The 141,081-nt window shown below is 50.4% G+C and overlaps 1 protein-coding gene across 24 annotated transcripts; it reads left to right on the top strand.

Moving 5' to 3' along the window:
- The first annotated feature begins 29,301 nt into the window (after nt 1-29,301).
- ZMYND8 (zinc finger MYND-type containing 8) lies at nt 29,302-137,935 on the top strand. Of its 24 annotated transcripts, none has more exons than XM_053671090.1 (25): nt 29,302-29,358; nt 30,039-30,272; nt 39,133-39,203; nt 63,188-63,336; nt 73,585-73,803; nt 76,712-76,825; nt 78,895-78,987; nt 80,106-80,193; nt 82,664-82,719; nt 85,127-85,204; nt 86,469-86,584; nt 87,700-87,768; nt 89,385-89,462; nt 91,459-91,940; nt 100,154-100,294; nt 109,007-109,159; nt 111,982-112,491; nt 116,885-117,256; nt 119,200-119,390; nt 123,673-123,753; nt 125,590-125,668; nt 127,674-127,913; nt 129,624-129,787; nt 130,795-130,861; nt 136,398-137,935. In XM_053671090.1, exons 2-25 carry the CDS (start codon nt 30,259-30,261, stop codon nt 136,538-136,540), a joined length of 3,768 nt encoding a protein of 1,255 aa, XP_053527065.1. In that variant the 5' UTR covers nt 29,302-29,358; nt 30,039-30,258; the 3' UTR covers nt 136,541-137,935. The 24 variants fall into 24 exon arrangements, with proteins under 24 accessions (XP_053527065.1, XP_053527077.1, XP_053527074.1 ...); XM_053671088.1 differs by lacking the exons at nt 29,302-29,358; nt 30,039-30,272 and adding exons at nt 30,473-30,568; nt 31,427-31,495; XM_053671092.1 differs by lacking the exons at nt 29,302-29,358; nt 30,039-30,272 and adding an exon at nt 30,464-30,568.
- Nucleotides 137,936-141,081: the final 3,146 nt, after the last annotated feature.

Raw genomic sequence — 141,081 nt, 5'->3', positions numbered from 1 at the left:
ACACGTGGACTCGCTCATTCATTCAGCAAATGTTTGTCCCGTGACCTGCTGTGTGCTGGGCAGCAGGATGGGTGGGGCAGGAGCTGTGAGTTATTTAAATTCTTCTGGCCGTGAGAAACCTAAGCCCAACTCAGATTGGCTTCAGCAGAAAAGGAATGTATTGGCTTATGTAACTGAAAGCTTCAGGGTACCTGGCTTCAGGCACGGTGGGTTCCAAATGTACCCCAGAACTTAGTCCTCCTTTCCCAGCTATGCTTTCTTCTCTGAGGGCCTCGCCCTCCAGCAGTTTCTCCCCGAGACAGTGAATGGCAATGATGGCCTCCAGCAGTTCCAGACCTACTGGCTTAGCCACCCCCAGGGGAAGAGAAAGCAGTTCCAGTACAGATCCTGGAATGGTTCTTACTTGGCCCAGTTTGAGTCACAGTTGCCTTCACTTGATTGAGACATGCAAGACACCGATTGGCCAGTGTTCAGTCACATGGTCAAACCAGGAAGTGAGAGCAAAGTCAGTTTCATCTGCATCACAGGGCTTGAGAGTAAGGGCCGGGTAGTTCCTCCAGCAGAACAAACACTACAGTACAGTGATCGGAAGGAAGAATGGACATGGCCATGAAAAAACAACAGATGTCCAACTACCAGTGAAACAGAGGGATAAAATACCTCTCCCAGGTCTATGGAAACCTCCATGGCTGACAGGGAGCAGCTATGCTGAAGAGTAACCAGGCGGTCCTTGTCACCCACAGCATTATGACCGGGCATCTCCTCTCCTGGACTGAGACGCCACGGAGCTGCACATCCACCCCACAGGGGCATGCACAAAGATGCCCACAGCAAGGACGTGTGTGGGCAGGAAGGTGGAGGTGGAGGCAGGGCTGGCAGCCACCGCTAGGAGAGCGCAGTTGCAGGGTGCGGTGGCCTCACAGAGCACAGGGAAGCAGTTAAAGGATGTGGACTAGACGTCCACAGGCACGGGAGTGGACCTTAAAAATGGAAGAAAAAAGGAAACTGAATGAAGTCTATCACACGAGACTATTTGTGTAGATGCAAAATGTGTACCTACACTGTTAGTAATCAGGATAGAGTTATCCTTGCAGATGTGACTACAAAGAAGTACACACTAAAGCCCTGGCTGGTGTGGCTCAGCGGACTGAATGCGGGCCTGCTGAACCAAAGGATCATGAGTTTGATTCCCAGTCAGGGCACATGCCTGGGTTGCAGGCCAGGCCCCCAGCTGGTAACCGATCGATGTTTCTCTTTCACATAATGATGCTTCTCTCCCTGTTTCTCCTTCTCTCTAGGCGTGGCCACATGACAAATTTCTGGCGAATGGGATGGAGGCAACTCCTGGGATCAAGGCTTTGAAGGAAGGGCTTTCCCTCCTCTCTCTTCCCGCTTGGGAGCTGAAGCAGCCACCTTGGTCCCTAAGGTGGAAACTGCATGTCGAGGATTCTGCGCAACAAGCTAGAAGGAGCCTGGGGCCCATCTGGTGACATAAAACCACCAAACAGCCCTGGCTGGTGTAGCTCAGTGGATTGAGCGCGGGCCTGCGAACCAGACAATCGCGGTTCAATTCCCAGTCAGGGCACATACCTGGGTTGCAGGCTGGTTCCCTGCAGGCCAGTTCCCAGCAGGGGACACATGAAAGGCAACCATACATTGATGTTGCTCTCCCTCTCTCCTTCCCTTCCCCTCTAAAGATAAATAAAATCTTAAAAAAACAAAAACAAAAAGCCACCGAACAGCTCTCGTTCCCTTATGTCGCAATTACTAGAGGACTAATCTCTCTTGTTTAATCTATGGTCCTCTTTTGGTCTTTGTACAGCTTTAGAACCTGCATGGTAATACAGGGCTCCGTCAGTGTTGTTGATTTACTACTATTACGATCATTATGGTAATGACGGTTTCAGTGGCTGAAGAATTTTTCAGGTACAGTTCAGCGTATTTTCTTGGCACCCTAGCCATGGAGGCTGTCGTCATTAGAATTCTTTAGTTACAAGTGAGGGAAGCCACCTCAGGCTAAATCAAGCAAAACAAAAGAACATACTGGTAGGCCATGGGGGTAGTTTATTAACACAACGGAACAGCTAAAAGCCAGGCTTCTGAAAGGCCAGGGTCGAGGACTAGGTCTGGACCTGGCTGGCAGAGGCTGAGCACTCGAGTTGTCGGGATTGACTGCAGCTCGGGGGGCCTGGGAGGCCCCGCTGGCACAAAAGCATCCGGCTGGGAGGTCACTTCAGAATGGGCATTGGGTAGACCTCTCAAGGAGGTGACATTTAAGCTAAGAACAGAGGATGAGAAGGAATTGGCCCTTTAAAATATTGGAGGAAATTGTCTCAGGCAAAATTCCTTTGGAAGGGGATCTTTGTTTAAGAAACCCAAGGGGCCCCGGCTGGTGTGGCTCAGTGGATTGAGCGCCAGCCTGCGAACCAAAGGGTTGCCAGTTCGATTCCCAGTCAGGGTATGTGCCTGGGTTGCAGGCCAGGTCCCCAGTTGGGGGCATGTGAGAGGCAACCGCACACTGATATTTCTCTCCCTCTCTTTCTCCCTTCCCCCATCTAAAAATAAGTAAATAAAATCTTGAAAGCGAGAAAGAAAGAAACACAAGTTCCCCTTGACCTGTTTGGACATGCTTTGGGCAAGTGACATAATTGGGGAAGTCATCAGCATCAAGATGCCATTTCAGGTCTGGGCACAGAACGAGATCGTCCAGAGAGAGGGCGGTACCCAGAACCTAAATGGACCGCCTCCCAGAGGGCATTCCAGGGACTGCTCATTCTTCTCCTTTTTTTTTTTTTTTTTTTAGTAAAAGTTCTCAGAGGCTTGTGTATAATTGCTATCTCCCCTTTCTCACCTCCTGTTCCCTCCCCCTTGATCAGACTGAAATAAATAAGTTTTTGAAAGTGAGTCAATACAATGAAAATGAATCCATTATAATGACGGGGCAAGTGGATCCTGGATAATAAAAATATACATCCCACTCTATTACCTAGAATCTCGTTCAAGTTCTCAAATGTGCCCAACACGCATGCCCCAGGGCCTTTCCTCTTACCATTCTCTCTTCCTAGAACATTCTTCCCTCAAATACCTGCTTCTTACCTCTCCTCCCTAAAGCTTTTTTCTTTTAAAAAATTATTTATTTATTTATTTATTTATTTATAGACAGAGGGTAAGGGAAGGAGAAAGAGAGGGAGAGAAACATCAATGTGTGGTTGCCTCTTGCATGCCCCCAACTGGGGACCTGGGGACCTGGCCTGCAACCCAGGCATGTGCCTTGACTGGGAATTGAACCAGCAACTCTGGTTTGCAGGCCAGCGCTTAATTCACTGAGCCACACCCGCCAGGGCTCTTTTTTTTAAGATCGTATTTATTTATTTTTAGAGAGAGGGGAACGGAGCGAGAAAGAAAGGGAGAGGAACATCAATGTGTGGTTGCTTCTTGTGCTCCCCCTACTGGGGACCTGGCCCACAGCCCAGGCATTTGCCCTGACTGGGAATCGAACCAGTGACCCTTTGGTTCCCAAGCTGGCATTCAATCCACTGAGCCACATCAGCCAGGGTTAAACTTTTCTTAAATGTCTTCTTCCCATGAGGTCTGGAGACCTCCTTCCTTATTTTTCTAACTGTGTTTTATTCATTCACTTATTCGTCAATCATTCACTCACGCATCGATCATTCTTCGCCAAGGGGGCATTCTTCAAAGCAGGGATCCAGGCTGCTCTGTTTATTTCTGCATCCCCAGCACCTAGAATAGTACTGGCACATAGTAGGTTTTCAAAAAAATACCTGCCGAATAAATTAATGAACAAATGGACCAGATCATGAAGCCCGAACTGGCATTCAGAGAACACATGGCATTTTTATAACAATCTTAGGTTTAGTCTTGAAAATTCCTCAGCAGGAGTCCTTGGGAAGGTCAAAAGGTCAAAGTCCTGATTGTTCTCAGCTTGCATTCACCATCTTTATCCATTTACCCCAGCGCCCCGGGCTCCCCAGGGACGGGTCCACCGCCCTTCCTTTACATTCCTCAGCTCTGAAGTCCCCACCCCCTTTCAACACCCTGAGTTCTTTCTGACGACGGGGCTGACTGAGTAATATTTTCCATGTTAGTAATGGGGCTAAAGAATGCTGATGACTCAAAAGAACTGAGCGCCCAGCCAAGAAAGCGGAACGCTGCTCTCCAAACAGCCACCAGAGGGCGCCATTCCTCCACGGAGTTTAACGAAGCCTGTTAGGCAAAAAGCTGAAGTTGAAGAAAGAGAAGGCTTTTGCTTATGGTAAAGTAGCCTTAGTTTGTGCAATGTGGATTTGCAGGTGATGGGAGTGCTTGCTTTGAGGTCTAGAAATAAGGTGGGGAAAAAGAAGAAATAAGGTGGTTGCACGGGTTTTCTCCTGTTTTTAGTTAGATAGGCTGGCATTCAAAACCAGACTTTCGACCACTTTCTAGCTGTGTGACCCTGGACAAGTCACTTAATGTTTGGGAGGTTTGGTCATCTCATCTATAAAATAATGAAATAATCACTGGGACCCCAATGCTGTGAGGCTGCAATGAAGTGCACCTTGCAGACATCAAGAGTTGATCTGAAATGGCCCATGGTAAAAGCACATGTTGTCAGTGATAGTAATCAACTCAGAGCAGTGGGTCTCAAAACGCTTCCCTGGACCAGTGGCCACACCTGGGAACTCACTAGAAACGCACATTCTTAGCCCCACCCGACCTTTTGATTAAACTCTGGAGTGGATCCCTCCATTAGCGCTTAACAAACCCTCCAGGTGATTCTGATATATGCTCAAGTCAGCTTAGCGAGGTAGAGATTTCCCATAAAGCATAGCTATTTGCAGAGGGAACTTGGAACTGAAAAAGATTATCATTCTGACTACAGAGCTGCACCTGGAGCCTATGTGCGTGTGCACGCATGTGCGTGTGCACGTATCTCAGTGGCTGAAATCCAGAAACACCCCTCCGAGTTCTCTTTAGAGCTACTTTAAAGCTTTTAACTGCTCTGAAACTGTGGTTCAAAGTCCCAACTGCACTTAGAATCAGCTGGGGCTCTTTCAAAACAATACAAGCCCCGCCCTTTCCCCAGACCAATTAATCCAGAACTTCTGGAAGCATGTGTGCTTTTGAAAACGCCTCAGGTGATACTGATGCCCAGTGAGGACTGAAAACCCCTACACCGGAAGCACCATCTTGCTGTTTATAATGAAGCCTCTAGCATTTTGGGGAGTGGGGAGAATGTTGAGGGCAGAGAGCACTGGGGTTCGGAGCCTGGCTTTGCTGCACTCTGAGCCTGGTTTTCTCATCTGTAGAATCAGAATTGCTGCATTGCCCTGGTTGGTGTCGCTCAGTTGGTTGGAGTGTCATCCTGTGCACCAAAAGGTCACCAGTTCGATTCCAAGTCAGGGCACATCCCTAGGTTGCAGGTTTGATCCCCAATCAAGGCACATACAGGAGGCAACCGATGGATGTTTCTCTCTCTTTCTCTTTTCTCCTCTCTCTTGAATGAGAATAAAAAAACAAATTTAAAAGAAAAAGGCTTATAGTGTGACACTAAGGGTGAAACTAAAAAAACCACCAAAAGCACTTGGCCCTGGGAAGAAATGATAAGACGGGGCAGCAAACAGTTAAGTCCTTGCAGAGTGTGGAAATCCTTTCAGGAGTGCCATCACATCTAAAGCTCGCCCAGTTGCCCACTTCCTGGTTTCTGGGATGTCGAATGTCATGGGGCCTGGCCATCTCCGGGTCAGTCACAGAGCCAGAACTGCAGCCCGGGGAATGGAAAGCTGGGCTGGGGCCAGGTGGGGCAAGGAGACACCCAGGAGACAGCAGTTAAGGAGGCACTCACACTCAAGAGTTGTGCTAGTGCAATGTGGGCACCTAAGGGTAAGTGCCTCCTTAAATGTGGGACTCTGGGCCTCCCTAGTCTCCCCCTAGTCCCAATCTCCCACCCCCACCCCAGAGAGGCTGCCTTCTAAACTGCTAGGGTAGATCCCACTCAGCACTAAGGGGGGGACAGGGTGCAGGCAGGTTTGCTGAAAAGCCTCATTTTGTTACAGCAACAGAATTTTCTTCCCCTTAAGGGAGAACAAATTAATATATAAAATCATCAATGCATGCCAGGAGGTAAGAGAATTGACAAGCAATTTACAGTGGGCCTGTAGTGCAAGCATCGGGAGAAGTTTAACTTTTCAAATGTTTCTGTCTGCACCCTCCTGCCCCCAGAATTAATGAACAAATAGAGGATTAGTTTAGTAAGTGTTACCGAGACGTGGGCTGCAGGGGGACCACGGAGCAAGCAGGTTTCTGCACTCCAGACATCTAGAGCCCCCGGGGGCAGAAAAGCAGATTAACCAGAGACCTCGCATGCAGGCCGAGAGACAACGCAGTGGATCCTCAGTCTAAGACACTTTAATTTACCCAAATACATGGATCAGCCCACTTTGCAAAGAAACCTACGTGTGTTCACATTTTATTTTATTTTATGTGAAAAGGAAACAAAATGTTTATTTAATGCTATTTAGGCTTAATGCCTCCACTAAAATATCAAAGTCCTTTAGGGTATACACCTACACCCACACAGTGCTCCCTTTTCCCACTGTCCCAACTCTGGGTACCGTAAATCAGGAAAAGAGCACACGTCTGTGTTGCAGGCCACTGGCACCGTCAGCTGTGTCACCATGTAGGCAGGATCTCTCGAATTAATCCAAAAATCATGTGGCACCTTCTCACGGTCCACTGGCAAGAGTTCTTTCTACCAAGTTCTAGTCAAACTCTCTCCTGCTTTCCAAGCCCCGTGGCCAAAGGGGGCACCCCAAAGCCGCATGGGCCTCTTCTACCAAAGCTGCAGGGGTGCTCACTCTACCAAAAGCATGTGGCTTTCTTCTTCACCTGGCTGCAGGGATCTCCATTCTGGCAAAGCTGCATGGTTTTTCCCTTTCACCTGGAAAGAGGGGGTCCGCACCCTGCCAAAACCACGTGGCTCCCTCTTTCACCTCACCAAGAGGGGGTCCTCACTCTGCTGAAACCGCTTGACTCTCTCTCTCTCTTACATGACTGCAGGGGTCCTCACTCTGCCCCCAACTGTGTGGCTCTCTCTTCGTCTGGCCAAGCGGGGACCCTTCATGTCCTGGAGCCAGTCTTTTCCAAGCTCCCACACAGGCCCTCTCACTCAGGGGCGCAGTCCCTAGTTCTCACATTTTATTTTTAACTGGGTTTGCATAGAGTTCAAAAGAGTGAGTAGTGACTCTTCCCTCGTGCCCGCGGACCCCGGTCCCAGGCTCTCATCCCCAGAAGCAACCCCAGCTGCCCGTTTCGTTCTTGTGCATCCTTCTGGAAATATTCTATTTTTCATTAATTAAAATTTTGCGTGTGAATCTGTCCACCATCCCGCTTGAGCTTGAGGAAGGGAGCAATGGACACTTGTCCCCACTGGTCCTGGCACCAGCCTTGGTCCCAGTGTGCTCCACCAACTGTCCCGGTTTGCCTGGGGTGGAGGGGTTTTGAGGAATGTGAGATTTGCAGTTGTTCTTTACATTTCTTATTCTCACCTGAGGACATATTTTCACTGCTTTCGGGGTGGGGGTGGGAAAGAAACAGCATCAGTTGCCTTCTCACACGCACCCCAACCCAGGATGGAACCTGTCCCCTCCCGTGTACAGGACGATGCTTCAACCAACTGAGCCACCCTGGGCAGGGCAAGATGTTCAGTTTTAAAATTTGGACAACCTGGGGCAGAGCAGAAAGAGTGGGTTACCCAGTCCACTCTGTAAAGCAAGTGTGATTCTTGCAATTAAAGAGGCATGTGTTGTATACAATTTACCTCTGAACAGCTACTTCCTCTGCAGCTCAAAGAAACAGTTATTTGGTCCCAGTGGAAGAGGGGGAGCTGGCCAGGTTGGACCAACGGTGACGTCAGGACAGGGGTTCCAGGGCAGTCCTACTGTATGTGACTCACGCTTAACAGGCTGACATCAGAATGGACTTGCCCGTGTAAGTTTCTATAACGGGCAGCGGCTTGGTTAGGATAAAGCTGGATTACTATGAAAAAAGAGAGAGAGACACTCCAACGTCAGCAATTGCCAGGAAAACCTGTTGTTCAAGCAAAAGTGTGTTGAGTCAGTAGTAACTCAGAAGGAAGAAGTCAGGGGAGGGAACTCAACAGGGTTTTAGGCTCTTAAACCAGGTGATTCCTTTTTCTTTTTTTTTTTTAAGATTTTCTTTCTTTCTTTATTTATTTAAGCAATTGCTTTCTTTCTTTTAAAATTTTATTTATTTATCTTTAGAAGGGAAGGAAAGGAGAGAGAAGGAGCGAAATATCACAGTATGGTTGCTTCTCGTGCATCCCCTGCTGGGGACTGGCCTGCAACCCAGGTGTGTGCCCTGACAGGGAATGGAACTGGGATCTTTTGGTTCGCAGGCCTGTGCTCAATCCACTGAGCTACACCAGCCAGGGTCAAGATTTTATTTATTTTTAGAGAGAAGGGAAAGGAGGGAGAAAGAAAGGGAGAGAAATATCAATGTGTGGTTGCCTCCCACCGGGGACCCGGCCTGCAACCCAGGCATGTGCCTTGACTAGGAATTGAACCAGTGACCCTTTGGTTCACAGCTGGCACTCAATCCATTGAGCTACGCCACTCAGGGCTAAAACTGGGTGATTTCGAGACAGGTCTTGCAAGACAGGGAACTGGTTGGAATCGACAGCTTTTTTAAAAAATTATTTATTTATTTTTAGGGAGAGGGGAAGGGAGGGAGAAAGAGAGGGAGAGAAATATCAGTAAGTGGTTGCTTCTTGTATGCCCCCTACTGGGGACCTGGCCCACAACCCAGGCACGTGCCCTGACTGGGAATCAAACCAGTGACCCTTTGGTTTGTAAGCCCATACTCAATCCACTGATTCACACCAGCCAGGGCAGAATTGACAGCTTTTGACATAGAGCTTTGAGCTGGTGGGCACAGCAAAGCAAGAGCCTTGAAGTAATTGCAGACAGGCAACTTATTAACCTTGATTGGTAAGCTATTTTAGTTGGTTCACAGTTAGTGACGTATTCCAGGAGCCAGTACTTTCTGGAGCAGGTAGCTGGCTCCCAGACTTGTTCGGCACAGAAGCAGGAAGGGATGTTGGCTTCGGTTTGCCTGACAGGCCCCTCAGTCTCTTGTGCCTTCCTGCATGATTGGTGCCAGGCCACACCCTCCTCCCCACTCCCACCTGGATACACCCAAGCAGGAGAGCACCTCGATGCCCCGCAGGTTGTCAAGCGGGTTTTCTCCTGCTTTGCTCAGGAAAGAATCAGACAGCCCCGGATTCCCGGCCAGCTCTGCCACCCCTGGCTGTGTGGCCTGCGGCAAGTCACTTCCTGTCTGAGCCCGTTGTCAGAGCTGGCTGCACTTTAGTCACATGGTCACACCTAGCTGCACAGGAGCCACTGTTGGGACCAGGAGGCCCTGCTAAAAGATATGCAAAAAGGTCAGTGCACTTTAGCAGTGATGGTCTGGTGCAGGGAGGCAGACATTCCACAAATGGTCTCCCCAATAAATCCATACATAAATCCGTTCTTAGCAATGTGCTAAGTGCTAAGAAGAGGAATAAAAGGAATAAAGGGAGATTAAAGGCCTGGACAGGTAGATCAGTTGGTTAGAGCATTGTCCCAATACACCAAGGTTGTGGGTTCGATCCCCAGGCAGGGCACTTATGAGAATCAACCAATGAATGCACAAATAAGAACAACAAATTGATATTTCTCTCTCTCTCACCCCCTCTCCCTCAAATCAATAAATAAAAATAAAAATAGAAATAAAAAACTGGGGGTGGGGAGGTGCTGCCTTGGGTGGTCAGAGAAGGCTTTTCCAGGACAAATATACCGAAGCTGGGAAGTGCATGGGTCAGTGAGGACAGACTCGAGGGGGACCCAGTGGGGCGGAGTTCAGAGCAGAGAGGACGGAGCCAGGCCGGCAGGAGAGGGCGTGGCTCGGGTAGCAGTGGGGGCGGGGAGGGGCTGAGGATGGGCCGGGCTGGACGCAGTTACCTGAGATGCAGGCTCTGGATCTGGAGCTGGGTTCTGCGTGAGTCCGACACGCACACAGGAGCGCAAGAGAGGTGGCGAGGATGACTGTCCAGCACTTTTCTCGAAATCGTGGTAAAATATGCATAACATAAAAGTACCATTTTAACCACTTTAAGTGGATACTTCATCGGCACCCTGTATCTTTGCGTTGTTGTGTGACCCTCAGTGCCATCCATATCCGGAGCTTCCAGTCTTCCCAAAGGGAAACTCACCATTAAACACTAACTCCCCCTCTCCCCCACTGCTGCTGGCCTTAGCAGCCACCCCTCCTAGTTCTGTCTGTATGAATTTGCTGGCCAAGGCACCTCCTGTAAGGGGGATGGTGCGGCATCCATCCGTCCTTCCGCTTCGGGCTTGCCTCTCTTATTCTTAAGGCCCGCGAGGTTCATCCACAGGGCAGCCCACGACCCACCGCTCGGGCACTGGTCAGGAGTATTGCTAAGCCCTCCTCCTGGAGCCGGTCTGGCCCCTTGACTGGCTTCTCTCAGCAGGGGCTCCTGCTACTTTCTGAACTTCTGGGCCTGACCTGTCCTACCAGGTCCGGCTTGACCTATTCCAGAAAACCCTCCTTGGGCACAGAGCGGTGCATGGCGAGTGGGCTTGGGAATGAGAGGGAACAGCATCCATATCCCGACTCTGCTGTTTCCTTGCTGGGCGACACTGGATGAGCCTCTCCCAGCCTCAGTTTCCCCGTCTCTAGGTGCTTGTTCTGGCATTTACACGAGATGACGCTACTTTGCCCAGCACCTGGAGAGGAGAAGAAATGTCACCTGTTCCCATGAGCTTGGACATCCCTGCTCTCTTAGTATCTTGTCAAAACCTAATGGTTGCCCTGGCTGGTGTAGCTCAGTGGATTGAGCACGGGCCTGTGAAGCAAAGGGTTGCCAGTTTGATTCCCAGTCAGGGCACATGCCTGGGTTGCAGGCCAGGTCCCCATTAAGGGACACATGAGAGGCAACAACACATTGATGTTTTTCTTCCACTTTTTCTCCTTCCCATCCCCTCTCTCTAAAAATAAATATTAAAAAAAAACCTTAATGGTTGGCAGGTACCCATACCAGCATTCTTATCATTTTCTAGTGTTGTAATTTAAATCTCATACGAGATCTGACTTCAGCTCTTCAGCTCTTCCTCCTAGACTCTGGGCTTTTGAGGAATATCTCTCTGCACGCCCTAAGGACTGAACACTGGGCTACCACAGTGCGGTCTGACAAATATCTCTTCCGCTAGTGAATGGTTAGGTCCCGTCCCTCCTTCTGTCTTCCCAGCAGGGCCATAGCAGCTCTGTGGGGGGGTGAGCCTCTGTCCCTTACAACGTCCGGACGCACCCTACAATCTCGGCTCTCGGGGACTGTCACCCAAAATCGGCCCCCACCTTAACACACCCAAAAGGAAGCTCCTGAAGAATTGCCTTCACATCCCTTCTCCCATCCACGCTGAGAAGCATGCACATCAGTCACATGGCAATTACATCAAATGTAAATACACACAGACTCTTACATACTTGTGTTTGCACCAAAGCTCAAATGTCCCGAGACCCACGGACCCGGCAATCCCACTTCTAGGAATTTTTCCTATGGATAACCCTTGCCCCAGACAGAGGAATACGGGTATTTATTGCTGCATTGTCTGTCATAGCCAAGGCTGGAAGCAACCCAGATGTCCATGAAAGGAGATGGTTGAATAAATTATGACGCAGCTGCGCAGCGGAGACTGACTCCACAGCCATTTAAAAGGAACGGAGCAGGTCTGTGTGGACGGGCAGGAAGCAATTCTCCAAGGCCAACTGATGAGCTCAAAAAGCAAGGGGCCGGGCAGCGTGGGTGGCATGTCCCCACTTGTATCAGCAGAAGGAGGGGGACGGTGTTGTGCCAGCGTGCACAGGCGCATAGGAACTGCCTCTGGGGAGACCCTCAAAGGGACAGAGGGGGACGGCATTTTCCCTGGATAAATCCCCACGGCTCAACTCTTGACCATGTGCATGCATTTCCTATTGAAAATCATTTTTGAATTAATGTAATGCGTGCATTGTATCTTTGTCCGGAAGCCGCACGGTGTGGGGTTTCAGGCTGCATACGAAAGAGAATGCACCATTCCTGAAAGGCGGAGAACTCTCGGTCTGTTTTCTGCTGAGTGATGTCAGCAGAAGCTGAGCATCAACCTTGAGAGCTGATTTCAGGGGAGGCGTCTTTACATAACAAACAATCTCTGGCCCTAGAAGGCACTTCACCCTTTACAAGGTGAGAGGCTCTTCACTTTTCACATCTGAGATGTCATCTGCCCTGACAATGCTGGGGAATAATTGGGGCGGGCAGGAACTTGTCCAAGGTCACCCAGTTAGAAAATGCCAGAGCTGGTTTGAACTTGGATCGCGACCCCTGCTCCTTTCACAGGCTCGAAGTGACAACCTTTGGGGGTCATCTGAGACAACCCAGCAGCTTCTGCGTCCGGGTGGTTACCTTTGACCACCCCATTGCTGACTTCTAGGGGACAGTTCTCAGGTCTCCTCCAACTTGATGGGTGAGGAGTGTTTGACAAGGTGCTCACTCCTTCCTCCTACAAACATTCTGCTCCCTAGGGTTCTAGAACACCCCTATCCAGGTGCTCTCCATCTCCTTAGAAATGTCTTGTTGTGTTTGTTGGTTCACCGCCATAACCAAACCTTCCAAGTGGGGTGAGCCCCAGGAATGGGCCCTTGTGCCAACAGTCTCATCCTGGGTTATGGCTTTAAACCCCAGCTGGGGTCCCTCCCACAGTTATACCTTCAGCTCAATCCCTCCCCCCCACTCCCTCACTCAACTGCCCCCCTCCACCTCCCCACCAGGATGACCAGTAGTTCCCCAGCCCCTCACCTGTCCTCCTTTCCAGCTCTTTTCATCACTGTCCCCGTCTCTGTGGGACCCATCCGATCCTCCCTGCTGCCCAGGCCAAAAGCCTTGATGTCGCCCCCTCAAAACCCCACACAAACCCTGTCAGCTGACCCAGATCTTGCCCCTTCTCTCCCCCTGCCTAAGTCTGAGCCCCCTTCACCTAAGGCCTGGAATATTCCACGGCTTCCCCACTTCTGCCCTTCTTCTGACGTCTGCCCTTGCCCCCTTCAGTCCATTTTCAACCTCACAGCCCGAGTTAACCTTTTAGAACATGGCAGTTTTGTCTCTTCTCACCCCGGAAAAGCCGTTTCCTGTCTTATTTAGAGTAAAAACCAAGCTCTTTAATATGGCCTACAAGGCCTTCGGTTCCTCCCTTCCTCGGCGACCTCTGACCTTCTCCACCACCGTTTCCTCCTGCAGAGCAAAACCGGCCTCAGCTCCTGCTCTTCCTCCAGCACCAGCCCAACAGGGCGCTCTCAGGGCGGGGGTGGGGGGGTGGTTTCCTTTTCCCTCTAGCTCTGGCTGCTCAGCTGCAGGACGCTGCAGGACGATCGGGGCTGGATGATTCTTGGTCCTAGGGGCCATCCTGTGCCTTGTAGGGTGGTAGCCGCATCCCTGGCCTGCACCCAGTACCATCTAGAAATGGCCACACGTCCCCTGGGAACTACTGCCAACATGTAAGCCTCCCGCAGACATCCCCGTGGCTCTTCCCTCATCTGTTCCAGTCTCTGTCAGTTGTCACCTCCTTACCTCGTCCTCTGTCCTCCCTGATTCTCACTGCTGCCCTCTCCAAACTCCCCACCCTCCTGCCCGCTACATTTTTCTCCAGAGCACTTGGAAAAAGTGAGCCGCCCCGCCTTAGTGGGTGTGGCTTAGCGGACCTAGCGCCTGTTGCATTCACCGCTATATCCTCGGCACCAATAGCAGCACCCGGCACATCACGGACTCTCAAGAAGTAGTTCTCAAAGGGACAAATGAACCACAGGCCTTGTAACAGACGCATGATGCAGGGCCTTCCTTCGCCTGGAGGGACGCGCGTCCAGTGTAAGTGTTGGGAGTAGACAAGACCAAAGACAGGCAATGGCAGGTGGCGATCAGAGCAAGGAAGAAGAAGAAAGTAGGCATATTGGTTCCCAGGGTTCCGGTAACAAAGTCCCACCAACTGGGTGGCTTCCAACAACAGGGATTTATTGTCTCACCAAAAACCGAGCCGTGAGCAGGGACATGCTTCTCGGCATCCCGCAGGGGTGACTCCCTCCTTGCATCCAGTTTGCTGGTTTGCTGGCCATCTCTGGGGTTCCTTGGTCTGTGGCTGCCTCGCTCCAGTCCTCTGACGTCACAAGGCCCTCCTGCGTTTCTTTTTTTTTTTTTTAAGACTTTATTTTTATTTATATTTAGAGAGAGAGGAAGGGAAGGAGGGAGACATCAGTGTGTGGTTGCCTCTTGTGTGCCCCCAAGGGGAGACTCGGCTTGCAACCCAGGCATGCCTGGATGCAGGCATCCAGGTGGCATACTCCAGGTGGGCGCCTCACCAGGCTGTGAGGACTCAGTGATGGAATATATGAATGAAAGCTGAGAGGCAGGCCTGGCACAGAGTTCACAGGAGGTTAATGTGAGTTGTTATTATTATTTACGCTGTAACAGGCCCTGACGGTGGGCCCAGCAGCCTCCTGGAGCTGGAGCTCCAGGATGAACTAGCCAGACTGACGCCATCCTGCCTTCTTGCTGCCGATGGCCCGGTTGTGGGAGGCCAAGGGGCCACCAGGTCAACACAGAACAGCACGTGGTGTGATTGTTCGCAGATGCAGTGCTCACTACAGCAGGGTGGGGGCCCAGAGGGTGACTGTGGGGGGCAGGGCTGGGGCACAGTGTCTCCTCTGAATAAGGCCATCAGGGAAGGCTTCTCTGGGGAAGTGCTTCAGGCTGAGGGATCTTTCCCCGTGAGCATGTTGTTAGGGGAAGTTCGTGGAGAAAGGTCCACGGGTCTGGTTGAGATCTATGACCAGGTTGGCACTGGTCACTGTTCTCCCCACAGGTGAGAATCCAGTGCATCCAATATCACCTGCGAGTCACTTCCGGTTAGTTATAAAGAGCGTGGATCCTGATCAAGTTGGTCTCGACCCCCCAGACTTCCTTTACCACCCCCGTAACCACCTCCTTACCACCAAATAAAGGAAGCGTGAATGAGAAATGCAAAATCACACCCTGAGTCTGACCCCTGTGTTCACGTTAGACTTCCAGTTCAGGTGGGAGCAATTAAGAACAGGTGCTGTGGGCTGCTGCTGTTTACCTGTTGGGGGACTTGCAGAGAGAGATAATTGGTGCCCATCAGGTGGCTCCATATTCTCAAAGGGCTCTCTGGGTTGGATTCAACCCCTCAAACACCCTGGGAAATCCTTTCCTCCCGCGAATGCATCTATCCTCTAATTATGGCGATTTTCCAGCAGGTAGGAGGGTATGGTAGGTGTTTAACGAATGTGGAATGCGACCACGTTGAATCCAGCTCTTTGAAACCCCTTCTTTGCAGCGAGACCCCCCCATGTGGCTCTTCCGGCATTTCTGTGGTCATGTTTCTTTCCTTCGGACGCTACATTTTATTATTTTGCTTCATTGTGGGAGAAAAGCCAGAAATTGGACTTAAACCTAATCCTACTTTCCTGTAGCTGGTGCTATAGAGAAAGCACAGGAAGACAGACATGGATTCAACACACAGAGAGAGAGAGAGAGAGAGAGAGAGTTGTTTTACTGTGTAATTGAGGCTCTAATGGGTTTGCATTCACTCATTCCACAAATATTTATGGACTACTTACTAAAACACTCTACTGGGCTGTAGGAGTCCATCAACAAAACCTGCTCTCCATGCCCTGGCCAGGTAGCTCATTTGGTTAGAGCATCATCCAGATACAACAAGGTTGCAGGTTCAATCCCCAGTCAGGGCACATATATATGAGAGTACAAGAATCAACCCAAGAACAAAACAAAACAAAAAACGACAAAAAACCCTGCCCTCCTATGGATTACAGTTTATTGTACATTCACATCTGGTTAGGTTCAGGAAGAGCTTTAGCCCTGGCTGGTGTGGCTCAGCGGATTGAGAGCTGGCCTGCAAACCAAAGAGTTGCTAGTTTGATTCCCAGTCAGGGTACATGCCTGGGTTGTGGCCCAGCTGGGGCCATGCGAGAGGCAACCACACACTGATGTTTCTCTCCCTCTCTTTCTCCCTCCCTTCCCTTCTCTTTGAGAATAAATAAATAAAATTTTAAAGAAAAAAAGAAGAGCTTTAGCATGAGAGTCCCAAAGACTTGACACTTGGCTTCTTGGCCCTTCCACTAAACAGTTGTCCTCAGTTTTCCTCCAGTAACATGGGTCCAACCATCTAGGTCAAGTAGCTCGGAAGGGTTCTTGGAGCGGCCCCCAGGAGATGGCAGACAGAAAAACGAAGGAGGATGGGCCTGGTGGCTGTTCTTTCCGGAATCTGTATTGAATACTGAGAGCTGGGGGTGGGTAATTTTCTTAGCGCCCTCACCCCACCCTAAGCGCCGATGCTGTTACCTCCCTTACCTAGAGGCAAAAACGGAGTCAGAGAAGTCGAGTTCCTCTTCATGGGAGGCTCAGGATTCCAAAACAGAAAGGTAACAAAGAAAACACTGCTGGGAAGAGTTTCATGAGGCCAGAGAGTCAGGAGTGCCAGATTAAATACAGGATGTACTTGGACTGAAAAATTGTTTCTTGTTTATCTGAAATTCACATTTAACTGGGCATCCTGTTTTTTTTTTTTTTTTTTTAAATCTGCTAAACCTAGCCACCCTCCAGGGGTTCTGATGAGAGGCTGGGGTACAGCTGCCACAAGAGGTGCCAGGGTGAGCTCTGGTTCTGGGGCTGGAGAGCCAGGGGTGGGTAAGAACGGCTGAAAGGGGAGAGGATGGGCAGGCCTGGAATCCAGGCCTGGGAACCCACTGCTTCTGCCGGGGGCGGGGCCTCAGCATCAGGCATTTCGGCTTTCAGCTCCTTGGCTGATCCTTAGGGCTGCTGCAGAATACCAAGTAGGCTGGCCCAGCACTGCTCGGCCTCGTCTGGGCCACTCCCAGCTGGCTTTACAAACAGTGACTGCAGCTTCCTTTTGTAACCTGGTTACCCCAAAGGGCTTCGGTTTTCCTGCAACCTGCAAAAAACTCAGCTTGCCTAGATGGACTTGAAAACAGGGAATTCAGGCATCCTCAGGGTTGATTCATCCAGCCATTCCCTGTTCAACGTCCCCCAAATTATTTTTGAGCACTTAGGGGATACAGAATTGACAAAACAGACACTAAATAAAAAGTCATCAGGCCCTGGCTGGTGTGGCTCAGTGGACTGAGTGCCGCCGGCCTAGGAACCAAAAGGTCGCTGATTTGATTCTTAGTCAGGGCGCATGGCTGGGTTGCAGGTCAGGATCCCATTTGCAGGTGTGCGAGATTTCTCTCCCACTCTTTCTCCCTCACTCCCCCTTCTCTAAAAATAAGGAAATGAAAATCTTAAAAAAGAAAAAAAAGAAACAGTGGAATTTATGCCCAGTTATTACACATGGATTATGTATTAAATTATGATTTCCATAAACACCATGAGGGCAACACATGTATAGCAAGGGGATCTGATTTACTGCAAGGTGTGTGCAGGAAGGTTACCCTGATGGAAGGAATTTTGCAATGGGTTTTGGAGGATGAGTAGGAGTTTCCAAATAACAACAGTGATAGGTAAGTGGTGTGAGACCCTGCAGACCAGCCCTTTTACTAGAGGAGCTCATTTAATCCTGACTACACTCTGGGAGGTGTTCTTATGCACATTTTAAGGCCCGGGGAGTTGAAGTTATTTGCACAAGGTTGCTCAGTGACTGAATGTGGCAACATCAGAATTTGAACTCCGCCAAGCCTGGTTTGGAGCCTTCCAAAACGGCTGGGGTCTGGAGCTCAGAGACCAGACCCCAAGTTGAAGGGAATCCTGCAAGCCCCCCACCCCCAAGGCTCGGGGAGAGATTTGAAACTGGCCTGAGAACAACGGGAAACCTTTGAAGGGTTTTGAGGTGGAGGTTGGGGGATGGGGGATGCCTGGTCCAAATTGAAATTTCAAAAGATCCCTGTGGCTGCTGAGGGTGGGGGTGGGAGCTGACTGGGACCTGGGGGGGCTGGTGGAAAGCTAGCTGCTCCTTCCTGCCCAGATACACAAGTGATGGGGATCCGATCAAGCCACCAGCTCTGCAGTATGGTGCTCCGCGGCCGGAATCGACAGTGGAAGGCACCCAGAAGGTAGACCTGAGAGGGTTCCAGGATGGGAGGTGGGAGAGGGAAGATCATGTCCAGGTTTGGCTTGCAGAATTGGATGGGGCAAAATTTGGTTGCTGGAGAGCACCTGAAAGCTGAGTTTTGATCAAAGGTCCCTGTGCCTGCGATTTCCTTTTTGTCTTGGTGTGGCTTTTGACGTTGTCGCCGAATGGGTTCCTGGTCGCCTTTGGATGTTTACTGTGACTTGGTTCCCTTTCTCCGCGGTATTTGTTTCTTGGCATCTTAGAGCTCGGGAGGGCTCTGACTTCATTTTTCTCATCACTGCCGTCCTTTCTCAGATGGGTAAATGGTTTCATTTTTCTGCGCCTCCGTTTCCTCATCAGTGGTTTGTGGCGTTCGTGGGGAGGTTTACATGAATTAACATACAAAATGTGCTGAGAGCAGTGCCTGCCTGGCCGGGCTGAGGCTCTGAAAGTGCGGCTGCTCTTGCAGGTGAAGATGATGTTAACATTGTATCGAGGATGGAGACAGAGGCAGGGATGGCTGAAGAGAAGGGCAAAGGCCCATAGAAGTCACCCCAGTTATTTGCCAAGTATGCAGGAAGCATCTTTGTGTACCAGTAATAAGCAATCTATTTTAAAATTATTTGTTGATTTTAGAGGGAGAGAGGAAAGGTGAGAGACAGAGAGAGGGAACATCAGTTTGTTTTTCCACTTATATAAATAAGTGGAACAGCATTTATTGTTGATTTTTGTATGTGTCCTGACTGGGTATTGAACTTGCAACTTGAGTGTATTGGGATGACATTCTAACCAACTGAACTACCTGGCCAGGGCAGCAACCTATTTCAAAAGGATGCACCGAAGCTCAAGATATTTACGTTCACGCAAATGAAAAAACGTCAGGCCACTCAGTGCTGGGCCTGCTCTAGGCACTGGGGGGGTTACACGTGTGTATAGGAAAACAAGGTTTCTGCCTTGAGAAGCAAACACAGCACCTCATTTTAGAATGTGCTAAGTGCTGGAAAGAAAAATGAAACCACTGTGATGTGATCCCAGGGACCTCCTGGAGGAGGTGACATTTTGGTCCTGGGTCTGAAGCATCAGAAGGGAACAACTGCGAAGGTCCGTAAGGGCTTTGGCAGGAGACAACTGGCACATTTGGAGGTCCCCATACTAGGTCAGGATGGCTGGAGTAAACAGTTAAAGGAGAGAATTAGCTTATTGTATTTCTGCCTGTTGCCGCAGTTGAAATTACTGGTATTGGACGTCTATTAATAGACAAATTGAAACTTCATATGGTTCAACCTAATAGACTGTGAAAAAAGATGGTAAGTCCATATTAGGACCATAGGTGATCAAGTGGAGAGCTTGGACAGAAACTGCTTTATGTAAGAAGGAAATGCCATTTGTTGGACAAACATTTATTGAGCAACTACCATGCCTCAGGCCTGTGCTGGCTCTAGGAACACTGGTTAACAGATAGACACACAAAGTCCCTGCCTTTATACACTGACAAAGGGTAAGTAAACAAAATAAGGTGCTTATGTGTTAGTGCTAAGTCCTAGGAAGGAAAGGACCCAGTGACGTGTCAGAAAATATAAGGAAGTCGGCCTCGGAATGGTCAGGAAGGGCCTCTCGGAAGAGTAGCATTTGCAATGGGACCTGAGTCAGGAGACGAAGCCACCACGTGACATGGCATTCCAGGTGCTGACTGAGGACCTGAGGTGGGACCAAGCCTGGGGAGGTGGAGCAGGAGCTGAGGAAGGACAGAGTGGCCAGACAGAGGGACAGAGAGGGGTCATTTGCGAGGAGATCACGGTGGGGACCAGCGGGGGGGGGGGGGGCAGGGAGGGCCCTGCAGGGCATGTGCAGAGCGACAGGCTTTTCTTCTGAAAAGGGGGTTGCAAAGGTTTTCTGCGAAGGACCAGATAGTAACCCTTTCAGGTTTTGAGGGCTACAGTCTTGCTGCAACTACTGGACCCTGCCGTTGTGGCACTGAAGGACAGACTGTGAGTGATGGCGGCCGTGGCTGTGCTCCAGTCAGACTTTCTTATGAACACGGAAGTTGAAATTTTGTATAATTCATGCATGCCACAAATAATTTTCATTGTTGGTATTTTTAGCTATTTAAAAATGTAAAACACTATTTTGAGCTCCAAAGGCCAGACATGAACAGGTGGAGGGATGGATATGGCCCCTGGGCGGCAAGTTGTAGACTCCGTTTTTTTTTTTTTAAGGTTTTATTTATTTATCTTTAGAGGGGAAGGGAAGGAGAGAGGGAGAGAAACATCAATGTATGGTTGCCTTTTGTGCGTCCCCTGCTGGGAACTGGCCTGCAGGGGACTGGCCTGCAACCCAGGCATGTGCCCTGACTGGGAATTGAACTGCGATTTTCTGGTTTGCAGGCCCGTGCTCAATCCACTGAGCTACACCAGCCAGGGCTAGACTCTGGTTTTAAAGTCGTGGGAAACAACCAGGCCAGTGTGGCTCAGTTGGTTGGAGTGTCGTCTAGTAGACCAAAAGGTTATGGGTTCGATTCCAGGTCAGGGCACATATCCGGGTTGCAGGTTGGATCCCTGATTGGGGTGCTTACAAGAAGACAGTAAATTGATGTTCATCCCCCCCACGCCCTGCCCCTTCCACTCTTGTGAAAAGCAATGAAAAAAAAGTCCTCAGGTGAGATTTAAAAAATAAAGTCATAGGCCCTGGCTGGCATAGCTCAGTGGATTGAGCGTGGGCTTGCGAAACAAACAACTGCGGTTCGATTCCCAGTCAGGGCACATGCCTGGGTTGCAGGCCAGTTCCCAACAGGGGATGCACAGGAGGCAACCATACATTGATATTTCTCTCCCTCTCTCCTTCCCTTCCCCTCTAAAGATAAATTTAAAAAAATCTTAAAAAAAAAAAAAAGTCATAGGAAGCCATTGGAAGGATTGACCAGGGGAATAAAAGAATGTGACTTACGATGGGAGGGTACAAAGATGTGGCTCGAGCTATCGTTTAGTCCTTCAACAAACACTGAGTCCTGTGATAGTGATGAAGCTGCTGGAGGGGGCCACTGTCTGTAAGACATGGGTGTGCACTTGCAGAGTCTGCAGTGTAGCAGGGGAGTTGGAGAGCGAGCTCGGGTACCGACAAATACCTGCAGACTTCAAGGGCAAAAGAGAGACACAAAAAAGCCGAAGTTGCAATGAAAGCCAGCAAGGCGGCCGACAGGCAGAGTGACCTCCACGGAGGACAGGTAGGCGTTGAGGGGAGGGCACAGGGAGGAGTCGGGATTTTACCCAAGGCTGTAGAAGGGTTTTCCAAAACGTGACAAAATTCACTTGAAGTAAAACGTAACTGTTTTAACCACTTAAACGTGCACAGTTAGTGCATTTAGTGGCATTTAGTACATTCCCAGTGGTCTGCAGCCACCACTCTCTGGCTGCTTTGTGCTTCTTCTCCTTGCATAATGCCTTCAGGGTTCATCTCTGTTGTCACTGTATCAGTACTTCATTCCTTGTGACCTGGTTGAGTAACCTTCCATTGTGTGGATTGGTCATACAGGGGGCAAAAGTAGGCTCACAGGTGTTCGTATGGGAAATAATATAGTGATTAACGAATAAGGATACAAGAATAAACTCAGTTTTGCAGACCCCCAAGGGTAAACCCACTTTTGCTCCACGCTGCGTTTTGTTTGTCCACTCATCTGTGGAAGGGCAGTTGGGCGCTTTCCACCTTTTGGGTGTCGTGAATAGCGCTGCCCATAAAGGGTTTTGAGCAGGCGAGTGACATCTTGTTAACAGGATCCCTGTGGCTGTCGCTGGCTGAAGAGCCCAGAACAGGGCAGGAGGGGAGGCACAAGACCAGTCAGAACAGGACCCGTGGTCCGGACTGCCCACTGTGACCCCCTTGGGGGTAGCATGCACTCTAGCGGAATTGGAGCAGAATCCCCAGGTGACTGACCAGTCCAGGGCGAGGGAGGATGGGAGCCGCTGGGGAGGGGGAGACTGAAGGAGTTCTGTGGGTGACCAGGGCAGTGGTGCCGATGGAAGGGTTGGGTCCATGTTCAGAATATGCATTTGGAAGGCAGAGCGCCCAGACTTGCCGACGGTTTGCAGGAGCAGGATTGAAGCAGCTGGTTGGAGGGTGATTCTGTCGGTTGGGATGAGAGCCCTGCAGAGGCAGCCGGTTTAGAGTCAAATGGTTGGGTTACCTTGTCCAAGGAGAGGTCCCAGCAGCCCCCCACATGGAGAAGTCATACAGGAGAGGCTGTGTTTGTTTTTTTAATTTGTTTTTTTGGGGGGAGAGAGATCACTCTGTTGTTCCACTTATTTATACATTCATTGGTTGATTCTTGTATGTGCCTTGAGTGGGGATCAAACCCGCAACATTGGCATATTGGGGTGATGCTTTAACTCACTAAGCTACTGGGCCGGAAGTGGGGGGCTGTGTGTTTTCATATCCTAAATTCATTGACTCTGCAGTACAACCTTATGAGATAGGAAGTACTATTCCTGTTTTATAGGTGGGAAGCCAGGTGTAGAGTTATGGAAATTCTTTGGGCTTCTGGTGCTTGGTAGTGGCTGCCATAGCCCCAAGTAGTTGGGTCTTGAGTGTACATGTTCTCACTTATCTTTCCATGTGGGGTAGACTCAGAGACGGCGTGGATTAAGTGGGAGAAGGGGGATTAGAAAGAACATTCAGGTGTAGTTGGAATCTGAGTAATAGAAACATGGTGGAGGAAGTGAGCTTGTTTCTGACTCTCCTTGCTCCGGTCCTCATTCACTGGCCCTACTTTAGCCACACATGCGCTTTTCCTTTTCTGTTTCTCTGAAATATTAAGCTACAAAGTTCAAACCTGCCTCAGGGCCTTTGTACTTGCTGATCCCTCCACCTGGAAGGCTCCATGTTGACCAGCTGCAATGTCAGAGCCTCACTGGAATCCTCTCCCACCTACGGGAAGCAGGCTTGCCTCCCCTCTCCCTGCTTTGTCTTCAGAGCGTCATCCTCCCTTTGATATCTCGTCTTGCTCACGTATTTGTTTAATTGCTCATTACCTCCTCTGCCCAGGCTTCTGGCTCCTTGAAAGCAAGAGCCACAGGCAGTAAACTCCATGCACTAACTGGACCGTCTGTGTCAACAGCAAGGGCATGCTTGCCCAATTTGTTATGTGTTAATTTGTCGTTTGTTAATCCTGGTGCGTGGCCTGACCAGGGATCAAACCCACAGCCTTGGTGTACTGGGAAGATGCTCAAACCACCTGAGCTACCCCGCCAGGCCCTGTTACAGACATCTTTTTTTTTTTTTTTTTTTAAGATTTTACTTATTTATCTTTAGAGGGGAAGGGAAGGAGAGAGGGAGACAAATGTCAGTGTATGGTTGCCTTTCATGCGTCCCATGCTGGAAACTGGCCTGCAACCCAGGCATGTGCCCTGACTGGGAATTGAACCTTGATCCTCTGGTTCGCAGGCCTGAGCTCAATCCACTGAACTACACCAGCCAGGGCTGTTACTGATATCTTAAGTGTGCTTCCAAGAGATCCCATGTATAAGCAAACATATTAAGAAAAAGATACATACATACTTGTACAGAGGTGTGCCTATTTTTTAAGAATGGCATTATAGTTCATATACAGTTTTTTAAGGATTTATTTATTTTTAGAGAGAGGAGGAGGGAGGGAGATAGAGAGGGAGAGAAACATCAGTGTATGGTTGCCCCTTGAGCGCCCCATACTGGGGATCTGGGCCACAGCCCAGGCATGTGCCCTGACTGGGAACCACTGAGCCACACCAGCTAGGGCCATATACTTCTTCTTCTTCTTTTTTAACTCTCCGTGATATGCTTTAGAGTTTGTTTCACATCAGCATATAAAGTGTCCCCACATTCTTTTTTCACAGCTGTATAGTATTGTTTTGTGGTGGAATAACGTTTATTCAATCAGTTCCTTGTTGATGATGACACGGTGACGTCTGAGTAAACAGGTGGTTGACAGGCTTTAAGGAGTGGGTGAGTATCGAGGCAGAGGAGAGTGGACAGATGTTTGCTTAGGATGGGACGATTAATAGTTCCTACCTTAGTTTCCTCATCTGGGAAATGGGATTGATGATTATAATGGTGATGTCCAGGTAAATGGGTTGGTTCATGCAAATTGCTGGGGACAGTACTTGATACTGTGCTGGGAACATGTCAGCTATTAGTATTTACCAGTATCCTCCTTTGCAAAGTCGGATGGTGAAGGAGGAAGAAAACTAAGTTGGAAGCATTTAGAAAATACTTTCTTAAGAGTAAGCAGAGCCCTGGCTGGCATAGCTCAGTGGATTGAGTGTGGGCCTGCGAACCAGACGATCGCGGTTTGATTCCCCGTCGGGGCACATGCCTGGGTTGCAGGCCAGTTCCCAGCAGGGGCCAGTTCCCAGCAAGGGATGCACCAGAAGCAACCATACATTGATATTTCTCTTTCTCTCCTTTCCTTCCCTTCTAAAGATTTAAAAAAAAAAAAAAAAAGAGCAAGCAGAGAGGGAGGCAGCAACAATAACTAAGGAAGTGCTGGCTGTGCTGTGTTCTTGATAGGACTGGTCCATCCAATGCTTAGGTGTTCCGATGGCTCCCATTGTACAGATGAGAAAATCGAGGCACATAGTGAATTTCTGAACCTCAAGCAAGACTGCCCAGCAGGCAAGTGGAGAGGCTGGATTCCCAGCCAGGCAGTCTGATGCCAGCAGCTGCACGCCCACCTGCTGCACCATTCTGCGGCTTGAGCTGGGGCAGGACGGGAAAAAGTTAGAGGTGTTGTGCCAGGCCCAGGCAGGAAGGCATCTGCTAGAGGGAGCAGGGGAGGAGATGGTGCGTGGGGCTCAGGGAATCCTTTCAGAAGCAGGTGAGAAGGCAGGAAGGAAGAAACAGACAGACGTGAGGCTAGAGGAGGGAAATGGCTTGCTGTTAGGTGGTTTTGGGGAAGTGGGGAGATGGGCTGGGAGGAGGGGCAGAAGCAAGATCAAGTGCAAAGGCCTAGGGGAAGGAGGGAATGAAGCTGAGGCAGCGGAAAGAGCAGATGGATAATTGGAGTGGCTGCAGGAGACTGAGTGCCAGGAGCACTCTGGCTTTTAGTCTGAGTGCGGTGGGAGCTACTGATGGACTTTGTGCGGAGGAGGGATGGGGTCTGACTTGTTATAAAAGGACCACGGCTGCCTCTGTGTGTGCATGTGTAGCGTGCCCGTGCACAAGCACTTACAAGGGCAGAAGCAGGAGACCATCCAGGTGGGGACGAGGTTTTACTGAACTCTGACACACGTCCAGCCCAATGTTAGATGCCGAGAGCACAATGGTGCAGAATTCAGACAAGTTTGCTGCTTTGTGGAATCTCTCACTCCGGTTCAGGGTTTTCCCAGCCTTGGCATTTGTGAGTTTGGGAGCTGACTAGTTCTTTGTTGTGGGTGGTGCTGGGCCACCCTTTGCATCTTGGGCAGCTTAGCAGCATCCCTGGTCTCTGCCCTCTGGACACCCACCCAGTGGCACGCCCTTCCTCCAGATGTGACAACCAGAAGCATCTCCAGGCCTTGCCACTGGTCTAGCGGGAGAGAGAAACGACAGAGCGAAGACGTGTTTGCTCTTCGTTCCACAGTAACTGCTCGGGAGTGAAAGAGCAGGGAAGTGGGGGTCTGAATCATCTTCCTTTGGATTTTCAGTTTGGTTCTGCATCCCTCCCATCTCCCCCCACCCACCCTGTGGCCATCTGCCTCATGGTCCTGTACCATCCCCCCTGCCCTTCCCGTCTCCCTCCATTTGCCTAATCCTGCCGGTCCCTCCTAGAAAGAAGTTAAAAAAACCAAAACCCAAGACAAAACCCTTCCTGGGGACACCTCTTCTTCAAGGTAGGGAGTCCTAATTGCCTCTTTGTGGCTGTAACATGACTCCGTGTTCTGAAGGGGAGCCCTTCTGTCCCAGGGCCTGCACTAGGCCTCAGTTCCGATTGGCCAGAAAGGAACAAAACGAAACAAGATATTTAAAACACTTCCCTGCCTCAATCCCGTCGTTTTGCATAACGGACCAAGAGGCCTGCTGCTAGCGTGAGGCCGATAACTCCAAGTGTGCTTATTTTCATGGGCAGCCCAAGGGGACTATCTCGGGATGCAGCTTGCTGAGGCCGCTTCTCCTGCTGCTCGCCTGGCTGTGGGCCAGTGGCAGTGGAGAGCCATTTCGGGGAGGCTGGGCCTCCGCTAGTCAGGGTGCCGGGGAAGGGAGCCGGGGCCAGTCCTTCCTCTCCGTGGAGACCAGCTTTATCACCGTGACTCTCTGCCTGCCTTCCTTCTGCCTGATTCTGTCCCCCGGTTCTCTCCGTCGTCTGGGAATATTAAGAAAGACAGGCTTACTCTGTTTTTATTAGCTCATTGTTTATTAATATCACCACGGATCCTGCTTGTTTAGGCCTGTGTTTGGCTTTTCTATCCAGAGGCATAATGGTTGGATTTCTGTTTTCTTTTCATGTAAGCCAAGGATTCCTACTTTGGCATAATGGGACGGTTGGATCACATAACTCCTTGTTGTGGGGGCCGTCCTGTGCACCGAGGGGTGTTTAGCAGCAGTGTCCCTGGTCTCTACCCACTAGATGCCAGTGGCACATTCGCTCCGAACTGTGACAACCCCCAAACCCACAGACATTACCCTCATATCCCCTGGGGGGCAAAGTCACCCCTGAGATTGAGAAACACTGACTTCAAGGAATAAGAAATCCTGGTTTTAGAGATGGCGAAGGGATCCCCTGGACGTCTTGCTGAAGATGGGAGGGGAGGCCGCTCAGGGCCTTTGCTGAGTCTGGTCTGAGATTCTTGCAGTGCCATCATTCCGGACTTACAGCTCATCGTTAAAGGAGTCGACCTCCTGGAGAAAACACAGAGCTCAGGCTTCTCTTTGGTTACTTTCTTTAGAAGCAAGGGAAGATGCAGGGCTTAGCGGATGTGGAGTCATAACTGGGTCGGTAGTCTGATCCCTAGCACTTGCCAGCTATGTGACCTTGGGCGGCTCGCTTCACCTCTTTGGGCTCAGTTCCATGCCTGTAACAATGCTCCCTGCCTGCTGAAGTCAGTGAGTGAAAGGCCAGTGCCCAGCCCACTGTGAGCACCCGGCAGCTGCTGGGACCACTCTGTGCAGGGAGGGTTTGAGAAGGGCCACTGAGTGATCAGGAGGTGCAGACGAGCCACATCCGGCTGGCCTCTTATCAGCCACATTCCATCAAGCCCAGGAGTGGCCCTTAGTGGGCCTGCCCAGGCCTTCCTCTTTGATCCATCACTGTCCCAGGATTCCATCTGCCGCCATACCTTTGTCTCCATCCCCAGCCCAAATGCTCTTTTCCAGATAACCTCAAACCTGCCCGAATGCCGACAGCATTCCTCAGACAGAGCCGAGCTGCCAGAATGAGCCTGCAGCTTCCTGCTCTTTGCCCCAGAAAACATTTCAAGTGATCAAGTGATCAGAGAGCGGAGGGGAGGGAGGGGGAGGATGCTGCAGCTGCTTATGCAACAAGCTTTAATCCCGGGTTAAAATCCACCATGCGGCACCAGGGGCACATTTCCTCATTGGGTCATGAAGTTAGCCGCACACAAAATCTGCCGCAGAGTCGCAGTCACATTTGTTTGTCTGTTCCCCCCCTCCCCAAAGGCAGCACCCGCAGAAACAAACTGTATTCCCAAGGGATGGTGGAGGAAGCAGGGTCTAATTAGCTCTGGCCTTCGACTCTTGTCCCCCATTTGGTCTCTCTGTACTGGCTTCCATCCCCAGGAAGAGGAGGCCTCTCCTTTGGGCGTGGCCCAGGCCCTGTGTTGAGTGCTGGCCCTGTGGAGGTGGAGGCCTCCCTCCCTGCATCCTGGCCTCTTTAGCCTGAAATACAACAAGGACAGCAGCAGCAGCAACAAAATCCCCTCCCTTGTCATAATGCCTGGGGCCTGCCCCTGCAGTGTGCTGTGTGTGTGATTCCTGGCTTGCTCCTGTTTGATCGGTTTCCCGGCAGGAAGAATTTATGTACACACGGTGGGCATCTGTTGTCCATGTGGGGGTGGGGTGGGGGCAGGGAGGGCAGGCCATCAGCTCTGTTCTCTTTGTGGGAACCAACAGGAGTGGGACAAGAAAGCCCACCAGTCCTAATTTTAGGAGGAGACTCGGGGCACTTTGGGGCTACAATTTTACCTCCTGGCCTATGGCTGCCTCCCCTCTGGAAGCTTTCTCCAGCCTCTAAACACTGGTGTTTATTTAGTTTCTGTTGTTTCGGCTTGCTGGTTTTTTATTTTTTAAGGCTTGTTAATTAAGCACCTTGTCTTAAAAAAAAAAGAAGAGAAAGCAAGCAAGCATGGACATTTTGGGATCCTTTTGATTTGTCCTTTTCTTCTTAGGGTAGAGACCAACTACAAAGGCAGCTTTTGGGAGCAAGCAGGCAAAGACCACCTAACACTGTTGAAATGGGTGGGATTATAAGCAGCTCTGACAAACTAGTTAATATTTTACTGGGGAGCAGTGCCAGAGTTGGGTGGGTGGGGGCCTCCCAAGCTCTGGGCTGCGTGTGAAAGCTGTTCCATCTGCCTTAGGGGATGAAAAGAAGCTGTTCTCTGTGGAAATAAATTTAAGCAAGAACCCTTATAAAGCTCATGGGATTCATCTGCCCACCGAGGGCCCAGCTCCCCAAGTGCATACATACAGGGGAGATTGTGACAGCAAGGGCTGAGCGGTGGGTGTAGGCCTGACTAATAATGGGGGTTCTTGTTCCCTTGCCGAGTTTGACATCTTTCTTTCTCCCTCTGGATTTAAATGGCTTCTCAGACCGGGAGGCACTGCTTGTGCCCTGGATTCAGAAGGTACACGCCTCCTTGGGAAGCAAAGGCGAGAGACAGCGGCGCTCTCTCTCTCTCTCTCTCTCTCTCTCTCTCTCTCTGCATCTGCCAGGGGAAGCTGCAGCTGGTATTTTTCCATAGGCCTTCTCTGCAATCCCTGGGCCTAGTCTTTCCCAGCCAGGCCCCAGGTCTGAGAGAGGGTTAATAGGCAGGAAGCTGAAGGCATCGCAGGCTCAGACGGAAGTCAGATTTTTGTTTAACTGACAGGTTTAGCAGGCCTCGGCCGGCCGCGGGGGAGGGGACAGGAGGGGAAGGGAAGTTCGTAGGTCTAGGCATGTGGCCTGCTAGGAGCGCAGTTGGCTTTTCTTAGGGTAAGGCCGGAGAAGGGGGGCTGCCCCTTGGCATCCTGGCAGGGAGGCAGGAACCCGCTTTGGTTTTTCCTTGGACTGCTGGCTGAGGGGGACCAGAGAGAGGAGGGCGTCTGTGCCGGGGGAAAATGGCTCTCTGGCCTGCTTTTGCCAGGAGGCGTTCTGACAATGACTATGCAAACTTGACCACTCTGTTCCCCTCCTCCCCTCAGCAGCCTCAATCCTCCGTCCTAGTCAGAGAAGCCACAGCTGCTCTGTAGCTATTTTTTGGGGTTAGCCTGCCCTGTCTATCTGCTCCCAGCTCCACAGAGGCCTGCTTTCAGCCCCTTCTCCTGCTCCCTTGGCTCATTTCCTGGGGCTCCCCACTCCTCGGCTTCACTTGCCTGTCACCTCCCTTGCTGGATTCTGCTGGATTGTTCTAGAAAAGAGCCAGACTTCCCCCTAGCAGGGAGCCGCTTCTGTGGGGGGCAGGTGAGGGTGAGCCCTTTCAGCTCACCCCAAAAACTCTCTTCCCAGGGCCCCCCCGGGCCTCAGGCTTAGCTGGAGCAGGTCAGGCTGGCTGCACCGGTTTGCCCGAGCCGGAAGATCTAGCCAGGGTGCGGGAAAAGTGCGTTTGGGGGCCCCTTTCCCAAGTTTTTCTTGCTGCAAAAGGCCTAGCTTAGCCTGTCTTTTTCAATGCACAGGATGGCTCTTGCTCACCAGAGCCTCACAAAGATAATCGCTCAGGAAGTGTTTCAGCCAATCCCGGGCCACCTTACACTCCGCTTTGCCGGGCCAGCCAATCGGGGATGAGCTCTTATTAGGCGGCCAGATCATCAAGCCGAAGTGCCAAACCCTTTTTCTGTGAGAACTAGGAGCCTGTCCTCCATGTTTTATAAGTATTGACATTACACAGTGTTAACAATGCATCCACAGAGGTAAGCTCGACTTTTTAACCATCTTTTCTCCCCCTCCCTCTGAGACATCCGAATTGTGGGCGAGCAGTGTGATTTCTCTGTGGCTGGCTGTGCCACACTCACCCCCACAGCACTTAGGTTAACTTGGAACTGTTTAGAGAGAATTTTTTTTTTTTTTTTTTTTTTTTTAGCTTTCTTGGGTCACATGGCTAAGGAGCCATGAGCCACAGCTCGATTTTGCAAACTGGCAAGGGCCTGGCACACCTTTTCTTCCACCAGGACATGGTGTTTCTGGAATAGTTTGAAGCTAGATCCTGGTATGCCAAAAAAAGAAGCCTCTTTTTTTCCCCCCCTTTCCTCTCTCTTTCTCTCTCTCTCTCTCTCTCTCTGAGCAGTTTCCCCCCCTGCACTATTGTCTTCTTGTGTCACATGCCTGCTGGGGAAAGAACATGGAAGGTGAGCAGGCAGGCTCCTCTCTAAGCAGAGCTCATGGCAGACAGCAAAGCAGGCAAGTTTTCCTCTCCAAAGAGGTTCTGGGAAGGCTGGACGAAGTTTTGACCAGAGAGGACGCGTGTTTTTAAACAGAACCAAGCCCTTCAGCAGAGCAGGGCTAAGGAGAGCTCCTGGCTCCTGGGGCCTAGGTGGGTGGTGGTCTCTCTACATGGTCTTTTCTTTCCCTACAGGGTTTCTGCACTTGAAACTACATTGTTCAGCCTTTTTTCCTGACTTCTGTTGATACAGAGTGTTCTTCTGCAAGCCAGCCTACAGCCAGCAAATGTTTCTGAAAGTGTTTTCTAGGCTTTGGAGGAAGTTTTTGGAGTAGGGATGGGGAGTGGGGGTGGGGGTGGAGGGTGGGGGGGGGGTTGGACCACATCCTGCAATAAATCTGTGAGGACTCTTTTTGGATCCCTTAGCTCTCTCTCTCTTCTTGCATGATTTTCAGTGAACTAATGTAATTTTTTTCATTCTGATTTTCTTTTTCCTCTCCCCTTTATTATTATTATTTTTTACATTGTATCACCCTCTGCCCTTCTGTGTGATAGTGCAGAGGAAATAAAATCATGTCTGTGGCTCATGACAGCATTCCCTATTCAGTTGTTGGGTTGTGTTGTTGTTGTGTGTGCTTTTAATGATCCCATGTAACTGTTTAAAAAAAAATTTCCTTTTTGATCAAGTCCCAAATCTGCCAGCCTGTTCTCTCTTCTTAACTGTGGAAAAATGAGACGGTTGCTTGAACATGTTGGGTAAGTAAAGCTCTCCATTTCCTCTGTGACCATATGTACAAAGAGTTTGGCGAACATTTGGGGTCTGTGTGTGGCAGGGGTCTTGGCTATAGCAGTGGAGGGCTTTTCATCAGCAGGAACCAAATAAGGGCTTTTTAATAGTGTCTTGATTTTTAGGTGGCTGTTTGAATCCACTGTTTTTCCTGAGAACCTGCAGCTAGGATCGAAGATTACATTTCCTGTTAACCCTCAGACAGGGGAGACGTGCAGTTTCATTGTGACTTACCTGGAGACCTTTCACTGGGTTTGTTTGGATATTAGGTAGAACTCTGGGTAGGTGATCTGGTTGTGAAATAGAAGAAAGTGCTTGTTCTGAGAGTCCCAGAGCCTTAAGCAAGTGGCGGGGCAGGAGCTGCTGGTCGGGGGTGGAGGGTGGGGGTTTGTGTGTGGGGGGTGGGGGCATGTGTGGGGCGGTGGTGTGTGTGTGTGGGGATGGTGGTGGCAGGAATCAGGTTTTAAGATACTGACACTGAGTGCAGAATCCCAACCCCCCAGCAAACTTGATTCAGCACTCACTGCACAGCAGATTCGGCCTTTTTCCAAGTCTGACCCACACACATCTGTATGCATGCTTGCCTTTAACTTATGATTTATTTCTCACTTCTTACACTTCCCCTGATCTCTTAATGCTGCAGTTAGAACTTCAGAGTTGGGGGAAGCAAAGTGGATTCTTGTTGAGCATTAGCTTCAGAATTTCCCTAGAAGTTCTCTGCATCAGTTTCCAGCCTGGAGACCAATCCCGCGTGACCGTGGATGCTGGAACTCTATTTGATTGCTATGTTACGCCAACCTGATGGAGTCAGTAATTAATCTTTTTTTTCTTTTTAAATTATTGTCCAGCTTTTAGCACCTTAGTAATGAGAAATGGACCAATTCTAAGTTAAGAAAAGTCTGTGTAAGGCTAGCTTCTTAGAGTAAAAGTGCAGGGAGTTAATGATGTTTTCTATACTTAAAAGGGAACAGGCTGCTGCCCTCCACAAGTAAGTTCAGACACTTAGCTATTCTCTTTGTTCTTACCTCCTGGCCGTAAATGGAAATTACATACTGAGGTTCTGGTGCCCCCCCCCCCCCCAAGCAATATCTAATCGCAAGACCCCTGGTTTGGTGCCTTCAACGTTTGCATAATGGTGTGTGTGTTGGGCTGGAAGGAAACCTAAGGGCAGCAGGGCATTTGTTGTCTAAAAGCTCATATTAAAATGGCTCCCACAGGTTTGCAAAGCCAAGCTCAGTTTTCACATGTGCAGCCCCAGCAAATTCCCAGCCCTGGACCAAGGGAGCCCCTTTCCCTGGGTCCTGTGGCCACCACCAAGCCTGAGTCTGTAAAAGTCAGTTGCTTTCAAAGCAGCATGATTTCCCAGTTTCACTGGGGGGGGGGGGGCAGGGGACTAAATGTCTGCAATGCAGCAGGACTAGGTAGGCACAGCACAGCTGGCTCACAGAGCAGCCCAGTGGGGCTCCCCGCTGCAGCTTTTGAACCAATGGACCGGGAGGAAAGGTTACAGACTGACTATTGCAGTGGCCGAGCTGAGACTGGGCCTTCTGGAAATTTCTACCATCTTTGTTCCTTTTAGGAAAAGCAGGTCCACCAAGCTGAAGAGTCTTCCTGCAGTTCATTCTTAGGGCATCTCCCCCTGCCCCCCTTCTTTTTATATCAAGGTAGAATGTTCTCTCTGCCACATTGGCAAATGGCAGAGGGAGGGACCGAACACTGGGCTGTTTTCCCTTTTCCTTCTGCCTCCTCAGTCCCCAAAGAGGGTGCACAGCTGCAAGGAGCAAACACAGACACACTGGGGCTTTTGATTCCTCTCTCCCTCCCTTTTTTTTTTTTCCTCCCTTCTTCCTTCAAGACCCTCCAGGATGGGTTCACTTTCTGCTTTGGGAAATTAAGTGGCATTCGTGTGGGGGAGGGGGAGTGACTGCTTTTATTAGCTCCAGAAAATGGTCAGTGTTCCGTCTGCAACTAGGAATTAATTATATATAATCACCCACTAAACTCTCTACAGAGTTTTACTAATTGCTGTGTAAGACCATGGTTAGCTTGTTGGAGCTCTGTCCAGTTACTTGGTTATAATTATTCAGCTCAAAGATTTGAGTCAGAAACACTTGATGGGGCATCTTGGATTATAAATTAGGGATGAAAACAATAGCCCCCCCTTCCTTCCCTCCCTCCCTTCCTTCCTTCCTTCCTTCCTTCCTTCCTTCCTTCCTTCCTTCCTTCCTTCCTTCCTTCCTTCCCCCCTTTTCTTTTCCTAGGTAACGGGGGAACTGGCTTCAGGTTTTAAATAGGAGAGGGGGAAAGTGAGTCAATCTTTAATAAAAAGCCAGGACAGTAACACAGAAAACCCTGAAGACAGAGGTAGGTTTTTTGAGTCCAACCACTTCAGATGTGTGCTCTTGTTTCTTTTGCCTTCTTTTTCCCTTCTCTCTCCTGTGGCAGAAGCAACAGACATTTGTCAGCTGAGAAGCCCTAGATCTGGCTTTGCCTCTGGTTGACCCTGAAAGGAAAGACACACGCAAAAGTGCCTTTGCCACCTCACAGCGGAGGTTTTAGGAAGGGAATGTGTTTAGAAGCCCTCGGGTTGCTGTTATATGCAAAAAGCAAGGATTCACCCTTGCTTCAGGTTGCCTAGGCTATGGCCGCCCTCCCCCCTCCCCCATCTCCTTCCAGATAAACAAGCAGGCGGGAGCCATTTCAGCCCTGTAGCTGGCCGAGCTGCTAGGCTGTCCTTCCTCATCAAGATTACCCACCTACCGGCCGGCAAGGAGCCAGCTGCCCGTCCTCGCCCAGGCACAGCCTTGGGCACCATGCCCTCCCGGCTCCCCTGGAGCTAAAAAGCAGTCACCTTGAAACTCCCCACTCACAGCCCTGCGGTTCTGAGGCCCATGCTCAGACCTGTAACCGTAAATTACATTATCCACTATGAGGCTATTCGTTTGGCCTTTGAAAGTGGGTTTTTGCAAAACCCGTTGTTAATTTTCAGGGCTCTGTTGGGGGTGGACAAAAACCTAATTTGTGAGTATCCTGTGCATTGGCCGGGCGAATGTTTTACCATTGTGTCTCTGCAGACTCCGATTGTCTTTCCTTGAGGCTGAGTTAGGACTGGCTGGGTATTTAGTGGCCGTTTTCAGGCGTGTACATGCTGCCTTTTGACTTTGCCTTGGCCTCAGACCGGGGTGCAGCCCTTGGGCTTGGCTTTTCAGATGCCTGTTGTCCTAGAAGCACGTTCATTTTATTTAGCTACTTTCTGCTGTGGGTGCAGAGCTGGTTTGTAATGTACCAAGAAGGGGACATGGGCTTCCTTCCCCTGCCCTCCCTGCCCCCTTTTCATGTTCTTGGGTTTTCTGCAGACACCTGTCTCCCCGCAGTTTATGCCACAGGGCTGCCTGGTTCCTAACCTTCACCCACCTATTTTGAGGGCCAGGGGGCTTCCTCTCAGAGCCTCCTGGTAGAAGGCTCAGGATGTGAGCGAGGGAAGGCTTTTCCTTAGGAACCTGTGACTTCACAAACTCCCCCTGTCATTGCAGGGTTTTTTTTTTTTTTTTTAAGCTTCTAAACGTTGGGTTGCTGCTGGTGTCCTCTGGTTGAGCTTTTCCTGGTTCTGATATTTAGGAAGGTGGCTTTGAAACTAGCAGGGCTGCTTAAACAAGAGCTACAGCTATTGAACAAACTGCTACCATTTTAGCTTCAATACAGGAATGAGGCAGTGTTGCCAGACGCCATTTTAAGAATCCTGCATAAATAGCTTAGCTCCCGATGACGGCCTGTTTTAGGTGAGTGCTTATATAAAGCTGTTCTGCTAACCATTCCCTTCCCTCCCTCAATTAAAAAAAACAAAACAAAAAACGAATTGCAGATTTAGGGAAGCATGGTTTTTGAAATTTTGATGTTGACTGTTTTGTGATCTAGAAGAGGAAGATGTTGTATCTTGGGGATTAACTATTTCTTGCAGCCTGGACCAGTTTGGTATTTTGAATGAAAGTAAAAAGCTGAAGGGAAAAGTCCTTTGGAATGATGCATGCTTGTTGAATTGCTGTGCATTGATCTCAGCTGTAGGACCAGAGTCTCATGCATGCTGGCTGTATATTCTAGATGGGTTTAGATATTCTTGGTTAAAAGTCAAGTAGTCGGGGCACTTGGGGAGAAGAAAGATCTGGGCATTGTGTATCCAGGCATTTTTATGTAAAAATTAGATTTTTTCATCTCTCCCTCTCTCTTTTGGGAGTGTTGAGGGGATGGGATTCCTGGGTATTACGGACCAGCCTCCAGCCCTCAGAATTAATAATCAGAAGGCTTAAAGCATTCTGGAGGTTCAGCAGTTCATCTGCAACTTTTAATTGCTCTTTTTCAGTGCATGCAGGTTAAGAAGGAAGCTTAGGTTTTCCTGCTTAGGCACTGGGGGAGAAATGTATTCTTTCTGGGATGGGATGGCATGGCATGGTCTTGGTTGTATTTTTCAGGCGCTGTTATTTCTTTTAATTGTCCGAAGTGTGTCAGTTTGTGAAATCCAGAGGCAAGTGACTTAGGGTAAATGCGAGTGCCAGAAGTGGTGGTGGTAACGTAATATATACAACTAGTTGATGGTGAATTTTCCTGTTGGGGTGAGGGATTGTTGTTTGCTTTTCAGCCTCTCCTGGTGTGGGCCCCAGTCTCCCCTGCAGACCTTAACAGGGGAAAAAAAAAAGTAATGTCAGTTTGTAACAAGGGCTTGTTGTTCCATTGTTTTTGATTGAAATAGCCCGGTTGCTGGCAGCGAACAGATAGGGAAGGAAAGATGCTGTATATTTCCTAAGACTTGAATGTGTTAATGACAAGAGTTCAAAGTCTTCTCTCCAGAAGCAGCTGGCTTTTCAACAATGACTGTTATTTGACTCCCCCCCCCCACAGTGACTGAACAGTTCTTAACCTGAATTGATCAGGCTCTGTGGGGCACGCAGACAGGTACAACAAATCTTGTCTCACCACCACTTTTGATGTAATATTCATAGTTTTTTCTTTAATAACATCCCAGTACTTAACACTAAACCAAAACACACACACACACACACACACACACACACACACACAAAACAAAACAAAACCACCTGAATTCAGTGGTGTAGGAAAAAGGAAGTCCCTTTAGATGTGGCTATTCAAAAATGACTGATTTTGCATTCTGGTCTTTGCTTTTGTAAATGAATTTTTTTTTCTCTTTTAATGCACAGACTCTGCAGTTTCCTTTAGTCAAATGCAGTGTATTTTGTGTGTGCGTGTGTGCATGCATGTGCCTACACGGATTCTCTCTGGAAGGATGGCTTGCTGATCTGTGAAAAAGATGGCTTTCCGAAATTGTACTCGAAATCCTTGGGGAGAGCTGGTGGTGCTGTTGCTAAAGTTAGGTGATTATGGTGCCCACTCGTACTACTTGGAAAGATAAAAACAGCTTAACTTTTCCCCCCTTCTTTTCTGCTCCAGAATTGATTACCTTCAACTCAGCGGCAAATAGTGTACTCCCCCCCACCCCCATTGCTAGTTTGCATTTTCTTAGCCTTTCATTGGCATCTCTGCCTGAAGTATTCGACTCCTCTGGGCTGTTCCAAGCCCAATCATTGTCTTGAATACAGCCCCCCTCCCCCAATCACGGTACCTTTGACTGTTTTCATCCCTGCAGAAATCCTTCAGGTGGGTTTTGGGAGTTCGGTTATGCATTAATTGTTTCTTTCACTGCTGGACATGTCGGTTAGATCCCAGACTAGCATTTTTCTCTCCATCACTCCAAAGATGGGGTTGGTTTCAGAAGTTTAGGATTTCACATACTTGATGCTAGAGAGGGAAACAGTTCTTGTTGGCAGAAAGGTCGAGGCGGTTATTGGTTCTTTTGAAGTGGACCATTCACCCACCTCTGCAGCGGGCTGCATGGGGTTCTCTGTTAAAACTGATTTCCAACCAGTCCAAGGAGGAAACAAACCATCACCAGAATCTCCCTGGACAGCCTTTGGGTGTGTGTTTTTGAGTTGAGAACCTGTGCCTCTGAAAGTGGAGTGAGTTGCTTGGATCACCTTCCCCCAACACCGTCGTGTTTGTGCGTGTTAGTGGTGTGTTTAAATGTAAAAGGCTGCTTTCTTCTGATGAAAACCATTTGTGACAACATGTCAGTTACTTCTTTGGAGACTTGTGTCACAGCCTGTCTCTACAGACGTGGTGCAAATGAAATTGTTAACGGGTCCAGTATCAGAGAGCTCAAGGTGTTAATATTCTGATTTAAAAGCAAACTACCTTGCTTCTCTCTGCTGGGACTAGTTGAGTTTGAGGCCTCCGAGTTTTTATCATTGAATTCTGAGCTGTCCTCTCTTCCTCTCTACCTAGTTGCCATTCTGAACCCTTTTCCCCCAACAAACGTGGAGCTCTCCCCTAAACACACCTCCATGTGACCAGGCCTTCTGGGACTCATCTTCTGTCCCAGACAGCTCCAGACCATGAAATACAGAAGGGACATGCTGGTCCTTGCTGTCCTACCCGGCCTCCCTCCTGTCCTGGCTGTGAGTCTTCCAGATGGAAAGTTCCAGCCACAGCAGTTGGGGGGGGGGGCACCGTATCTCGTTGAACCACCGTCTGAGGGGATTACATTAGAGTAACTGTTAAGATTTTTATCACTTCACCGTCAGCCCGAACGTTGGGGAAGTTCAGCACCTCACATTCTGCACCTCTTGAAGCAGAACTTGACTGGCGTGGCATAGGAGGTGTGTGGTGGGGGATGGGGTGGGGGGGGTGAAGCTATGAAGTGGTCTGCGCTCTATACCAGGAGGAGTTCCAGAAGAGAAAAGAAGATTTCTGGTGGACCTTCCTAGCCAATGGGCCCGCTTTTCTGCTCCTCTCCCCAACCCCCAACTCTCAGCCTCTCTTTCAAATAATCCTTCCTCATTCCACCTTTGTGGTGGGGGATAATTAGTCACAGCTCAGAAGAGTGCTGAATGCTTTCTCTAAGCCATGCCTGCTACCCAGAGGGAACATCCGCGGGGTGGGTGGGGGGTGTGTTGACCCCAGTCCTCACTCCCGGGATCAATGCTAGGGGTCGAATGTTTTGAGACCAGGCCTTTTAGCAGGGGCACATTTTTCTACATTGTAATTCTGTACATTTTTTCATGTTCCTGCCTCGCCAGGACATTGTAAGATTTGGCAGGGAGGTCTGAGAAATGCTGTTTGCCTTACAGAATTCAGACATCAGAATATGGATACTCCGAACCTGCTCCCTGAACCCTGGGTTAGAGTGAGAAACTTGTTTACTCAAGGCTGGGTGGGGCAGATTGTAATTTTGTGTCTAAAAAAAAAAAAGAAAGGGGGGGCTTTTTTGCCCCCCCCAGCATGACAAAGTGGGATAGTAATTTGACTTAAAAAAAGAACAACCTAGAGTTTTAAAAATACTCCTTTAGGAGGCTTTAACACTTTGTTTGCAATCAAGTGTGGATTTCTCCCCCCTCCCGGCCTCCATCCCTACCTAAGGATGGTGGATTCTGTTCAAGTTGGATTTGTTCAAGTAGGACTTCTAAAGACACCCCCATGACACCCCCATGGGGCAGGTTCTCAGTCTGCCTAAACCTGAACATCATTTGCTCTGTTTCAGCTTGGCTGAAGAGGAAATAAAAACAGAACAGGAGGTGGTAGAGGGCATGGATATCTCTACTCGCTCAAAAGGTGAGTCCAAGTCTTGTATATTACCTATTCCAGAGCAGAGGAGGAAATGGGAATTTCTTTCTCTTACTGTAGCGCAGTGAAGTGTGTCTCCATGAGCCGAGGTTGCAACACTCCTCTGATTTTGAGATGTGGGACCTCAGAAGGATGCACCTGATTTATGGGGAAATCTCTCTTTGCTTTTCTTTCCCTTGCGTGCCCCTGCACGAATGCCTACCTGTTGGCGGGGACTGTTCGTGACGGCACATTTTATGTCTTGACTGAGGGTGACGGGCTGTCTCTCTGCAGGGTGACTTTCAGGAATCAGAATTTAAATAGAGGATGTTCTGGAAGCCACCTGTCTCCAGCAGTGCTCTGTGTGCGACTAGAAGAGCATTCCCGTGTGGGCTCATAGGAGTAGAAGGGGATGCAGGGCTGCCGGGATACCGGGGCCAGTAGTCGCAAAATTGAACAAGTTGGACCAAACACCACTGATGTTTGCTGAGACAGAAATCTGTATTAGACTCTTTCAGCTTCTAATTGAAGGGTTGGTGCTTTTCGTTTGGCCTGTGGGCGATATTATGGGAGGCGGTTGCTCACTTTTGCCTCCAGGGGTGCTTGTAAAGATGAGGTCCTGGGGTATTTTTCACGGCTTCGGTTGGTTGGTGAAAATGCTCATCTCTAAACTTCATGGTAGCAGCACGGGGTTGCAATGCCTCAGCGAGGTGCTGCCTGCCTGCCTGCCTGGGCACACAGCCCCGTGTCTGGGGGGTGGGGACTCTCTGCCAGAGAGACCCCCCCATCTGTCAGAGAGGAGAGCAGCACAGAAAGTGGCTGCTCCCACAGAGCATCTGACACAACAGAGCTTTTTGAAGATTTGCACAAGCTTGGCATTCGGGGCAAAGATAGATAGGGGTCAGGTAGTCATGACTGCAACCTGGGAAGGGGGGGGGGTGGACCCGACAGATGGGGGATTGGCATGGTCCAGAAAGGGCCCACCCCCCTCCGCGCAGGCCCCTCAGGTGGGAGGGGCCAGGCTGCCCACATGGGGGCGGGGGAAGGGAGAGGTTGGGAGGGTGGGCCCAGTTCGCGGGCCCTTCTTTCTTTGTCACTGCCCCCATCCAGCCCGTGGGGGGAAGCATCGGTGGGGGAGTTGTGAGCAGGGAAAGTACCTTCCTGAAGGGAGTGTTTTGCGACAGCTGGAGGGAGTGTGGCCCAGCCCCTTCTTGTGGTCAGAATGTCGAGGGAGAAGCCGGAGGCGGGCGCTGGGAGATGTATGTGGGTCCGTCACTGTTCAGGCTCCCTTGGGGCTTGGAGCCGGCTGTCTCCGCGCCTCCGGTTTCTTCTCTGTAAAACCGGGTGTCGGGTTAGATTCTGAATTTCCTCCCCCCTCGGGCCTCTTGTGCAGAAAACATCCTCACGGTTTAGGAAGGCTTCCTCTTACTGAGTTCCTCCAGTCCCCTTGGGAGGGAGGTGTTGTTGTGGATGAGCAGACTGAGGCTCCAAATGGTAATGTCTCACAGGCAGTGAGTGGCAGAACCGAGGCTCTGCCCCTAAGGAGGTGCTTTCTTCCTGGAGCCTCACTGTGGAGACTTCTCCAAGAGGGTCAAAGTCAGGGATTGTCACCTGGGGCGGGAGGCCTGCTCTGGTCAGGACACCCCCTGCCCCACGTGTGTGGAGACCTCCCTCTTCTTGTCTTTTTTCATCTCCCTGAGTACTCCTAGCTCTTCGCCAGGTGGCATCTCCCCGTGACTGTGCTACCTGAAATCGACCACTCTGGCGTGACCACGTCCTTCTTTCTTATCTGCCCCTCTCCAGTCCTCCACCTGTAGCAGCCTGGGTGATTCAGGAAGCTTAGATCACATCTGTCCCCTTTTGCTAACTCCTTCCACTGACCTCCAGGCACACCCTGAGGCTAACGTCTGAGGTTATTAGACCTTATCTACCTGGTCCACCCTGTTCACCCTGGGACGTTCATTCTGTTCAGCTCCTGTTCTCTCTTTCCCTGGCTCCACGTGAGCCACCTGGCCTCTTCCCCCCGTGTTCCCTCCTTTGGGCCCCGTATGTCCTGTGACTTTTGCTGGTTACTTGGTGTCCTGCTGCCTCCTTCTCGTCTATCAGCTTCACCTTGGACATCGCCGTCTCCTTGGAGAGGCCTTTAGTGTCTGCTCAGTCCAAACAAAGGGGGCATTCTGTCGTTTTTCTGTAACTTTTAGTAATAATAAGCTTCTAATTTTAGATTTCCAGATAAGCCGCAAGGATACTGCAGTCTTCCCGTGTCACATTCCCGTGTCACAGTTTTCCCCCTATTGCTGACGTCATACATTAGGATGGCTTACTTTGTCACTGTCGACAAATCGATATCACTATGTTATTACCAACTGAAGTCCGTGCCGTGTTCAGGTTTCCTTAGTCTTCCCACCGAGACCCCTTTTCTGTCCCAGGATCCTGCCCACGATACCACCTGTATTAGTTAGAGTGCCGCCTCCGACTCTTCTGGGCTCTGACGGTTTCCCAGGTCTTTGTTTGCCATGACCTTGATGGCCTTGAGCAGTAAGTAGCATTGGGTACTTCGTAGGGTGTCCGTGGGATTGTTCTGCTATTTTTCTCATGATTGAACCGAGGCGGACGGGGTGGGGGGGGATAATGGGTTTGGGGAGCGAGCGCCCTCTCATCTAAACTGATGATGTTGACCGTGGTCACCTGGCTCAGGTGGCATTTGTCGTTTCTCTCCCTCCCGTGTTGTTCTCTTAAGAAGGAAGTCACAAGGCCCAGGTGGAGTGGGGAGTTCTATTCCTACTCTCTAAGGCCAGAATATCTACGTAAATTATTTGGAATTCTTCTCTGTGGGAGATTTGTCCCTCCCCCATGTTTATTTATTCAGTCATTTATTTGTATCATCATGGATTCGGTTGTTTTCTACTTGGGTTATATAGTCCAGTACTACTTAGTTACTTTTTTGCTCAAGTTATTCTAGCTTCAGCCATTGGGAACATTTCAGTGTTCTTTGACCTCACTGGAGGTTGACGAATTGATTGATGGAACGCTTCCCTCCTTTGCGGTGTGACAAGGTGCTCTAGGCGCTCTCATCTTGTGTACCTTTTGTGTCACCACGCTGGTGTTAGTTGTTTCCCCAAGGAATCCTGCTATTGGACAACAGCATTAGCAGCCCAGACGTGGACGGGCGCCTGGCGTGCTCACTGCTGCTGAGGCGTGCGGCCTTGCTTTAGGTCCTCTCGGCAGACAGAGCAGGGGGACGTGCCCCTGACCCACCTGTGCACACGTGTCTGTAGATGTTTCTGTCTCTCTCTACCTGTATTACATTAAACGAGTTTAGACATGTGCCTCCAATTCTGCTCCGTTCCCGCCTGGACCATCCCAGTCTTCTTCTCTTCCTCCCTCGTCTGTAACCTCCCACCATCCGCCATGCGGTCACTGTTTCCTGGTACATTTTAAGTCTTCGGTGTACAGCTTGATGAACTTCTGACGCGTGTGCAGTAATGGGACCACGACCCAGAAAAAGATCATCGAACATTTACGGTGTCTCAGAAGGTTGCTCAAAATCGCTCCTGATTTTCTTCCTATCCCTTGTCCATGACCTTGTAGTTCTTACTTATTTGTTGATGGTCTTCTCTGTGAGGATGTAGGTTCTTTTTCTCCCTGGGTCCTTGACCTCCTCCTTCACTGCCCCCTTCCATTTGAGATCCAGGCCGGTATGAAAGTTTAGAAAACCTTGGCTTTTAGCACCAGGCTCCTGGGGTTCATGTTCTGGCTCGTGCCCTGCCTCGCTGGGTTATTGTTTGTGACTCAGTTTCCCCTCATACACGGGGATGACGGGTGAAGGTAGAGGGTTTCGGTGAAGATGCAATTTGCTCACATGGACAGAGTGCCCAGAAGTGGTGCCTGGGACGCGGTGGACACTCAGAAATGTCAGCCATGGGCAGAGCCGGTGCGAAGTGGGGTGAAGCTTGTGTTGGTGAGCCCATCACCCGGAGGTCCTGCTTCCCACGGTCTACTACTGCCCCACTTACACCTCTAGAAAGAGGGTGCAGAGGTGCAGAAGCCATGTCCCGGGGATGGAGAACTGTGGGGGGCTACCTGGCAGGTGGTCTCCCGTCTTGTTGGGTGTTCAGATGTTCGAAGGAAGGTGGCTGCAGCTGTTCGGGCTGATTTTTTCCCAGTGCTTCCGGAGCCCTCGTCCCGGTGGGGAGTCCGTGAGGAGGGGGAGGGGTCACTGGGTGTCAAGGGGGACCGCTCTCTGTCTTGGGGGCACAGCTTTGTGTGGGACTGAGCCCGTCCTCTGGGGCTGCCTCTGTGCCTGGGGAGCCTTTCTCTTGGGGCCCGTGGGTCAGGCAAGGACACTGGGAACACAGAGGCCTGGCGTTGTGAGACTGGCTCGCTGGGGTGCTGAGTGCTGGAGTCGGCCTGGTCGACGTGAGGTTTGCAAAGGCTGATGGGATGAATGAGGCCTTATCTCTCATTCAGTCCTAATTATCTCAGAATCTGAGGTGTGGTGACGTGGGCTCCGTGAATGTATACTTCATCCTCCAGCCTGTTTGCCTTGTGGTTTGGTAACTTCGTGGCTTCAGTCTCTATGTGACACCGTCCCCACCGGGGTTCTGTGGTGGCGAGCCCTGGAAGCCGCTGGTGAACTGGAGAGGGAGGCTGCTGGCCGGCCCCTGGGGTTGGTGGGAATGCCCGAGGTCAGGGGCTGCCCTGGGGAGTGGAACTGTGTGCAGGTGCCACAGGGCAAAGTCCCCAGGGAGCGTCTCAGCCAGGGAGGGTCCTGTGTCTGCACTTTGTCCAGGGAAGGGCTGGGACCTGGACACCAAGACCCACCAGCGCTGCCCGCATCCACTGGGGAAGAGGTGATTCCTTAAAAGAGGACGAAGCTCCCCGACCACTGTGACTCGGTTGGTTGGGCATAGAAGTGAAAGGTCACAGGTTTGACCTTGGTCAGGGCACATGCCTGGGCGTTTCAGGTTTGGTCCCAGGTGGGGGAACGCAGGAGAGGCAACCGATCGCTATTTCTCTCTTTCTCCAAAAATAAATAAATAAACCCTTAAAAAAATGAGATGACTCCTTAGGCATCTGGGGAAACTGGCAACATTTCCCCCATCTCGTAGGTAGAGAACGGCTCTGAGCTGTGCTGTATTTGGAAACCTTAGCAATACTCTCAGAAATTGGCTCCAGATTCTGAACTCCCATCACTGCACTAGTCTGTCTGACCTTTCAGGTTCTCTGACCAAATATCAGATGGTGCACCCTCTCACCCCCCCGCCCTGACACACACGCCCTTCCAAGCTGAGTAATTTCCGAGCCGGTTGTCGTCACTGCGCCAGCCAGCATTTACGGGAGCATTTTCATTCTCGGGAGACCTAGCTGCCGAGCTTTCCCGACGTCAGGTTGACACTTGTGTCCGAGGGTAATGATCTGCGGGAAGATGCTCCGCACACGGCGGAAGTACTGTCTAGATGTCAACCGTGGTTGCCTAGCTAACATTCTCTGAGCGCTTACTCGGAGCAGGTATGATAGGCAGAATCACTTCATTTGATACTCCTGATGATGTGATGATTTAGGTGCAGTGTTAGTCCCATTTTACAGTCACGGACACTGAGACTCGGACTCATGAAGTGGCCAAGTGGGGACCTGGGATCGGGCTTTATCTTCGAATTTAAACCTTTGCCCTTGGTTCTGAGCTCTGTCCCAGGGGTTCCAAGCTGGGTGTCTGCAGGGGCGGCAGGCACGCGGGTGAATGTAGCCTCTAGTGTTTCCTGGGCCTTGAGAGTGACCAGTGAGCATATGGCTCACCCGGTGTTACCGGATTCTTTCCCCCATAAAAACGCTGGGTTGAAATATGGTCTGTGCAGACCATTTTCTGAAAGACGGTGCACAAACCCAGCAAAACATGTCTCTGGATCTGAAGTGGCTGAGGGCTGTCGGTTTGCATTTTCTGCACAAGACAAGTCACAGCACAGTTGACTGCAGAATTCTGGCCACCCTCCCTCCGCACGAGTCAGAACAGGCCCCTCGCAGGCCTTGGGACTTGAAGTCTGAAAAACGGCGGCCCCCGCGAGTTCACGGCTCCCTACACAGGCTTCCCTGTCGGGGCCGCTTGTGTTTGCACGCTGCCGTGGGTGCGTTTTGCCATGCTGATGGTGGTGTGCGGGTGCTGGGCTGCCAGAACTGAAACCGTTTTAAAAAATGTCTGTGTAATGTCACCCGCACAAGGGGAACGAGCCACTTGGAAACCAGGCACAGATGCAGCGGAAGCCCAAGATATTAAAATCTTGAACAGTATCATTCTTGCTGAGATTTGCCTGGGTATGGATGTGTTTTCTGAGACAGGATGCTGGAGAATATGCAATTATAGCAATTTGCTAACCAGCCCCAGACCTTAATTAGTCCAGGAGCCTCGTTCTCACTGTTGTATGTAAATGAAGGCTGTTTCACAAAGGGATTGTTTATGGGGATGGAAATGAGCTAGAGACCTTCTGTCATTTTTTTTTTCAAGGAAACTCTTTAAGAAAATATAACCATAAATACTTCTAAATCACAGTGAGATGAAGAAGTGCTGAGAATTTTTCTTTCAAAATAAAAAAAAAAAAGAGCATCGGTATTTTTAACTCTATTTTGGCTCGTCTGCATCTCCTGCAGCCCAAGAAGTGCCATCCGTGTGCTGTGCAGTGGAAAGAATTTGTTTGCGAGTCAGCTAACTACCAGATTGTTCCTCTCCCGGCAAGGTCGGAAATGCCCGGAACTCGGAAGATGGCGGGTAACGGCTTTCCAAGTCTCTACCTTCTCTTGGCCGGCGTAGCATCCCCTGTGCATCTGTTCTCAGAGTCCTGGCGGCACCGGCACCGCCTGTGCTGTGTAGTTGCCCCCCCTTTGGAAGCCTGCCCCGTGTTAGGTGATTACGTGCCTCCGAGGCGAGGACCCTGAGATTTAAACTGGACTGTTTCCAACCTGCGTTTACAAGGATGAGGCTGCTGCCTGATTTCCTCTTCCAGAGAAATGACTGTGGAATGAACTGGTCTGCATCCGAGGCCTTTCAGAGATCCTGGCACTTTTCTGTTTTGGCAGGGAGGGGCAGGAGGGGGCTGAGTTTCGAATGCTGGTCACCTGGTTTTGCTCCAGTGATAGTGGATCCTTGACTGTGGACTCTCAAGGGGACCCCGTTGGGAAAGGCTGCTGCTCCCAGAGTAGGGTGGCAGGGAGTGCAGTGTCCTGGGGCCTTCCCGGCAGTTCCCCCAGGCCACCCCACCCTGTGTTCCCGCCACCTGCCCCAGCTTTCCTGGGAACCTGGGGATAACAGTATTTCACAGACTTTTTTTAAAAAGCTTTATTGAGATATAATTCACATGCTATACAATTCTCCATTTAAAACTGTACACTGGAGTGGTTTTTAATGTTCACAGAGTTGTATCACCACCGTGGCACTCAATTTTGGGACGTTTTTATCATTGCAGTGAGAAACCCTGTGGGCGTTCTCTGGCTTTGCCCCTGTACCCCAGCCCCTGGCAACCACTAACCTGTTTTCCGTTGCTGTGGCTGGGCTTATTTTGGACAGTTTGTGTAAGTGGAATATATCCTATGTGCGTCTGACTTCTTTCACTCAGAATAATATTTTCCAGGCTCATCTGCATTATAGTACGTCTGAATACTCCCTTTTTATGGCTAAATTATGCTCGAGTGCAGGTATATCACATTTTGTGTATCCATTCATCTGTTGATAGACAGTTGAGTTGCTTCCACTTTTTGCCTGTTCTGAATTCTGCTGATGCAAACATTTGTGCATAAGTTTTTGTGTGGATGTCTGTTTTCATTATTGGGGTATAGCGGTAGGAGTGGAATTGTGGGGGGTCATTGGTTAAACTCCGTTTAACCTTTTGAGGGATGTGGCCTTATTTATTTATATACACTTTTTGGGGTGACTTTGATTAATATAATTCTGTAGGTTCCAAATGTACAGTTCTTTGTTACATCATCTGGGTATTCCATTGTGTGCCCACCACTCAGAGTCAAAAATGGATAGTCCTTTGAACCCGCTCAAGTCTCCCCAACATTTATTCTCATGACCCTGGGTTTTTCCATTGGGCCACTGTCCTGTTTCTAGCTTCTAAAGCCAGACTTTTTAGGAGAAGTGTGTGGACTCAATTCTTGGCTGCCTCACCTCGCTTTGCTCCAGCGGTTGCATTGTGGCTTCTACCCAGTCCCTCTCTATCAACAGTTACCGCTGAGCTTCCTGCAGACTCCACGCTGCTTTTTCGGGGCAGGTGTTCAGCACCCCTCCACCTTGATCTAAGGGAGTGTTGGACCTTGCTGATCGTTCTTCTCCTGGGAACCATCGCCTCCCTTGGCTTTCTTGCCGCCGCGGTCCTGGCTTTCCTTGTGTTTCTCTGGCACCCTCTCTTCTCCGCATCCTTTCAGAGTTGGAGCTGCAGGAAGCTCGGCCTGTCCTCATCTCCCCCGGCGTTTTCCCCCAGGGGATCTCGCTCACATCTGTGACTTTATGATGACTCACACATTTTTGATTTCCAGTTGAGATTTTTGCAAAGTCATGGCGCAGGGGGCCAGCTGCTCACCTGCCCTCTCTGCTTATTCACGGTGTCTCAAACTCAACATGGCTGCTACCAGTTTCCCATTTCAGCCTCCCCCCTCCAGTGTACCCCCCCAACACCTGCTCCTCCTCCATGATGAGGACCCCAGCAGTCTGTCAGCCGGCAAGGTCTGGGGATGTGCGACTTACTGTCCATTCTTCTGTTCTTTTGCTGTTTTGTGTCACTTACTTAGAATATTATATCTTGAAGGCCACTCTCATTCCCATCCTCCCCATTGAGCCGTGGGGGTCTTTTAGCTGATCTCACCCCCTCTGTCTGTCTGCCCCTCCCAGTCTTTCTGAGAGGTCATCTCCTCTGGCTCTTCTCTCTTATTTCAAACTGTTAAGTACTTTTTTCTTTGGCTTTAGGATGAAGATCAAAATCCTAAAATCCTCATTTGCTGGTCCTTGCCCCCCTTTCCAGCTTTCTTTCCCCTCCTGTCCCCCTTTTCTCTCTGCTCCGGCCACCGGATCTTCTTGACCTTCGATCTTTGAAAGAGCCATCTCTGACCATCAGGCCTTGGCTTAGGCCTGGAAGGTCGTCTTCTCTCTTTTCTTTGAACCTCCTACCCACGTAGATTCTAAGGCTTCAAATGAGGGTGGGCCCTGCCTTTTGTATTTGCTCATTTTATCTTTTACCCTGTGCCCATTGTGCTACCACTGTGCCTGGTCGGGTGGGTGGGCAATGAATATTTATTTTGAATGCAGGAGTGAAGGACTTGACTTTGTCCATCAGATGATAGAACTCTTTTCCCGGAGAAGGAAGTAAAAGCGTTTCTGCTACAGAAGATGGCTTTGTTTGCAGCGTAATCTGTGCCTGGAAATAATTACCGAAGCTCAAACATTCGTTCTCTTGGAAACCATTGGTGGCCTGTCTGTCTTTTTCCCCAGGGACCTGGTACTCTTTGAAATGGCCCCTTTCCCTCTGATTTTTTTCCTTCCCAAGGTATTAATACCACGTCTAGCAGTGGCCCTGGGAACCCGCTACCCTCCCTCATGGCCATGTATAGGTCCTGCGGCGGGCCAGGGTCCCCCTGTTCCTCGCCTAGTCACACCTTTGCAGGTCCAGGCTAGTCTCCCTGAGGACCGCTTTCCCTTCACCTTCTCTACATCCTTGGGGACCCAGGCCCCCCTTGTCCTGAGCCTTCATTCACATCTCCTGCTGTGGAGTGCTTTGGTTTCCAAAGTCAAAATCCCCCTGGAAAGTCCCTATGAAAGTACACTAATCAGCTCTCATCAGACATTTTTATGCATACCAAAGGTTTGCGAATTTCCAGGCTAGGCTAAAGGAGGAATCAAGGGCAAGTCCATATGCATGTTGCTAGGCATCAAATCATTATGCCCTTGAGGCATTTAGGATGATGGGTGGAGGTTTCTACAGTGGCCCTTGCCAGGCCCGCTCCAGTGTGTTAAGTATGGAGCTTCCACACCTACACAGTCCAATCAGGCAGCCAGTGGCTGAATGTGACTGTTTAAATTTGCATTAATTAAAACAAAAGATTCTTCCCTTGGTCTCACCAGCCACGTGTCAGGTGCCCGAGAGCCACACGAAGCTAGAGGCTGCAGCGTTAGGCAGCACAGATAGAGAACACTGCGTTATTATATATGGAAAGCTCTCATGGTTGAATACATTAATGGGTTTGTCGTGAGTGCCGTGCGGGGTGAAAAGACAGAATTAGCCAGGGACTGGCACAGCATAGAACGTGCTCAGTGAGTGATTTCATTGGGAGCTTGATCCTTCTGGGCCTGCGCTGTTTTGAAAAGCTCTGCAAAGAGAGAAAATGGCTATCTTCTTGTCTTCCTAAGCTGGCATTTCTTTCTTTCTTTCTTTTTTAAACAGATTTTTATTCATTATTTTTTTTAGAGAGCGGGGAAGGGAGGGAGAAAAAGAGAGAGAAACATCATGTGGTTGCCTGTCTGTGCGCCCCCTACAGGAGACCTGGCCTGCAACCCAGGCATGTGTGTGCCTGACTGGGAATCAAACCTGCAACCCTTCGCAGGCTGGCACCTAATCCACTGACCCACACCAGCCAGGGCCCAAGTTGCCATTTCTTATCGAGGCCCCACCGGATTGCCTTTCCATCAGGCCCTTTGGCATCTTGGCACTGGCTGGGGGAAAGTACCACAGGGTATGTTGGCCCATCCTCTCCCCAGCCTTCAAAATGCTTTGTTGTAGAATTCATTTACCTGTGTGTCTCCTCACCTAGACTGATATGAAGGGGCGGGGGGGGCAGGTCTCTATCACTTCCTTGACAAACGTGAGGCTGGTAATTTTTATAATAGTTGCTCAATAAATGTTTTTTGAATAAAATGACCTCCCAAGAAATATAGACTAATTAGAATCTAAGGGGGAAAATAGGTTATTGGTTTTCCTTTTCAAATGATAAAGTCAAGGTATCTGCTTTGAAAAGCCAAAGCACACACAGAGAAAGCTAAAAATCCTCTCCTGCCAGGTAGGTAATCAGTGTTAACGGTTTGCTGTATTTCCAACTACACTTTGCCCCCTTCTGTGTCTATGAAAACATAAATAAACTTAGACCAGGATGGGGTGGAACTTTCTAGAACTTGGCCATTTTAGCAGAGCATCCGTTCTCTCTCACCCCTCTGTCTTCCTTCTTGCCTTTCCCACTTTACTCTGTCTTTAAAGAGATTTTCAAGGTTAGATTTAATTATCCGACAGTGAAGAATAATGGAGACTTCAGCAGAGGGGAATTTTCCTTCCATCTGAAGCAGACAGCTTGGAGGATTATTCCGTGTGGAAATGGGGCCCCTTGTGGTTGGACCCTCTGATTTCTTCGTTTGTTTGTTTAGGAGAAGCTAGAAATGGATCTCCTAGACTGATAATCCTGGTGGTTGCTGCCCTTATTGACCCCTGGCCCATCTCATACACTGTCACCGGGGCCCTCTTCTGAATAAGGCTTCCTTCGGAGTTTTGTCCCTCATGCCCCAAATCACCCCCAGGAACTTTCTGTCCCAATAACATAGTAATTGGGACTGTCTTTCGAACTGGGCTGTCCTTTCTTGGGTTGGGACCAGATATACTAGGAGTTGGTGAGAATTGTTCAACGAGTACAAATCTTTAAAATCTAGACTCATCTCAAGGATTAAGGGGCGTGTTGACAAGAGATTCTCAGACTTTAAACAGTCTGATAAGAAGGGCAAAGTATCAGGACTAAAGAATTTGGTTAAAGGGTCATCATCGTGGGGGTCTCCCAGGGGAGCACCGACTGAGTGTTTTCCCTGGCAAAAGTCACTCCTCTTTTTAACCTAAATAACCTTAAAGTGATAGCTCTCCCCAGGAAGAATGCAGCTCCGAAATGGGTGGCCTGAAAAAAAACCCTCATGGGTTTTCCCCTTTGGTTCTCACTAATTGTGTTCATTGGCTGCATAGGCCCATCACATTTTCAGGGTATAAATTCTTACTGAGTTCCCTACTTTTGGGGAAACGGGCTCTTTTAGGCAAGAAACGAGGATGGCTGACTACCTGTTGAAAGGGAAGTTCCTGCTCCAGTTTCTTTCGGGCCCCGGGATGGCTAGGCTGCCTTCTGTGTGATCTTCCCTGTTGACTTCACAACTCTCCTGTCTTCTTGTTTTGCTGCAAGAAACCCTGAGACTGGGGAAGAAAAATGAGTTTCCTGCGAGTCAGGTCTGCTCGGCACACCTGGCAGCTTTGTTAGCTGTCTCCTCCTGCTCACGCTTTTAGCTGGTTAGATGGGTGTTTGGGGGCCCGTCTGAGCCAGGCTGTGTGCCAGGCACTGGGCCTCAGCAAAGAAAGAAAGACTGAGATGAAGCTCACGTTCTGGAGGAGACACATAAACCAGTGAACCAGCAAAAACAAAAACACAAAAGCAGCCCTGGCTGGTGTAGCTCAGTGGATCGAGCACGGGCCTGCAAACCAAAGGATCGTGGTTCGATTCCCAGTCAGGGCACATGCCTGGGTTGCAGGCCAGTTCCCAGCAGGGGGCGCACGAGAGGCAGCCATACATTGATATTTCTCTCCCTCTCTTCTTCCTGTCCCCTCTAAAAGATAAATAAATAAGATCTAAAAAAAAAAAGATGTTCGCTAATTAAAAAAAAAAACAAACAGCAACACAAAAGCGCCCCATAATTTTTGGACATTTTCAGCCAGAGAGGACTGCAGTGACGGGACAAAAAAGAGACTGCAGGGTGATAGAATGAAGCAGCTGGAGGCCGAAGTGGTCAGGGGAGGTTTCCTGGGGAGGAGGTGATGTTGGAGCCAAAAGCTGAAGTTGCCACCAATGGGAAAGTCAGGCACAAAGCATTCTACATGGGAGGGCCAGCAGGTGCACGTGAGTTTAGCACGTTTGGGGCTGTCATGTGTAGGGGTCAGTGAGTGGAGGAGAAAAGGTGAGCAGGGCACGATCTGGGGGTGGGGGCACGTTGTTGATCCTGATGAGAGGTTGGGTGTCTGAGGCCCTTGGCGGGGACTGCTCATCTGAGTTTTGAAGAAGGCTGCTCCAGAGGGGCGGGGGGCATGCATCAGGGCTAGCCGCTGCGCAGGGTGGACTGAGTCTGAACGGGCAGAAGCGAGGGTGGGCAGGACGGGACGGCCCCTTTGCAGAACCCTCGCTATGTGCCAGGCGGCACGTAGGCACTTGCCTGCATCCCCGGCCTGCATCCTCAGCCTGCGAGGTTTGGCATGCTCAATGCATTTTGCAGATTACTGGGATTCTGAGGCCAGCTCCCTCCCTGGCTTCCTGAGCCTCTTCTGAGCAGCCAGGACAGTGCCTTTGAAGGAGGCCCGGGGATGAAGTTCAGGCTGACGGGTGGGGCCGGGACTGTGGGTCACCTGACGCTGGCTGCGTGGAAATTCTGAGCCCTGAAGGGCCTTTGGGCCCCGCGTGGCTGGCCCCACACCAGCCTGAGCAGGACTGAAAAAGCTTGTGATTCTCGTCAGTGAACCTTTTCAGAAACAGGTCGGGAGGAGGGAGCCTGGTGCAAATCAAGGTGAAGATACAAAGAGATTGGGGGAAGCTGGTTTGAGGTTTCTGGGTAACTGTTCTTTTCCCTGCCCTGGCTCCTCCTTCCCCCACAGGGTAGAGTATCAGTAATAACTGGCGGTGCTTTGTGCCAGACGCTGCTGGTCACCGTGCCTGTGTTGTCCCACTTAACCCTACTGGGCCTTTCAGGAACGTTCAGCAGCGCAGCTGAATTCGGCCGAGGCACCGAGAGGCCGAGTACTTGCCAGCGGACACACAGCTGGCAGGTGACGGGGCTTGGATTCTGACCGAGTGGTGGGTCTCCAGAGCCCACGCTGCACAGCAGCGCCGTGGTGACATCTCCAACACCAGGCGTGCTCTCAGTGACAAGGAATGACAGGGTGGCACTCACAGCCTCAGGGAGGGCAGGCGACTGGTGCAGGTAAGGGTTTGGGAGCGGGACTCGGCTGCGGTGCGGTCCCTGGCTGCTTTGATCTGCTTTCCCACTTTGCCTCTCTGGGTCTCACCTACAAAAGTGTCCAAAAATGCCATTTCTACCTCAGGGATTCTAGGGAGGATTCATAGAATAGTAGCTCCTTAGTAAAAAAAAAAATAGGTGTGTGCCCTGGCTGGCGTAGCTCAGTGGATCGAGCACGGGCCTGCAAACCAAAGGATCGTGGTTGGATTCCCAGTCAGGGCACATGCCTGGGTTGCAGGCCAGTTCCCAGCAGGGGATGGACGAGAGGCAACCATACATTGGTATTTCTCTCCCTCTCTCCTTCCCTTCCCCTCTAAAGATAAATAAAATCTTTAAAAAAAAAAATAGCTGTGGATTGCACCAGCCCAGTTGGAGGAGGAAATAGAGAAATGTTTTCCTCCCTGTCCCCCCCGCCCCCACCAGCATGTATTCACGAATTCCTGGTTCTTTCTCCTGCTCTGGTTTTTGTCCATCCATGTTCAGTTTCTGATTCTGTATTTGTATATTGAATATATTTTGTATTCATCCTCACCAGGGGCTTTTTCCCCCCTTGGGCCTCAGTTTTCTCATCCATAAAAGGGATACTTCGTCCTGACCCTGACCTCCTGGTGGAGCTGTGGTGGAGTAAGTCAGTGGATATTTGTATTTGGAACAGAGCCTTGCAGACAAAGCGGTCACCAGAGCGTAGCTGTGATCACCTTACTCGCTGCTGGCTGCTCCCCTCCCCCCTCGGGGCAGGGCCTTGCCTCAGTCACCCAGGTGGCCTCGACAGTCACCCAGGTGGCCTCAGTGTCTAGTAGTTGCTCCGCGGCTGTTTGTTGGCTGACTGGTTCCATTGTTTTTTTCTCTCTCTCTCTGAAATCTGAAGTCAGGCCGCTAGGTGAGAAGCACTGGGCATCGTTTTCCTGCCTTCCAGACGCAGAGGCCTCCTTGGGCGGTGTCTGTACACAGGGTTAGACCTGCCTGGCACCAGGGCTCCTTGGCCTCGGCTCTGTTGACGGTTTGGGCCCGATCGTTTTTTTGTCAGGGGGCCGTCCTGTGCACTGTGGGGTCTTTCACAGCGGCCCTGGCCTCTCCACTCACTAGATGCCACTAGCACCCCTGCATTTTGCCTGGCTGACAACCAAAAATGTCCTCTGATGTTGCCAAGGGTCTCCTGGGGGACCTGGCTGAGAACCCCTGCTTTACAGTCTTCTGAACACCAGAGTCCCTTAAAAGTGGCAGCTGATTAATGTTGGGGGGCATGTTCTCAGCTCCTGTGTGTCAGGGGTCCCTGGCTGGGCAGCCAATGCCCGGTACATAGTAAGAGTTACATAAATAAAAAATATTACCAGACATGCCCTGGTCAAGTGCTCAGCTGCTTGGAGCTTGGTCCTGTACACTGAGAAATCCCTAGTTGAGATTCATACAGGAGGCAACTGACTGATGTTTCTCTCTCACACCTATGTTCTCGTTCTTTCTGTCACTCTCTCTCCCCCTTCCTCTTTCTATAACAATTAATAAATATATCCTTGGGTGAGGATTACAAATATTATCATCCATTTCCCCCCTGAGCCATTAAACATACCTTACGGAGTTAAGAATTGAAAAGGGAGTCCGGCTTTTTGTCTCCTGGTCTTGGGTGCGTCCGTGGGCCTTTGCAAACTCAGAGCCCATGCTGCCCCTTGTTTCTTGCACCCGGTTCTATTTCTGGCCTTTTTTCACTTGGGTTTTGTTCTATGTATCGAAGAAAGACGTGATTCCCTTTTTTGTCCATTTTTTTGACTGCATCACGGATTTTTGCATCTCAGTCCTCCCCTGTTCATGACACTGAAGTTGTTTCCCGCCTTCAGGGTGCACGGGGCTTGCTGCAGTGGGTGCAGGGCCCGTCCCACTGGGTGCTCCTGGGTCTCTGGCCACAGGGTGCTTTCTTAGAACACCCCCCCTTTGAAGTCTGGGTGGTGGTGAGCATCCTTTTCACTCATGTAGTTGGGGTGACGCTGTGGGTCTGAAATCTTTGCTTTCCCTGAGGAACATGACTAGGTGACTGTAGAGGGCCTGTCCCTTCTTCCTTGGTGTCCTAGAGAATTTTCTTATCTTCACTAATTCAGGGGGCTTTTTAGAGAGACCCAGGACATGTGGGGAACCTTGCCTGGTCATTAGCAACACCTCTTTCCTCATCTGCCTGCTTCTCGAAGCCTCTGTATTTCCCTTGTCACCTCACAGCCCACTTCTCTGCTCCGGCTGCTGTCTGCCGAGCCTTGTTTTGTTTCTGAATTGGCCCTGCGATGCTGCAGTTCCCCATTAAAGCCCGAAAGCCACCCACCAGCACCTGAGCGTTCTAGAACCTCTTCTGGCTTGGAGGGTGGGGCCCACCACAGTCCCCGCAGCCCGGAGAAATAATGCAAATGGTTTCCAGCCACCAGAACCAGCTCCTCCTGTGAAAACTCTCCCCATCCAGTTATGAAGTGAAGGCCGGAGGCAACCGGTTCTTCCACATTTTTCTTTGTGGTGGTTTGGCTGTTTTAGGGCCTCAAATATGTACACCCGTGGGACGCAGCCTTCGGCCTGGCCTGTGGTGGGGGGTGGGGGCCGCGGCTCCTCCTAGGGAGTCGGGTCCTGCCTCCTCCCTCTTTGCAAAATTGGAAAAGACTTGGCATTCTTGAATCGGGAAATTCCTGTTGAGATGTTGTTGGTCCCCCCCCCCCTCAGAAGGCCTTATGAGGGGCAGAAAGAGCTGCCTTGGGTTTCCTCTAGTTGTTGAGGGCTAAACGGTGAATTCATTTATAAATCAGCCTCTTTCTTACTAGATTGAAGCAATATCTGTCCTGGCATGAGTGTTTGGAAGTTCATTTTTTACATGTGAACGTGCTGGTTAATCACCATTTCTGCATTGTTGGAGGGAGAGGGAGAGATGGGGGGAGAGAGAGAGACAGACAGACAGACAGACAGGCCCTGACACTGTAAATAGGGGGAAGATTGGTTTTCTCGTTTCTAGGAGAGGCACATCAGAACTAAAGAGAACTTGAAGCAAATAAACAGGCATTAAAAAACTAGAAACACCCCGGCTCCCTTCTGCCGTTCTCACTCCAGTCGTTCTCACTCCAGCCGGCAGAACAAATGCGGGCTGTTGTGTTTATCCACATCCGGTGAAATAAATGGCCCTTCAGTGCAGCGCACCGAAGACTTTCAGCTCAGCCGAGCTGCTGTCGGTCCAGGGTGATAAATTAGAGCCGAAAGCCCCGGGACACAAAGGCACGTCGTCACCCTGCCCCACACTGTCTGATTGCAGAGAGGTGAGGGTGTCCTTGCCCCGCCGGGAGACCCGGTGAGTACGAGACCAGGGCTGGCCTGGTAAATGGTGACTCTTAGCCTGTCCTCTCTGCTCCTTCCTCCTCCCCCTGGGAGAGGCCACCGAGGATCCGGAAGCAGGAATGTCTGCCGCGTGTGAGCCTCTGTTCTCCTTGAAAGAGAGCCTAGGCCCTCTGAGCAGCAGAGTTTTCTCAATGGCAGGTAAGCCCCCCTCTTCCCAGGGTCACCTGCCCTTCCCTGGCTTTGCCTGCGAGGTATCCGGGGTTCCTGGGGCGTTGACATTCTCACGTTGAGAATGACCCTTAATTCCACTGCCTCCTGCCTGTTCCAGCCCTTCTCTGCCTGAGCTGGGCGGGAAGTGCACATTCCCATGCGGTCGGAGAGCCTTTCAGTACAGCCCAGCGTAAGCCAGAGAGCAGCCTTTCTGAAGGAGCCTGGGGCCTGGTCTCCCAGAATCCGTGGGTCTAGGAGATGTTCAGTGTGTGAGCTTGCCAGCTGTCTTGCTTGTGTTCCTCGTGACTGGAGCATTCTCTACTAAGAAAAAAATAGGGTTAGGGCCCCACCCCACCCCCTTCTCCTTTGCTGATTCCTCATTTCTTTTCTGGGCCTGGAGGAAGTTCAGGGCTTTTGTTTCATTGTGATGTAATTACTGGCTGCCGAGGGCCCTAAGATTCCTGGGGAGGGAGGCCTGTCTGGGTACCTGCTCTGCGTCTTTGGGAAACGCTTGGAAAAGATTAACTCTACTCCTGCTCTGTTGCTTCTGAGAACAGCGTGGGGTTGTGGTTGAAGGGGGCTGTAGCCAGCCCTGGGTGCCTGCCTTTGTAGTTAGCTGGGAAAACCTGGTCTTTCACAGTCCGATGGAGATGGAGAGATCATTTCCTGGTCTGATTCCGGTTTCCACTTGGTAGCCTGGCATTTCCATAACTCTGAACCCGCGTCATTAATTTAACAGGCTCAGCAGCTGAGAATCCAGGCTCTGCTTTTGGAGAGGGGTGGTCAGGGAGGAGGAAGAGGAGGAGGAGGAGGAGGAGGAATGATTTTTGGCTTTGAAAAGTAGCTTCCTTTTATTGAGTGCATACTGTCTGTCAGGTATTACACTAAGAGCTTCATGCGAATTGACTCATTCGGTTCTTCAGTAACTCCACAGGGTCCTATGACATCTACCTTATGGAAGGACGGAGGTTTGGAGGTTACACAGCTTGTTTAAGGCGGCCCTGCTGGGCAGCCGCAGAACTAGGCACTCAACCACCGTGACACCCCGTCTGTATCACCTGGACCAGGCCTACGAGAGCACCTGTCCCCTGACTTCCATGTAGGGGGACCAGCTCATCCTGCTTTGCCTGGATGTGGCCATCCATCTCCGGGCAACCCAGGGTTGGTCACCCTACTTCTGTGGCCCCCGATGCCTGTCCACCAAGCATTGGGGCCTGTCGTTCAGGCCCCAACAGGCTTTGCTGTGGACATCACTCGGGACATTTAATGGCCACAGTACATACCACAGGGCTGGGCCCTGCTGGCCTTTCAGCTTGGGCCCTTCCCCTCTCTGGAGGACACAAGTCCCTGTCATGGTGTGTCATTTCCTAAACTCTGGAGCATGGCCGGTGCTGTGACTCAGGCTCCGGATGTGGGTGGGGGTGGGAGCGCCTGTCTGGGATGCCTGGCTGGAGATTGGAGAGGAGTGTCATGGCGGAGGAGGTGGCTGCCCACCCCCCCAGCCTATTTTGTGGCAAAGGCCACATTGTGGTGCCACCATTGGAAGATTGGGAGGTGAGTGCACTTTCTGGGGACAGCCTCTGAGAGACTGGCGTGCATCATGTATGAGGGACAAGCGCCATGTTTCATCTTTCTCCCGGTTCGTTCCCGGAGCTCCCAATCAGACTTCCCTCCTCCCCTTCCCCTCCAGGTCACATGTGCAGTGGAGACAGAGAAAGGCAAAATGAGAGTGCTCTGAACACCTAGACCCTGAATTAGGAAATCATCTCGCCACAGAGCTGAGACGAGCCTCTCCCAAGCCTCTGGGTCGTGGGTTCAAATCCAAGCCCCGCCACTTGCGTGATCTTGGGCAGTGACTTAGAGGGCGGGACGAGAAGGGCATTTTGAACACTGTCTGGAACTTTGTACGTAACAAAAGAAAGCCTTAGCTGTTAATACTGTGGCTCAGGGGCCCTGTCGGGTGGTTCAGTGGGTTGGAGCATCATCCTGTACACCAGAAGGTTGTGGGTTCGACACCCAGCTGGGTGTGTATGGGAGGCAACCAACTGATATTTCCCTCTCCCTTTCTCTTGAAAATCGATAAGCGTGTTCTTGGGTGAGGATAAAAACAACGCCATGGTTCAGGAAAGCTGAAAGGAGCCTGGGTTATCTGGAAGTAAAAGTGCCCTTAAGTCTCAGGCCATCTAGGAAGGGTTGAGCGGGGGTTATGAAGTCAAGGGGTCATTTCCCGTGGTCCACAGGATGGCGGGTCGGGACCCATCTCATCCTGTGCTCGGGTCCTGATACCCACGGACCTCCCCGTATTATTCAGATTCCAGTGAACTGTCACAGGGAGCGGAACTTTCCGTGCTTCCTGCTCCACGGTGCGCTGTTTTCCTGAGTCACCACTCCATCCGCCCTTTTCCTCCCTCGCCCACGTTAACTCCTTCAGAACCAGGCTTATTTGGGGGCCTGGGGGTGGGAAGCGGAGGGTGGCTGGTGTGCCAGCTCAGGGAAATCGCACAGTCCCGCTACCTCCCAGAAGGGTCCTTCAGATGGTGGGGGGGACCCTTTCCCTGCTCATTCTGTCTACAGAGCCTGATTGTCAACCTTCCAAGCTTATAGACTAAAGGAGTTTATTAGCAGTACTGCCTCGATCAGAATGAAATCTTTAAAGAAGGGGAAAAATACTTGACTCAGCTTTCTGGAAAAGGTCCTTAAGGTGGGCTTTGTAACCATGACGACAGCAACGGCCACAGCACAGGATGTGCTGGCCCACCAGAGGGGCAGGCCTTTATGTCAGGATGCTGACGTGCCTCTCTTGCCTCTGATGGCTGCCATTGCCCAGTTTTTCTCCCTAAGAGCCGTCATTGAAAACTGTGGCTATTGACGGATGGATATGCGTGTTTGGAACCTATTAAATTTCTGCCCTTTGGGTGCAGCCGCTGAAGCCCCATTAGCTCTGGAGGGAGTCGGTGTGTTTGTAACCAGGAACAAAATTGGGGTCTTTATGTTTTGTTGAGACAAGAAGGTTGGGGTCCTTTGAGGTAAGGGCAGCCTTGGGTCCCCTTTTGTTTTCTGTTGGGCTCCGTATTTGTAAAGTGCTTATGAATGTATTCATTTCCAGTGATCTCCCCCACCCTATTCCCCCTTGCCCAGGGAATTAAAAGAATTTGAAAGTTCAGAAGGAATTTGAGGTTTAAAAGACCCTGTTCTTGATCTTTACTGCTGGTGACACCTTTGGGAAGGTAAAGCGGGCATGGCCCTTCTTCCCACCCATAGAACTGGGTGGCACCTGGGACCCACCCCGGAAGGACAGTCGTGGTCTCCAGGTAAGACGTTCTGGTCTGGCTGCTTTCTGTCCTCTCCTCCCACTTCGCAGGTGTGGCCCTGGGGCTCTCGGAAGTCGTGCCCACCCTGGGGTTGTCTTCTGGTCAGCAGTCTTCAGGCCCCAGCTGCACCTCGCCTCCTTGCCTCACTCCATTTCCTCAGTCCTGAGCCAGCCCCACAGATAGCGGTGGGGAGGAGAGGACATTGGTTTATGGTGTTCTCTAGGTGTGAGGACTCAGAGGCCACCCCCAAACACATACCGGAGAGCATCTCAAACCAGTCAAACCCGTTTGTGAGCCTCCAGAGGGCTTGTTAAACCCTCGGTGGCCGGGGCCTGTCCAGGATTTTCTGATTCTGTAGGTCTGGGCTGCGGCCCGAGACTGTGCATTTCTAGTGAGTTCCCTGGTGAAGTCTCTGCTGCTAGCGTGGAGACCACATGTTGGGAACCATTGGTCTCAGCTGCAGGTGGGAACTTAGAATGCCCCCGGAGGAACTGGTGCCCTTTCTGGCGTCAAAGGTTGGCTGCGTATGTGCTGGGCTGCCCCATGTCCAAGCTCAGTGGTAGAGTCCTCTGGGAGTGTGTGGGAGAGTTGTGGGGGCTCTTTCTTGGCTGTTGTTTGGGATTGCTGATGTCATTGCATGGGACGGTGCTGGGGTGGCCCTTGCAGTGAGGAAGAACTGTTCCTTCCAAAATCCAGTAGTGAGTGCTCCATTGAGAAATATCAGAGCACATCACAGAATTTTTCCCTAATGTGCCCTAATTTTCCCATTGGTGTGCCTTTCCTTGTATACTTTCTTGCTTCAAAACTTACCCCCAAATGGAGAAGAACATACAAAATCTGAACCTTTGCCCAGTCGCTTTCAGTGTTCACCCGGCCAGGATGCCATTTCTTCTAGGACACATGCCCTCTGAGTTCCCGAAACACCTTTTCGAAAACAGCCAGACTGATACCTGAGCAAAGACACTTGGGTTCGTCACATCTGCGCAGATCCAATTCCAAATACCTTCCTTTGATCAGCCCCCGACTCTGTCCATATGGTACCGTTTTTTAATCCTGAATCAGGCCTCCATCATCCACTCATTCCTGGCTTTGGTTTGTACCTCCTGCTTTTTTTTTTTTTAATGTGAAATTGAACCTCCTTAAATACTCTATTTTGATAAAGTTGTCCAGACACTTGGTAAATACTATACATAAGGGTTACACAGTGAAAGATAATCCCATCCCCACCCCCAGGCAAGTTCCCCTCCCCTGAGGCAACCACCAGTGCTATTTAGAGCAGTGGGTTCATCCAGGAATATTCTAGGCTTATGCAAACAGGGAGACACATATATTACATCTGGGTTTTTTTTTTGAGGCGGAGCATGTGTGTTGGTCCCTTCATGGTGCTGGGCATATGTCGCTTTTTTAATCGGATGCGGAAGCTTGGAGACCTCAGGCATCAGCTTGTGCCCGTTGCCCTTGAAGGCCTCAGAGCCAGCCCACTGTGTGGCTGGGGTGGAGGCGTCTTGTGTGTGCTTTGCTCCTCTGTGAGGCTGTGGCTGTAGACGGTGTTTCTTGGAGGAGATTGCTGGGCCAAAGACTTTGTGAGAAAGGGAGAGTTTTGCTGGAGGAGCGGGGCGGGGATCCCTGGGGGACTGAGGAGGTTTACTCTGGGCAGCGTGCAGTTCCCAGCTGTGCCTTTGGACTGTGTTTTCTCACTCACTAGCCATCGTGTGCCTGCCTCCAGACCTGCCCTGTGCGGAGGCAGACGTCTGTGGGAGGACCCCTGCCCTTCGGGGGTCTGTTCTCTCTCCAGGAGCCTGTGGTTGGTGGCATTTAATTGCCTCTCAGGGCTGTGTCTCAGGGAGAGACCCTGAACATTGGTTCCGGATTTTCCTGGGGCCTGGCTGGTGAGACTGGATTCTGTCCCAGCCGCTCATTGTCTTGCTTTAGAGTCTGCCTGCCGCAACATGCTCCGCCTTTCGGACCAGAGTAAACCATTAGGAAGCCTTGCATGTGGCCATATTGGCCCCTGTTAATCTGCCCCCCAGTGGCTCCTGTCCAGACACAGAAGATGATGACACAGGACACAGTCTGCGTGCTGGGACTTGCCTGGGAGTTAAAACTGGAGGAGGAACGTCGCCAGGCTATCTTGGGGGATAAATCAGCTTTCCGGATTCCATGTTCCATCCCATCACCTGCACTCGCCACGTAGCTCTTCCCTGTCCTGGTGTCTGTAGCTTTCATTTCTCAGCATGTCAAGTGCGCCAGGCTGTGGCATTACGTCATCCCTAAGCTAACCAGACGGCTGTCGGGCATGGAATGGACTCAGAGTCTTGCAGGTGAAGATCGGGTGGTGGTGGAAGTGTATCTGGGTTTCAGCGAGATTCTGGGAGAATTCAAATAGGAAAGAAGGAATTGACGAAGGTGAGGTGGCATTCTACAGATGAGAATCAGTGAGAATGTAATTTGGGTCGATTTCTTTGGGGGAGAGGGACACACACAATGCCCACCCGTGGGCCGGGGCCCCGGGCACTTTCTGGCCGGTGGGTTATATTCTTTCTGCATTGGTTACACGTTGTTTGCCTGATAAACATCAATAAATGTTTCTGTCTTCCACGGTCAAGTATGTTTGCCTTTGTTTTCTTAAACACGTGGCCTTCCTGGTCAGTCTTTCCTGGTTTCCTGCTCTCGCTGTCAGGACCGGATGTGGACAAGAGATACTTCCTTGGGGTGAGGGTGATGTCGGTGCCTTTGTGGCAGCTGGATCACAAGCCTTGTCAGCAGACAGCAGCAGGGAAGGGTGGGGATTGTGGCAAAATAGAGGGCCCTTTTTCTCGTAGAAAAGCAATGCATGCCTGGTATTCAGATCGTTCTGTTGCCGTAAGGCCCTGAAGGGCCCTGATCTGGTTTTTTTTTTTTTTTGAGAGAAATCAAAGTCCGAGGTTATTTTGTGGAACCTCCCCAATTTTGTATTTTTGCAGCGAACTAAAACTTTTACACAGATGTTACGTAGGCCAAAGAGAGGCGATCTGACCTCTGAGATAGGTAACTGAACGTGGGCGGGCGGGCGTATTTTAGGAGGAGGGTTTGTGGACAGAATGCGTGGGGTCCCCCACACTGCCTCCCTGTGGAGAGGGGGGTGCCTGGGTCTCCCCGATTGCTTTAAAATGCCTGGTCCTGTGTGTCTCTTTCAGATCCTGGCTCCACAGAGAGAACAGCCCAGAAAAGGAAGTTCCCAAGCCCTCCGCATTCCTCCAATGGCCATTCGCCACAGGACACATCAACCAGCCCCATTAAAAAGAAAAAGAAACCAGGCTTACTGAACAGTAACAATAAGGAGCAGGTAAAGGGCCACCGGGAATGGTGTCCACACCTGAGGGACGAAGGCTGTGTCTCAAGAAGCACAGCTTTCTGGGTTTTTCTAAGAGCCGGTTATTGGCATTTATTTAACATGGTGCCTGCCTGGCTGCCATTGGCCTGGAACAGAAAGAGCAGCTCGAAATGGGCCCGTGCAGGCATTTTTGGCGGGTGTTCAGATGTGTTCCGGGGACAGGGTGGTGACCCAGATGCAGTGAAGATCCTGTGCTCTAGGGTTTGGGGCTTTTCCTTGGGTCTCTGTGTCCCCACCCTCCAGGGCCTTACCAGCAAAATAGTTCTCAGCTCTGCCTGGAGGCATTTGTGTGGCTGGGCATGTTCCCTTCTGGTCTCAGTTTTCTCATCTGTAAAATAATGGGTTTAGGCCTGTGGGGAGAAGCGCTGCTGTCCCCACCCATTGCTCCTAGTAATTAGTCTGCATTCCTTCTCACTGTGCAGAGACCCCGGGCAGCGGACCCCACCCTCCCGGGAGGTCAGGGCCAGTCTACTAGATATGAGTGGCTATTTGCTACCTTGGATCCAGCTAAAGAACCCTAGCTTTAGAAATTCTCTGATGCAGGCTAGATGCATTTCCGATTAAAAAACATGAGAGGTGCTTTAATGTGGACCGTGAGGCCGTGTCTCCTGGCACTGGAGGAGATAAAATGCCCTGTGGTTCTGGTACCACTTAAGCAGGGATTCCTCGATGTATTCATGCATTTTGTGCGTTCCGGAGTGCTGAAGTGAGCTCTGGGGATTTGAGGTTGAATAAAACAAGATTATTGCTTTCACGGGAAGAGACCTAGCAGCGGTGAAAGGCCCAGAACTGTGAGAGGGTGCATTTCCGCACACTAATCTATTTTCATTCCCAAATTATATAGCGGAAAGCCAGCTCTGCTTCTGCTCTGTCTGTGGGCAAGTTAACCTCTTTGTGCCTAGTTTCCCCATCTGCTGAAATGAGGGTGTGGTGGCTGCCACAGATTCTCTAGGTTGTTGAGATGAAGCGAGTGGACGACATAAATAATGATGATGATAAAGCCAGGCTCCATAGTAAGTGGAAAAACCACACACACTATATGTGCCATAATTCAACAACAGCTCCAGAAGTGTCCTAGACCTGTGCTGTTCGGTATGATTGTTCGGTATGATTGGCTCCATGTGAAGCCATGGAGCACTGGCAAGTGACACATGTGACCAAGGAACTGAATTTCTAATTTAATGTAAATTTAAGTGGCTCCCTGTAGGTACCCTGACGGACACTGCAGGTCTAATCCTATTAGAGCCGGAGAAGTTGGAGTGTCCAAGATAAATTCGGGGGGGGGGGGGCACTGGCATTTGAAGAATGTACAGTAGTGTTGGGAATAATAAAACTGCTGGTGCTTGTTGTGTGTGGTGTCCTGTGGGAAGCGCTGTCTTATGTTAATCTTTCCATGTTTTTTACTGAGTCATACTTGATATAGGACATTTTAAAAGAGATTGATCTTTAGAGATAGAGAGATCAATTTGTTGTTCCACGTATTTATGCACTCATTGGTTGGTTCTTGTATGTGCCCTGACCAGGAATCAAACCTACACCTTGGTGTATTGGGATGACTCCAGCCAACTGAGCTACCCACCCAGGGCTGGCCTATGACATTGTATTAGTTTCAGATTTTCTCCCCTTACCCCCATTTTCTGGTTTCTGTGTTAATGTTACCCTGTGAGTAAGGGCTGCAATTACCTCCATTTTGCAGATGAAAACAGGTTCAGAGAGGTTAAGGTGCCTCCTTGAGGCCTTGGAGCGAGGAAGAAGCTGCCTTTGAGTTTAGGCCTCCCTGTCACCCAGGAGCTATTACTGTACCTGTTGGGACTGGCCCTGGCTGCCCGGGAGGGTGGGGTCCACTGCCTGGGGTCTCTGCACAATGAGAAGGAATGGAGACTAATTACCAGGAGCAGTGGGTGGGGACAGCAGTGTCTCTCCCCACCGACCTAAAGACTAAGGATAAAGACTAAGAAAGAAACAGGAAGGTTGCAGATAATCCCCAAACCTTACTGCAGCCGGTCATTAACTCCCTGGGCAAGCGCTTTCTTACCGACTCCCTGTAAGTCACGAGGCAGACGCTGTCCTGTCCTTGCACCTCCTCCCTGTGTGTCCACACTCACACACACACACACACACACGCGCACGCGCGCGTCACCAGTCCCTCCCTGGCCTTTAAGAATTGGCTTGCATCTCTTTCTGGAAGCTGATTACCTTGGACAGTTCATGCATTATTCTCTCCCTCCCCTGTCTGTGTATTCACACCATTTCTGCAACGCTTACACCTCATAACCACATTGAGGTGTCTGTCCATCGGGGTCCCCCTCTGGACCGTTGGCTTCAGAAGAGTGGCCAGTGTCCGACACTTGCTGTCTCCCCATTAGACAGGCCACTACACTTCAACTGAACCGTCCTCTTCAGCCTTGGAGGGAAGGAGTGGAAACAGAGAGGGCCCCCTTCCGCCCCCCTGCACCTGGGGAACTGGCTGTGCGACCTGGGCAGTGGTTTCCTGTCTCTGAGCTTCAGTTACATTGCAAAAAAGGGTTTGGACTAGGGACATCAGCAGACTGATCGTAGGGGCTGAAGGGCCAGGAGTCGGCAAAGGGGAAATGGCCTTTGCTGTGAGGAGAGGAAATGGCTGACCTTGACTCTGTGACTCACAGTAGCACATAAAGCTTCTTCCATCTATGGGCAGCCCCTCCCATGCCCAGCCTGCTTTCCTAAGGGGAACTTAAAATCTTTTTTTTTTTTAAATGGCCTTCAGGATGCTTTCCTTTACCATTCCTTTTCCTGTTCTTTCTTTTAGAATTATGGAATTAAAGTCAAATTGTAGGTTGCAAATGCTGTGTTTGACGAAGATAATTCCCTTTAGTCACCAACATTTGAAGATGATGAGATTTCAGATAACAACTTATATTTCTGGGTTCTTATAAAACTCAGAAATCCAGCAATAGCTGGAGCTGAGTGGGTCCTGCCCCTTTGGATGTAGGGTCTGTGTGCCCTGGTTTTCCACACTCCTCACCCCTCCCTATTGTACCATACCCTGCATGCTTCATTCATTCCTTCTGCCTCTAGCTTTCTTAAGTGTTTGAGTTCTTTTGGTTTTTGGCCGTATGAGGTCTGTCCAGAAGGTATCCAGCCATGTAATATGAAAAAGAGGCATTTATTGAAGAAGATGTAAGATACAAGAAACATTGTACATACGGCAAAAACTCCTCAGTCCCCTTCAAAGTAGGTACCTTGGGACCTCACACAGTTCTCCCAATCACCACCAGCTGCCCTGTCACATTTTCCTGAATCTCACTGACAGTCTGAAATCTCTTCCCTTTTAAAGGTGATTTCAGTTTTAGGAAAAGCCGGAAGTCACAGGGCACCAAATCTGGGCTGTAGTGGAGCTGAGTCACCTGGGTAATTTGATGTTTTGCCAAAACACTGCACGAGACGTAATGCATGAGCAGGCGCATTGTCATGATGAAGTCTGCCCGTCACTGGTTGCCCATAGCTGCAGCCTCCTGAGTCATCCAAATACTTCTCATGGAGAAATGTTCAAGCGCAACACAAAATGGGGTGCAGATTTGTTGCTTTAATTGCTCAGTCATTTTGAATGTGATGGCCACACAGCACACATGCTCACTCAACAGCATTTACCGCCCCCCTGACTAGCACAGTGAAGTCATGGTTCACGTGTGTGCACCCCAGCCCACTCTCCTTGGCTGCCAGGTTACATTGAAGTCATGCAAACTGTCCTTGTTATATTAACAGTGGCCAGGCTCTTTCTGGACAGACCTCGTATATTGAGGTTCTCTACCTCCTTCCTTTTCTCCTCCCCTCTCTTCTCTTCTGTGTTCTAATGTCCTGAAAACAAAGCCATTCTGGCCTTAATTTTTTAAATCCTGTATTTTTCCATTTTGGCAATGACCTTGTATTACCAAGTGCAGGTGTGGGTTGAATTTTCAGGCTGGGACCCCATCTTCTTATATTGGGGATTCAATACTTTAGTGGCATTTCAAGAAGAGCTTTAAAACAGACTGTATTTTTAGGGGGAAAAGTATTCTAAGATTTATAACTAATTTTTAATGTGTTTTGGGCCAGTGGTGTCACCCCTGAAGAAACGTTTGAAAACATGTAGGTGTCTCTTCTTGGTTCTACTCAGGGAAGCAACCCAAAACCTAGAAGGATGCTCCTGGATTTTTTTTTTTTTAATTGTCATCTGAGGGCATTTTTCCATTGCTTTTACTGAGAGGGAGGGAAGGAGAGAGAGAAACCTCAGCGAGAGAAAGAAGCTTTGATCGGCCGCCTCCCACATGTGCCCCAGGGATCATCGGCCCCAGGACTGGGGAAGGAACCTGCAACCCAGACATCTGCCCTGACTGGGAATCGAACCCATGACCTTTCAGTTATGGGATGACACCCAACCAACTGAGCCACACCAGCCAGGGTGCTGCTGGCATTTTACAGAGGAGGGTCAGGTTGCCAAACACCCTGCAGTTGATGGGAGACAAGAAATATCTTGTCCCCAAATGGCATTGGGGCCTTGACTGCAGAAGAGCACTCTTGTCTTTAGTTCTTGGGTCATCCGAGTTTGAAGATTCCTCTTGGAAGCTCTCCTTCCTTCCTTTCTCCCTCTTTTTCTTCTTTCCTTCCCTCATCGAAGTATTGAGAAATAATTGGTAACAGACTTGTACAAAACGGCTTTAGGTATACTTTGACCAAATATGACAAAGAAATCATGGTTCCCTCCTCTCTGCTGGGTCCAGGGTGCATACCTACCATCACCGGGCCGGCTAGGACTTATTTGTTGGATCCACGCATTGTCTTAAAAACCCGGGAGTTTAATAGAAGTACTTTCCTGGGCAGGGGCGGTGTATCAGCGGTCGAGCCAGTTCAGGGGACAGGAGGGTTGCTGGCATGGTCCTGGATTCGGTGGCACCGAAGTGGGTGCCCGCCTTGCTGCCTTGGCCAGTGGGGCTCAGCAGAAGCGTTCCCCTAGGGTGGCCTCCCTGCCGTCTCCCAGCGTCTGGGCTGCGTGCCAGGGCCACTCCTCACGCCCTGGGTCCCGGCAGTTGGCCTTCTTTTGGCAACCATGCTTTTATCCAAAGTGGGAGAGCAAAGCTGCGGCAGCTGGGACGAGGACTATTTTTTGTGTGTGAACTACGTGGCCCCTGTAGGGATTTGAATTTGTGGTTCCCCATCCCCCACACGTACCGTGGGCTCACACAACAGCTGGGGCACCCACCCTCTGGCTTAGGTAGACCATGTGCTGCAAACTATAGCCTATGGGCCAGATGCGGGCAGGAGCTCGTTTTAATTTAATTTAATTAAAATAAATTAAACTACAGATTATATTCACTGGGTTTTTTTTTTGTATTAGTTTCAGGTGTATGGCATAGTGGTTAGATAATCATATACCTTACAAAGATCTCCCTCTCGCTATTTCCTGGTACCAGTGACCCACCTGGCACCATCCAATAGTTATTCAATATTCAGAGCCTCTTTTTGTGAATAAAGTTTTATTGGCCCACAGCCACATTCATTCATTTACATATTGTCTTTCTTGCTTTGGTGCTGTGGTGGCTGGGTTGAGCACTTGTGACTGAGACCTGCAAAGGCTCAACTATTTCTGTCTTTCTGGAGCCCTTTATAGAAAAAGTTTGCCGGCTCCTGGTGTAGATAGACTAAGGCGTTCTACAAGTGAGTGAATGAGCCTGTCTATTTTCTTGTTAAGCCAGCCTGGGGAAGAAGCAGGGAAATAGGAACATTTGTTCACGGAGCCTACGATCACCCAGAAATAACAGGTTGCACCCTGTTCGCCTTTACCAGCAGGCTGGTAACACACCTTGTACTTACCGGGGAGAAAAGGCATAACTCATTTTACCTGAAACGATGTCGTTTTCCAGTTTTAAATGTTCCATATTGGTTATCAGATCGTTTTTGATGGAGCGGGAAACATTTACAAGGAGCAGATGAGGCAGGCATCTGATTGACAAGGAGATTGTCGGGGCGGTAGTTCTCAGCCACAACTTCCCCACTTCAGCAAAGGACAAAATCTCCCGAGAAGAGATCGGATTATCTGGCACTCAGCTCCTCTGGACCCTCCCAGGAGCACCTGCCCCCCAGCCAGGTGTGGGGCGGGCCAAGGGCGTGGGGGAAACTTGGCTTTGGAAGTGGCAGTGCCCTGGCTTCTATGAGACAGAAAGCACTTCGGTGCCAGTTAGGGATGTTAACTGTCCTATTTGAATTTTCCACTTATATTTAGATCTTAATGACTCTTCCTGTCCTATTATTAACTCACTGAAAGGAAGTCGCGCACTGACGTAGAGCTTGCTGCTCTCATGCAGAAGCCACAAAAGCATCCTAGAAGACCCTGTCCAGGCTAGAGGTCGTTTTACTGCTTGACAGGCACAGTTCTGGGTGCCCAGGTTTAAGGCCTTGCTCTGGGCTTGGGGGTCAGATAAGTTTTTTTTTAATTTTTAAAATTTTTCAGTTACAGTTTACATTCAGTATTATTTTGTATCAGTTTCAGGTGTATAGCATAGTGCTTTACAAAGTGATCCCCCTGATATTTGAAGTACCTGCCTGCTGTCATTCATACACAGTGATTCCAGTATTACTGACTGTGTTCCCTGTGTTGCACTTGACATCCCCGTGACTGGCCTGTAACTCCCAGTCTGTGCTTCTTCATCCCTTCGCCTTCCCCCCAGTCTCCTGCCAGATGAATCTTTTTAGCCTGGTTTTCTCATCTGCCAAGTAAAACTAGTAGCACCTTCCCCTCTATGTGGTTGTGAGGACGAAAGGAAGATGGCGTGTGTGACAGTGTGGTGACAAACGTGGTGTGGGAAGAATGTCGTAACAATGGCGTTGTTCTCTGGAACTCGAGTAGATGCTCCGTCTTAACTGGTGAACTGAAACAGGGAACTGACTGACTGGGCTCAAGAAGGACGTGACCCCGGAGCCAGGTTTCAGAGCGCGAGCTTGTCTGTGTCTCGGGGCTCGGTGCCATTTTTGGAAACTAATAAGTATCTACTGTCTTTGCTGCAAACTCCTGTTTGTGTGTGTGTGTGTGTGTGTGTGTGTGTGTGTGTTTAAAGAGTTTATTTACTTTTAGACAGAGGGGAAGGGTAGGAGAAAGAGACAGAAACATCATTGTGTGGTTGCCTCTTGTGTGCCCCTTACTGGGGACCTAGTCCATAACCCAGGCATGTGCCCTGCCTTGGAATTGAACCAGAGACCCTTTGGTCTGCAGGCCGGCACTCAATCCACTGACCCACACCAGCCAGGACTCCTGTTGGTGTTTTATTGGGCTTTGATACATGCAGACAAATGGACTCCTTTGATCTACGTATGATTTTGGCTCCTAGCCTGGGGCTTTTTGGCCTGTGGATTTGGTGTCCCCTACCTCTGGCTTGGGGCTTGCCACCAGACCCCCAGCCCAGTAGCCGCCCAGCCCTGTTGAAGCTTGGAGGCGGAAGCTAGATGGCAGCCTGTGACCAGGCAGCCTGGCCCACAGTGCTCTGGTGTGCAGCACAAGGAAGGAGGGACTGGAAAGGCTTAGGTTTGGAATTTGCCCTGGTTTTGGAAACTGAAGATTCTTATGCCCCAGGCTCGTGAGAGGGGACCAGCCCTGCCTGCTACACCATCATGAAACTAGACTGAATGACCTCATTGGCCTCAGGACCTGATAAGGTGGGCCACTGCTCCCAGCCCTGGCCCCAGCCGGTGGCTAGAGCCCCAGCGCCTTAATCACCGTGATTCTTATTTTCTGGGCCGTGGGTTTTATTTTATTCTGTTATTTTATCTACATTTATTTTGTTTTGAGGGAACAGTAGCCATGTGAGACTTATTCAGTTAGTAATGAAATCATGTTACTGGTTTGTGAAGAAACAGACAAAAAACTAAAAGTTCAGACACTGACTCAGATACAGGTGGGAATTTAGGGACCCCATTTAATCAGAGCAGTTCAAGGTGGACAGTCCTGCCTGGTTGGACCTCTTCTCGTTTCTCTAAATCCTGCAGCCTTTCTTTTAGATTAGCCGCTGTGATGAGCAGTTTTTCCCCCATGTGGGTTCTGACCCGTGGGAACCATCCGGAGCGAGGTTCTAGAGCCCGAGTTTACCTGTCTCGACTGCGGTGCCATTTCCACAAACTAATAAACCTCTCCCTTCCTCACTGCAAAAGAAGTAAATGAAGAGATAAAATAAGATGAGATAAAATACAAAGGTAAAATCACTGTTGAAAGTCTTTTTCTTAGTATAAATGAGAGGAGGAGCTTTAGAGGAGCTGGTTGGTCAACAAGGATCTGTGAGGCCGCGTGCAAAGAGTGGGCCTTTTTTTTTTTTTAAAGATTGTATTTATCTTTAGAGGGGAAGGGAAGGAGGGAGAGAGAGAGAAATATCAATGTATGGTTGCCTCTTGTGCGTCCCCCGCTGGGAACTGACCTGCAACCCAGGTATGTGCCCTGACTGGGAATCGAACCGCAGTTGTTTGGTTCTCAGGCCCGCGCTCAATCCACTGAGCTACACCAGCCGGAGCAAGAGCAGGCTTTTTGAGAACAGTAAAACCTTATAATAAGATTGAGGAACAAGACCTAGGTGCCTACAATCTTGGCCACTCTGCCCCCTGGGGGTTCTAGCCATTCAAGTAAAGAAAGAAAAGATAAGTAACGTAAAAGCATTAGAGGTGAACAGACAGAACCGATACTACTTAGAGACAAGATTTTTAATCAGTAAACTGTTAGAACTGTTCATACATGTGGACAGCATGAAAAATCTTAACACAGCATTTCTATGTAGCAACAATAACTACTTAGGAAATATCAGAGAAAACGATGCTATTCACCGTATCAACAAAAATTAGGCAGTTTCTAACCAGTATACGAGATCTTTGTCGAGGAAACTAACGTTTTAGTCAAGGACAGAAAAAAAATATTATGCATGGAGGCTCATTCAAACGTAGGCGCTATGGTTGTGGCTAAGCTGTTACCCGGTTGAGGCCCAGAGTGGGTTGAACAGCCTTCTAAGGCCACCCAGCCAGTTACACCAGGTCCTTGTATTGTTGACCACTGGTCTTTCTCATAGCTCCTAAACAGGCTTTCTTACCGGGTTCCAATGGACAGTTTTCCTAATGAGTTTCTTGTGAGTGGTTTTATGTGTTTGGAGTGTGGCTTTGCTGGATTCTATAATACATCACTAGGGAAGTATTACTCTTGATAGTTTGGGATAGAAAGAGGTCTGACTCCCATGAATTGGCTCCTTTTCTCATCTTTCTGCTATTGTTGGTTCTAGGTAGGCGGGGTAGCCCCTGGTAATAGGAACTTACCATGTTTAAGACACGTGGCTTTAGCCCTGGCCGATGTGGCTCAGTGGATTGAGCTCCGGCCTGCGAACCAAAGGGTCGCTGGTTTGATTCCTGGTCGGAGTGTGTGCCTAGGTTGTGGGCCAGGTCCCCAGTGGGGAGCGCATGAGAGGCAACCACACATTGATGTTTTTTCCCCTTCTTTCTCCCTTCCCCTCTGTCTAAAAATAAATAAATAAAATCTCTAAAAAAGAAAAAGAAGTATGGCTTTAGGTAGCTTGTTGGCTCATAGTACTTTAAGCATTCAAGATAGACTTAAAAAATGGTCACCCATTTTAAGCCCAATTGATCTGTTCTCCAAAAGTCTGCTGTTGAAAGAATCCCAGGGAAAACTGACATTATTTTGTTGGCTTTGTACATTTAGACTCACCATAGTTGGGGCTTGTAACTATATCTACAATATTAGTATTGACAGCGCTGTGTTAAATGCATGTATCATATCATCCCATTGAATCCCAACCATAATACCATGAAGTTAAATATTATACCCATTTTACAGATGAGAAAATTGAAGCTGAGAGGTTAAGAGACTTGCCCAGTGTCATGTAGCTAAAATGTAGCTGGTGGAGCTAAAGTTTGAAGCTGGGTGTGCCTTGGTTGTAGCCCTTACGCTGTCCTGCTACAGGGCTGCCTAGTGACTTGTAGACACCCGCTCTTCAATCTGTATCCTCCTAAAATAGAAGGAAAAAGTGTTAATGTGTAATGATCTGTAAACCCTGTATTTAGTAGAGTCACTCAATGATGATTTTTTAATGAATGTATGAAATGCTGTGCTTTGCTTTTGTCGTTATTGATGTTTGTTCAAATCCCTTTTGAGAATGCACATTTGTTTTGAAACCGAACCTGTCTTTCTTGCCTACATTTCAGTCAGAACTAAGACATGGTCCGTTTTACTATATGAAGCAGCCACTCACCACAGACCCTGTTGATGTTGTACCGCAGGACGGTCGGAATGATTTCTACTGCTGGGTCTGTCACCGGGAAGGCCAAGTCCTTTGCTGTGAGCTCTGTCCCCGGGTTTATCACGCTAAGTGTCTGAGACTGACATCGGAACCAGAGGGGGACTGGTTTTGTCCTGAATGTGAGGTTAGTTCTTGGTGAATGAATGCATTGTCTGCCTCGTGACTTCTCCTGGCTCTTTTCTCCCTTCTGTTTTTAACTCTTCAAATCATCCTGATTCAGGGAAGAGAGAAATTTCTTGCCTGCCACCTGCTCTATCCTGGTCATTCCCTTCTGGGACCTACGTTGGCAGTGTGGCCTCTGGGAAAGACAATGGCCCTGAATAAATATTATTTCGATTCTTCACGGGTCTTTGGATCTCTTTGAGATCTGCAGCCTTCTCTGATTCTCTTGTAACGGACATTTCAGAAGCTTACTTACAAGTCTTCACTTAGTTTGAAAAGCTCTCATGCTGTTTTCCCACTTCTTGGATGTTCTCTCTCTTGCTACATCATTGGCTCGTTGGCAGTAGCCAGGCGAGGAAGACTAGTTTTGGTCGTGTGCTCCATGTGGTCGCTGTCTGATGCTTTCATGCGGGTAGCAGCGACTTCTTGTGTGCTTTTTAGGTGCTAGGGAATCTGCAGTAAACAAAAAGAGGCATGAATCGTACTTTCTTAGGAGGAAGAGGCAAAAACCGGAGTAAATTAAGTTACATACAGCGAATTAGAAAGAAGGGTGGGTGTTCTGGAGATAATGGATCGAACTGAAGATGAGGAATAGGGCGCGTGGAGGGTGCAAGGCATTTTCATTTTAAACGAAGAGATCCAGGAAGCCTTACTAAGATTTGAGAAAGACTTGAAGAGGAGGAGGAATGAGCCATGTAGCCAAGGGACGGGGGTGGGGGGAGACCGCCCCTCTCCCCCAGGCAGAGATGGCTACAAGTTCAGGACAGAAAAGCCTTCTGGCATAGTGAAGGGAAAGTTGTATTTATTTTAACAGAGTCTAAGCACTCGGCATTAAAACAATCACAGTGGTTTCCACTATTCTCAGGTGTCTTCTTCTATTCTTGGTGACATCCGGTCTGATACATTTTCAAAGTGCCGGAAATGAGAACGTCATCTACAAAATTACCTAATATGGAATGTCACTTGCATTCAAAGGTATCCTGAAATTAGATCTCAGATGAGGGAAGCTTTCTAGGGGTGAAATGGAACGTTCTCCCAGATGCCGTTAGTGGGGGGAGAAGCCAGCCAGAGGACAGTGTCTGTGGTACTGCTTTTGTGGGAGGAAAAAGAGACAAATAAGAAATACAAGAGAAGTCAGACATTCCCTCAAGAGGATGATCTGAGAGGACCTCTCAGTGGTGTTCTGCCTCCGGCTCTCTTTGGGTGACTTATGTGGCAGAGGTGGCCAGGACACACGCAGCTCAGCTGCGCCCTCCTGCTCAGAGCCCGCTTTCGCTCTTCTTCATCTGCTTTGGAGCCTTCCCATGCTTCCTTTTTCCTTGGCCAGCCCTTCCCGTCTGTAAAATCACTGCTTAATAACTTCGAAAAAAAGATAGTGGTCTGAGAGGATGCTATTGCCGCAGATCTAGGTCTGGAGGAATGGTGGCTGAAACAGTAGAGGTTTATTATCATGCACGAGAAACTCCCGGAGGCGGGGCCCGGCCTGAGTGTGCGCAGAGCCAGAGTCGGACTCTTCTCGTTCCATCCTCGAGGCCGTGTGTCCCCGAGATGGCCACTGGGGATTCTGTCACAGGTGGCGAGACAAAAATCCCCTAGTAGGAGCGTCTCTCTTCACATCCCTTTTTATCAGGCAGAAGGACTTTGCTCTCAGCCTTCAGCTGACTTGCCCTTGGGCTCGTTGGTCAGGATTGGATCGCTAGTACTTATGTCGAAAAAAAAAAAAAGCTTGAAAAATGCATATCTGGCACTTTCAGCCTGTGTTGTGGGAACCAGGCTTGCCAGGGGAGGAGAAGAGGTTGGGGGCGTGGTGCAGAGGAGGTGAGTGGCGGTTGAGTGTGCCATCCAAGTGCTCTCCAGATACGTTCCCTGGAAGCAAACAAGGATTCAGACAAACAGGCGTGCTGTGTCTAAGGGTTCAAGCCCCGTTGTTCTTCCGGGTGGGTTGGTAGGGTAGTGAGCTGAGAAAACCGGCTCTTTCAGGTTAGTTAGGTGCTTGAGTCACTCGCTGTTTCCAGCTTCGGGGCGCCTCTTGCATTGCCCTTTTCCTCGAAAGTTCCCTTTGGGGGATCCAGACATAGGAAGAATGGAAATGAAATCCGAATTAGTTGGAGGGAACTTTTCTCAGCTCTCTCGACACAGATGGTTCCAGTGTTTCCTGAGAGCATCAGACTCTGCTATTTTCGTTGTTGTTGCTACTTACGGGATCCGAAGCTCTGAGACGCGGCCCCAGATTCACAGAGCGGCATCCGGTGTCTGGCGTTTCTCTGGGCCTCTTCTTGGGTGGGAATTTCCCTTATAAAATGACATTTGTTGCCCATGGAGATAGACAGCTCAACAGTGCTTCTCGTGTACTTTGCCAGAATGTCCCAAGTGGGTTCGCATCCGTGGTGACGGAGAATTAAGTCATATTTATTTTTAGTTTGCTCCCATCCCTTGGGTTCTTCTACCACGAGGACTGTCCCATTCTGGCGGTGACGTCATCGAGTTCCTGCTGGTTCATGATAGGAAGAGATCGCCCGGAAACCATCTGTGGCCTCTCTTCTCCCCCCTTCTTGAAACCCAAGGTTGTAATAATGACACGTTTCAGGTCCCTGCCTCGCCGCATCTTTCTCAGATTCTGTCATCTTCAAGGGCGCAGAAAGCGCTTCTTACAAGGTCATGGGTGGATTGGTGCTCTTCCGACTTTCATCCACTGATCCATCCAGTCCATCGTCAGGTAGATTGGAGGCCTTGTCAAGTGCAACAGCTAGTCTCCTTTGGCGGTTGGTTTTCCTGTGGGAGCTCACTGGAACCTTCAGAGGAGAGGGCATTCAGCACGTGGGAAGGAGCTGTTTCCCTAACTGGACGTGTGTGTGGTTTTTGGCTTGTAGAAGATCACGGTCGCAGAATGCATTGAGACCCAGAGCAAAGCCATGACGATGCTCACCATCGAGCAGCTGTCCTACCTGCTCAAGTTCGCCATCCAGAAGATGAAACAGCCAGGGGTAAGACGGCAGTGCCTCTCGCATACGCGGACGTGGAAGCGGTGACTTCGGTTCCCTTAACGTCTTACTCCGCGTAGCTTGAGCTTTTCAGGCCCGATTTCAGATGTTACAGACGTAAGTGAAACACAGGGTGTGACGGCAGGCACTTCTCTGTCGTGAGCACTCTGTGTCCTCAAAGACTTTCATTGGGAAATGACACATAGCAGAAAGTTGAGGGGGATTTGAAGTTCTGATTGGTTATGTAGGAAGCCTTATACCGCATCAGGTAAGGGGAAGTTTAAGCCTTCCCACGGGAGTTAGTAAAATGGCATTGCAGTGAGAAAGCTGTGTACAACCCAGTTTATTTATAGTCAAGGTCGGATGACAGAGCCTTCAAGTAGAACCGAACCAGCGAGGTTTCCCGTAAAGGGTGAGACCTTGGTTAGTGCCCTCAGTGGGGCGGTGAGATTTGATGCACCGTGAAAGCAAGGCTGCCACGCTGAGCTGGAACGCTGTGCCCTTCACAGATTTCCCTCCCGAGGACCAGTCTGGTCGTAGCCACGGTGCTTTTAGTTTTTTTGTGCCCATTTTCAGGGAGATGACTGTAAAATACCTTCTGAAACCCACCAGTCTGTGATGCCAATGTAATTGATATACTATGACATTTGCCCTCTCTGAAGCTTGAGGATGGAGTTCTCTTTTTCTGCTTGGCACAGAGGCACCCGGTGGACCAGTGGTGAACCTTTGTGAAAATCTTCCGAGTTTGCTTTCTAAGTCAAATGAATACATAGAAATGTAGAAAGAATCTCAGGGTATATAGTAGCCACTGTGGTTTAATTTCTCTCAAACAGTAAGCTTCGGTTTTGAGATTATGCAGTGAAATTTGATATGTTGATGAAAAAGATTCGGAGCACGCCATTTGGGTATTGCTAAATTGGGAACCTAGCTGTCTCTTTTATAAAATGTCTGTCGGCGGAAGCAGGAGCAGATAGCCTCAGTTTGGTTAAAAAGACACTTTTTTAAACCTGCGGAGTTTCGTATGCTGAGTGACAGGGAATTACTTTCTGCTTTTCATCGGCAGAATTTCATCCGCTGAAGACTGTTACCAAAAAGAAGGGAGTCATGAAGACTTCTTGACACTATAGAATTATTTTTAAAAAAAGAATTGGAGAGAGTGTTTATTTCCCACATAAATTGTTTGATATAAGATCATTCAGGGCAGAAAGTTGCTGATTTTGTGGTGGCATCTTTTAAACATACAATGACCACACTCTCATTTTGGGTAAAAAGCCTCGGTTGATGGCAGATGGTAACCCATTCAGATGCCTTGCTTTGAGTATATTTTGGTGTTGAATAAATCTCTTAATATTTTTTTATTCATAAGTAAACAACACCCATAAACAAACCAGCCTTACATTTTCAGCTGATTCAAGTAGGGCTTAAGAAAATAGATCAAGATGAAACAAACACTTTTACATAGTCCTGTGTTGAAGGTGATTGGGCTTCTCAAAGGAGCAGCAAAATCTAACTGTTCAAATTTTTTCCCCTCGTGTAAATTATCTGTTGATACTTAGGGGAACTTTCTGTGGTTTATCCTCTCTAGGTACAGCCCAACTTTACCCTCATTCAGTTTTGATTATGGGCATTTTTGCAGTGTATAGATAAGCTTCATTCAGAGTTCATAGAGTTTTTGTCAGTCTTAATAAAGGGTGGGGCAAAAGTGTGTTTACAGTTGTGAATATGTGAAGCACAGAGTTTATTCTTGTATTGTTATTTATTGTATCATTTTCTATTTGAACAACTGCCAGCCTACTTTTGCCCCACTCTGTATGAGAGAGGACAGGACCTGTTCTTTGCCTATATCTTGAAAAGAAAACAGATGTAACCAGACCACAAGTGGGCCTGTGATTATTGATAAAATTAGAAGGGAAACCGATTTGGAGCTCCTTGAGGTCATCCTTTTTGAAAACTTTTAGAACCGGATGGTCTGAAAGTGTGTCTCCATTTTTAAAGGGCTTGGTTGGCTTTAATGGTTGGTCTTCCACCGCAGTGATGAGTTTGCATCTGCGAATCCATCTTTTCCTCCACAGACAGATGCGTTCCAGAAGCCTGTTCCTTTGGAACAGCACCCCGACTACGCAGAATACATCTTCCACCCCATGGACCTCTGCACATTGGAAAAGGTCGGCCTTCTCCCAAGAACCTCATCGTTGTAGCCCACAGTTGTTGCGATGACTCGGGGTCCTCCCTCCTTTTTCATGCCCCCACCTCAAGCTAGGTGGTCTCTCTTTTTCCTCTGCCCCGATTTTATCGGGGTGGAAGAACTTTCACCCCTTGAGTTCTTCTGTGACATTCTTTCCAGGATGGCAACGGAGTGTCGGAGTCCACGATTAACTCCAAATGTTACTTCTGCTCGTGATTCCAGTGCTTTCCCTGAAAAAAGTCACAGCTTTGAATTAGTGATTTGATGGGCATGATGAATCTTACCCCCTCTTCTCCCCCTTTTGGAGGTGCTCATGAGGGCCCCAGGAGGGAAGAGGGGGAAGCTAAGTGTCTGGGAAACCTTCCCCTTAGCCATACATTCGTGGCTTCACAGAACGTGATTTATTCTACTGATAAGGATATTTCTCTCATGCGTGAAGGTGTCTTAAGAGCTCATGCTAAATCTCCATGCTGGAAATGATACTTGTGACCCTAAGATTGTGCACGACATCCTGGTGCTGATCTTCAAATTGTTGGCACCAAAATCTGGGTCAAGGAAACGTGGATGAGGACAGATGACCCCCCACACAAGAAATCTACCCTTCTTTTGGGAAACGGCACATACCCTCATGGCATTCCAGAAAAAAGGCATTGGAAAAACAGGGTTGGAATGCATAAACTAATAGCTTTGGAACTCTGGATACTTTTCTCAACATTCTCATATCCTGGCCCCCCTGTTTATAAAATGGGGGTGATAATAACGGCTTCATTGAGTTCTGCATTATGAGGCTTACGGGAGACTATTACTAGTAATAATAAATACGTAAATATGTATATATAATGTCCTGGTTCATTGGAATAAGCTGCTTGATAAAAGAGAGCTGCTGTAAAATGAGAAAATTCAAGTTCGCGTGATGAATTCAGTGACTGCGTTTTTATAGAGTTATAGATCTCAACCATGACCGCGTCTTGGGGAATGAGTAAAAGCATTAATTAATTTGGCAAACGACTGCTAAGACAATGATGTGGGGGACGCAGGTGTTGCCGGCTGTGGCTTGTGGAGGCTCACTGGTGATTATGTCCCGGCTTCTCTCCCCAGAACGCTAAGAAGAAAATGTACGGCTGCACAGAAGCCTTCCTGGCCGACGCCAAGTGGATTTTGCACAACTGCATCATTTACAATGGGGGTGAGTGGCGCAGACAACGCCTGCAAAAGAGTGTGCTGTGTGTGCTGCCTGTTCTCCCACCCTGCATAGAAAAATTGGGCTCTTTTCATGCAGCAAGGCCAATGTCAGAATACTGGGTATAGACTGCCAATATTTGGGAATAGGGACTAGTGACATCCGAGCTGGCTCATGGCTCTATGATGCTACTACCTGACCTTTCAAAAAAACTTCGTGGTCATCAGGGAATAATTATGTACAATAAAAAGCACAGGTTTTATGTGTCACCACAACTGCAATAAGATCCAGACTAACATTTTCATGGTCCTATTATATTCCTACTTTCCCTTTTCCAGCGAGTCTGCCCTACTGTTTTGCTCTCGGTCACTGTAGATTAGTTCTGCATATTCTAGAATTTCGTTTAAATGGAGCCCTAGAGATTGAACTGTACTCTTTTGTGTCTGGCTGCTCTAATGCAGCATAATATTTTGGGGGGGTTTATCCATGTTGTGTGTTTCATTTCTTTTTAATTGCTGAGAGCTTTCGTTTGTTTGTTTTATCAGTGTACAATTTATTCACCTTCTCGTTGCTGGGTGCATGTGTGTATTTCAGCTCTTGGCTTTTATGAACAACACTCCTGCGGACATTCTTGTCTAAGTCATTGTGTGGACATAGGTTTTCATTTGTCTTGGTTACAAAGCCAAGAGTGGTATTGCTAGGTCATGGAATTTGTGTTTGACTTTATGAGAATTTTTGCCAAACTGTTTTTGCAAAGTGGTTGTATTGTTGTGCACTCCTTCTGGCAGTGTGTATGAGTCTTGGTTGCCCCACATTCTTGGAAACACTTGGGATTGTCTGTCTTTTTAATTTTAGCCATTCTTGAAGGTAGGGAATATTAGGTTGTAATGGTTTTAACTTGCCTTTCTCTAGTGACTAATGGTATTGAGTATTTTTTTTATGAGCTTTAGTCCTTTGTGTATCTTTTGGTAAAATGCCTTTTAAAATCTCTTGCTTTGTTAAAAAATTGGGTTTTTGTGTTTTATTATTGTTGTAGGGGAACTTTATATCTGGGTAAAGTTTTATCAGTTGTATGGTTGGAGGTTTAGAGGATTGAGCCTCTGGACAGGCAAGTCTCCTCCTGGCACCTTTCCCAAAGCCCCAGCTTCTCTCCCACAGTCCTCTCTGTTTACCTTCTGGCCAACAGATCGTTCCGTGACCTGAGAGATCCCACTCTTTTGTCCCCAGGTCTTCTAGTCTCCTGCTGGAACAGTCTTTACCTCTTTGTCTTGCAGTGGCTTTTTCTCATTCTTCAGTCTCAGCTTCTCAGGTCCCGTGACCCAGACCAATGGTATGCTGTCGTTAGGGGCTGTCACAGCACCTGTGCTTCCCTGTGGCAGCACAGATGACACTTTCTGGATGGTACTGGTTTTATCTGTTTGACTTGCTCACCAGGATGTAAGCTCTTTAAGGGCAGACACCTCGTCTTGTTCCTGGCATACCCTTGGATCTAGCGTAGACTCTTTGGTAACATTTAGGGAAAGCTGCACAAATGGGTAAGATGTTTGCTTAAAGCGCGTGTTTAGCATTAGTCGCTCAGTAGCAGGGTTGGGGTGCAGGGAGGGAAGTGAGTCAAGGCACTGAGAACTTGCGTAAAGATTTTAGACTCAAACATACGAGCAAGTGAATGAGAGCTGCCTGGAGAAACACAGAGCGCGAGCCAGGACAGGCACCGACTGTGGGGACAGCAGGAGGCTGCGGAGAACAGGGGACGCCCACCTGGTCTGGCGGGGTTGCCTGTGGCCACCGCGTGGTTCGTTGGAGACAGAGTCCTCAGATCTTCGGAGTTTTCAAGGCAGCCAGAAATCTAGGTGTTTTTGTGTATGTGCGTGAACTCTTTTTGCCAACAAATACACCATTCCTGTAAATAAATACCGTCTGCAGAAAATGTGGCTTTCTGACCCTTTTGTCTTCTGCGCTGGTGCAAAGGTGAGGGAGGAGTTAGAGTTACATCTGGGGCCATCTTTAACTCATTAGCGAAGTGGACTCATGGAAGCAAGACTCCTGAGCCTTGACTTATTCACTGACGAAACGGGAATATTCGTATCTGCTTCCGACATGGCTTCTTGCGGCGTTTTGGAGCACTACCGCCGAGCTGCTTAATGAAATGCGCCCTGGGTTGGAGTCTGGGACAGTGGGTAGAATAGGCCTCCTTTCCAGCAGCTTGAGCCTTTAAAGTGTGAAGGCATTTTTCAAATATTAATCCATGCCTTGCAGGGAAGCCCCACAAATTGCTCGGTTTCAGAAAAAAATGACATCCCGCCACCGAAGGTTGGCAGGCGTTCATGAGAAGGGTCACACGATTGAACTGGGATTAGATGGTTTTCAGCCTTTCATCCCCGGGGGAAAACAAGTTAAAACGATGTTAGAAGTAGAGTCCCAGGGTTGGGTGTTACACGTTTTCGTTTGGATTAATCTTATTTTCTTACTCCCTTAGGAAATCACAAATTGACGCAAATAGCGAAAGTAGTCATCAAAATCTGTGAGCATGAGGTATGTGTTTCTACAGTTGTGTTTTAAATGCATCCAGAAGGAGGGTTGGGGTGGCTGCCGTTTCCATGTGCAGAATCTCCCAGTGGGCAGCTGGAGTGGTCTTAGAACTCTTTGAGGCACAGACAGTTCCCCTCTCTTTAAGGAAAAGTAACAGCAAGAAGGAGGGGACCCCCCAAAATGCTGTAGAGCACCATCACCTTAGCCATGATCTACAGGCGTGGAAATGGCCATTTACGTTTAGCTTTGAGTCGTGGTCAAGCACTGGACGTGCCGAGTTTTCCTGGGGGCATAGATAGAGTTCGTAATTTCTTCTCCCCGAGTCGGTGGCATTGAGTCCGGTCCTTTTCAGTCTTCTTGCAGAAGATGGCTGGTTGTTGATATTATTTGGGGACAGGTCTTGACTCTTCCTCAGAGAGCAACACAGCTGTCCTGGAGTCTGTCCCTCTCGCAAATATCGGCAGTGTGACGCTGTGGATGAATCAGACCTTCTGGGGTGCGCCCCCTGAGGCTCTCGTGGTTGTGGGACAGGTAGGAGGCATACATGGTATGAAGAAGGCTTTGTGTGTGACATCCTTGTTGTAGACGCCTGAGATGGAATGGCCTTCTTGCTGTCGTGCCCATTCATTCATTCATTCATTCATTCATTCAGTGTTTTCATAAGGAAAATGTTTGGATATCTTAGGATGTGTTCATGTCTACAGATTTACATAGAGTGTTACAGTCTTCATCTTCCACTTAGTTGGAGCGTCTCCCTAGGCAACTAAACGCACAGGAAGAACAGAATTTTTCATGGCTGTTCTGATGGTTTTCTTAGCATGATTGTTAGAAACGTACCAACCAGGTCCAAGGCGGGAAACTGGCAAAGGCATTCGGTACTTTCTCATCGTATTTTGGAGAAGCTGGGGCAATTTATACAACAACCTGGAATGGACAGCTGTGGATTCTCTGCTCTTCCCAATACTGAAATTCTAGTTGGAAAAAGTGCACGTGTGGATGGCTCCCCTCGGTCAGTGTGACCAGTGCAGACGGGTGTCCACCCTGATTTTGGTTTGCCCTCCTTTGATGACAGGCAATCAGGGGCTATTTTTGATGACTGTTCATTGGCGATTTGTGTGGGTGACTTGTTCAGTCGTTTTCCCTTGGGGATTTGTTTGTTTCCTGGGATTCGGCAGCTGAAGCTGAAGCTTTATTTGGTCGGGTGCCCCGAGGTGGACTTGACTGAGCCCAGACGCTCTCTCTCCGGCATTTTGGAGTCTACCCGCCGGCAGCGCGCCGCGGCCTTGTGGACTGCGAGGCCAGGGCGGCCCTGGACCTGCTCTTCCCACTTTGTTCTGCCCAGTACGTTTCGAGGAGAAGTAGACTGGGTGGAAAGAAGTATTCCATTCCAGCCTTCCTTTTGCCATTATAATCAGAAATTATAATTATAAAATTAGTAATCAGCTGAGCACCCACTGTGTATTTGGCACCTTGCACGATGCAGGGGATAACAGTGAGCCCTGCAGCGACAGGGAGCTGTAGCAACTGTAGGACAGCGGTGAAGTGCGTGAGCTTGGAGCCCGAGTGCTTGGGTTCAAATCTCGGCCCTGCCACTTCGCCTCAGTGAGACCGAGACCGTGGTACTTGACATCTTCTTGGGGCCTCGTTTTCTTCCTCTCTGAAATAGTGGGGTCTGAATTCAGATCCTCGATGGAGCTTCCGGAGCCCTCGGTTCTAAGTCATGATGATACTTTGGAGGAATGCACTTTCTCGGGAGGGAGACGGATCGTTAGTAATAGGATTTTCAGACTGGTGTCAGTAACACAGGGCGCCGGACGGTGTGAGTGGAGATGCAGGGACACGTGGTGGCCGGAAGGCAGCGGGGAGCTCAGACAGGGATGCCGAGGCCAGACCACACCCAGCCTCGAAGGAACTGATCAGGTGTTTAAATTTCCTTGTTCGTTTCTCAGTCTTGGCGCTGCTGACATTGGAGGCCCAAGGGTTCCTTGTGGGAACTGCCCTGCACACCTGTGCACCGTAGATTCCTGTCTCCGCTGGCCCTCCGGCCCCCAAGTTCTGATAACCAGACCCGTCTCCAGACATTGCTCAGTCGCCAAACATCCCTGGAGGTGTTATACTGCCCTGGCGCAGAACCTGGGATACGAGGTGGGGGACGAGGTCAAGTGTGTGTCCGTAGAAGTGGCTCTGGCTGCTGAGTCTTCCTGGGGAGTGAACCGCAGTGGAAGCTGGGAGACATGGCTCAGAGACAGGGTGGCAGGTCGGGCTGGGTGGAGTGTTGGGGTCGGCGAGACGTGATCCCCGCGGTGTGACTTCGTTTGTCGTTGTCATCTTGCATTTCTCAAGGGCTTAGAGACGCAAGGCCCCCGGGATGCCACATTCTAACTATTTTTTTCCTTGTTTTGTTTTACAGATGAATGAGATCGAAGTTTGTCCAGAATGTTATTTAGCTGCTTGCCAAAAACGAGATAACTGGTTTTGTGAGCCTTGTGTAAGTTGTATTTTCTTTCCCTCCTTTTCTGGACCCTGTGCCCGGACGACTGGTTACCCCAGACAGCTTTCCCTTGGTGGCTTGTTTAACCAAAGTTGGGGTAAAGTTTTTAAATAATTTGTTTTACTGGTAAAGGTTACAGTAGAACCCCGGCCGGTGTGGGTCCGTGGATTGAATGCTGACCTGCAAACCGAAAGGTCGCTGGTTCGATTCCTGGTCAGGGCACATGCCTGGGTTACGGGCTGGGTCCCCAGTTGAGGGTGTGTGAGAGGCAGCCGACCCATGTTTCTCCTTCTCTTTCTCCCTCCCTTCCCCTCTCTCTAAAAATAAACAAAATAAAAATCACAAACAAAATATATCGCAGAGTGAAGGTAACTCAGGAGGAGAGCCGTCTTTGCCTGGAAGTTCATAGGTCAGAGGCAGCCTGTGAGGTGGGTTTCTTAGCCTGGGTGGACTGCAGAGTTCAGAGTGGAAGGGAGCCCCTCTGAGAGAGTGAGGGTCCGCCAGGGCAGTGCAGACAGTGGCCTGAGAAGTCCACGAGTGTGCCGCCCAGCAGTCTGTTTTAAGAGGTTGGGAACTACCTACTTCTGCCTCCCTGGATTAAGTCTGTAATCTCTTCATATACGAGGATAGGGGGTTGGTGGGGAGGAAAGTCACCCTTTCCCCGCCCACAGATCTGCATTTTCCAGACTGGTCTTCTCCGGGGAGAAGTATAATTTTGGAGGGGGCTGGCGGTGGTCGTGGAGTGTGTTGGGGGACAGGATGGGGCCAGTCAAGTTGAGAATGAGAGCACAGTTCCCGCCTCTTCCTGCCGTTGGAGTTACCACCTCGGTGGTTCAGGGTTTGAGTAGCCTCCCTGAAGGATCGGCTGATGCCGCCCTGACTGATTACAGTCTTAGTTGCAAGGTACATTTGACCCTCCCACCTAACAGAGGCTGTAAGGGTTACCATCGCTGGGTCACACCGAAGGGTGGGATCTCTTGCTTCCCGGCCACCCAGGTAACGGTGCCACAACTGGGGTTCAGGTCCAAGAGCTGTCAGTACCCAGTTCCTGATTTCACCCCTTAACCCCACTCCCACCTTCACCCCGGGCCCCTGGCCACACCCGTCCGGGGGACTGCGCTCAGGGAGACTGTGCGAAACGCCACCAACTGTTGGTGGCTTCTGTCGCCTCTACTTCACCGTACCCTCGAATCCCAAGCTTTCTGTGTGTCTCTTGCTGTCAAACGCATACAGACTCTGCATTTTGTTTTTCTCTTCCTAGAGCAACCCACACCCCTTGGTCTGGGCAAAGCTGAAGGGGTTCCCGTTCTGGCCTGCAAAAGCTCTGAGGGATAAAGACGGGCAGGTCGATGCCCGTTTTTTTGGACAACACGACAGGTGGGAGTCGAACATGGGCTGCGGACGTGTCGCGTTCATTGGGCCTTGGCTACACCAGTGGGTACAAGAGGGCGCGGAGGGGGTGGCCGCCATGTTGTCAAGTGTCCTGGCCCCAACCGGTGACCGTGCATCCAGGAGTTTAAAGGTGTTGTCCTGTGCTGTGTCAGGCCTGGGCGTGTGTGGGCCTCAGGTGTTGCAGGTGCACTAGGAAAGGATCCTGCTTTTGTTGGTGAGACCAGCATTGGAGTAAGGTTCCGTGGCTGTTGTAAATGCTGCTGTTCTTTTGAGAAAAAAAATTTTTTTTTTCTGGAGTAAATCAAAAAATAATGTTCTCAGGATCAGAGGCATTTCCCCAGATTACCAGTGAATGGATCCCCCATCGTGATGTGGGAGCCCCCCCCCGTTCCTTTTCTCTGAAACAAAAATAGGAAATTATAAGGGGCTGCTGTTTTGACAGGTGTGAGCCCTCTTCCCTGCCTTTCTGCCCCCCCCTTCCCTTTCCCTTGCTCACAGCGCAGTAAATTATGGCAGCGATTAGCAGTTCCCTTCGGAGTGTGCGCCCCCCCCCGCCCCCCGTGTGCTGGACAGGTAGACCCAGATGAGCAGCAGTTAAACACCTGAGCTCCATTTTAACAAGTGACATTATGATTCAAGAAGGCGAAAGCCCTTTGGAAGCCTCACCAAGCAGTTTGACAAAGTGGGAGCGTGTAGGGAAGGGCGGTGAAGACAATGCTAAACACACAGGGCCCGGCACAAACAACGCCCCCATTTTATTACAAAATCTCTCATTATGGAATTGTAAGCGTGTAAATCTCTGATGTAACAATATCACCCTCAAGCACACCCTGTGCCATGCTGGTGAAATGTTCAGATTAAAACCATAAGTTATCACACCCGTGGTATTATCACACCCGTGGTATTATCACCTGACCAACCACGCTCAAGCAGGCGTTGCTTCTGCCGGGTCCTGTGTTACACACACAGCCACAGGAGACACAGAACATACCGTTTATAATTCTGTGCAACACCGGAATCTCTGTGTTAACTTTTACTTGTCATCTTGCAAACCAAAGAAAAGAGCGAATCCCAAAGTAATCCACGACATCGTTCACTAGGAACCCAGGCCGAGCAGTGTCGGGAGGCGGAGTGGAAGGTAGCCGAGATGATCGTGGGTTTGCTAGGAGGTACAATATTACCCTTTATTTGCTTTTGACCTTTTTTTGTTGGAAATCTTTAAAAAAATTCATGTATTTGTTCATCCAAAGACATATGTGTTTGGTGCCTGCTGTGGGTCAGCCAGCCAGGCTGGGTGCTGGGTGCTGGGGGTTGAGGGCTGGGTGGGAAGACACCGTCTCTGCCCCTCGGAGGCTGACATGAGTGGGGAGGACAGAGACTGGACAAGTAAACAAACAGGCATGGTGGTCTCAGGGCAGGAGGTACAGGAGGTGGTAGAAGGGCCGCCGGAGAGAGCAGAGGCTCGGGCCAGGGCCCGGTAGGGGATGGGGAGGAGAGGATGAAAGGACTCTGGGTTGAGGGGTGGGGTTGGTCAGCCCGGAGATCAGCAGATCACGTGGGCTGTTGTTAGGAATCTGGCTTTGAAGAACAAGAGGAGTCGCTGGCAGGTTGTATGTCTTCCTGCCTCTTCATTAGAGCACTCAGTTGTCAACCATCTTGATGGTTCGGGATTATTCTTATTCTACAGCATAACACAGTAGGATAGACTTAGGATATAGACCCAAATGCACCCAATGTTCGCAGGCCCATGGAGTCTCTGATTCTGCTTTTAGCTGAGCCTGTCTGCACGGGCGTCTTAACTCCTACTGACGGCCATTGAAGGTGGCTTAGGGACACTGGTTGTGCTGGCTCTGTTTCCAGATGCCGCCCTCCCTGTGGGGCCCCGACATTTGTGAAAAAGACAGCAGCACCGGTCTGATGTCCGTGAGGTTTTCTCTAGTCCCCTAAGTGCCTTCTGTCCCCTCGGAGGAAACGTGCTGAGCTGCCAGGCTTGTTCTGGGTGAAGGAAGTGCATTGGGCAAGGTGTGGCGGACACCACAGTGGTGGAGGGGCAGTGTGTCGGACTTGCTGGCAGACGTGTGTCCGTTAGCCTTGGGGAGGCCGTCCCTGACTGTCGTCGGGGAAGCTGCTCCTAAAAGGGTGAGAGCCCCTCCCTCCACAGAGATGTCCTTCAAGCAGAGTGGGGCCCGTTTGCCCACAGCCTGCTCTGGGTCAGACTCAGGAATGCCACAGGGAGACTCCGGGGAGGCCACAAGGGGGGAGAACTGGGCCTTTTGCAGGGGAGCTTGCTTTGGGGTTGTAGAGCCAAAACGTGAGCCGGGACAGGTGTCAGGGAAATCGATCAAGACAGTAGAATCAGAAATACCAGAGACCATTCTGTGTTCATTGTCAAGTGAGTAAATCCTGGAGCCTGGGAAGGCTCTTCGTGCAAATCGAGGCATGTTCTGAAGGGTCCCATCTCATGCCTTTTGTCCTTTAAGAGACCCCGAGTTTTCTGTTTTATTTTGTAGACACACACAGCATTATATAAAACTATAGGAAACAATCTGTTAAATTCCTGCAGAGCTGGCGTTAGTTGAGGGCTGACTGTGCAGCAGGCACTTTTTTTGTAGAAGCTGCGTTTCTGCCCATTTTCCCGATGACAGATCTGAGGCCCAGAGCTAGAAAGTGTAACACTAGCTCCCCTGTGTGACTCTGCGGCCCCCCACGATGTTGCCCCCCCCCAGAATTTCTGTTGTTAAGCAAATCTAATTTTCCTTTGAATATTTCCTGGGCCTGCTTAAAGGAAAAGAAACAGTCACTTTCCTGAAATCACTTGCCAAGCAACTTCATTGAAGGCACTTAAGAACCTGGGAAGAAAAAGGTAAGGCCCCGATACCAGATGACAGTGACAGTGTGGGGGAAATGCAGTCGGTGACCGCAGGGCTCGTCAGCGCCTGGTGGTGCCAGGACTGGGGCATTCCCTGTGCTCTTGTGGCACCCCTCCAGGTTGGTGGTGGCAGCACTGAGGCTGTTTTAGGCCAGGGGAGTCACTTGTCTGCAGAGAGCCCCGGGGATCCTGAGTGATCCCCAGGTAGGTCCCGTCCAGCCTGGACTTGCCCACCCTGTTGTAACATGTGGAGTCCAGGTTGTTCTGATTGGCAGCAGGAGGGGCGCCTTCGGTCTCAGCAGAGAGACGGCTGTGAGCTGGAACGGAGTGGACGGGAAGCCAGTTGTGGCCAGCACTCAGAGAGCAGACCCCGCTGGGGGGTTGAGTTTTAGGGTGTGTTACTGTCCAGTTGCACGCACCCCATGCCCTGCATTCTGCCCCATGCACTTGCTTTATTTCTCCTGGGTCGCTTTTTCTTTTAAAATTAGGGAGGAGATGCCTGCCGTCTGTGAAACTTTGGGTAAAGTGTAATAGAAGAAGCTCATACTTTGTTTCTCTCTGAAACCTTGGAAGGCTTGGTAGGGTGGGGTTCAAACTCCTACACAGATAGGTGGTGCGTGCAGTGGGCTGGCTGCAGCTTCACTCCTCATGGTGCTCTTTGCTTCTATAACTGGACGCGCCAGGCTGGAGTTCATGGGCTACGAAGTACAAAAGGCTGCCTTGGAAAGCGCACTCACTCCCCACCTGGTTCCCAGCGGCAGAGTGGCTCGAAACTGTGGCCAAGTTACACCTTGGGTGTTTCGGTATTGGCTCTGCCTCCTGCAGAGCTTGCGGGTGGCGCGCCCACCTCCTGGCTGTTGCCACTCAGGGTCACTGATTCCAGAAAAGCAGCTTGTGTTCTCGTGACGGCTCTGCGGGGCACACGGGCGTGCGGGGTGTCGAAGGTGGGAAGGCAGGGCCAGCCTGGAAGTGGGGGGTGGGTCCCGGAGGGCCACGGGGCCTTTTCTCGTTATTTTCCGTGTGAATTATCTTCGCATTCAAAACCACGCTTTTCCGCTGAGGGTTATGGTTTTTCCAACATTTCCTCCTAGTCCCACGGAGAATTCCAGTTTTGAAAGAGAGAGTTTTTTTCTTGTTCTGAGTGCAAAAAAGTGAGATTGGGGAATGATTTTCTCTTGGGAGGGTGGTCTAGGATGCAGTGACTATTTTGTTATTCTCTACCAACCCAAAGCCAGCGGGGAGTTACTTTTTTTTTAATGGATTAAAATGACTAAGTCTGCCGAGCCTTATTAACGTTTTGGCTAAGTTCATGTTCATGTTCAGTCCTGATGATAAAACGTGTTTGTTACGTCAATCATTTATTAACCATTCCAACCAAGTCATTGTAGAAAAATGGACTATGCATTTAAAAATCTTGGCAAGCATGCTAGGCTAGTTTGGTTTGCATTGAGGGGAAAAAAAACAATTCTGAAAACAACTCGAATGTTCGTTCCACCGACAGACGCTTGGGTAAGGGAAATGCGGTATGTGTGCACAGTGGGACCCTCTCCCTCCTTAGCGAGTGAGCCACAGCCCGGCTGAACACCTGAGGACTTTACGCTGAGTGAACGAAGCCGGTCGTATAAGGGCAGAAACTGCATGATTCCATTCCAGTGAGGGCCCTAAAACAGCCAAATTCACACTCTCAGCGTGGAATGGTGGGTTCTGGGGGTTGGGGAAGGCCCAATGGCTAATGGCTAGTCAACGGGAGTGAAGTTTTGGTGGCACAAGATGAATGCACTCGGGAGACCTGCCTGCGGTGCAGCCCGGTGCCATAGTCGGCAGCTCCGAGCTGTCCATTGACGTGTTTGTTAAGAGGGTAGAACTCACGTCCTGTGTTCTTACCACAGTGACCTTTATGAAAGAAAAACAGTTAAAAATAAAAATCTTGGAAATGACCAAAGTGGACTTAACCTCTCTCTCTCTCTTTTTTTTTCTTTTGCCCTCCTAGGGCCTGGGTTCCGATAAATAATTGCTACCTCATGTCTAAAGAAATTCCTTTTTCTGTGAAAAAGACGAAAAGCATCTTCAACAGTGCAATGCAGGAGATGGAGGTGTACGTGGAGAACATCCGCAGGAAGTTCGGGGTTTTTAACTACTCTCCGTTCAGGACGCCCTACACGCCCAACAGCCAGTACCAGATGCTGCTCGACCCCAGCAACCCCAGCGCCGGCGCCGCCAGGATAGACAAGCAGGAGAAGGTCAAGCTCAACTTCGACATGACAGCGTCCCCCAAGATCCTGATGAGCAAGCCCATGCTGGGCGGGAGCACCGGCCGCAGGATCTCCCTGTCGGACATGCCCCGCTCCCCCATGAGCACAAACTCCTCCGTGCACACGGGCTCCGACGTGGAGCAGGACCCCGAGAAGAAGACCCTGTCGAGCCACTTCAGTGCCAGCGAGGAGTCCATGGACTTCCTGGACAAGAACACAGGTCAGCCCCGGGCGGGCGAGGGCGGGGCAGGCACCTGGGGACTCAGTGCACACCTGGCGGACCCACGCTGGCCAGCGGCACGGAGCCAGAGGGAGCTTCGTGGAGTTTCACGCCAGTGGAGTGGATTTTAATTTTAAGATGAGCAACGCAACTGAGTCCCTGCAGGCCATTTTGCAGGGAGGCGGCCAGACGTCCTTCCAGACTCAGCCCACATGCCTCTTAGTTGAATCACAGCAGCTTCCCGCCACAGCCTTTTCTGTCTCAAGCATTTTATTTTAATTGAAACATTGTTTTTCTGTCAAAACCATGCACTCACATCATTTAGTGCTTAAATATCAGAGAAACCTGCCAGGTAACTCATAATAGACTTTTCCCCACACCCTGTCCCCCTCCTTAAAGGTTGCCTTGTTGAATAGTTGTCTTGCGTTTTTGACACTTGCTGCAGTGAAGTGGGTAAGAATGAGGACACTGGTCTCGGATTGCGGTTCTGCCACCTCTCCCTCTGTGGCTCTGACTAAGGTACCTGACCACTTAGGCTGTAGTCTCCTCATCTGTAACGTGAGGATGATACAACCAGCCCCCGAGGTTCTGGGTGGATTAAGGGAATTGGAGAACAGAGAGCTCAGAATGGTGCCTGGAATAGTAAGTGCTACAAAAATGCTGACGACTCTGTTACTTCTTTCGGTGGCTGCTGATCAAACACCTGTGTGCATTAGGAGGGGTGCTGGCATTGAGGGGTGCTGTGCTGGCTGCGTGTGCACAACGTAAGAGTGCCTTGAATTCTTTCTACCCGGATGTAATTTGGTTGTATGTTAAATACTTAAGAACTCTGTTGCTTCCACGAGGAAGTAGGTTTACTCTTGTTTTTCTTGAAACATGGCCTTCACTGTTTGTTCTTTGTTATTCTACCTTTGAGACACATAGGCCCAGAGCAGCTTCCCCGCTAAGCAGGCTGGTGAAGGCAGCCAACCCTCAGGCTCTGTGCTGGGGAGACCCCAGGGCACATGCCCCATCTCGGGCTCCAGGCCATGGTTGCCAGGCAGGACTGTGAACTCATGGTTTTCACATCTTCACACTCTTCCAGAGACCTGAGACATCTGTATTTATTACACGAAAATGTTTTTATATAAAATCTCCCATCATTAAATGTCAACTCAAAATACCTCAGAATGCTTTTCAGAATGGATGAAGCACACGTACAGGTCGGACTGCTGGTCTTCAACTTCCTGCCAAAGCAATGACCTTGGGTAGCTTTTCAGACTCCCTCCCTCACCCCGCACCCTCCGCTCAGAATCCTAAGGAGGAGGCCTCACTTCTTCAGGAGACCCCAGAAGGCCCCGGAGGATGAAATGATAGGGCTCCGTTCATTGTGAGCTCCATCCCACCCACGTGGGTTGTGTTGGTTCTCCTTGGTTCTGGTTGGTCGGCTACATTCAGGTGCTGCTTGTAGCTGTTCCCCAATTGGCTATAGGTGGAGCGGAGAGAGCCAAGTAGAACCAATGGCTTCTGGTTCTTGGAAATAAAGGCTGCAGCCCCTCCAGTTCCGATCCTAGGCAGGTGGACCTAGGCACTCACGGCTGGGTTTTAGTGCTTTGTCCCAGAATGGCGCAACTTTGGTGGACGGTGTCAGAAAAGCTTCCCTTTGTGTCTGACCAGAGTCCTTAAAAGCTTAGTCAGATTCCAACACTCGAGTCCATCTGACGGAACACGGTGGGTGCGTTGGCACCCAGACTCCCCAGCCCGCGCGTCCCCACGGGGCGCACGCTGTTGAGAAAGTGCTGTAACCTGGGCAGTGACCCCTGGCGGGAGTCACTGTCGCCTGAACTTTCATTGCCTGCCCACCCAGAACCGCCTGTTTCATTAACATTCTTTACACATTCAACCTCCAATGTAGCTTCATCTTAAGCTTAGATAAGTGAAGTTACAGCTCATGTGTTTAAATTGCTCGTGTTTTTTTTTTTTTTTTCTAAAATCCATGAAATGAGTACCTAACTTGTAAACTAACAACACCTGTGAACCCCCAGTTGCTTCTCTGGCTCCGTATTTCAGGATGCATAGTTTCATGTGATTACGAGAACACCTACCATGTGTCGGTCGGCTGTCACTTCTTTCTTCTCCCCTGGGGAAGTACAGAGGTTTGAGATGACATTAGAAGTCCTGACAAAATTCCCTCCTCATTGGAGCAGGTTTTAGGTGCTTTAGTAGACTTGGAAGTTCCTTTCTCCAAATATAATCCCCTTGTTGGTATGTGCCCGGGTCATTTGGCTAATCATGAGTACAGGAAGAGAAGGTAATACTTACAGTTGTTTAATCTTACAAATTGCCCTCTTTTCTGGTAGGAGCGGGTAGTAAATATTTTAGGCTTTGTATGTTTCATGAACTGTTAATCCTTTTGATTATTTCCCCCCAGCCATTGAAAAAAAGTGAAAGAAATACCCTTTTTAACTTGCAGGCCGTACAAGAACAGGTGATGTGCTAAGTCTGGCCCAGGGGTCGGTTTGCCGGCCTCTATTACAGACTAAGAGACGCTGAACCAGTCTCCCCATTTATGGATGGCAAGTTGAGGTTCCTCTGAGGAGTGTGGGGAGGTGCCCAGGGTCCCACCCCTGCCTCCTGAATCTAGACTTCCTTTTCGCTGCACTCTACTGCCCTCTGCTGTTTGCAGTGATGACAGCATTTAGTGGAAGCCGGGGAGCATTTATTGAAATGCCTCCCATACTCAGACAAGACTGTGATTTATCCAAAATTGGGTTTAAAATAAAAAAGAATAACGCCCTAGGAACAGAAAAACCAGATTAGTTAAAACAATGAAAAATTTGTAACCAGCAACATAAAATTTAAATTACATAAAACCTTTGTGGGAGTTTAGAAACCCTTCTTTTTCGGGGGCAGGGGAATTGAGGAGCTCAGATTCGTGTGTCTACAATCCTTAGAACTGGGTTTCTCCTTCTAAGAAACACTTTGTGTCCTGGAATCCTGTTCTCTTAATGTTCAGAATGGTTTATCTTTTCGGTGGCTTTTCTCATTCCCCCTTTACGTAGACCTCCTGGCCAGAATGGATGCCTTTGTCCGTACTTGTTTGTGGGATCTCAATTTCAGTCGTTAATAATGTGTCAGGGTCCTGGGGCCTGGTGGTCCCCACCCTGTGAGCTAACGTCCTTCAGTCGTATAGCTTAGGGTTACTGCTTAGAGAGCAGGGACACATTTCCTTTTTATTGTGAGATCATCGTGTGCTTGTTGTAGAATAATTGTTATTTACAAAGGCTGAAGCCACACAGTGCCCCACCTCCCCCAGTCAGCCCTTAGTTCCAGCACTTTCCCCATGTTGGTTTATCAGCCATATTATTAATGGGATGACTAGGCCGGCGTGGGAAGCAGTGAGGCTGGGAGTGGGAGGGACCGGGGTGAACTGAAGCAGAAATACACCCTGATCGTGACCGAGGACTCGTACATACGTGTGCGCGCGTGACACTTCCCAAAGCAAGTGCCACTCTGAGCCGAGCTTTTCTACAGGGCATGGGGGCTCCCGGTTGTAGCCAAGTGGGAACGGCAGCTTGGTGTTGCCAGATTTCTGGTTGTTAAGGGAAGTCTCAAATATTTTTTTAGAAGGACTTTTGTTTGTTGGCTCAAATTAAAACACAAGACAAAACCATGTGGGACAACAGGGGCACCTGTGGACCTCTCGATTCCCGGATTACCTGTTGGCCGTGTCCGGTGTAGCCTGTTTAGCATTTTATTTTTGTTTGTTTTTACTTAACCTTGTATTCTGCATACTTTTTCAAGTTAGTGAAGAACCCTTCAACACAGCGTTTCTGTCCCATCATAGATGGTCTGGGGACGTTCTGCCACCAAGACTTGTGTAGGATAGGACTTTGAACATGCAGGTCATTTCCAGGGTTTTGTAAGGGGAGGAAATGTAGCCTGAACCAGCGAGCGCCTCCTCCACCTCCAACCTCCTCCCCCCACCCCATCTAGGGGGCTGGGGTGCACAGAAAGGAAGGGGCGCTTTTTTCTAATTCAATTCTAAGACTCATGTTCCATGTAGTCATAACGGGGCTTAGCACAGGCTAGGTTTTTGTAAATGTAGATAATAAATGACGTGTTTTAGCCCCACACTGGTGAATTGCACATCAAAGTATAAAATCTTACTAAATTATTGGTGACTTCAAAGGCTATTAGTTCTTCCTTTGGGCAAGATTTATGGCCTTATAAAAGGATTAGCATTCATTTCCAAGCTTAATTGAAACAAGCATTTCCCAATGTCTTTTTTTTTTTTTGCTTTTGAAAATGTTTAGAATGATTTAAAACAGGGTTTCTCAATCGTGGCACCGTTGCCACGTGGGGCCCGGTCACTCTGCTGCAGGCCTGTCCTGTGCACCGTGGGACGCTTAGCCACATCTCTGGCCTCCGCCCACGAGAGGCTAGTCGCACACCTGCTCACACTTGCACTTGCGACAGCCACACACGTCTCCAGACAGTGTCACGTGGTCCCTGGAGGGCACAGTCACCCCTCCGTTCCCCGTGGAGGACCGCTGATTTAATCATGTACCCTGCTTTTGAATTCCAGCCCTGACGACATTCTGATGGCTTCACGTTTATCTTTGAAGCTGTTCAATATTTACCTTTAATTTTGTCTCGGGGTTTTTTTTTTTTTTGGAGCCTAAAATATTCCTTTTAAATTTTAACACTATAGAATTAATAGCAGATCATTTCTACCCTGAGAGGTGACAACTGTTAAGAATTGGCTGTGCCTTCAGATTTTTAGACGTGTAATCACCTGGGGTAATACTTCCTTTTTGTGATGGAAGGAGATCGTGCTCAGCTTTCTGCTTCTTTCAGTTTAGCAGTGTTTCTGTGACTTCTCGTGATGCCCGAGCATATAATTCTAGTCGTCGGCAGCACGTAGATTGTACGTGACTACGTCAGATGTCGGGATCGTGACTGAATTTTGGGAGACATTACTTGGGGAAGAAACCTGGTTTTATGAAGTAGTATGAATGCGGTTTGTTTTCCTTTTTTCCTCACCCTTTCATTGCTGTGAGGGAGAGAAGCACCAATGTGGGAGAGAAACATGGATTGGCCGCCTCCCCCTTGTACCTGGATTAGGCACCTCGGGCTCCTGGACTGGGGGGGAGTCGAACCCGCAGCCCTTAGGTTACGGGTAATGCTCCGACCAACCGAGCCCTACCGGCCAGGATGCAGATGTTTTAAGTGTGCACACACTGATTTGTTTTCTTCATGTAATGTGCCCTTGCTTGGTTTTTGCTGCCCAATGCTGGTGGCATTTTGGCCAGCCTGGTATGTTATGTTTCTCTAGATGGCCACAGAGAAGCCAGAATATTCCCTGCTTTGCACATGAAGATTCGTTGACTTTCTAAGAACCACTTTTTATGCCTTGAGGGCCATATTGCCCCATTGAGAACACGTGGACCGGGGTGATAGCTGGGCAGGTGGCGGTCGGCGGGGCGTTCGGGGTGTATGTTTGAAGGGGTGTGCAGAGGCCTTGCTGCAAAGCTGGCTGAGTCCGAGGCAGGAGGAACCGGAGTGGCCTTCGACAGCGTGGTGGTCAGTCGTACCACTGGCAGATGTCGAGGCCGGTAGGAGGTCTGTCTCGAATCGGGTAGGCGGGGCAGTGCCACTCAGTGACGGGCACGGGCCACGGTCCTAGATGCCTGCGAGGGTGGCCCTGCCCTTTGCCGGCCAGGTGGAGAGCGATCCAGACCTTGTCTCCATGGGAAACCAGTGTTCTCCTGTCCCCTCTGCTTTTGCCATATGCAGGAGCTATGTTAAAAACCGAAAACCTAAAGCGTGTTTATTAAACCTCAACACTGATATTTTCTTAACAGTGGAAATTTTTTTATTGATCTCATGTTCGAAACAAAGGAACTTTAGATGTCTGTGAAATTTATGGCTTGTTTCTGTTATTTATTTTGACCCCCCCCGCACACACACACACACACACACACACACACACACAGAATTGTAAGGATAATGATCTTACAGGTGACATTGCTGCCATCCTCTGCAGGACCACAAGTCGGGCAGGGCTCTGTAGGTCACCTCCCAGCCTCTCCTTTTCCTTTTTAAACTCGGTCTGTTAAGCGTGGAACGGTGAGGTCTCTTGGGATGGTATCTTCACATATTTTTTGTTCTTGTTCCCTTTACAATTAGGTTTCCTTGTCATAGTTCCTTGCAGTCCCCAGCTGTGCTCTCCTAGCCGGCTAAAAAAGACCCCCCCCCTCTGCTGGACATGCTGGTTAGTTTGTTTTCAAGAATGTAACTAGAAAAGCCTGGTTTACGGTCCTCAGGGGGGGAGTACATTGTACCCCCATTTTCAGCCCCTGCAGATCTCTTGGGAGCAGGTAAAACGTAAATGAATGCATTATTAAAAAATATCAACCCAAACATCTTAATACTAAAGATTTTATTGGAAACATTTAAGCCTTTTAAACGGTCTCTAATGTCATTTACTTGTGTTTCTTTGGGTACCAGGCCCTTTGGTTCTGCTTATTGTCACACTAGAGGTTATAGTTACCCAGGGGCTCACCAGTAATGGTGACAGCCCCCTGGGTGAGAGAAGGTTGTGTGCCTGCCGGGCCAGGCGATTGTTCGTCCACAGGGCAACACTGACATCACTTGGTATTCAAAAAAGCCTAATTCTCGAGGCGCAGCTGCTTCGTCCCTGTGTGGACCGATCGACCTCAGCACCGCGGATGCTCGGGGCCAAAGATAATTCTTGGTTCCGAGAGGCCGCCCTGTGCGCTCTCGGACATTAGCGGCATCCCTGGTGCCAGTAGCACGCTGTCCCCTAGTCTGGCAACCAAACTGTCTTCAGGCCAAGGTGCTGTGCGCCCTTGAGGGGCAAAAATCTCCCTGGAATGAGGACCATGGGTTTAGGCGTTTGAAACCAGAGTCCTAGAGGTTAATGGGGGTAGAAAATGAGGCTACACCAAGATCATACAATACAAGAGCACTTAGTAGGTGCCAGGCACTGTTCAGGTGACTAATTTATTTGACCGTTACAACTGGATGAGAGAGGGTACTTTTATCCTCCCCTCGTATTGTGTTGCTAGTATTCCTCTCTGTTGCTGCCGGCAAAGGAGATTCAGAGACACTGGGTAACTTACCCAGGGTCGCCCAGCGAGTCAGCAGCACAGCGGAGGGGTGTGCCCCATCCGGCTCCCAGGTCCACACTTGAGTCCACTTCTCGCTGCATCTCGGGTCTTCCCCACCCTGTTACCTTCTACGGTGTTGGCAGGTCCTGGTGCTGGACATGCGGTTACCTCTGAATATTGAGTAGCCAAGCTGGGGTACACGTCTTGGTGCCTGACACCTTTGCAACAACAGTTTTTCCTTAAGGACCAGACCACCTCAGAGTCCGTGCTTCCTGCACGTCTAAGGAGAGCTGGCTGTGCCGTCGCCCATCACACATTCAATAACAGGGCTGTCCCAATAACGTCCAAGGGCAGGATCTGCAGGGTGTCTAGGAGGCTCTAGGTGGCACCCCATTCAGTTAGATGGCTTGGTTTCTGTTCTTCCTCCCCCTGCCCAGTGGATGAGGGTCAGGGGGCAGCGTGGAAGTAGGTGTAAGGTATTTATCAAAGCCTCGTGGATGGATCTGGCCCTCCACCCTCATGTCCAAGTTTGAAACACAATAAAAGGGGGGAGATAAGTTACCAACATCTTGTCACTCCATCTGGGGCTGCATTTGCTTACTTCCTTCGGCAGGGCAGAGCCTTTGAAATGGGAATCCCAAGCTCTCCTGAGGGGTCAGGTCGCCCCCGGCAGGTGCAGTGGCCGTGGGAGCCGGCCCCCGCGTCTCCCGCAAACGGATGGATGCCATTTGTAAGCCTGGCTCTGGCCTCTGCATCTGGACTGTGGTGGGGGCTGGTTTAATCGCTATTTATTTTGAGATTTACACCCGTGAATGGGCCAAGCTAATTTCAGTGGCGGCTTAGCCGATTTGTCCTAGAGCTTTGTGTCTGAGAGAATAACCGGGGAGGCCTCCTTCCTTTGTGGCTTTAACGGTGTAACATTGGGTGAAAGCCCTTTGCTTTGAAAGAAGCGGCCAGCCCTGCCTGCTCCACCCCATCTGTGCTGCTCTGGCCTGTGGCAATCAAATAAATTTCTCTACTTCGCCCCCCACCCCCACAAGTTTTATTTGTCTGTTTCTTTGTAAACCTGTCTTTTAACAAGTGCCGAACTCTTTTCAGCATCACCGGCCTCCACGAAGACAGGACAAGCGGGGAGTTTATCTGGCAGCCCGAAACCTTTCTCTCCTCAAGCGTCCACACCAATCACGACGAAAGCGGACAAGATGTCCACCACCGGGAGCATCCTGAATCTTAACCTGGGTCAGTTGGAATATTTGGAAGTCTCTTTCTCGGGCAGCTGTGAATATTTTTACAAGTTGCGATGTCCTCTTTTGTGTGTGGTTCTTGAGCTCTGTGGTTCTCGAACTCTGAACTCTCCGAGCCAACTGTTTAAAAGGTACAGTGGATGAACGTGCAGAGAGACCAATAAAAGGAACAAGTTAAGGGGTTTCCTGGGGCCCGGAGACATGCGAAGCTGTTTATCATGGAGTAACGTAGGCCAGTGTTTACGACCTTACTTGCCCCTTGACCATAGTAACCCAGTTCTCGTCCATGTAAAAATATATACTTGAAGTTTTGTATGTATACTTGACATATATCAAGTTACTATGAATCCGTCTTTGTTTTTTCTCTGTGCAGTATATTCTGATATTAGTGTTTCCTCAGTTCTTTTATTTATTTTTTCTTTTAAAGCACTAGTTTAGGCCGAAGTCATCTGCAAAAGTTGGCACTGGAAATGTTGATTCCGTAACTTTATGAAGTTACTGTTTTGTTGATTCCTTCCACCAAGGCTCCCAGTTTTGATTGAGCATCTGTTATGTGCTATGTACTGCTTCAGGCATTGGGCAGAGTGTGGTGAGTGGGGCCCTGCTGTTAGTTAGAGAGCTTGGGTTCTAGGAAGGGGCGGAGAATAATCAAGGTAGATAAACAGGACAGCCGGCGCCAGGAGGGAAAATGGGAAAATAGGATAAGGAAGGGGTGGGGAGGAGAGGCAGTGGGAGGGGCAGGGAAAGCCTGTTTGAGTGGAGAGTTGCATGACAGGAAAAAAAGAGCCAGGCCTGGACCAGGCGGAAGAACATTCTAGAAGGAACAAGAACTTTACAGGCTCTAGGGTAAGGAAGAACTGTGTGTTACAGGAGCGGCAAGGAGGCCCAGGCAGTGGGTCCTGGTGGGGGGCGCAGAGGTGAGGCCTTGAGGCCAGAGAGCACGGGGCCCCTGAGGACCCTGGTTTGAGCAGTGGAGGTCTGTGAACTGACTGAGCATATCAGAGGGGCCTCTTGGCTGCTGGGTGGAGACAGGCCTCTGTCCACTTGGGCAGTTCCTCTCTCCCTCCAAATGACACTTCTGGTGTCTGGAGACGTTGGTAGTCGTCACCACTGGGGGTGGGGGCTGCTGCTGGCATCCAGTGGGCAGAAGCGGGGGGATGCAGTAGAACACCCTGCAGTGCACCGAGGAGTCCCCCCCACCAGAAATTCTCGGGTTGTCCAGTAACCATGGTGACGGATTGGCTGTGGCAGGAGGAATAGGGACGAAGAGTGCAGTTTTAGGTTCCCAGTGTTGGGTGCCCCGAGGCCAGGTCAAGGCAGGAGGTATACTCTGATTTGCACACAGGGGTGAGTTCAGATCAGCGGCTCTCACAGCCCTGGGGCCAGGGCGGGGTGGCCATGCCTGCCTCTGGCAGTGAGTGATGAGTGTTTGCAGGTCAGTAATGCAAACCCATCCTGCCTGCCCCTTTCTGCCCCCGCCCCCCACGGCAGTAGTGCTGAGGTTGAGATCTGGGTCTAGGGCAGCAAGGGAGAGTAAGGGCCCTGGGGCACTTGAGTGAGGAGGGTAGTCAGCACTGGGGGTTGAAAAGGGGCAGGGGACAGAGACAGAGCCACGCCCTGGAGCCTCCTGTACAGGGTTTGGGGAAGGAGCTTGAGCAGGAATGCAGAGCCTCTGGGGTCAGGCAGCGCCTTCCTCTGCTTCCTCTTGTCCTGCAGTGTCCTTTTCAGACGGAGAAACTGAGGTCTGGAGAGCGGTTTCTGGTGCTCAGCCTGGCAGAGCCCGACGGTGGTGGGGTTGGAGCAAGCCTGTGTCTCCCCGGAGGCCAGTACCTGGGACCCCCTGCGTCCCCTGTCTGCGTAGCTCCAATGTGATCGGACAGTCAGGGGGTGGCTTTAGGGGCTCCAGTCCGCACTGACTGTGGGCATTGCTCATTTGAACGAAAGGGGGGCCCGTTTGCTGCCCCGGGAAATAGTGGCCGTTCTCAGCGGTGTGGTTTGTGCTCATGCCCTCCTCCCGCCTCCGCACCCCGGAAAGAACGGCCGTGGGCAGGTGTTCTCACGGTCCCATTTCCTCTTTGCCAGCCATGCGTGGCAAGAATAGCTCCTTCCCTAAGCCAGGTGGTCCTGGGGCATCTTCGTGACACTGTGGTCTCTCGGTTTGTCTTGAGCCATGGTGGGAGTGCACGGTCTCTTCCTGGCCTGTGTTTGGGTGGTGGGCACAGTGGAACCCGGGCCTCAGGACCTCCCCCTGGCTCTTCCCGTGCCGGGACACGTGCCTCCTTTTGTTGGCGGAACACAAGCACTGGGAATGCGGGCATCTTAGGGCTGGAGTTTCAGTTACCTTCCGGAAAACGGGGCAGATAGGGACCAGTGAAAAGTGTCAGTGATGGGTAGAGAAAAATGGGGAAGTGGAGGGACCTGCTAAATAATTCTCATGCATCCCAGGGATGGGGCGTGTGCTTTATGGGGCTTGGTTATGCCTGACATCTCTGTAAATACTGTGAGGAGACAGAAATGAGGCAGCGCTAGTGATAATAATGGCACCGTTATATCTAACAAAATATTCAATGTCAAAGTTACGTGGGAAAAGGCAGAATTATGGAGATGGCAAACAGATCAGTGATGGCCAGGGGTGGGGGGTGAGTGATGGTTTTACAGATCGCAAAGGGATGTCATGTCCGTGGCAGACGGAATTGTCCTGCATGCTGTTTGTGGTGCTGGTTACCGAATCCGTGCGGGTGTAAAAACTCAGTGAATTTTGAAATCTACTAAAAGGATACAATACCCTTTGAGGTCGGTGATAGCCCCGTTTCACAGAAGTGGGAACCGAGGCCCAGAGAAGGCAGGTTACCCTCCCTGTGTCACATGTGGTTTGGCGCACAGTAGGGCCTGTTTTGCTCTGTAGCCTGGGCTCTTAACCGGGTGCAGGAGCTGAACTGCTTCAGGGCAGGGCCCTGCCGTGACTTGCGTGTGCTCTTGAAGTAGTTGGTCCCCCGTGTAGGGGTCACAGGTAAGGTAATGTCCTGAATGAGGGTCACTCGGAGGGCGAAGTGCTTTTTTAAAGGAAGCAGCTCCCACTACTTGAACCGTGTTGTCAGTCAGATACTAAATTTTCAAGAGAAACAGAAAGAAAACCAGGTTTTTATGTGAATTCTCCTAGTTTTTATTTTATTTTATTTTAAAAGCCTCACCTGAGGATATGTTGTATTGATGTTAGAGAGCAAAGGAAAGTGGAGTGGAGGGAAAGAGAGAGGGAAGGAAGAAATCAATCGCTGGGTTGCCTCCTGTGTGCGCTCCGACCTGGGATCGAACCTTCAGCCTGCAGGTGAATGGGATGGCACTTCAACCCACTGAGCCACCTGACCAGGACAAATGCGCCTAGATTTTAAAATTTGGCCTCAATTTTATCAAAAAAATAAAAGCTCTACTTAGGCCAAATAAATAGAACTTGAAAATACACAAACCAGCCCCTGGGTCATCTGTTGGTTACCAAATTACTCTTGAAGTTAATTCCAGTGTGTGAGCGAGGGGACGGTTTCTGCAGAGGCCACCCTGCCCCTGCCCCGGCTGCTGGCCCACGGCCCCGCATTGGCTGTCCTGGGCCTCTTCTCTCAGCTCCAGACAAGGAGCCGGACCCTGGAGGGTTGCCGTGGCCCCTCCTGTGACTCTGTGGTGATTCTAAGCCATAAATAAGACTGAGTTGGTGAGGCTGGGACAGAGGAGGAGGCCCTGGTTCTTCTAGACTCCGGTTTGCGTTCTCTGCGAATTCTCACCTCCTCGTATCTCCCAGAGGGTGCCTGCTTCGGGCGGAACACACGCAGCCGCAGTTCAGCCCTCCTAGTCGTCACAGAGATGTGCCTCGCTGGTCTCAGAGCAGTGCAGTGTGGTCTGAACGGAGCCCTTGGCCTTGCTTTTTCGGCTGCTGGGAGGCGTTCTTTCTTCCTCTGTGGGACCTTGGGCGACAGGCCTTCTTCCAGAGCCTGGGTGCACAGCAGGGGCCCTGGGCTCCCAGAGATTGTGTTGATTTTTTTTTTTAAATCCTCGCCCAAGGATACATTTACTGACTTGAGATACCCTGCCGCCCTTCGCCACAGAGAGTGGGGGGGAGAGAAATGTTGATTGGCTCCCTCTTGTGCCCATCTGCACTGCGACTGAACCGACACGCAGGCGTGTGCCCTGAATGGGGATCAAACCCGCGGCCCTTTGGTGCACAGGATGCTGGTCTCATCCATTGATCCACCCAGGCTAGGACTTGATTTTTTTTTTTTTGAAACAGTGAATCAGGTGAGGAAGATCTCTGTGTGGCTTGGTGGACACGAGAGCATCTGCCAGGGTCTCTCATCTGAATATTCTTCCCTCGAAGGAGCTGCCGTTTCCTGGCTCCTGGAAGCCCATCCATCATGGTCTGCCGACAGCTTTTGAACAAAGAAAAATGTTTTTAACCAGAAAAGAAGTGGTTGTATTTCTCTTTCAAAAAGTTTATTTGTTCTTTGTAAGTCATGAATGCCCACGGTAAAAGAAATTTCAAAGTACAGAACGGTGTCTAATGAGAACCGACGCTGGCTGCCACCTCCGATTACCTGCCTCTGTGCCGCCTCCTCACAGGTGACCTTGACCTCGGTCACCTGTTGTTTGCCTCTGTGGAGAGCTCTCCATATATACCAGTGGTTCTCCACCTGGGGGACGTTGCTTCCCCAGGGACATTGCTTCCCCGGGGACATGGGGCAGTGTCTGGGGACATTTTTATTGCCACAACCGGAATGTGGGTGCTACTGGCATCTGGTGGGTGGAGGCCAGGGTTACTCTGCACAGGACGGCCCCCCCCTCCACCAGCTCCCCCAGCAAAGACCTAACAAGCCCCCAGCACCCCCACGTATGTGTATCTGTGTTCCACATCCTTCTTTCCTCCCCCATGCCAGTGCTAGCGTGTTCTGCCCTGGTGCCTTCTTCACTGAACAGGCTGCCTGTCCAGACCTGTGTCCAGGGTTCTGCCGCTGTGTTCCGTCAGCAGCTGCCTTTTGATCCATCTCAAGGCGAACTGTGATTTATTTATCTAGGCACCTTATTTACAGACTCGAGGTTGTGGTCCACTTTTTTGCTGTCGAAACAGCTGCCAGTAAAGACCCTTTTACCCACATGGGAGTGTGTGTCCATCGGGTACATTCCCAGAAGTGGAGCCTCAGGTCGGAGGGCGCGGACAGTTGACATTTGGAGAGTTACTGCCCTGTTACCCTCTCGAGGGGCCGTTCTGATTGGTGCTGCCTCCAGAAATGTGAGATGGTGCCTCTTCCTCCAGCGTGGGTATTTTCTTTAATCCCTGGTTTCCATTTATAGCCTGAGCTGTCTTCCTATTAACTGAGAAGTTCACGGTGTTGGCAGTGAGCGTGGATTCTGGAGATGTTCCTGATATAGAAGAGCAGGGGTGGAAAGAGTCCTGATGAGCTACTGTGAGCTAAATCAGACAGCAGCCCCTCTCTTCTCCTGGTGGAGGAGGAGAGTCAAGTGCAGCTGAAAGTTCCAGAAAGATAATTGCATCTGGCTACACCGAAGGTGTGTCCCCAGGGACCCGATCCCAGCCCCCTGGCTTCTGGTGGTCTCCTGTTAGAATACATATGACAGTAGCTTCTTGACTTGAGGGACCTTATTTTGTGAAATGCGGTGCTTTTCCTTCTTTTCCCTCCTCTTGATTGTGAGGTGTAGGTCTCTTTCTCTGAACCCTGAGGTTTGGAAGAGTGGTTCTGTTCACACGGATACGCCAGGGTTCGGGCAGATCACGAGGAGTTTTCTTGACTCACGTTGGTTGAATCCAGGGCTGTCAACCGCAGCAGCATTAGATCACCCAGGGCACTTTGGGAAGGCCGATGGCCGGGTTGCACCTCTGGCTAGTTAATCCAGAGTCTCCAGGGATGATGGCTAAGGCATTAAGGTTAAAAAACAATTCTACAGATAGTTTCTGTGTGCAGCCATGTTAGCAGTCCCCGGGACTCCCACAGTACAGGGGATGGCAGATTTTACAGCCTGCACACCAAAGCTGGCCCCCGACCTGCTTTTGTAAATAAAGTTTTATTGGAACACAGCCACGTGCATTTCTTCACAAAGTGTTTCTTTTCCCTTTGGCACCAGGTCCTGTGTGGCCCACAGAGCCTAGTTTAATCTCTGGCCTCTTCCAGAAAAGTCTGCTGATCCCTGGTATAGTAGTTGTGTTTTTAAATAGCTGCTATTTGGAGGCTGCTAACCACACAAGAATGTCATTGAGGATGTTGGTGAGCATATCACTTGGGTAGCAGCCCTCTCCCCAACCCCGCTTCATGGGAAGTATTTTTGTTGAGATACTTAAAATAAGATTTTATTCATTTATTTTTAGAGGGGAAGGAAAGAGAGGGTGAGAAATGTTGATCTGTGAGAGAAACATTGATCGGCTGCCTCTTGCATGCTCCCAGCTGGGGACCTGGCCCACAACCCTGGGCATGTCCCCCCGCTGGGAATCGAACCAGCAGCCTTTCAGTGCACAGGCTGGCACTGAATCCACTGAGCCACACAAGCAAGGGTGAGATACTTCTTTTCTAACTTGAAAAGGCTGTCTTTTTTTCTCTGGAATCTAATATTCTCCTCATTTTTAAAAGATGTTTTGATTTGAGAGAGAGAAAGGTAGAAACATCGACTTGCTATTTCACTTACATATTCATTGGTTGCTTCTTGTATGTGCCCTGACTGGGAACTGAACCCACAACGTGGCATTTCAGGGCAACGCTCTAACCAGCTAAGCTCCCAGGCCCCGGCTGCTTCCTCATTTCTGAGAGCAGACGTGACCAGACAGATGTCACGCTTGGTGCTTAACCGTCGAAGCCCTCAAGTTCTGCTTGTGCTGTCTTTCATCGGAGCAGCGCCTGTTCCCCGGGTCTCCTCCTACTGGTTGTTTTGTCTCTGCCTCCCTCTGTCTTCTCAGAAGGTGCTTTTCCAGGAAATTGGAACAGACATCCCTCCCCTCCAAAGTGGCTGTCCACGCACCCACGAACACACGTGCAAGCCCATGCACACTTGTGTGCACACACCCTGATACAGTTTTCAGAGCCTTTTTTTGAATGATAAGGATGCTGTCTCTGTTTCCTTGGACCGCTCACTTCTGGAACCTTCCTGGCAATCCATCCCAGAGTGTGTGTTTTGGGAAAAGGCCCATCCTAATCTTATCTCAGTGGAGGCCTCCTGATGGCGAAAGAACCAAGTCTGAGCAAGTTGTTGCTTTGGTCGCCTGTGTGTTGGGTGGTCCCTTTACAGGAACCAGTCTGGGCGGCAGCGTAGGGAAGAGCCCCGTTCCTGGGGGAAGGAGAAGGTTCGTGAGTCCCGTCTGTCGGAAAACAAAACCAGAGAAAGTGAAGGCTTTCAGTCTGTCTCCTGGGCCTCTTCAGCAGCCTGGGGGCGGAGGTGGCCCCTTTGGGAGTGTCGCAGGAAGACAGCGGGAAGTCGGGGTGTGAGCTCTCAGCTGGTGCAAACAGGCTCAAAGGTCGCTTCTCCTCTCTGTCCTTGTTTCGGCGCCATGTGCTTTCTGACTAACATTCTGGGATCGGTGCGGGTAGGGCAGATGCCCACGTCCTCTGCCTGGAGTCGGCTGCAGGGGGTGCCCGAGGTTTGCAGGAGATGCCCACGTCCTCTGCCTGGAGTCGGCTGCAGGGGGTGCCCGAGGTTTGCAGGAGATGCCCACGTCCTCTGCCTGGAGTCGGCTGCAGGGGGTGCCCGAGGTTTGCAGGCAGGATGAGAGACTGAGGGACGGTGCTCCTGCCCGCAAGGTCTCTCATCGCTTCCTGGGCCTTCGCAGCCTCCTCCCTTTTGTCCCCTTCTTATATTTCTGGGACCCTGGAGGAGGCAGCTGAGGAAGTAGATGAGGAGGTAAGGGAGAAATTCAAGAAATGTGCACTCATGGAATCTGGTCCAGTTGGTCCCATGAAGCGCCCAAGGCAGAAATTGGCAGGGGGTGGGGAGGAGGGGCGGGACCTTGGCCGGTGTCCACAGGGGCCCTCTCCTGGGATTAGGTTGAGGACCTTGGGCTCCTCTTCCCTGAGCGAGAAGACACAGATTTAATATCCAGGGCTAGTCTGTTAACTTCCCTCGGTGCTGGGAGCCAAAGGGAGGCACAGCGGGCTTGCTGGAAGGAAGGTCTGCCTCTTCTCTTTTCCCTTCCTTTTTCATTTGAGCTCCAGATGAGGTTGAAGAGGAATGAAGTCTCCCTGGTAAATGAGGAGCCGGGGGCCCCAGTTATCCTCTGAGGGGCTCGGCCGTCTCTCTTGGATACAATCCCTCGCTGACGTGGGCCTGGAGTTCGAAGCATGCTCCGGCCAGACGTGGTGTCCGTTTATCTGCTAAAATTGAGATGGAGCATATTACTGTAACCTTTGGCTTTCGAGAGTCCCTGATGACATGCCGAGTTCCGCAGACAGCCGTCTGGCTGGGATCGTGCATTTTAAATGCCGAAGGCGACCCAGGCGATTGTTTAGTAGACTGAGCAAACCTGCCAAGTGTTTTCCTTGGGGCTGTTATCTCCAAGTCAGCCCGTGTTACTGGGTAGATGACGTTGGAACTAGTGGCAAAAATGTTTCAGGTTCTTTTCCCTCCCATGTTCTGAAACGTGTGTTTGCGAGGACACTGTGTTGCGAGAGCTGCGTGTCCGCCCCTCCAGTGCCCGGTCTGACGAGGGGATGGCCGTGTCTTCCAGACCGCAGCAAGGCCGAGATGGACCTGAAGCAGCTGAGCGAGTCTGTGCAGCAGCAGTCGGCCCCCGTGGCGCTCATCTCTCCCAAGCGGCAGATTCGCAGCCGCTTCCAGCTGAATCTCGACAAGACGATAGAGAGTTGCAAAGCACAATTAGGTACGTCCTTGGTTTGCTTTCACTGTCATCAGTGTCGTCATCGTCATCAGTAGGGATGCCGCCCAGGTGAGATCAGAGCTGGGTCCTGGCTGCCTGAACCTAGAGTTGCTTATTCCATTAGAGTGTATTGCCGCTCAGGGCAGCGTGTTTCAGATTTGCTAGCTAATAGTTCAGACGGGCCCTTCGAGTCCCTCAGAGCTCATTCCTCGGTGGGGGCAGCCTGCAGACCTGAGGTGCAGGTGGTCAGAGGCTTCAGAAGCAGAAAGGCCCTCCGGCGTCTGCCCTCTGCACACCCTGTCGGTACACGTCAGTGTCTTGACATCAGGATTGACTATGTCCCCAGGTGTCCAACACAAGCCTCCTCCTCCAGGCTGGGCCCGCCCCACCCGGCAGACCCATCCTGCTTCTGTGTCTGTTGCCTCCCTTCCTCTGCCCCGTGCTGCCTGCAATCGTGCTGCCTACCTAAACCCTGTCCCGAAGGCTGAGCTCAGTGTCACCTCCTCCAGGAAGCCTCCCCTGACTGCTCTCCCCATCTGCCCACCACCTTTGATACAGTATTGCTCAGAAGCAACAGTCGTCCGTTTGTGTGGCAGGGTATCCTTCCCTCCCAACTAGACTGGAAGTTCACTGAGGGCAGGGAGGTTGCCTTATCAAGATTTGCCTTCTCCAAGGTGCTGGGTCTTGTGCACAATGTAATGCTCTGGAATATTGGTTGAATAAGTAAATAAAACCAGGAGGGCATTTATAAAGAAATGGGATGATTGGGCCTCGGGGGAGAGAGAGCCACTCCACAGTGAGACTGATGTGTCGGGGCTGCTCTGGACCTTTGGGTAAGGAAGGAGCTGCAGTTTGGCGTCCCCTGGGCTGTCGGAGGAGTTTGGTTGGGACACTGACTGGCATGGATGAAGCCTTGCAGTCCATTTAAATATCCCTCTTGGGTCCTTTCATGCAGGTGGTCCAACTCCTTGGTTTGTTATTATCGTGAATGAGAATTTTAATATGTCCATTTACTGGGTGCTTCTGATGATGCACCAGGCACTTTGCTCAGTAAGCGCTGGGCAGAGATTGTCCTGGGAGGTTGATGACTGTTATCAGGTGCATTTTGCAGATGAAGAAACTGAGGCTCAGAGAGGTAGGTCCCTCGTTCAGGGTTACACAGCTCATGAAACAGTGGAGCAGGATTCCAATTCCTGTCCTTTGGGCTCCAGTACCCAAGCTTTTCCTGTCACATGTGTGGTCACATGGCCATGCTCGCCTTACTTATGCCTGACCAGTAGCATAAGCCTAAGGATTCAGAAATTATACGAGATCTGAGTTTTTGTATTTTGACATCTCCTCTTTTTCTTTTTTAAAGATTTTATTTATTTACTTTTAGAGAGAGGAAAAGGGAGAGAGAAAGAGAGGGAATCATCACTCTGTGGTTGCCTCTCACACGCCCCCTACTGGGGACCTGGCCTGCAACCCAGGCATGGGCCCTGACTGGGAATTGAACCAGCGGTCGCTGGTTTGCAGGCCAGCGCTCAGTCCACTGAGCCACACCGGCCAGGGCTGACATCTCCTCTTTTTGATTGAGCCCTGGTGGAGGCGGATGTAATTCCCCAGTGATTCTGCTGGTGTCCAGCGCCCAGGGCTGTTTGTGGCTCTTTCACTGAGTCTGGGTCAGGCCGTCATTGCTCTAGAATGAGCACAGGACAACGCGTTGACTGGGATTTTCTCTCTTCAAAATTTTAGGCTATAGTAGTTAGTATTCACCTGCTGCCTGATGACGCTCCTGGCTAGTAGCAGGAGACAGAAGTGGGTTAGATGGAACCACCACGAGAGATACGCTTTTGCCTGTGATCATTTGTGTGTATATGAAACACCTGCTATTTTTATTTTGTCTTTTCCCCCTTTTGATAGACACGTGGAAATACGTGTCTTCCCCCTTGGCTCCACTGTCAGTGGAGGAATAGCGCAAACACAGTGGCCGTCTGCTCTCTGTCAGTGCGGAGGGTGAGGGGGTGGGCCGCTGGGGCACCTGCAGTCCGTGCTGCCCCACCTGCCGGGGCCGGTGGCTTCTCCACCCAGGCCGGCCGTTGCCTCTCAGGCCTGTTTGTTACCCACAGTGGGACTCTCAGTAGATGCCCCCCGTTTTTGATTTCCGTGTGACATTTCCTGCTTTTTGAATTGGGCAACAAGTGCCAAATTCACAAACAAGAGGCAACAACAAACTGCCCTGTGAGCCAGGCCATGGCTCCCCAAGTCAGATGGGTCGGCCGGTTGGGTGTGGCTTGTGGCCTGTGAGTTTGCAACCTCAGCTTGAGACTTGGGTTTAACCTCTTCGCACCCTGGACGGACAGGTGACGGGCTCTCATGCTTTGGAATGCTTGAGAACAGTATAGGGGTGAGTCTGGAGCCCAGGGTTTGGGCCCTGCCCCCGTCTTGGTTTTCTTTGTGTCCTAGGACAAATGATTGCTCTGGGCCTCTATTTTCTACTCTGTAAAATGGATCAGTTTTCGTAGTTTATCTCTGGTGTTCCCTCCCATCCCTCCCATTTTCCATGTCCCAGTCACCAATATTGCAAAGATTAAGCTCCAGATAAATTTAAAATTTGGGTTGTCTGGTCCCATGTTGTCTTGGAAACTATGTCCAAATACAAGTGGCATTTGTCACCTGTCTTCAGGGCACTTTGAGTTCACTGCTAACCCCACCAGGCCAGTTGTGATACGACTTGAAATGTTTTTTTTTTATTTCCAGCGTTTGGCGTGGAAAATGTTTGCGTGTTTGGTCCTGCTCTTTATTTTGTGACTACGCCACATGCTGGGTTTTCTCTTTGACTTTAGGCATAAATGAGATCTCAGAAGATGTTTACACGGCCGTAGAGCACAGCGATTCGGAGGATTCCGAGAAGTCAGAGAGCAGTGACAGCGAGTACATCAGTGATGACGAGCAGAAGTCCAAGAATGAGCCAGAAGACACAGAAGACAAGGAGGGGAGTCGGATGGACAAGGAGCTCTCGGCTGCCAAAAAAAAGCCCAAACCGACAAACCCAGTGGAGATTAAAGAGGAGCTGAAAAGTCCGTCTCCACCCAGCGAGAAAGCAGACCCAGACTCAGCCAAGGGAAAGGCGAGTCCTCAGCCCGAGAAGGACGTGGCGGAGAAGGCCAATCCCTCGCCGCATCCCACGAAAGACAAACTGAAGGGAAAGGAGGAGATGGACTCCCCAACAGTCCATTTGGGCCTGGACTCTGACTCAGAGAGTGAACTTGTCATAGATTTAGGAGAAGACCATTCTGGGCGGGAGGGTCGGAAAAATAAGAAGGAACCCAAAGAACCATCTCCCAAGCAGGATGGTAAGTGACTAAACTGGTTTCTGCTTTCTCGATTTGGTTTCGAATGCCAGCTTTTATTGGTATGATCAACGCTCTGTGACCTGGAACTTTGATTGGCTCAAAGTCACTTAGCTGGTTATCTGATAGGACCAGGACTTAAACTGGGCCCACCCACCTCTTTACCTGCTCAGTACCCAGCGTGGTGGATTCTGAGCACAGAAAAATAAAAGTCTCCTAGAAAGTAGTAGTTGCTCCTGGTAGTCAAGGCATTTTTAGCCCGAGTAATTTTCCCCCCAATACATCCATTTATTTTCCTAAAGCGTTTGGCAGCATTTAGACATTTGACAAGGCTGAAATTGTTAGAAGCCTTCACGTTGAAGGTCTTGATGAGTTTAGCTTCCCTTTCTTCCCTTCATGCTGGCCAGGCATCTCGAAGTGCATCTTCTTTTTTTTTAAAAGATTTTATTTATTTATCTTAGAGGGAGAGGGAGGAGATAGGGAGAGAGACATCAGTGCATGGTTGCCTCTCGTGGGTCCCCTGCTGGGAACTGGCCTGCAACCCAGGCATGTGCCCTGACTGGGAATCCAACTGCCATACTCTGGTTCGCAGGCCCGCACTCAATCCACTGAGCTACACCAGCCAGGGCTCGAAGTGCATCTTCTTAACAGAATACGAGACCATTGTCGAGAGTTGGGGCACCAGAGTAGTGGGTGGGTGCTCCTTGGGGTGCTGGAGATCCGGGGGGCGTGACACAGTGTGCACTGGAATCGTTATTCCCCCACGTTGGCATTCGGTCTACGCAATTCCAGGGTTTTTCAGCACTGGCACTACTGACATTTTGTGCTGTGTAGTTCTTTGTCCTGCGCATTGGAGGACGTTTAGCAGCATCCCTGGCCTCTCCCCACTGGATGCTGGTGGCAGCCGCCCAGCAGTGGCAGTCCCAAGTGTCATCGCCCAGCATGTCGGCCCAGCCCCGGAAGGAACATGTGAACGATCGGAAGGGTAGCCTTCCCACTGACATGGCAGTCAGCACGTTTTCCAGTTGGTTCGCCAAACGGGTAGCGAGGGGATTCTGACAGGCCCAAGAAAGGTCATACAGAATTGAGTTGAGGGCCCCAAAAGGCATTGCCTGAGGACAGACTAAAGGTTACAGCCATAAAACCTTATGTACTTGGTGAGTAACTTAAGGGATCACTAGGTTTAAGTTTTGGCTCTGCCTAGTTTCTGATAGGAGCTAACTTCCGAACTGTACCCTTGAGTAAGATGGGGTTCTTTGTCCCCGGGATTTCTTAGTCTGGCTGCTTCAAAGGCAAGTCAGGGACGGGCCTCGAGAATCTTTGCTCTGTGGTCATGTCAGCCTGAGCTGCACCATCCTGCAGTCACCCGGACAGGCCAGAATGTCCCCATGTGGTGCGATGGAGGGGGAGAAGGCAGTTGAGTGGGACTGAGGGACAGGGAGATCACCACACCCTCCTGCGTCCTCTCTGAGCTTCAGGGATGGTCTCTGAAAAAGGCAGTCATGTTGCGGGACCTCCTCTGATGTTTCAGAGAACAGTAGGAGGAGCATTTGTTCCATTTGAGGAACTGTTGGGTGCAGATGGCAGTGCTCCTATGAAGGGATATATTTATACCAATTCTTTCCTTCTGGAACAAATCTTTTGATTATTGGTTTTATGCCCCTTCTTCTTCCAGAAAGGACTTAGGACAGATTGTCAAGAATACTTAATCATGAGACAAAATGCAAACGAAATCAGAATAGTGGGAAGTTTGGGGAAAGTTTATTATGTGCGGAAATACATACTATTTCAGTCTTGCTGTGAGATTCCCAGCAGTCAAAGCAAAAAGGGAAACACAGTCCCTTAAAAAATGTTACATGTTCCAAAAAAGAAAAAACATTTAGTTACTTAAACAAAATAGAGCTCTTCCTTGCACTACTCGCTGAGGGAAATTTCTCCAGGAGACCCTAGGTGGTGGATGAAGCTGAAGATGATTCTACAACATAATTTAGTTAGATCAGATTCCTAGGGTTTGGGGCAAAACCAACCAGTCTTAAATCCATAACCCCTGATGGTGGTTTGGGTCTTGAAGAACTGGCTTCATGTTGGACTCCACAGTAGAGAGAGCACCTTTTCGACAAAGTGTTGTTACTTAATACATTTAATTAAGCGAAGGGCATTTTGGAATGTGCTGTGGTGACCCCCAGCTTACCTTCAGCGAGGACTGGAGCCTATATGTAGAATATGAATCTTCAGATAGTAAAACAGCTTCTACAGCCGGTGATCTCAGAACAGAGGCAGACGGAGCTCGCTTGGAGACCTTTGCTATGCCCATAACACCAGCAGTTTCTGTCTTCCTCTTAAAAGGCCCTCCTTTATGCACAAGGCAGTGACCGAACTCGGGAATAAGTAGATTAACTGGATGGGACAGCTTCTATTGTGCTGGCCTTAAACTCACCCTTTGTTGGGCTATAGGCAATTGATCAGACACTCTTGAATTTCTAGGACCAGTGGAATTTTCCATAGCCCTTTTTCTTCTCTGAAAACCATCAGAACCTCCTAGACTGGAAGTTAAAATGCTTCAGTGAATGAAACCCCCAAAGAGCGCTTTGAGGATGGGTGTGGTTGCGGACGTGCTGTAGCCTGTGTGCAAAGCCCGCTGTTTGCTGTTACACATCCGGAGAGAAAAAGACCTTTTCATGGTTGTCCTTTGGGCCGGGCGGTAGGCGGGTGGTGGTGGGTAGAGTGTGGGATTAGGCTAGTTAATCAGCAATAACAATATGTTTTTTTGTAATTTGGCAGAAGATGGGGAGGCACTGAAGGTACTTCTGCAGGTTGAAAACCCTGCAGGTCAGCTGTCCCACGTGGCCTCTTAGAAGGGTCAAGTTCAAAGCCACCTGTTTCCCTGGAAGGGGCAGGGACTCTATCCAGTGTTTGGCAGGTTGTCCTGGGAAAGGATGAGGGCTCCTCACTGGAAGAAGAGCTCCCCTTCCAGCCCCGCCCAATGCTCTTGCCCTTGAACTTGGCTGAGCTCTCCTCTCCAGAGGAGCAGGAACACCAGCCAAATGTGAGAGCCACCAAGAAAGTCCCCATTTAGAAAAGTCAGCTTATCTCCTCTCACTTTCCTTGGCAGTCTAAACCACACAGCTCACCAAAAAGTTGTCCTTGGGGCCATCCAGCACATGTCTTTTCCAGGGAAAATAAATCTAAAAAAGACTGACGGAATCCTCCCTAAAGGAGTTTGATGTTCAGGCACATTGTCTAAGAGCGGGGTGCTGACTTGTACCTTGTGTGTGGGGGGTCCTCGGGGCCTCCTCTCTGCGGGGAGGCTCCCCTCACCGGGGGCCGGGACCCCTGCAGTGATAAATGATACCCCCTATACAGAGGAGCCCCCCCACTGTGCTCAGTGCTTCTGGCCCTCACCTGCCTTCCAGCTGCTCCCCACTTACCCGAAATGCAGTGCTTCCTCTTCCCGAACACGTCGTGGCTGATGCTGTTCCCCCCGCAAATTCTCACCCCTGCCTGTTGAAATCCTACCCTCTCCCCCCATAGTCCACCTCTTCCCAGAAGACGTCGACCCTAAAGCGGCTTGTTTCAGATTTGAGGCATTCACGTTTGTTATGTTTGCCATTCCCAAGTCTTGCTTATATAATTATTGAGTCCATTTTTATTTGAAGCAACCTACTCTTAAAAAAAAATAAATCCATTTTAGTCTTAAACTTGACCGCCACACAGTAGGCAAACCGGTGTTGTGTGCCGTGCCTCACTATGTGGCAGGAACAAATACAGTCAGAACAAGAACAAGGTCCCCCGGTTCTAGATAAATCCCATCGTGTTGGCAGGTTCTGGTCTTGGGGTGGAGCCCCCGTCAGTGTTAGGTGTCGGGGCTCCGTCTCACTGAGACGTTGTCCCGGAGGGCCTCAGACGAGGTGAAAAGGGTACTGTTGTTTCTGAATGGCTCGATGTTCTTCTCCGCTTTGGCCCTTGAGAAGCCATCTGGGTCTTCCCGGTCTTTGCATTGTCTAGCCAGAGGGTTTCTCTTCATGCCTGGATTAATTCAGCTGGGTCTTTCTCAAAGTGGTGACCCGATTCTAACTCTGGAAAACGGGACACTTGGCAGTGATTCCATTTATCCACGGCCCCATCTGCGAGTTGACGGACAGCTTGAGGGCAGGGGCTGGGCCTGGTTCACCCGTGTCCCGCAGGGTTCTCGACCTTGTTGACTTGGGCCTCAGATGTGAGCAGGCCCCCTCATCCAAGGAGGCCTGTGCTCTGAAATAGAAGGGGTGAACTGAGCAAGGCCAGGCTGTGCTCCTGGGGGCGTCCTGGAGAACTGAACTTGCTGGCCTGGAGACCCTGTGGGCAGACCTGAGTCACGTGACTTTCTGTTTGTTTTTTTTCCATGCATCTGCTTTAGTGGTAACTAAAGCTCCGCCACTGACCACTACGGCAGGCAGCCAGTCTCCCCCTGAAACGCCGGTCCTCACCCGCTCGTCCTCCCAAACTCCCACGGCTGGGGTCACGGCCACCACCAGCACCACGTCCACGGTCACGGCCCCGGCCGCCACCGCCACAGGAAGCCCAGTGAAAAAGCAGAGGCCGCTCTTACCGAAGGAGACTGCCCCGGCCGTGCAGCGGGTCGTGTGGAACGCATCAAGTAAGTTTCAAACGTCCTCCCAAAAGTGGCACATGCAGAAGATGCAGCGCCAGCAGCAGCCGCCGCAAAGCCAGCAGCAGCAGCCTCAGTCTTCCCAGGGGACGAGATATCAGACCAGACAGGCTGTGAAAGGTACCGAGCCCCTGTTCTGTTCTCCGTGGCACCCGCGCCCTTTTTGCCACATTGACAGGAGAAAAAAAAAACAAAACCAAAACCATTGTTTTATTTTTTTTTTTTTCAGTTCCCGTTTGTTTCCCGGCTGTCACATGCTGAAGGCCGTACACATTCCACTTGGCATTATTTTTAAAAATTGTTTTGCAGCTCGATTTTTTACTTTTATTTAAAATTATTTTTTATTTTACAAACAATACGTTGTATGGATTCTCCTTAGAAAGGGGGCAAGATATTTATGCAAAAGTCTACTGTCCCAATGGACTGACTAATCTTTCATTTTATGCTTCTCCCTTTCTCAGCGGCCGCTGTTAACTATAAAACTTTTTTTATGCATGTATGCATATATATTTACACATATATATGACTCTTCATGAAAATACTACTTTTTTTTCCTTTTTTCTTTTTTAAAACATAAAAATGGTACCATTTTTTTCACCCATCAGCATGTTTTGGAGATCCGTCCATGTCAGTACATAATAGCTCTACCTTATCCTTTTTGACTGCTGCGTAGTATTCCATAGTTTATCGAGAGTGTTCCCCTACTGATGGGCATTTAGGTTGCTTCCAGTTTTTTCCTGTTGTAAGCAGTACTGCATCGCATTCCTTCATGTAAGTTTCCCGTGCACACCTGCGAACCTGTTGGCGTTGTTTTGGAAAGACTACAGCGAGTAGTTGGTAGCAGAGGCTACCCTAGTGACTAGGGATGAGCCCCATCCATAAGAAGAGCCAGCCTTGGGCACTAGTGGCTGAAGTCACAGAATCGAAATATTCTCCAGCCAGGCAGGGGGCGTCCTCGGGAGCTGTTGAAGGGGCAGAGTGCTCATTGGACAGGTACCTGTGTGCCAGCTTCGTGAGCACTGTCATAGGTCTCATTCCACGGGGACCCTGCATCGGGACCCTCAGAAGTTGGGCTACTTGATGGAAACTCTGGTGTCGCGAGTGCACCCTCGTGGGAGTGCACAGGGCAGGAGGGTGGAAGGCAGCCAGAGCTTGCGTTGGGCCTCCCAGTACAAGCCTTCTAAGACTGGGGAGCAGGAAGGCCAGAAAGTTGGGCAGGCAGAGTTGGGGTCCGCTGGATTGACCTCCCAGTTTACAGAGTTGGCGGGCCGGAGCCTAGGGGTTGTGAGGTTGGGATGAACCGCCCCTGGTTTCTCTCTTCTTACCCCGTTGGCATGACAACCTCCCCAGGGGAATTCAGGAAAGGAGAGGCTCGCTGATGGTACAGTGCTCAGCGGCCACATGTCTGTGTCAGATCAACCAAGCTGGGCACTGGTGGCAGCAGTAAGGACAGGATTTGCATCAGTAATTTACTATTGCAATAGGGGAAAGTGTCCACTGTGAAGCGAAGTTACCCGGATGTGTACAGAGGTGACTGGGCGTTTAAAGGGAGGAGGGGGGTAAGGAGGGGGCCAGTGGGGACTCAGGAGGGTTGGGGAAGTGGAAGCGTACACACAGTGGGAGATGGGGTGGCCCATGTGAAACCCTTTGGGGTTTGCTAATCATGTCTTTTGAAGTCAGGTTTCTTCCTTCCTATAGACAATGGGAGAGAGGTGCCCTACCTTTAGGTATCGGCTGGGACAGTCGATTGTTCTGGGGGCCTTGAGTTTTTCTCAGGCAGACACTTTAGGGGAGGGGGCTGGGGTCATCCATGGGGTGTTGCCTCGAGCTGTACAAAGCTATGTTAGTGTTTGTTCGAGCCTTTCTAGGTCAAGTTTGTGGGTTAATCAAGAAAGGGCTCAGAGGAACCCGGCCAGCGTTTGGTTAAGGAGAGAGTCCCTGTCACTTGAAAGTAGAAGTGCTCATGGGGGTGTCTGGCGGGTCGCCCTCCCTCACCCCCGCTTCGTGCTGGGAACGGGCCCTGCCCGCGGCCGTGGGGTGACCGGGGCCCCTTGTCTCCCTAGCTGTCCAGCAGAAGGAGATCACACAGAGCCCGTCCACCTCCACCATCACCCTGGTGACCACCACACAGTCGTCGCCCCTGGTCACCAGCTCGGGCTCCACGAGCACCCTGGCGTCTTCGGTCAGCGCAGACCTCCCCATCGCCACTGCCTCCGCCGACGTCGCTGCGGACATCGCCAAGTACACCAGCAAAGTGAGTGCCAGCAGGTGCCTGGGCGTGGGAGGCGTCGGCCCGGCTTCCTGCTGAGGACCAGTCGGGTCGCGACCTTGTGGGTCTTAGGGGCTGTTTAGGAGGTAAGACCCTGTTTTGACTGAGGAGCTCCAAGACTAAATGCTAATGAACGCTTGGGTCTGAAGTTGCATCTAAGCAGGGAAATGTAGAATAGACTTGAGTTTTCCTCCAGGAGGGCCTAGGTTCTAACGTCAGGGCCCAGCAGGAAGCTGGGTGACGTGGCCTCCAAGTGACCCTTGAGAATTGAAGTCGCTTGTTATGGACAGATTTTCCCTCGGCGCTGGAACAAGTTTCTGTTCCTTCAGTTAACAACAGACTCGGGCTGGTGGGTTTTGCCGTTAGAAGCCACGTGGAACCAAAGCGACAGAGGCTTAAACGTGAGACTTGACAAGGTGTGACATCTGTGCCCAGAGTTTTGCAGGAGCCGGAACGGGCTCCCCGCCTCCCCCAGGGCTGGCCCACCCCCTGGGGCACAGACCCCTTGTTTAGGGGTTGGTGGGCAGGCTTCCCATTGGGTGCGCACTTGTGGTGCTTTCTCTTTCTCTCTTCGTTTGCCAGCTGCTTTTATGCTCTCGGTGGATTTGGGCAAGTAGGAGTCGGAGGTCTCAGTGACACCCGAGGGTACATGCTCTGGAGGGACGCAGGGGAGTTTCAGTGGACCGCTCGGGTCCGAGCGGGCCCGGCACCCAGGAGGCGTTCGGTGTGTGAGTGCGTGTAGTCCCTAATTCCTCGTCATGGTGTCTGAGTGTCAGTAACTATTCATTGTAGCTGATGAGTAATAATCTGTGAAGTACTTTGTAAATTATGAAGTAGGTAATGATAATTTACTCTGTAAGAGTGAGCAAATTACCAGTGAGTTACTAATAAGTAAACCCTTACGTTTCTAGAGAGAATAGGTGAAAATACTTAAAAATAGTTGTCTCTTTTTTGTGAAAAAAGGAGTTGCTCTTATGTTATGTTAAATGTGGACTTTTTTTTTTAGTGGATGGTGGGAAATGCACACCCATCCGCACATTGTTTTTTTACCAGTGAGTTTTTGATGGCAGTGGAAAAATATTTCTGTCAAGGTGTATGAGTCACCTGTTGCAGTATGACAATCACTACCAAGTGTGGCAGCTCCAAACGTCGCAAGCCTGTTAACTCCCAGTTTCTGTGGGGCGGCTCAGCTGGGCCCGCGGCCTCCCAGCCTCTGGTGAGTGCAGTCCTGATATGTCCTAGGGCTGGAGTTTCTCCCAGAGATTGACAGGGGAGGGACCCACTTCCTCAGTGTCTGTTCCCAGCTCCTGTGGCCTGGAGGCCACCACGCTTATTCAGTGCTGCGTGGGCCTCCTCCACGTGGCAGCTTGCTTCATCAAAGGCAGTGAGAGACAAAGCCAGCCATCTTCATCTTCATCTTCATCATCATATTCGGTCACCGGGCCAGCCATCTTGGAGTCTGTCTGTTGCTGAGGTGACACCAGCAATGGCTTAGGTTGGCTCGGCTTCCACTTTGGGCCACACACTGTTCTGAGCACTTTTTGCATGTCGCTCACTCAGTCTTACTGGCAAGTTGATGAGGTCAGTGCTGTTTCGCCCCCATTTTATAGATGAGAAAACCGAGGCCCTGTGAGGCTGTGCATCTTGGGTAGGGTCACATAGGCAGTGAATGGTGTCAGCCAGGATGCAGGCAGTGGCTTGGAGCCGGTGTGTGAATTCTCACGCAGCCTGCTGACTGCGGGTGTCTGCACGTGGCCACACACGGATTGTGCTTTTGCACGTGGCTTTTTAAAGTGATCCTACTTAAGGTGCAGTATCTAAAGAGATCATCAGAACCTTGTCTTGGGGATAACGTTGTCTCTTCTTCAGAATGTCTCTCGCCCTTTTGAATAAAATGCATGCATTGTGATAGAGCCCCCAAACTTCATAAAAGGACAGTTCAAATGCCACTTATTTTGGGCCGTCCTTGAGTTTTGTCCTTAACCCTTCCGCACCTGAACTGGTATTGACCTCATATTATCACTTAAATTACATTTCATTTGCATGGGCCTAAAATTAAGTCTGCCCTCACCAGATACTGTTCCCCGGCCACTCCTTTTGTCTGAGGGGGAGATTCTCATCAAAGTGTTAAAGGTAGGATGGTGCCAAACCGAGACTTACGGTCCGCAGTTTCCAGGGAATTGAAAGGGGACTCAGTTTTTCATTACTAATTTAGGAAGATGCCTGGAATTGCCTAAATGGTCTCTCGTTCTGCTTGTAATTGACCCTGGCATCACCTTCCATCCATCTGGTCCAAGCGCCCAGATGAGAAAGCAGCCCTCCATCAGGCCGGCGGTTCTTACCCGGCTGGCCCCCGCCGCCTCCCCTTCTGCTTGAGTGGGACTGAGGCGTGGACTTTCTGGTAGCCGTGTTCTTTGGTGTAAAGAAAATGAATGTGGTAACGTATTTTGGGAGCTGACGGGCTTCCCTGTCTCCAAGGTAACCCCGAGCCGAAGACCCAGACCTGTGTGTTTTGGCAGAAGGGTGTTCGCTCTTCGTTAACACCGAGCTCTTGGCTTGTATTAGGGAGTGAGAGTGAAAGTCAGTCCACAGATCCGTGATTTCTTTAGGCTGGAAGGCAGCTGTGGTATTAGGAATAAGTACTGAATTTCGTCCATTTTTCTAAGGTTTTTATGTGAAGCAGTTTTATTTTCACGTTTTAAATCAACGTGGATGGTGTGGTGGGGCGCGGGGGTGCCGTGCAGAATGACCCCACGTACAGCAACACAAAGCTCCGAGGTTTTCCTGGCGGTGCCCCAGAGCCGGGATCTCCACAGATACTTTGTTCCTCTCCCCCCTCCCATTTTTGAGTGAAGTTGGGGTTACCCTTTTGGAGGCTGGCAGCATTTTCCTAATCACACGCTCTCTTGGGTTTATGTTTCTGTAAAGATCAGAGGAGCACCTAGTCTGTGGTGGGTGCCGAGCTGCAGTCTGTGCCTGGTTTTCTCGTTCAACCCTGTGCATGCCCTGCAAGGGGGTACTGTCATCGTCCTTGCTTCCTGCATGGGGACATGGAAGCTCCGAGAGGGACGTGGGCGGTACGAGGTGTTGCTGGGCGCAGATCTCTGGCACTGGATGTGAGGGTGCTCTTTGTCCTGTCTTCAGGCTGCAGAACTCGGGAGACTCAGCTGCAGCCAGGCTGGGCCTGAGCCCTGGTGTGTTGTTCTGTCCTCTCCCCTTTCCCTGTGATGTGGGTGGAGTCAGTGGGCACAGGGGGGAGGAGGTAGGAGAGAACTTCATCCTGCAAACACAGTGCTTGTCCGATTCCTGGGTGTCCGCTGTGGACCTGGGCTGATGCCGTCACACACTGGCTGGTCCCCTTGGGGGTCGGTTAGTTAAGGAACTGGAGGGGCAGTGCCCTGCTCACGGGCCATAAAATCATGCACTAGCTACATCCACACAGTGGATTATATATTTTTGGTCCATAAAAAGGCACGAAGTATTGATACGACCGTGAGTCCAGTGTGCTACGTCCAAGAAGCCAGTTGGAGGAGGGCCGTGTGTTGTGGGGCTCCATGTACCTGCCATTTCTGGATTAAGGTGATCTGCGCAGACAGAAAGCGGATCCGCGGATCTCGGGAGTGCGGGGCGGTGGGCATCTTGGGGCGTGTGAAAGCTAAGGGGGAGTGGATGGTCTCTTTGGGGTAATGAAAAGCTCCTGAAATTGACTGTGGTGATAGAAGCAGAACTGTGAATATGCTAAGAGCCATTAAATTGTACACCGTAAACAGGTGAATTGTAGGGGGGTACCAGTGATACATCAATTTAAAAAATGATTTTTTTTGAAGGGGAAAGAGTTGAAAAACAACAGCAACACAACAAAACAGTTTCTCCCTTGAACCCACTGTGCTGGCCACTCCAAACACAATTGAGGGCCAAGTTCAGCCTCTTCAGTCTAGCCTGTGGCTGGAGGAACTAGCTTTATGGCTGTGAAATTTTTCTGGAATATGAGGCAGGGAACTTGTGGGTGGTCCCTATTCTGGTTTATATCAGGGTTTCTCTGACTCAGTACTCGTGACATTTTGGACTGGGTAATTCTTTGTCGCGGGGGCTGCTCCGTGCTCCCTAGGTGTTTAGGGCATCATTGGCTTCTACCCAGTAGATGCCAGTAGCGACCCCCCCCCCCCCCCACCATGAGCTCCCAGTCGAGACCCGCTGCTTTGTACAGGTGGGGTTTAGACGTGTGTCATCTGGAAAAGGGTGAATTGTTTCTCTTTCTGTCTTTCAGATGATGGACGCCATAAAAGGAACCATGACAGAAATCTACAACGACCTTTCTAAAAACACTACTGGAAGCACCATAGCCGAGGTCAGAGAGGACACGTTCACTCACTTTTGCTACAAGTCTTTCTTGGATGCTGTGGGCGGCCCATGAAAACATGTCTCCGAACACCCTCCAGGGTCCTGGGCCCGGCGCCAGGCTTGCTCGGCTGATGGGGTTTGCCTGGGAGAGTGTTTCTCCGTTGCACCCGCAGCCTGCTGTCCTGTGGGGACACACCCTACTGTGTGTGCCCAGTTCCTTTTTTGTAAAACGGCCCCGACCAGAGCCTGAGTTAATACCGGTGACACTGGGGACCCGGTCTTTCTGCTCCACGTCACACTGGCTCCCTGATCTTCTCTGGAAGATGGGACTTTTTTTTATACAAGTGACCCTTGTTGCCTAAGAACCTGTGTCCTGAGTCTCCACTGGTTATGTGACGGAGACGTGTAGGAATTTCGTGCAAAACCACTGACCGACGAGGGCCCGGCAGGGATGGGCTGGCTCTCGGGTGAGGCAGAGAGAATCTTCAGGGAGGCGCCCTGAGAAGCCTGGAGCCAGGAGCAGTATGAGTAGGCAGGCTTGTGTGAGAGGCTTCACTGGGGATCAGTGGATTGATAGTTTTGCTAATACGATGCTCTTTCAGACAATGTCGGGACATCCAGCAAGAGGGGGAAATGTTGTTAAAGTATTTAGGAGAACCCCCCCAATACTTCATGTTGTTCATTATTTTTTAACATGTAGTCATGTTTTATGTTTCAGTTACAGTTGATTGTATACCCCAGTGATTAGACATTTTATAACTTACTGTTCGTCCCAGTAAATCTTGTGCCCGTCTGACCCCATACGTAGTTATTATAGTATATTGACTGTATTCCCTGTGCTCTACTGTACATCCTGTGACTTGTAACAATCAGTTTGTATTTCTGTATTTTTTTTTTAAAGATTTTGTTTATTTATCTTTAGAGGGGAAAGGAAGGGGAGAGGGAGAGAAACATCAATGTGTGGTTGCCTCTCGTGCGTCCCCTGCTGGGAACTGGCCTGCAACCCAGGCATGTGCCCTGACTGGGAATCGAACTGCGGTTGTTTGGTTCACAGGCCCGCACTCAGTCCACTGAGCCATACCAGCCAGGGCCAATTTGTATTTCTTAATCCCTTCACCTTTTTCACTCATTCTCCTCCCATTTGGCAACTGACAGAATGTTCTCTGTATCTGTGAGTCTGTTTCTGTTCTGCTTGTTTGTTGATTTTGTTTTTTAGATTCAGTTGTTTTCAGACATGTATCTATTATCATTTTCATTGTTAATACGAACAATATTGTTTTGACTTTTTTTTCCTTCTCCTTAAAGAAGACCATTTAACATTTCATGTAATTCTGGTTTGGTGATGATGAACTCCTTTAGCATTTTCTTGTCTGGGAAGCTCTTTAACTGTCCTTTGATTCTAAATGATAGCTGTGCTGGGTAGAGTGATCTTGGCTGTAGGTCCCTACTTCTTGTGGTTTTGAGTATTTCTTGCCAGTCTCTCCTTGCCTGCAAAGTTTCTATTTGAGAGATCAGCTGACAGTCTTATGGGAACTCCTTTGTAGGTAGCCAGTTGCTTTTCTCTTGCTACTTTCAAGATTCTTTCTTTCTCTTTAGGCTTTTGCATTTTAATTATGATATGTATTAGCTTGGACCTCTTTGGGTTTATCTTGTCTGGGACCCTCTGAGCTTCCTGGAGTGGTATGTCTATTTCTTTGACCAAGTTAGGGAAGTTTTCTATTACTATTTTTTTTACTTAGGTTTTCAATTTCTTGCAGCCAGTGAGAGGTCGAGCTTCTGGGATCTCTTGGTGAACAGCACCCAGACCTGCCTTTAAAGTCTGACTCTGACTCTTTCGTTCCAGATTCGCAGGCTGAGGATTGAGATAGAGAAGCTCCAGTGGTTGCACCAGCAAGAGCTGTCCGAGATGAAACACAACTTGGGTGAGGCCTGGCAAATTGGTCTGGACTGAGCACGGCGTGGGGGGTGACCTCCTCTGTGCCTCCGAGTCAGGCCCGCATGTGAATGCAGTCAAATGTGGACGAGGGGGTAGTGCCACTCCTCGGGAGACCACGGACTCCTGGGGAGTCCAGCCTGGAGAAACCGGGTATAAAGGCAGGTTTTAAAGCACAGTCGTACCTGGTACTCGTCCGCTGCTGAGCTCGTCAGACCCTGTACTCCGTCACATTTTGATGAGAAACAATGTTTCAGCACTTGGTGCTTGCTTGAGTTTTGTCGCACTTGCTAGAACTTGTATGAGTCACAGCACCACCTGCAAGAGAAGATGCTTGCTCGGTACTCGTCGGTTTCGGCACTCATCACTAGTTCCGGAACAAATCAGCGACGAGCACCGAGGAACTGCTGTACCTCCTTTCTTCTCTGCAAAACACCAACCTCAGCATCAAAGTAACAGTACCAACAATACTAGCAGCTCCTCCTTATTAACCCCTTTACTTTGTGCCAGGATTCATTTAAAGTAGTCTTCTGTGAAGAAGCCAATTTAGTTCTTCCTGAAACTCGTACGATCAAGGGCTTTGCTATCCCAGTTCTTAGGCGAGACTGAGAGGCACAGGCATGTTAAGGACGTTGTGTAAAGTCACAGAGCCGTGATTCAAGTCCTTTCCCCCCCTTAACCAAGGAGTGCTGAGTGTTGTCTCTAAGCCCGGAGTACTCCGTGCCCCCCACACTGTAGACAAAGCTGCTTTGTTGGTCCCTGCGTCGGACTGACGGCTGTTTCGCCTCCTACCATTCTGTGTAAATACTCTTGAAGGCTTTTTCCCCAAACGTAGAGCAGGTGTCAGACCCTCACGTAACACCAATCGCAGGGTCTGAATGCGGGAGGCCATAGGCTCCCCTGGTTGGGGAGGCACACCAGCCGTGCATAGCTGCTCACTGTGATGCACAGGGAAACTCGCGCCTTGCAAATTCAAATCCTTCTGCAGCCACCCAGAGGGGGACGATGCCCCACTTGATAGCTTGTTGCTATTCAGGAAGTTTATTCGGATGATGCTTCTTTTTTCTAGTCAAGTTAAACAATATTTTTATGGAAAGGCTCTCCAATTCTAAATAGTGACTGAATGTTTGGATAAACACCACCGGTTGGCTGACCTGAGCCAGCCCCTGTTTAAAGGCAGCCATGAGCGGCGGGAAGGGGTCTGGCCAGAAGGGTTGTCTTCTCTACAAGGGATTAATTTTCCTGACAGCTCTGTTTTGGAAAGGTCATCCTGTTTTAATTTCAGAAAGAGGATTTTAAGGAATCGAGGAAGCATTTATTTGAGTGTGCAGGTCGTTCCCCGGTGAATTGCAAATGGACTTAAATTGTGTGAAATAAAATTAAGAGAACTCTCAGCAGACCGAGCAGTTCGATACCCTGTTAACGTGATGTTCAGCCACAGCACCCTGTGTGGCGGATTTCCTCATTGCCACCAGGCAGACTGAACGGAGAGCCTCTCTGAGTTCTAAGCCCAGCTCTGCCCTAATCATTAGCTGTGTGTCCCAGTTTCCTGGCCTGTGAAAAAGGTATTGTAGTAGTACTTACTTCCTAGGATTGGTACACTGATTAAATGAGTGAGTATTTATAATGTGCATATAGGAAGTACCAATGAATATTTGATAGAAGAAAAGGCTTGTACTCATGGTAAAATTCAAAGGGAGTTTAGGGGCCCTCGTTTGAGGGTGTATTGGAAGGCCCCCCGCAGAACCACTGTGGGGCTGTCGTTCCCACCGTACTGTGATCGAGCTGTTGATCCGCTAAGGTCATGGCTAATTCAGCCGCCGGTCAGGTGCCCATTTTACAGATGGAGATGTCGGGGCTTGAGGGGGTGGTGGGGTTACGCAGCAGGGGCATCCCCGAGCTGGGGCTCACGTCTGACGTGGTCCGAACAGCCCCACGCCTGGGCTGGGCCCGGGGACAGGTGATAAGGCTGGTGTCCTTCCCGCTCCCGGCAGAGCTGACCATGGCGGAGATGCGGCAGAGCCTGGAGCAGGAGCGGGACCGGCTGATCGCCGAGGTGAAGAAGCAGCTGGAGCTGGAAAAGCAGCAGGCGGTGGACGAGACCAAGAAGAAGCAGTGGTGCGCCAACTGCAAGAAGGAGGCCATTTTCTACTGCTGCTGGAACACCAGCTACTGCGACTACCCCTGCCAGCAGGCCCACTGGCCCGAGCACATGAAGTCCTGCACCCAGTCAGGTACGGCTGCAGCGGCGGGGGTGGGGGAGAGGGCCACAGGGCGGTGGGGGAGGCTCGCTCAGCCCCTTGTCAATCTCGTGCACGCACGTGCACACATACACACACAGTGTCTTGTACATACACAGCAGCAGCAGCAGCATGCACCCCACACGTAGCAGAGACTCAGGGTGCAGGTATCTCGAACCTTCGTGCTGTTTGCCACAAATGTGGGGCTTGCCGTGACAGCCCAGGGGACTTTAGACCCATGTGAGTTGCAGTGGTTCTCAGCTGGGGGCCGTCTTCATGTCCCATCCCCCAAGAAATTGGCAATGACTGCAGACATGTGCACGGGTTATAACGGGGGTGCTGTTGGCACCTGGAAGGTAGGCAGAGGCCGCGGCTGCTGCCGAACCCCTTATAGTGCCCGGGGCAGTGGCCCACACAGGGGGTGACCTGGCCTGATGTGTCAGTGGCACTGAAGTGGAGAAAACCTGCATTTTAGGCAATCCTGGACTCAGGGCTTCACATAGTTAGGATTCCCAGTGCTGATGCGAAGAACAGAGTCTTGGTGTGGAACGAATCCGTTCTTGGAATCTCTAACCTGGAGCAAGTGGGTCTCAGGCCAGGAGACACTGTCCGTCTAGAATTTATTCATAGTACCCTAAAAATAATGGTTACAGCTAGCTTTTAGTTACGGCCAATAATACTAGCTTTATGTGGTTAGAAGTAAAAGTCTCCACTTTAAACACTTTATTTAAATAAAAGTAACATGGATAAAATAATGTGACAAAGTGACATGTGTGCAGCCTGTCAAAATTTCCCAAGGTGATGTCAAAACGACCAAGTGTGAGAAGGGGAAGTAAGTCTTCTAGGGTCGAGGGCCACGGGGTCTGTCGAAATTGCTCGGCTCTGTTGTTGCATAGGCATGAAGTACTTGGCAGGGTGGCCATGTTTCTGTTCAGTTTCATTTATAAAAACGGGGCACTGGGTTGCTGCCTCCGCTCCATTCTGCCCTTACGTTCTGTTACTTTTAAAAAGGCAACTGTGAGCTGTACGTCGCTGTGTCCTTGAACCCGCCTTAGGGAGATGTCTTCTTACTAGCCAGTTTAAATCTCTTTCATTGGGACAGGTGAGGTCCCCTGAGTTCTGGAATGTGTCTGCTGCCCCCTTTCACTATTACGAGATGTCCAGAACCTCCTTTGGGTGCCCTTTCTGTGTGGCGTCATGGTGTCCATCCTTCCAAAACGCCTCTCACATGCGCTACGATCCTGCTTGTCCTAGTGCCCTCTGTCTCCCGAGGCCCCGTGCCCCTGACGTCATGCCATGTTTCCTGTGGTTTCCCGTGGTTCGGAAGGAAGCAGTTCCGTGGGGCTGACGTAGGTCGACACCGGGAGTTTATGAGGGTTGCCATTCTGGGTGAGCAGTCGCTGGCTCCTGGTTTTGGTCTCCGCTTATTCTATGAACATGCTTTTGTCTCCAGAAGAATTAGTAAAGCATGAGTTACTATAACGATGAACATATTTTCACATGAGATCTGGATGCAGCTTCCGGAAGACTGGAGGTCTGGCGACCCCCTTGGCCGGGGCTGAGCAGCTGCTGCCTCTGTCACAGCTCCTGGTTGGGCCCCAGTGTGCTGGGCTGTGGCACAGCCCCAGACATAGCTGGGGTCCCCGCAGGTCCTGAAGCCACGCCCCTCGTCTCACACGTGACTTCTTTCCCCTTCGCCCCCAGCTACCGCCCCTCAGCAGGAAGCAGACACCGAGGTGAACACAGAAACACTAAGCAAGTCGTCCTCCCAGGGGACCTCCTCCAGCACCCAGGCAACCCCCCCAGAAACAGCCAGCACTTCAAAAGACAAGGAAACGTCTGCCGAGAAAAGCAAGGACAGTGGCTCAGTGAGTATCCGCACGTCACTGGCCAGGGACACTGATCCTTTGGGCCAGGCAGAGTCTCAGGACCTGTCCCCATGCCTGCCACCCCTCAAAGTCGCCTAGATTTGTCTGTCGTCAAGGTGGGGCAGTCACACTGCAGGTGGGGTCGAGTGTTAGCGGGTTTCAGCAGGTCGCCTGTTCACCCGTGGGCATGTGGGCAGGGGAAGGGGAATTCCGAGTCCCCGTTGACATGTGTGTGACGTGACAGCTGCTCCCTGGCGACTCTCGAGCTCTAGACTAGCATTGCCGAGTGGGTCCTTCTGTGACGGTGGGCGTGTTCTGTAGCTGCTCTGCCCAGCGCGGTGGCCACTAGCCACGGGACTGTGTGAGCACTCGGACTGTGGCTAGTGTGACCTCAGAGCTGGATTTTCAACTGTGTTCTGACATTAGCCGTCGCAGGTGACCAGTGGCTCCCGTGCTGGACAGTGGGAGTTGCCTCTCTCAGTGTCCCCGTGTGTGGGATGTGTTGTCTATAAACATGAGCGGGCGGCACATCAATACTTTCTCACCTCTTCAGTCCTCATGTATTTATTCCAGTATCATCGGGGGGGACAGCACTGTCCCGTCAGTCAGAACCCTTCAAGGTCACTGACAGCATTGCCTAGTTAGAGGTGAATGTGAAGTAGAAGTGCATCCACACAACTTTGGAGTAATACACTTCCTTTTTGGATACGGCAAAACTCTGCAGGATTGGCAGGTCAGGGAGGGAAGGTGAGGAAATGGTGAGCGTTCTGGCAGCTGAGGCTGCGGGGTTGAGGAAGGGGCCCCCAGGGCTGCGCTCCAGCCGTCTGCAGACGGGGCAGAGTAGAGGGCCACCCCAGCCGCCCTGGCCTCCCTGCCTGCGCTCGCCGGGCAGAGGGCTCGAAGGCGCCTTGGGGGCAGAACTGAGCACCCCCAAGGGTCCCTGGGCTCCCTGGGGGCTACATCGGCCCCAGTGCCTTGAGTCCATCTCTCTCTCTTTGTATTTCTAGACCCTCGACCTTTCTGGCTCCAGGGAGACGCCCTCCTCCATTCTCTTAGGCTCCAACCAAGGCTCTGGTACGTTGCCCCCTGGTGGGTGAATGGTGCTGTCATTCCGCACGGGCAGAGGGGAAGCCGTTTTCTCAGAGAGAACCGGAAGGGTTCGTGGTTTCCACACTGCCGTGGATGCTTCGGGACCCTTGGGGGTGCCCGGGGCGGGTCAGTGGGGGTGAGGGAGTGGCTGGGCGAGGCCGCCGTCAGACCCCCCTGTCGGCTGACCAGCACTGACCTGCACGCCGAGTCCTCACTCCATGCCGTCGATAGCTTGTGCAGCTGTAAGGGAGACGACGCGTAAGGAAAGCAGCGCGGCCGTAGGCAAATTGATGTAAACGAGCTCAGTTCCTGTGGGTGCCCGTGGCGTCTCATCAACGTCACAGTGAAACGACATTGGAAGAGATGCCTTATTTGAGGACCTGCTGTGTTTGTTCATTATTTGTTGGGGAGCCACGTAAAACTCCGTCTGGACAGGGGGTTCCGTTGCCGACCTGGGCTGGGGTAGAAGACGCGCTTTTGGGTGGGGCAGCTCTCCCTCCCCAGGGAAGTGACCGCAGGGAACGGGACCCAGTGAAACTTGGTTCCCGATGTGCCCAGCACCGGCACTTGGTAGATGAGGGCACTTGAGTCTTGACGAAAATGAAGAAAAGTTCTAGGCAGACGATTGCTCTGTAGAACCCTTTCCTCTCAGGGACTAGATAACCTGGTATAGGCTGCATCGTGAGATTTTCCGAGTCTAAAGTTTAAGCCGTTCTCCTTTCTAGCCCAGAGGGTCGCTTCCCTATCCCCTTTTCAGCCTGTTTTGGGCCTTCCCAGAAGGGTTCGAAGATGGTGTCTTCCTTGAGGACAATTCTGCTTATCTCAAGGTTTTCCAGCTTTAAGATCCAGTTTCTCTCTGTTGGATAATTCAACAGTTTTTGTTTCCTCTTTGCATAGTAAATGCCTGGAGGAAGAGGTGGCATGCCCTGTGAGCGTGGCTGGAGGTCTCCCGAAGGGGCTGAGTCGGGGCATTCAGACGGGGGAATGACCTGGACTGAGTTTAGGGAAAATAGGACCTTGGCATTGACTGCCATCGAGCCACCTGTTGAATGTGTAACTCCCTTCCCACTTCCTCCTCGGTTCCCGATTGAATCTGAGCACAGGTGCAGCTTGGTGCTGAGCTGTCTTTTGCATTTCTTTGATATTTTCTCATTTTTAACACAGAGAGAGAGCGGACTATAGACCTGAGCAGCAAGGTACCCGCTGACAAATTTAATACTACAGTTTGCTTTTCATTATGTTTATTCATAGTGTTGCCTTCTGCGCATGGGCAAGTATTCGTGATTTTTCCCGCTTTGGGTGGTGCTAGAAAAGCTTCTGTTTTATTGAAGTTTAGCGGTGAGTCTAAAATAAAAATGTGAACTAAGTAATATGTAGGAGGGTTGTGGAGGTGTCAAAATCACACAGGTGGTATGACACACTATTTCCGACAGGGGGTGCTATGGAGAGTGGCGCTGCAAAGCGGAGGGATCAGCGGGGCACTGGGGAGGCAACGGGTGCCCTGGTGTTAAGTGGCATCTGCTGGCATAAGCAGGATTGTAGACAGCGACACGGTTGGGAGCTGCGTCGTGTTCCATTTGGGAAGCGAAGGAGGTACCACCTGGCCCAGGGGTCGGCAAATTGAAGGGCCATGTGGTGAAGATGTTAAGGTTTGTGGGCCACACGGGCTGTGGGTGTCACACAGCCTGACTCTGCCCTCGTGGGGTGAAAGCGGACGCGGGGAACGCGCATGCGTGCGTGGCCGTGCGTCAGTGGAACAGCCGGCATTTGGAAACACAGGCATTGGGCCGGGTTCGGGCCGCAGTTGGCTGACTGTGACCCACAGCACGCGGGTGTCCAAGGGGCTGGAAAGGAAGGTTCTGCTTTACTGCAGGTTAAAATAAGTAACACGTGGGAGAGAGGAGGCAAGAAGCCCCAGTTGAGGCTGGTGATTTGGTGCCTGGTGGATTGGGGGGAGAACATGATCCCCAAGAGTCTGTTGACTAGGTTGGGGTGGCAGGAAAGGGGAGGGAGGGAGAGGGAAAGGCCCCCGATTCTGTGGATTCCGGGAGGGTGCACGGCACTGGCTTTCTGCAGAGGGTTCAACAAGAGTGTGCCAAGTGTCTCTGAGGCCAGCACTCTGGGGGTTTAGCAGTGAACAAGGTGGACAGTTCCCCTTGGGATTCTCGGACAGTAGCTTAACCTCTGCTAGCTCTTGGCGTTGGTGGCAGGCAGATGAACGCCCGTGGAGGAGAGTGAGCTCTAGAAAACACTGGGATTTCTGAGGTCTTTCTAGGTTCCCGGGACTGGGGCGGTAAGAGGAAGAGTCCGGTTGGAAGGGAGAAAGGGTTCGTCGGGGGATGAGCTTCCTCAGGGTGGGCATGGGCCTGGGGCTGGTCCCTCAGTTGAAAGATTCTAATAAGGCATCACACGAGCAAAGTTAGAGGAAATAAAAGCAGATGGGAAATTCAGTGTCCGGGCCCAGCCTCACCGCCGTGTGCGATGCTGATACCTCCACACTGGTACATCATGTTCTTCCCTGTGCTTCTGTTTCTGGGCTTTATCTTTAGAAATTGCTCATTGATTTTCAGCTTTTAAGAGACGAGAGTTGGGGTCATGTAGGACGTCTTGCGTTTTGTCCCAAGCTACTGGGGTCACTATTTTATGTGCTGTGTGGTCCCCCTGGTCCAGTCCAGCTCTCACTCTGCCAGCTCGGAGGCAGAACTAACTGGTCCCTGCCCTGGTGGCCCATCTGCTCCCTCACCGCCCCTGCCCCGCCCACCTTGTCCCCTAGGACTTTGTTCACCGAGGTTGAGAACGCGCATTCTGTTCTGTGATTGTCGCTGGAGGCTGTGGGCCGCGGCTCCGCCCCCGCCCGTGGTGCCAGAGTTCGTGTGCTGGGATTTCCTTCCCGTTCTCGTGCGGTCTTGCTCTTTCTGGGAGTTCCTATTTTTTTCCCCCTTCGATCATGTCTTCAGTTAGTTCCTAACAAACTCGTCACTGTTACTGGTTATTTCATGGAGACTCCCTTCATGTCTATAATTTTTGACTCTTCAGTTTCTGATGTTATTTGTTGGTGTCCTACTGCCCACCACAGCTGAGGCTGCTCCTTCCTCGGCCCGCCTCCCTGTTCTGTGCCCGCCCTTGGCCGTGGGGTAGTTACTATTCACCCTAAGTGATCTGAATGCTGTGGGAGCTCCCTCCCTCCTTCCTGTGGGTTCTGGCACCTCTCTGTTTCCCTGGCTGAGTGAGGCTCTTGGCTGCCAGGGGTTCTGAGGAATTTGCTTTCAAAGTATTGGGGACCTGTGGTTTACAGAGCTGCCCGTAGGCCTCATACACGCCCCCAAGGCCGTGCTGTGTCCAGGGAACCTGCCTGCAGTTTAATACACGTGTCTGAAAAGCCCGAGAGCCCCGTGAACACGTTAGGTTGGAGCCTGGTGACGGGAATGAGGCAGGTGCTGTGAGCAGCATCCTGTGGATGACCGGGGGAGCGAGGCCCTGGGCCTGTGTGGAGTTGAGCTCTGGCGGGCTCCGAGGTGCCCGGGCTGTCTCTTCAGCCTGCCTGTGTCCCCGCTGCCGCAGCCTGCCCGGTGCACCCTGCCCACCCTGCCTGGGTGTAAGCATGGCCCTGTCTTGCGGAGGCTGCCATGGGTTCCTCCTGCCACGCGGAAGGCCCGTGGTGCCAGCGTGGGCTCCCTTGTGGGTGTTCTTTTGAGTGATGGGTCTCACTTTTGGCTCACGTGTCCTCCTAGCCGGGCCTCTGGCAGCTGTTGAAACTACCAGAGCATATGGTTTGGCTTCTTGAGGGGCATTCTTGCCAAAGGCTCCTAGATGGGTACCAGTCATCCCCCGCAGTGATGGTCCACACCAGCCAGCGCCCTGTGTCCTGTCTGTGTGAGGAGCTAGGGCCCACGGGTGCTGGGCGAGGCTCCCCTCCCTTCTCTGTGGTCACCGGAGCTGGGGGCACTTGACGTCGCTCGGCTGCTTGGTCGTAGGATTTTCTCACGTGTGGTGATGACCAACTACAGCTCTCGGAGACCTTCCAGAAGAACGAGAGGGGCGGGTGTCATGAATCGGGCAGAACGCTGAGAAGAGTAGATTGAGGATTGGTAAGACGGGGCCGGCCCTTGAGAACTGCGGAGTGGCAGTGACAAAATTCTCCCAAGGATGCAAAGTACAGCAGAGGGAATATAGTCAGTGGCATTGTAATAACTGTGCATGGTGCCAGGTGGATACTGGAGATATGGGGGGGAGCACTGTGGAAAATACGTGATTGTCTGGCCACTAAGCTGAACATCTGAAACTAATGCAAATAATATTGAATGTGAAAAAAAGTAAAAAGGAGAAAGAAGAGCCCCCCTTGACCCCAGCTTTGCAGAATACTGCCCCCTGTTGGTCATTGATGCAAGCGACAAAAGCGTCCATCCTGAGGGACTGCAACCTTGTGGGGGTCCTTGTTCTGGTCACAACACAACAGGTCGTAAGCAGTGTCATGCCCTAGCCCTGGGTGTCTGACCCGCGCCCGAGGACTGCACACAGCCCAGGATAGCTGTGAATGAGACCCAACAGAAAATTATAAATTTACTTAAAACGTTATGAGATTTTTTGTGATTATGCGTCACAATGGATTTAACGTGTGGCCCAGAGATGCCAAGAGGTTGGACTCCCCTGACGATGATGGGGCCCCTCCCTCATCTGATTCTGTCTCTAAACTTGACAGTTGAGTTCTTTCCATCAGTTAGTGTCACCTGCCTCAGGAAACGTTCAAGAGTTTTGTCCCGCTCTGTCTGAACTTGGTGAATTATCTCAGAGACGCTGGGCTCTGAGTGGTTCGCTGGTGGCTCTCGGAGTCAGTTGCCCAGGAAGCTTGCAGGCCTGGGCGGCGACAGTTCTGCCTCTTTGCTTACTCAGCCATTGGGGCGTCCTGTGGTCTTGGAAGCTCCCTTGGGTCTCATTCTGCTTCTGTATCCTCTGGTGACCCTCACTGTCCTTACTGAGGACCGAGGGGCGGGGGGAGGGGTCTGTGTTCCTGGCTGGACTTGACCGATCTGGTCCACGTTCCTTCTTTATCATCTGCTCCTTCGGGTGGTTTGATGTAAGCCTGTTTTTCAAGTTGCCTATACATTGATGAAAGAAACTATCGATACAAATAAGCGATCCAATGCCAAGTTTTGGTGCCTTTTTCCCGTGCCCAAGGTCGGGAAAGACACCCAAGGGTGCTTGGTGTCATTGGCGTCATAAAGGCGCGCAGTTTCAGGAACCGCACCAGAAGTGCCTTCCGTGGCAACTTTCTCACCAATCTTTAGTCTCTGAGCATGACACCGAAGTGTTTTTCCAACCAGCTGGTGTTCAGTCCTAAGGACAATCAGTTGACCCGTCTTTGTGCTCTGCAGCCCCACCAGTGACGGGGACCCCGTCACCACGGGCATTAAACAGTATCTGCGCCTCAGAGTTGTGTGGGATGAGCGGAGGGGTGGCGGCCCCCGGCCGGGTGGCCGGGGCCGGGATGCTGACCGCCTCTTTCTGTTGCTTCCCCCACCAGACCATTCCCGGAGCAGCAGCAAGCCCGGCTGCTGGAGCGGCAGCGATGAGAAGCGAGGCTCATCGCGTGCTGAGCTCAACACCAGCAGCGGCGCGAAGAGTCTCCTCCCGAAAGAGTCTCGGCTGGACGCCTTCTGGGACTAGGGACAAGTTGCGCCACAAGCCATCCGCCCCACGGAGGAAGAAAAAACCAGACCCCAGGAAAACAGGAAACAGCCAAGAAACGTGAGGCAGAACCACGGCTTGCGGGCTGGAGGTTCCCTCCACGGGGACTCGGCCTTTCCCCGGGGCGGCGTCTACACTACATCACGTCCGGCATTAGCTTCGACTGAGGACTGGTCCACCCACCTGCGACCGATGCTTTAGATGTAAATAATGTACAATTTGTGGGTGTCACCACACCTAGAGTACCTTCCCCTTTTTATATTTGTATGGACTTTAACTTATAAAAAAAAAAGGAAAAGCAATTAAAAAAAACCCCAGCAACAAAAGGAACGTTTTGGTGTTGGAGAAGGGGTTGGTCCATCAGCCCGTCTGTCACATCGTGCTATGGGGACTGGGCCGGGGGATGTCTGTTGCCCAGGGGAACGGGAGCTGGCTTCATTCAAATGTTTGGATGGGGCACAGCGGGATCGTGAGTTTCCGCGCAGATTCTGTGCTGTCGTGGGCACGTCAAGTCAAGCCCTTGGCCGCTTTCGGCTACTACGTTGCTAGGTTATCAGATGCAAGCTGTCTGGACCAGAAGGACACAGGGAGAAGCTAGTTTATTTTATAGGATTTAAACAATGACTCTACTCCTAAAAGGGAAAAAACCCTAATGTCCTTGTTTACAGAAGAGAAACAAGCCCCACTCAGCTCAATGGCAGAAGAGAAGAACACGGGACATTTTGCGTCATGAGGGTCTGAGATGGAGAAGTCCTTTCTTTGCATCGTGATTCCTTTCAATACACTCACACGTAGAAAGAGACACACTGCGCTTCTCGGAAGCGAGGACTTGGAGGCAAGGCGCACGCGGAGGACATTTGAGTCTGGGATGAAGCATGTCTGTAGTATTTATATGATGGAATTTTACATTTTTATGTACGCATGAAACCAAGGCAGTGTGAGAGAAAACGCCCGCCATGTCGTCGGTCACACTACGTAAACTGTAGTTCCATTTCGTATGTCGTGTAAAACTAAAAGCATTGAACAAAAGCAGAAGGCGATGTATGTATATGAGAAAATTAATTGTACGATATCATTCCAGTACATTTGGTTGTACATTTTAGTCTCGTTTTACTTTCTCTTCATTGTCGGTAAGAGGATGCGAACTGTACAGTGTCCAGCTAGTTACCCACCTTAGAGAAGAAATAAAAAAAAAGAGTATTAGAAGAAAACAGGAGAGAAAGAACATTTGTGAATTGCAGTTGTCAAAAAAAGACCCCCACAAAATAGCCTAGCTGGCCTTATTTGTGAAGCATAATTGCTTTTAGCATATGGAAGTATTTTTTCACATTTTCTTTGTATAAAATTTGTATTAAACTTAAATATCTTTTTTGATGACGGTGTTTCTTTGCGGCTGAGCCCGTGGACTTTCACGGGATGCGTTTTGGGGTTGCTCCCCTCCTCCATAGTTTTTTCAGATTCTTCACCTTTTTAAAATTAAACTGTTTTGGAAAAATGGCTTGGTCATCCCAAACGTGCAGTCTTCCACTTGGTCGGCATGGCCACGTCAGGTGCGCAGGGCCAGACGCAGGAGGCTGAGCCGTGCGAGGTCAAGGGCGTCTGCACAGAGTGTGGGCGTGATATACATGAGGACCCCCCCTGGTCTAGTTCCTTGAAATTTTTTAACAGAGATGTGAAATAAAGAAAATCCTGCATCAGTCTCAGAAAAACAGTGGGGAAGGAGGGAATTGTCTTTCCCTGGGAAATGTGGGGGCCTGAGCTCATCCTTCTGTGGGCAGCCCTGCCCAGGCGCTCCCCCCTCATTTCATTTTATGGGTCACATTATTTTGATTTTTTTCAACCACTTAAAAATAGAAACACTATTCACAGCTCATAGGTGGTACGAAAGCAGGATCGGCTGCCTTTGGCCCTCAGGCCGCTTGCTGGCCAGTGAAGCAGTGATTTAAAAATAAATGGTTTTCAGTTACAGTTGTTATAGACAATAGTTTCCAATGTGATGTGGTGGTTAGACACTTACAAGGTGCTCACCCTGAAAAGTCTAGTACAAGAAGGGGGTGTTTCAGGGGACGTTTGACCTGAAACCTGATTGAAGAGCTGGCTGCGGGAAGATAAAGTCGGCGAGCATGCCCAGACTGAGGGGGAGTGGCTGGTGCAAAGGGCTTGGGGCACATGTGGACTTGATGTGCATGATGAACAGCAAGGAGGCCGGTGTGGCCTGGAGAAGCGGGCAAGGCAGGGAGCGTGCTGGCTGTGTCAGCTGCCCTAGTGGGCTCTCGGGGTGGGGGGGTGGGGAGTGAGGATTTCCCCTTTGCCCTTGGTCCTGCACCAAACCCAAAAGGGCTGTTCATGCCACTCCGCATGACCCTCTGCTGGCCCTTGTGGAAACAGGCCCAGTAAGCGAATGGTTCAAGGCAACAGAGCTCATGAAAGATTCTAACGGGACTCCTTTTGAACTGCTCTTTCTGATAGATAGGGTGTTAGCCATTTTTTTTAAGTTAAAAAGTTTAGTTTCTTTTTATTGGGTGCATGCACACACCCTCCCTGTAGTCCTCACTTTAACCTGAAGGCCTCAGGGAGGGGCACAGTCCGGTTGAGGGGAAGAAGCTCCCCGGGCTGCAAGAGGGAGGCACAGTGGCCCCACCATCCTCTTTCATCCCTAAGGAGCTGGGCCCTCTCTCGTCCCTGGGCCTGGCGCACCTTTCCATGTCTGGCACCTCATTCTCCAGGTTGTCTTTCATCCTCTGTCTCAGCCTTTTAACTCCCGAGCAGAGCTGACTGTTTACGCAGTGTCCCTCGAACCCCCACACAACCTCTGCCCTTCCCGCTGCAGCGTCCCCTAGAAGAAAGGACTTCCCAGGAAGAAGCAGCTTATCAATGATTGAGAAATTGTTGCTTTAAAAAAAAAATGTGCATTTTACGTTTACTAAGTATCTCACTAGGTGATGCAGCCATATGCTTCAACTGTGAAAAGTGGGCTCCGTGTGTAGTCCCTCCCGGCCAACTTGGTCCCCTTCCTGCGCACCCTGCAGGCTTGGTGTTCACACAGCAGTGCAGAGAACGTTCTCACCCCCTTTCTATGCATACATGGCAGCATTACAGCATTTGATACTCACGCTCCTGTCCTGCCTTTGTCACGTGACCTAAAGCCTGGGCTGTAGTTCCATGTTGGTACCTGCCCACCGCGACCCTGAAATATGGAAGAGGACAATGCCTGTCACAGACCCCCGCGGATGGGTTTGCAGATTGTCACAGTGGCAGGACAGACAGACTTGCGCTCCAGTGCCAGTCACCTGTGAGGGGGTTCCGGGAACGCATGCCAAGTGGCTGCACGGGAGGGCCAATGAGGAGCCAGATTAGAGGGGAGCGACTTGGATGATCCAGACGGGGCTGCGAGGCCCCCTTCCTCTGACTTCAGTCTGGGTCGGACGTTTTCAGAGGCCCAATGTCTCCGAATCTAGGAATGAGGAAAGGAGGGAGGGCACCATGGCGCCTGCCATAGTCCTTGTTCCCTCCTCTTAGCGACGGCCAGGCAGGACAGTCTAGGGGTGACCTTGAATGCAATAAGGCACTCCCGCCACCTAATGGTCGCTATGCAGAACTACAGCTCCGGATACGGAGCTGGACTGGGAGAAGCTGGGCCAAAGTCGTTGGTTCATTCAGGGGACTGACTTGGTAGCAGTCTGTGAGCCAAGCACTGTACAAAACAGGTGTGGCCTCTGCCCTTACCCATCGGACACTCTCACTGGGAAGCCGACAAATGTGCATATAATGCCACCTGGGTGGGACAGAGGCATTGAAGGTACCCAAGCAGGGTAAGCAGGGAGGTAGATGTGATTACAAGGGCCCGTTCGAGAAGCTGCGCTGTGAGCAAAAACCTGAAGAGAGTGGGGACAGAGCCGTGGTGTCCCAGGCAGCGGTTCTAAACTCTGGAGGACCACGAGAAGCCCCTGGGGAGATGTGAAACAAACCCATGATGCCCAGGTGCCATCTCAGCCCTAAAGAATGACATCGGTCTCTCTAGGGCTTGGGCAGTTGTCCTTTGGTGAAGCTCCTCACGGGCAGCCAGAACTGAGAGCTACTGACCTGGTTGGAAGAACATCCCAGGTAGAAGGCAGAGCAAATGTAAAAAGGCCCCAGGCAGGGACCGGGCATCTTTCCAGAAGAGACGGCGGACCAGTGAAGCCAGAATGGAGGGCTTCGGGTGGGGGTGGGGCTGAGAGCTCAGAGGGAGAAAGGCCTGGGTTAAGGTGGCATGTGAGATGGGTGTATCTAGATTGGCTAAGCCTAGGCTCCACTGGGTGTATCTGATTGACTGAGTCTTAAGTACCTGGATGTATTTGATTGGCTGATTGACTAAATCTAAGTATCTGGGTATATTTGATTGGCTGAACCTGGGTACCATCTGGGTCTGATTGGTTGAGCGTAGGTCACATGCGTACATTCTCACTGCAGGCTAGAGGGAGGCTAGAAATGTGAGATTCTGCCTGTTTCTGATACAGACTCCCAAGGTGGGAAATCAT

This window comes from Artibeus jamaicensis, unplaced genomic scaffold, assembly GCF_021234435.1.
Source record: "Artibeus jamaicensis isolate MK-2021 breed Jamaican fruit bat unplaced genomic scaffold, CSHL_Jam_final contig_685, whole genome shotgun sequence".
In the NCBI taxonomy this organism is placed as follows: Eukaryota; Metazoa; Chordata; class Mammalia; order Chiroptera; family Phyllostomidae; genus Artibeus; species Artibeus jamaicensis.
This window is presented reverse-complemented; position numbering and strand designations above follow the sequence as displayed.

What these genes read in the sequence shown, in the direction of transcription:
- ZMYND8 (XM_053671088.1), top strand. Translation starts at nt 31,470, where the DNA reads ATGAGACGGTTGCTTGAACATGTTGG. An exon ending in CATCCTGAATCTTAACCTGG is followed by an intron (nt 100,295 to 109,006) that starts GTCAGTTGGAAT and finishes CGTGTCTTCCAG; the next exon opens with ACCGCAGCAAGGCCGAGATG. An exon ending in AGGCTCCAACCAAGGCTCTG is followed by an intron (nt 130,862 to 136,397) that starts GTACGTTGCCCC and finishes TTCCCCCACCAG; the next exon opens with ACCATTCCCGGAGCAGCAGC.